Source organism: Martes martes (genome assembly GCF_963455335.1).
Source record: "Martes martes genome assembly, chromosome: 1".
Taxonomy (NCBI): Eukaryota; Metazoa; Chordata; class Mammalia; order Carnivora; family Mustelidae; genus Martes; species Martes martes.
The window spans coordinates 57682176-57787678 of record NC_137888.1 but is presented as its reverse complement, the minus strand read 5'-3'; the positions used below and the strand labels follow the sequence as shown (position 1 = coordinate 57787678).

Here is a 105503-nt window from a genome sequence, read left to right as displayed (position 1 = left end):
TAATTCTTAGGTAAGATTTTCAAGTCGGGTTACTATGTCTCAGTGCCTTTGTCTCTATTGACGGACGGCTCCTTTCTGAAGCCTTCTGAAAACATTTCTTACATTCTGTCTCTGAAATGATACCCTTTTCTTTATTCATTTCTCTTCTTTATACATACTTTTATTTTCATATGTATTTATTTGTTTAAATGTCTATCTCTCCCATTAAACTCTACACTCATGGAGGGTATGGAGGGTGTGGTTCTTAGATATTTTTTAGATCAGCTTTTTTTTTTTTAAGATTTTATTTATTTATTTGAGAAAGAGTGAGCAGGGGGCTGGGGAGCAGAGGGAGAAGCAGACTCCCCACTGAGCAGGTAGCCCAATGCGGGGCTCAATCCTAGGAGCCTGGGATCATGATCTGAGCTGAAGGCAGCTGCTTAACCAACTGAGCCACCCAGGCACCTCCATGTTCTCTTCTTTACGTTGTGATCTTGGGTATGTTGCTCATCTCCTTTATTTTCCCCAGTGTGCCACCATATAATCACAATCTCACAGAGCCTTTGAGCAGACATGAGGAATCTGAGTGAGCAGACAAGGCAAAGAATGTAACAGAAGTTAGAAGACTATAGAGATGCCGGTTGGGGAGAAAACTTGTATTCAATCATTTGAATTAATCAACCTGGCCCTGATCTTGCCCAAGGTCATAATCTCCTGCTCTCTCTGGTCGTGGCTTCCTGGCTACAGCATGCTGCCTTGTGAGTAATCACAGAATCCAGGGAGAGAAAGCCCCTTTGCAGAAACTGGGAAATAAAATGCCCTTCTCTCACCATCTCATCTTGTGTTTCTCCCTGCAACATCAGCCCATTTCTCCAGTTAATGTCTTTTTCTCCCGCGGGGGTAACTTTCACTCACCATTTCAGCTGTCTCTGCTGGACACTCAAGCTTTGGGTGGTCGACATAGCCATGACTGCTGTTATCAAAACTCAGGGAGCAAAGTTTCTGTATTTCTGTAGATTCAATCTTCAAGTGCAAGTTAAAGCCAACTCTCCTAAATCAGTGTGCCTAGAGGGCTGCCTTCAAGAACCTCTTGCTGGCTCTGAGTTTCTGAGACAATGCTCTTTCATTATCTCTGGCCTTGGTCAGATTCTCTAAACTTCTTTTGGCATCTGTTCTTGATTACTTTTTACTTTTTCTTAGTCATTGTTTTTTCACACTTTCTTGGTTATTCTACCCTCAGGGGTCAATTATTTCTACTTTTCTTTGTTTTCTGTCAACAATTTGGGCATTAAAAAAAATCAGTATTTACTTAAATGTACATAAAACATCTCTTGTCTATAGTAAAAAGAGACACCAAAGCAATGAAATATTATGATATAATGGAGATTGATCACACCATGGACTGGAAACCAGAGATGGATTTCCATCATTCTGGCTCTATCCCTTCTGAATATGTGACGTTGGGCAACTCAAATTCACATAGTGTCTTAATTCCATTTTTGTAATGCCTATCCTGGCAAAATGTTAATGTTTTTAAAGACCTATAATCCAAAGTTAATTTGGTCAAGCCAACCGTATGTTCTTCAGTTAAAACAAAACTTCTGCTGGATCCAAAAAAAAAAAAAAAAGCGACTATTCTTGACAAAGGCACATATTAAGCTCGTCTTATTTATTTCTCAAGAATTAATGAGGAAAGGAGGGTAATTAAGGCAGGCAAACATTAGTTTGTTTTTCCATTCATTGGGCTGTATTAGTTATCTATTACTGTGTAACATGTTATGCCTAAAGACAGTGGTGTTAAATAATGAGTATTTATTATCCCGCACAGTGTCTGTGGGTCAGGAAACCAGAAGAGATTAGCTGAGTGGTTCTGGCTCTCATGAGGTCCCAGTCAAAAGATCAGCTGAGGTGCAGTTAACCAAAGGCTTGAGTGGGGACTGGAGGACATGCTTCCAAGATGGCTCACCCATAGCCAACGAGGCTGGCTAGTTGATACTTGTTAGCAGTAGGCTTTTGTTTCTTGACAGGGGGCCCTCTCCACAGGGCTGCTTGAGTGTCCTCACATCATGGCAACCAGCTTTTTCCAGAGAGACCGATCAAAGAGAGATCAAGGCAGAAGCTACCATGTATCCTATGACCTAGCCTTGGAAGTCACACTCTGGTGACTTCTGCGTATCTTATCGGTTATACTGGGCCAGCAACCAGTACTCGCAAGATTGTACAAGTACACGACCCTGAATTTGAGTATCTCCTTAAATTTTATACCATACGTGTCTTCCTTGCCTTACCCTAGTCTTGGCCAGCTATACAAGTTAGTTGCATTCGGTATCAGTGGGGACTAATCATGACGGACACATTAGAGGCTGGTCACCACCAAAATAAGTACCTAACCAAGATTCTGATTAATGAGAAGGGACCTTGACCGGTTCAGCAGTTCTCAACTTTGGCTGAACTCTCGAATCACCTGGAAGTGCTGATGCCTCAGCCTCACTCCACAGGGATTCTGATTTTATTGTTTTGGAATGGGACAGCGCTGGTGTTTAAAAAAACTCTCCAAGTTATTCTCACATGCGGTCAGGGATAAGTACACTGCAAATGAACTAAATGTTCCTTTTGAGACTAAACTCCACACAGCATTTGCCCATCATATCTGACAGCAACATCTGTTGCTCCTTCCTAGGGCAGGGTGTTTGGGTGGTTTAGAAGAACAAAGAGCATCAGCAGTTTACTCACTCAGGAACTCTTGTTGAATACAGAACAGGTTTGGCTAACTAGGTTTCTTCTCCATTACCTATATGTTCTATCTGAACTAATTTGTAAAAGAGTGGTAGGAACAGAATTAATTCAACAACGCTAGTATGATTTGAGCCTGTATTTATCTCAAGGCAGATAAAAACATGCAGACTGGATGAACAGGAGAGTTCCCAGAAGAAAAAGAGAATAATAGGATTTGCAGAAATTGGATTGGGGTTAGGGTGCCTGTTTGTTCATGTAATAGTTTGACGTACCTATGCATGTGCACACACATGCACGCACGCACACACACACACACACACACACAGGTAAAGCAGAGGAGGAGGCCGGACCACTCTTAGTTCATATCATTTTAGAGGCCAATGAAGTGTTCCCTATGTCTATGAGGCTACTTAGTTGCTGGCCAGGTTTCCCTTTGATCCCTCCTCAATCCATGGGGCAGGAGGCTGGGCAGAACATGGTGGGAGGAAGGGGGACTGGGACTGGCATCTTGTGCAAGGTATTATGATTTCCTCTAGTGAACATAAGCAAAATATTTTCTGTACAAAGACTACTTGCACTTATTTGGAACTCTTTCTAGAACTTTCACATTTTCTTCTTTTTGTAATTTTCCTAGGGAATGCAACAAATCTCAGGGATGATCATACTTTTGGCAAATAGTTCAGAATGTTGGCAGATGCCCAAATGGAAGAGGATCTGGCATGGACATATGCTTGAAACCACTGTCGTCACCTCAGTCAGTGAACTAAAATGAAAAATAAAAACACTGCAAGTACTTTTTTAATAACAGCAGCCTCATTTGCACTTCTTACATAAGCAAGAACATTCCTACAGATCGCATGGGGTATGAGCATGACTTCGCCTCATTCTTGCTCAGTTTCAGGCATGCAGATGAAAGGGGCTGAGTTGCTGGGAAAACAGGTCACTCACTTCTGACATCCATTGCAGCTGCAGTAAAGGCTTGGCTAGAGGGCAATTATGTTAATAAAGCACAATATCCAGCTTCTTGCAGGATTCTAGCAGAGTTCTACGTGGCAAGTCTCAAGCGGCTCTTAGAGCGTCTCCATCTCGTGACAAGGCAGATCATTTCCCATGGACTCTTGAATGCAAGTGTACTTGATGGGAGGTGGAGGTGGCTTGAAAGGCGGGGGTCTTTCCATGCTAGGAACAAAACATTGCTCTTTCAACGCTAGGAATGTGAGGTGGTGATTCAAGGAAATAGGAAAATAGGACACAGAGAAAGAGACATCTCTACCAGTTCCCTCAGAATTTTTCCTTCTGTTTATTAGCCACGTTATAATATTATTAATATTTATATGGTATTTTATCGTTTGCAAAGCATTTTTATCATAACATTATTTAATTTGCATCTAGGGTTTGGACATTATTGTCATCATTCTACTGAGGCTCAGAGGTCTTCAGCAACTTGGTAAAGAGAACCAGACTAGCAATTCTGGTCTTTTGACCAAAACCCATATTCTCCATGGAAACTGTCTCCTAATAGAAGAAGTGTTTCTCTTATGTGGGTTAAAATACTCCTCCAGAGACGAAAATCTTTAAATTCTGGGACTAACGACTGAAGGTTTTCAAATAATCCCTTTGCCAACCTTACCCCCGCCTTCACCCACACAGTCACTGTACACTTTGAGGACAGGGCTGAGATGGGAAGAAAGGCTCTACAGAATCCTTGTATTGGTTGGTACTGGGTGGTTAATGTCAGAATCCCTTACATTTGAATTAGTGAACATTCTTAAAGTCATCTTTATATCAAAAGTACTGTTCTATGTTAGCACAACTCTTTGTCTGAAACGCATTAGGCATACGTCTGAGTTTGGGATTTAGCTGTACAAATTCTCCAGCTCCCTTGATATCAAGACACAGAAATTCATCTGTGGACAGATTTCTGTCCTTGACTCAAATACATAGGCCCTTGCTGTGGTATAGAGATAGAGACGGACATGGACACAGAGAAGGACAGAGAGAGAGAGATTCTCATCTCTATATAACACAAATATTGGACTACAGAATAATAAAAAGAATCAATTCCAAATTTCAGATCCTGTTTTCTTCTTTTAATAAAAATATCTAATGCCTATTACCTGTTTTTTTTCTGATGCTTTGATGCAGATAATATATTTCAACAGGTAGATAAAATTCTAAGAAATTTGCACTTCTGTTGTTTCAGGAAAATTAGGAAGTCCTCAAGGTCATATGGTAGCCAAAGTGTAGTCCTTGGACAAGAGTCCAGAATTTCTGACTACTGGTTTAGTGTTTTGTTTTTCACCAGGAAACACTTGTTGCACATGGTTATAGAGTCTTCAAGGACTGTTCAAGTAGAAGGTACCATGCAGTGGTCATTGGCATCTTAGACAGTAACAGCAGAAGGAGCAGGAGAGCAGCTCTGTATGTTGTAGGGGTCTCCTCCAATCATGGTCTACTCTGGATCCAAAAGAGCCAAGTCAGAAAAGCGAGGCTTAATCTGACATGTCATTTCAGATGGCAGAGTGGAGGGAAAAGATTTTTGGAAGATATTTCAATAAGACAAAAGAGGGGTAACCCACTGTTTACTTTCTTTTGTCCTTGGGGAAAAAGAAAAAGGATGGTAAAAGCCCATTCTGCTGAAAGCAGCTGGGGTTTCTTAAAATTACCTTTCTCACTCAATTTCACACTTGAGCATCTGGGCCCAGCTGGGCCCAGGCAGTTCAGAGATGCATGAAAATGAAAAAGTAATGAAGATTAAAAGAAAAATCAGTTTTAGTGTTTGAGGTGAGGCAAGGCTCCATTCTCATTTCATGCCCACTGACTTGCTCCATCTGACGAGTGTCACCAACTGAGGAGGGAGAGCGGGACACCAAGGCAGAAGTTGCACAACTCATCCCAGTTGGGTGGTGCTGGGCAAGCTGGGGAGCTTCTCTGAGCTTCTCTGAGCCTCTTTTCCTCAGTTCTATATGAGAATGCCATATAGGAGTGATATTTAAAGTGCGAGTGAGGGACACCTGGGTGACTCAGTTGGTTAAGCCTCCGCCTTCAGCTCAGGTCGTGATCCTAGGGTCCTAGGATTGAGTCCCACATCAGTCAGCAGGGAGCCTCCTTCTCCCTCTCCCTCTGCCTGCCACTCTGCCTACTTGTCTTCTCTCTCTCTCTGTCAAATAAAGAAATAAAATCTTTAAAAAAAAAAACAAAAACAAAGTGCTGAGTGAATATGTTGTACTGGAAAACTATCTCTGTTCCTGCAGATTCAGGATTATACTCACATTTCCTTCTGGTATTGGCACCACCTTCTCACTCCGAGACCAAATAGCGCTATGCAGAAAGAGAGCAAAGCTGCTACAATCACCGGCCAGGACATTCCATCTTTAGGTTTATTGACCACAATACCTGCAAAGGACATAACGAGAGATGAACTTTCATGCCAAAGTTTGGCGATTTCAAAGCAGGATGAATTGAACCCTCTCTCCTACCTGTTTTCTCCAACGGCCCTCACTGACCACAATCATGCTCTGGGATCATATCTATGCCTTGTTCTCACTTCTGTTTTTGTACGTCTGCAGTTACTATTTATGTGAATGTCTTTCTTGTTATAATGTTCCAGAATGACTCTTTTTTTTTTCTTTCATTTTCCCAAGGCCTTGGACAATTCCAGGCACATGATGGGCAATGAATTTGTAAAAATGAAAAATAAAAGGGATAAGCTCTAAATCTGTATTCCAAATTTACTCCAGTAAAGGAAGCTTTATACGTGAAATAATGGCCTAGCTTTGGCTTTGCTTATTCTTTAAGGAGTCATTATATGTGGGGTGCCTGGGTGGCTCAGTGGGTTAAAGCCTCTGCCTTCGGCTCAGGTCATGATCCCAGGGTCCTGGGATCGAGCCCCGCATCAGGCTCTCTGCTCAGCAGGGAGCCTGCTTCCCCCTCTCTCTCTGCCTGCCTCTCTGCCTACCTGTGATCTCTGTCAAATAAATAATAAAATCTTAAAAAAAAAGGAGTCATTATATGCTTTATGGAATATTAATGTATTAGGAGGAGGAAAAAAGCATTACAACGCCATAACATTCTGATGCCCTGAAAATCCCAAACTGAGAAGGCCTGGTTACTACGCATAGAGGCATAGAGTTGTAGTGCTCAAAAGATCATCATCCAAGACTTTTCATTTGGATGTCGCTCGGGGAACGGTGTCCAGAATGGAGATTTTCTAATCCTTTCTACCACCTCCTTTCTTTTCCTTTCTCTCTTCTTCTACACATTCCGGCAATAGAAAGGAGAGAAGTGACAAAAGGGATAAAACTAAAATCAGTTATTTTGCTCTTTCTATGGTCTGCAAAGGGAGGAAGTCAAAAGTAAAGGTCTGGCAGAAATTATATTGGTGGGTGATAAGCAGACTGATTTTTCTTACCCCTTGATTATATCCACACTCAATTCATTCCTTGCATTTCTAGCATTTGTACACCAAGTCAGACTGTGTGAATCAAAGACTTTCCAATATTGTTGATTTAGACCAGAGGCAATGTAAGTATCATATTCTGGACTGCTTTACCTTTTTTCTAACATGAAGGAAGAATTAAGAAAATTAACTCTCTGAGGAAGTAAGATTGATTCTACTGCAGAGAATAAAAGGGGATGTTTATAATCACACAGTTACTTAATATTTTCCTTTTTGAAAAGCATTTTACAATCATGTTAAAAATTCAAATAGTACAGAAATATAAAGCTATAATGAAAAAGGAAGTGTCTTTATGACTTCAGATGCCAGTTATCCATATTAGAAGCAGTAGCTTTTAATAGTTAACTATGTATCCCACTAGAAATTTTATATGCATATATAAACATGTATATGTATAATGAATATATATCTCTTTTTCTTAGAAATGAGGGCAATACATATTGTCCTGTCCCTTGTGTCTTTCTAAAAAAAATGCTCTTGAAAAAATAAAAATTAAAAAATTTTAAAAAATGCTCTTGGAATACTTTCCATGAAAGTGCATAGAAACTTACCTTCTTTGATTAAATGAGTGGCTAGTTCCCCAATATATAGCCGTATCATGGTTTATTTACTCAGTCTCTTGATGTTCAAGGGTTAAATTGTTTCCAGGCTTTTGTTATTTCTAACAACACCCCAGTGAAATTCCTTACACACTATGGATAGATCTTTAGCTCTTCAGAATATGTAGATCACTTGGGCAAAAAGTCGATTTTGTATCAGAATGATTTGGATTCATTTTCTTTTATTGTTTCAACTAGATTGTGAACTGTTTGTGGGTGGAGACTAGGTTTTCAATTTCTCTAATTGCCTCCTATTTATTATAGTGCTTTTTATAAAGCAACGTCTCAAAACACATAGGCCAACAGAGATGGATTCAAAATATTAGTTACCAAATCTTCTCTATGTTTAACATAGTTTGGACAGCAGCAATATGAGGTTGTCACGTTTATGACACACACCCAGAGACTTGGGGTCTTCCCGATGCTCCCCCAACCTCAGCCTAGTCTAAGCAGAAGCTTAGGTTACTCTGGAAGCCCATGTGGTCCTGCAACACATACCCATATGCTATGTCGTATGTGCAGGTGACTAGTTCACACTACTTCACAGTAGCAGTAGAACTGTGAAAGACTAGAGTATCATGATCATAAAAGAAATAATCATACAGATCATTAACAAGACTACACAAAGTTCTGTTTCAGTCAAGTCAAAATTTCCTAGGCTCTACATTGGTAACATGGCGGGATATAACATTTTACCCCTAAAGTTTCAGAGAAATAAAAGAACAAATGGTTTTAAATCAATGCTTAAAATTTTTCCCCCTACCACACACAGAAAATGAGACCACTGACTTCAGGAATGTCTCAGTGGAGAAGCGGAGCTCCATCTCGCCCCATCTCTGAACTAGCCAGTTTTTTGAGGCACCAATATCTGAAAGGTATGGGTAGGACTTCAGTTTGTTCTACTGGGATGTTGTATGCAGGATGCGCCAATGATCTGAGGACTGGATGACCTTTGGTACAGAATAAGCTGAGAATTCAAGTGGAGTGTTCACCAGTCAAGAGAACACCCTCTGAAGTGAGTTGACAACGCCTCTGCACTTACAATCAAAATCTGGGTTGGGAAGATCTTGATCTCTTATGATATAAAACAAGAAATTATATTCAGTATCGATAAAATTTTATTAGTTTAATTACATAAATACTCTTTGTTCCAACAATCTTTTTTTTTTTAAAGATTTTATTTATTTATTTGACAGACAGAGATCACAAGTAGGCAGAGAGGCAGGCAGAGAGAGAGAGAGAGAGAGGAGGAAACAGGCTCCCTGCTAAGCAGAGAGCCCGATGTGGGGCTTGATCCCAGGACCCTGGGATCATGACCTGAGCCAAAAGCAGAGGCTTTAACCCAGTGAGCCACCCAGGCGCCCCCCTCAACAATCTTTCTTGTCTCAGATATATTTTCATAGGATAAAATGTTTCTCACTTTTTGCCTGGCCAATTTTTATTCATTTTTCAGACTTTAATTTAAATATATCCTTAGAGGATATATTTATCCTTTCCTGTTGCCAGTTAAAATTACATATTTCTGTTATGTTCTGACAATACCTTATATTATGTCACAGTATATCTGTCACAAATATATTTAATTATATGATTTTTTACTTAAAGTATATTAACTTCAATAGATTATAATCTTCCGAAGGTCAGCGTTTTCAAGGTCTCTCTGTATACAAGACAAGAAAGATCTACTTCTTTCACAGAGTATACCCAACAACTGGTACAGTGCCTGGCAAATGGTAGGTACCCAACAAATATTTGTTGAGTGAGTAAAACACAAAATTGAGAAAAAAGTAAATGACTCACCAGTGATATGGATGTGAATATTTTTAGTAGATCCATTGGCAGTTGTGGGAACTTCTGAAAATGTCCTGGTTGTGCTGGTGAAGACATCACCTAGGGATATACAGGGGATATCTGAACTGATCCTAACAGCCATCTCAACCCAATCAAGTGGTGTAAGATCATGATTGGATTTCACTAGTGAAGGAAGAGCTCAATTTTAATGGCCTAAATGCTCCTAAGTACCATGTATAAAGTTTACTAAGGACCAATTTACATCAAGACTTGGACTTTAGAATCTAACAACTACCAAAAAAGTGAAACTCTCTATAGGTTTGAAGAGGAAAAGAGAAGCTGTATAGCACACATAACAGAACAATATTTGCTAAAGAATCTCCATGAGAAATTTAAGTGATTATAGGAAAATGTCTTATGTTGGACCCATAGAAAAACGGGACCTTTCTGTATTCTCCCAATGAAATACCATTTCTCCCACTGTAATGTGTTTGATACAGTCAATAAAACTTCCTTTGCAACATTCTAGTAGACAATTCCATGTTGACAAATCATCTCAATTTCTAATGGAAAACTAAAATTTAAAATGCAATTTTAATGGATTTAATTAGCCAAGAAATGCTATTTTGTAGATTTCATTTTGAAATAAAATAGAGAAAAAACCCTAAGACTTGGTCTCTGACTAGCTTCTTTGAGTGACTGTGGCAGGGAGAAGTTTTGGTTCTATTCATTGTCATTTTCATCATCGAGTTGAACCTTTTTTTTTTTTTTTAAAGATTTTATTTATTTATTTGACAGACAGAGATCACAAGTAGGCAGAGAGGCAGGCAGAGAGAGGAGGAAGCAGGCTCCCCGCTGAGCAGAGAGCCTGATGCGGGGCTTGATCCCAGGACCCTGAGATCATGACCTGAGCTGAAGACAGAGGCTTAACCCGCTGAGCCACCCAGGCGCCCAAGTTGCACTTTTTATACCTGTCTGAGATTGGTTTCTTACCAGTTCTTGTTTTCCCACCTCTTCCAACACCTTCCCGACCCTAAATACCCCCCCTCCGGCCCCGTCACTCACCATGATTTGTTGAATTTGCACCTGAGGGGGATGAACTATATGTTTCACTGGGCATCCATGAAGCTGTTAAAGGAAGAAGATATTAGAAGAGTCAACCTGATGTGCTATGAAGTGTGTAAACCTGGAGATTCATAGACCTGTACCCCTGGGACTAGTAATACATTATATGTTAATAAAAACATTAAAAAATTAAAAAAAGAAGAGTCAATCTATATAAAACTAGTTATTTTATAGCCTCTTCTTGACCTTTAATTGAATCTAATAATTTATAATAAAATAATAAAATGAAAAAAGATTATTAATGAATATGCAAAGAAAAATCACTGAACTATTCTGCAGCATACATTAGAATGTCCCAAAATAAAGTGGGAGTTGAGGGAAAACTTGTGATTCTGATGTCTCAAATAGGGAAGGTTTTGATTAGAGCTACTTAGAAGCAGGAAGAAGGAACAGAAGCAAAATACTAGGAGAGGTTTTCCCAGCCACAGAGAGTGTGCTGTAACTATTCTTGTGTTCATCTAATACATGGGAGAGAATGAAAACCCAGGTGTGTTATGGTGGCCTTTAGTCAAGCAAAGGTGCCAAAGGGACTTTGAAGACCTTGGTAGGACATGCACGAGGTAACAAAATAGTGTGTACTTGTGGATAAGTTGATATTCTTGTTTGGCTATGTCAAGTGAACTGTGTCAACAGTGATTTTCAGACCCTTCTGGTCACAGGCCTCACTAGCTGCTGTGCTGAGTCATCTTGATGGATTTAGAAGCAAATCTTCCCCTTGAGTGGATGGTAGCAAACTCAGGCAGTACCTACAGCTTTTGGAGTAGATCTATCAACTCATTTTGTCTAGTTCCCCCTCTCTGGCAAGAAAGTTCCACTTCTTGGCAGGCTCTGCATTTCTGTATTTGACAACAGGCTTATAATGTAGTATAAAGTAAAACAGCTATAGTTACACGCAGTTGCAATCAGTAGAAAAACATTATGCTCATCTGTTTAAAACATTAGCATGTATGATTTTTCAAGTTAAGTGCTTTCTTGTGTGTCAAGACCAGAACAAATAAGCAAAACCAAACCAAACCAAAACAAACATAAAAAAACCAAACCAAACCAAAACAAACAAACCCCCCCCCCCCAAACCCTTAGTCTTTTCCTTCCTTGGTTTCTCCCCTAAATGTCAATGGCAGTTGCAGCTACAGACAAAGGTATGTTATCAGGCCCTTCAGGAGTGTGTAACTCAACGCTTTCCAGGGCGTGCTCACAGTACATTTTGTCATAGCTAATTGACTTAGGGTCACCCTAGAGGTAAGGGGAGTTTACACACAGCTATTTTGATTTGACTAGGTCAGGGAGATGTTCTTATTTTCAGTATAATTATATGACCCTGAACATGTAATACTGACCACTTTTTGTTGGTGCTGTTCTAGACAGAATACCAAGGTCAAGAGATGATGGACTGAATGTTTTTTCAAAAGCCAATTTTTAAAGGCTAAGCCTTAATGGTAGGGATTTGAATAACAAAGAATAACAACTAATTAAAAAGAAATTGGGACTAGGCCTGGATTTAGATAAAATTACAAAGGCGGCAATTTGTTCTGGATAAACTTACAAGATATTTTGCCCAACATGGTGCCTCTACATAACTTGTTATTTTTAGGGCTTGATACCTTTATTTTTATCTTTTCAAAGTCTGTTTGCAAGAAAGGATGTGATAAATTAATTTATGCTAAGATATAAATAGTTGAACAAATGCTATCCCTTTGAGGGAATTGGGTATTCATTTTTTTTCCATTTCATATTTATCTCATCAGCAAATAAATACAGAAAATTGTTTTTAAAATTTTATTTTTAGATCGTCTCTACACCCAACATGGGGCTCGATCTTCCAAACCCAAGACCAGGTGTTACATGTTCTACCAACTGAGCCAGGCAGGCACCCAGATACGAAATGGTCAGTTACATGTGGGTACCAACAGTTTTTTCACCCAATACAGAATGCCAATCTTTTCTGCTCAATATTAATTTTCCCCAGGCAAAATAACCAAGCATAGCACAATTTCAGGAGATGGTGATACCATCAGCACGATCCACCCAAATTACAAAAATGGCAGTACTTAAAATTTTATAAATTAGTTGGCCATTTTTAAAATTTTCCTTTTTAGACTTCTACTCCTCAGAAACTGTGTGACACAATTAAGCTACAGAATCCACTTTGGAAAAGCAGGGAGTTATTTTTCTAGTTTTGGTTTTAAGATTTGTCTTTATTCTGTTAAAAAAAAAATACAGTGGTGAGTGTGTTGAGACAGGTGAAGAAAAGGGAGATTCCAGTTGATGGATTCAACATGTCTGAAAATATTTCGGTAATATAAGGAAAAAAAAAACTTCAAGAGCAAGAATGTATTATACATAAGAGTCTTTCAACAAGACAAAGAGATGGGCCATTCTTGTATCAATTGCTCCCACAGGAAAGAGGTCTTCCTGAAGAATACTTACTTATAGAATCCTCAGTAAGATAGACTTTACTACTTCTAAAGATTCCTCTTTCATTAACATAATATTTTTCTAAAAGCCTATCCACTCTATCCAAAGATAGATAACCAAAGATATCCAATTTTCAGAATGTGCTCCACATTGGCTACTTGATCTGCCATTCTTAAGTCTCCTTGAGAGTCTCTCAGCAGAATTATGTTTTTATGTCTTTTAATTGAAATATTCTGTGTTCTTCATACCACCATTCCCTCTGTTAAACACATGAGTTAATTCTTCTTTAAATCTTTTGAGACTCCATTTTCATCAAAATCCATGAATAAACACTACTTTGACATTTGGATGATAAACACCAGCTTGATGGATAACCTCCTTGAGTACATCACCATTATCAACTGAAAATATTAACATCAGGATGCTGTGCTGCTAGAGTTTCTCAAATAAATTTTTATATCCTTCCTGCAGTATAACATTGGATTTTTCTATAATTTATTTAAATTTAACATTGGATGAAGCGTATTCAACAAGGAAACTATGTGCTTTAGCACATCTTTCTACCACAAAGGGAAATTTTCATCCCATGGTAAAAACAGAATCAATTTTGACAACATAGTGTTTTTCCTTAGTTGGAAAAACTTGACCATCTTTTGTAACCAGTTTACAGTGGTCAGTAACTATTATGACATGTTGGGCATCTTTTCGTTTTGTAGGAAAATCTACTTAGTGTCATACCCAAATCCATGGTTATCTGAAGTTTGATAGCTCCTTTTCTGATAAAACCACAGATAATTTTTGTTATTCTCATAGAGTAAGCTGATGCAAGCTGAACTTCTCTGGAATTTGGGCATCATTTCTACATGTACATTTATGGACACTTGTCTCAGTTACCCAATCTTCCTTAAGACATTCTGAGTTCTTCTGTCTCTGATTTTGTCCTGGAATAATGGCATAGGTGGCAAGCAGGACTTGGATACAGAAATCTCAAAGATCTTGGTTTTCTGCCCTATCCTCCTCTTCAGGGTGAATATGTACTGGGCCAGCACCACCGCTTACACCAGAAGAACATGCTGGCATCAGCTACCCTGTTTGTTCTTGCCATGACCACCTCATCTATAGATGGGACCCTCATGCTCTTCCTGACCATGAAAAAAAGATGACACTCATGGTCTTTGGATATGCAGGTCTTGTGTGCTAGCTGTGGAAAGACCCAGGAAGCCCCCAGAATTTGGTATTTTAACAGAAAATGGAACTTAAAATCAGAGAAAGAAATCTTGAATTTGTGGTTCACCTAATCAGGAACTAGGTAACAGAATTGGAGTACTGTGTTTTAGAGGAGAGGAACATAGAATGAGAAGTGATCTGAGATACATAAGATTTTAGAATTTGAGAGGAAGAGTGGTGAGTTTAGAGATTCAGCATCTTAGCCAACAGGGAGCAGCAGGACTGTCAGAATTATCCTAGAGCCTGAAAGAGGAGCAGGGCCCAACATTGCCGTAGGTTCTGGCATTGCTATGTCTCTGTAATTGACTCTCAAGCCCTGAACTCCAGCCTCTCCATCCCTTCTCCCTATGGAAAGTAGATTGGGTTGCTATGAAATTATTAGGCAGAGCTACCAAGAGCCTGAGAAGATCCAACCAGGACTAAGGACAGGGTAAAAAATATAATTGCAAAATTTATGAAGAAGGGCACATAAACTTTTGAAGAATAGGAATGTATGGTCAAAGAATAAAATAGAGACCCTATTGGAGGTTTTTAAGAGGTACTATGAGGCCCCAGGTGTCTGTGTGTGTGTGTGTGTGTGCACATGTGCACATGCACATGCACGCACACAGTGCACATGTGCATGGGCACACGTGGTGAGGTAATGATAAGCTTGTTGATTTTGGTAATGGGGCAAATTGGAGGCATAGGGGCCTATGGAGACTCATTTCATTTTTCTGCTCCTCTAACTTAGCCAGACTGACTGATTTCAATGTGGCTTTAGGCTCCACTGGACCAGATGGATGGCAGGGAAAAACAAAGAGAAAAGTAATTAAGCTTCCCTTTTCTGCTCCATGGCCTGATCACCTGAATGTCGGGATGAGAACATCCAGGATGTTATTAGCCTTATACACTTGAGGTATTTAGATGGTCAGAGTTGATATCCCCATTTCATAGGTGGTTAAAGTAAAATATACATTTCTGTTCCAGGCAGTTGGAAACTTGGAAGCTGAACTAGGATTAGATGCTAATATTCTAAAGTTGATAAAATGACAAGAAAAGAATATATTAAAATGCATACTTATAAATTTAATAAAAATGCAATGCACCCAGAATCTTCTAGTGACATCCAAATGTATGTGAGCTACACAAAATGCATGTAAAAGCAAATATCCCATTAGAATGTTAGAATGTGCTCACAAATAGGAAGGGCTTTAGAAACACTGCTAGTGGGTTTATTTCAACAGAAATCCATCCATTATCATTCTTTTTCTGTCTGTGAACATTTCATAAATCTCTTGAAATAAACCTACTGGACGGAAAAAAAATCCCATTACCAATGCCTGTCATCAATCTTGCCAAATGCATCATCTAATATTGGATGTCACATTATAGTCCAATCCAACGAGTAGCAACATGTTTCAAAAATAGTCTGGGAGTGAGCAATCAATATTAACTTGTTGGATCCAAATGTGTTTTTGTGAATGATTATAAATAGAGCAACTCACTGCAGGGAATTTTTTTCTTTAAGCTTATGGATAAAAAATGGCAACTAGTAAACAAGATATTCTTATTTGTATAAGTAAGAATGTGAGTTTGCATGGTGAGGAAAATTTTGTTTGTTGGGTTTTAGAGTCCCTTCCTAGATTTCACAATTTCTAAAGCTATTTCGTGGTAGGAATGATAGAGAGATGTCCGAGGATAAATGAAGTTTTCAAGTGGGGAAGGACAGAAGATGTGAGGAATTGCATAGTTCATTTCATTATGAAATCTACTAAAAAGACCAAGAATATATTTGTGTAAATTATAAAGCACTTTCATGCAAGACCTTTCAGTTTTCCAGTTTCTAGGGCAGAAAATATTTTGGGTAGCCTCTATGCTTCATAATGACATGATGCGTGGGATAAACAGGATTCCTTTTTTTATTCTGGGCACACATATTATTGTAATAACAATTTAAATAAAGCAAAAAAAGGTTCAAAAATTTTGTTTAAGCAGATCATTTCTTTTCACTGTGTATGTTTGTGTGTGTTTTCTTCCTTGTCCTTGTCCATCTGTACACATATTCGTTCAATTATTCAAGAAATATTTGCTGAGCACCTACTGTATGCCTGCCACTGCTACAGGCATTATGATATTATAGTGAATGAGACAGGAAAAGGTTTAGGTTCCTATTCTTGTGTATCTTAGATTTCAGTATAATGTCAACAAAAAAAAATCAAATAAGTAAAATAAAGGAAATCATTAGACACCAAGTATTATGCTGAGAATGAAAATATGGGATTATATATAATCATAGCATAAATTTAAATTTCAGTTCTACTTTATCCTATAATATTGTTCAATAATCTTTTATTTTTTATTTTTTAAAGATTTTATTTATGCATTGATTTGAGAGAGAGAGAGAGAGAGAGAGAGAGGTGGGAGAAGCAGAGGGAAAGGGACAAGCAGACTCCACACTGATCACAGAGCCTAACACAGGGCTGGATCTCACAACCCTGAGATAATGACCTGAGCCAAAATCAAGAGTTGGATGCTTAACTGACTGAGCCACCCAGGTGCCCCTCCAATAATCTTTTATCACCATTGCTACATAATTTCCCTCCATAACCAACAAGTATTGGTTCATTTACCTATTCAGCAATATTTGTGGAGCACCAACTATATGCCAGACCTTACCATAAGCACTGGGGATACAGGTAAGCAACAACAAAAAAGATAAGGAACTTAACTTGTGTTATACCATTGAGAATAAAGAATGGTAAATCAGTGTAGGTAAAGGAGAGTTTCAGCAGAGTTCATTACAAACTTAATTTCATGTTAACACCATAAAGGATAAATGTTAGTGTATTAAGTATGGACTTTCATCTCCAGTCTATATAATATTTTTATTTTCAATTTATATCTGATGGGTGAAAATTTTCTAGCCAGTAACCTTGTTTATACAATAAGATGTACCGGCTAGCTTAGTACATTATGGCTATTGTTTGGATTGACTTCATAATATTGCATTGAATTACTATCTTATCCTATTTTACATTCTCTTATTATTGGATATATTTTACTTTAACACCCTCTCACCCCCACTCTTACACACAGACTACTGGATTACTGTAAGTGACATTATGTCTTCTGACGTTTTAACTTCTAACACATGGCTCATCCCTTGTATGCCCATTCCACAGCAAATGCTCTTCTGAATGTGTGTATTATTCACTCATTTATATGGTTTTCTAGTTTCTATCACATATTATGCCTAAGCCATATGGTGTTTGGTTGTACTTGCTTTAATATTTGTTTAAAAATATCATTCCAGGGTCCCTGTGTGGCTCAGTCAGTTAAGCATCTGGCTCTCAAAGGAGCCCTGTGTTGGGGTCCTCTTTCAGTGGAGTCTGCGTGAGATTCTCTCTCCTTCTCCCTCTGCTCCTCCCCCCCAACCTTGTGCTCTCTCTAAATAAATAAGTAAAATCTTTAAAAAATATATATATCATTCCATATATTGTCACCTGGCATTTACTTTTATGACTCAAGATAATCTTATTAAGATCCATTCATACTGTTGTATATGGCTGTCATTCACTCATTTCTCATTGCTCTATAATATTATATGACTATGCAATAATTTATTTACCTATTCTCTTGGCTACGATGATTAAGATTATTTAGAGTTTTTACTATTATGAATAGTGTTTTCCCCTGACATTTGTGTGCATATCTCCTGGTCACATATATTAGCTTGTGTAGAGCAGTGGAGTATAAATCTAAGAATGGAACTGTTGGGTTGTAGAGTATGAAATTGTTTGGCATTAAAACACCATGTCAAGGGGCGCCTGGCTCAGTGGGTTAAAGCCTCTGCCTTCAGCTCAGGTTATGATCTCAGGGTCCTGGGATCGAGCCCTGCATCAGGCTCTCTCCTCAGCAGGAAGCCTGCTTCCCCCTCTCTCTCTGCCTGCCTCTCTGTCTACTTGTGATTTCTCTCTGTCAAATAAATAAAATTAAAAAACACACACACACACAACAACACCACCATGTCAAAATGGTGAAAAGTGGTGGTACTAACTTGTACTTTCACCAGCAACATATAAAACATTATATTGATCTACAACCTATCTAACACTTGACAATTCCAGACTTGTTAATTTTTGCCAATTGATTATATGTGAAACGGTTATCTGATTCTCATCTGCATTTGCATTGCCTGATTGCTAGAAAGACTAAGCATCTCCTTGGATGTTTTCTAGGCACTTATTACGTCTTTTGCGATGTTCTTCTCTGCTCATTTTCTAAAGTTTTTATATTTTTAAAAATTGATTTTAGCCATTCTTTATATACCCTTGATATAAAGTTTTGATTCTCTGTCAATTACATATTCTTGATCATTTTTCAATTACATATGTTGCAAATATCTTCTATACTATAGCTTGCCTTTTCTTTTTAACTTCTGCTAAGGTGTCTTTTGATAGAATTTTCTTAACTTTATGGTATTCTAATGTTTCCACCATTTTTATGGTTAGTGCTTTATTTCTCTTCTTTAAACCCTTCCTCACCTCATAGCCAGAAAGAAATTCACCTTTATTTTATTACATGCTTTAATGTTTTGTTTTTGACATAAAGATCTCATACTCTATGGAGCCTATTTTTATGTGATGTGCATGGCAGGCATACATTTTAATACTTTTTTTCTTGTAAATAAATAGGTTTGCAGATCTATTTGCTGACTGCCTCTTCTTTTCACAGGAATCTACCATGCCACCTCTGCCATCTCTAGGTTATGCTTATTTGTGGCTCTCTGGGTGTGCTCTCTCTTCTGATACTCCCCTTTTCATCTCTCATATTTGGGCACTGAATTCACAGATGTCTTTCATATTATTAGCATATTTGTTAAAAGAAATATGTTAAATTAAATTTCAGAGGGTCATACACAAATGGTCAAAGTGTGTCATGAATTAAGGATTAAGTGTGTCATGAATTAAGGATTATGATTAATCCAGATCTGTGAACTTGAGGTCCATAAAAGAGATAAAATAAATAACTAATGCTACAAAGAGCAATATGATACATGTTCCTCTTTGCTATTTGATTTACTTCCTAAGGACACATTCCTGGAAGTAAGATGACTGAGCCAGCAGGTATAAAAGACTTTTAGAGGTTTTAAATGTACAACTGAAATGCTTTCCTAAAAGAGACACATGGATTTACTCTTTGTGGCCAAGGGCCTAGCAGCTAAGCCCAGAGTTCTGCACTAGCAGCATCTGGGATCTTTGCTGCAGCCACATCCCTTGCCACTTCCCTACCACGCAGATCTCTGTCTTGTACCACTAAGAGGTAGTAGACTTTCCCTTCAGATGCTGTGGATACCTGCTAATGCAGCATCAGCACATGCTGCTGCAGGGTGGCCAGATTAAATGGCCACACCAGCTCTGTGCCTCACACGGGGCTCCCTCTTCTCACTGCTTTTAGTGATGTGTGTATTCTGGCTAGCTCACTCTTTCCTCAGTTAGCCCTTCCATCCCTGTGAGTTACATCTTTACTCAGATGTCACCTTCCTCAGGAAGGCCTTGCAAAACCCCCTATTGAAAATGGCAACCCACTCTCCCACCAGATCTTCAATGCCTCCCTTCACTGCTTGCTTTATTCCCTATCACTCATCACCATTTGCCTGTCTCTCTTCCCCCAGAATTTGGAACTGTTTTTGGATCTATTTTTGTTCACAAACGTATCCCCAGCAACTACAACAATGCTTCAAACACAGTAGACGTTTTGTAAGTATTTGTTAATATGATTATGAGCAGAGCACGTCGTAGTTGTTCATTATACATGTTGGATGAATTAATGAGGCCCAGAAGGCCCCGAGGGACTCACAGTTACACTTACAGTTTTTGGTATCTTGCCCGCTAGAGGTCCAGGAGTAGTTGAAGCCTTGGGTAGTCACACTGGAATTGCTGGCTGAAAGACAAAATTCTCAGAATCCAACCTTTTTATACACCTGTAATTTAACTTTACTTTGATGTGCTGAATTTTTAATCTATGTGACTTTGGGGAAATCTGAAATTGAAAATATGCTTTCCTACACAGGAACACAGCTGGCATATTAAGCAAAAGCTTTGTAGTTTATGTTTAATGCCAACTTGTCACTGCTTTTCTTTCTTTTTCTGTTCTTGTCGCCAATTCAGATCACTGGGAGTACTGTCAAGACTACTTTCACGTTATCTTAAAATTCCACGAGAAATGAAAAGTATAGTATAATAATTCACCAACCCATATTTTAGAGATTATACTGATTGTCATATCAATGTATAGCCACCATTTAGATTATAATTTGCCACAGAGCAACTCAAAACCAAAATACCAACATCAAATGAAAAATATAGCCTTTTGCCAAAACCTCAGTGTTGTGAGAGCTGTACTAAAGCTTGTGTTTTGTTTCTTTTCAGTCACTATACTCACTTTGAGGGGTGGTATTTGGAGTCGAGGTATCCACTTCTCCAACGGCTATGGAAGATATAGCTGGATATCCTATTTTGAAAAGAAAATTCCCAAATTAAACACCAAACATGGTGTTTACATTCCCATGTTTAATATGCTGCTGTAACTAACAAGGGGGCCATGTGGAGCATAGAACATTAGAGAAGGAAAGAACCTTGGTGAATACATAGTCTAATGGCTTCATTTTATGAAACTGATTCCAAAAGGCATATGCTTGGTGCACCATAGCCAATATTCAATATCATTTATAAGATATTAACTCAGCTCTCCTAATTCCAAGTATATCACATTCACACTTTCAAAATATGTTGTGTTAGTGTCTACTCTGTGCCGGACTCCAGTCTACACACAACAATGAAGACAAGGTCCTCAACCTCATGGAACTTACCTTGCAGTGAGTTTTCACAATTGTACATAACATTTTCATATGTGCAATATGGTTACTTATCTACTGCAGTTCTTAGCTTTCAAAATCATCCCCATCTTTCTAGTCCATCATTTCCCATTCTTCTCCTCTCTCCCTCTTCCTCTCAAAGTGAAGGACTAATTCATATTCCTTTGAAAATATCCCTAGGGTTGAAGCAAGGCAGATTGAAAAAGAAAAATACCCAATACACTCCATTGAAAACATGGTCATATCTCTTAGAAAACAAATATATTTAAGGTCACTTCCATAAATACGCAATTCAAGAAGATAACAGGAGTAGATAGAAAGGGAAACTAAAGGCAAGGAAAATATAGTTAGAAAAAGTATGTTGATCCCTGTCAAAATCTGGGGGTGGGGATAGCACACAAAATCCATTTCTTGATGTCCTGTACTCCTTTTTTTTTTTTTTTTAAAGATTTTATTTATTTATTTATTTATTTGACAGAGAAAGAGAGAGCACAAGTAGGCAGAGAGGCACGCAGAGAGAGAGGGGGAAGCAGGCTCCCTGCTGAGCAGACAGCCCAATGTGAGGCTCAATCCCAGGACCCCGAGATCATGACCTGAGCCGAAGGCAGAGGCTTAACCCACTGAGCCACCCAGGTGCCCCATGTCTTGTACTCTTAACAGATATAGGCTCCACATTTAGTCAGAACTTTCTGGTAACGATGTTAAAAAATGTTAGGCCATTAATGGCTATCGTAGGATAAAACCAGTCAATTTTCAAGAGACACACAGCTTTCTTTTTATTGTGATTAACAACAAATTTCTTCTCAGTCTTTTTTAAAAAATCTTTTTAAAATATTTTATTTATTTATTTATTTGAGAGAGAGAGAGAGAGAGAAAGAGAGCGAGAACAAGCAGTGGAGAGGGGCAGAGAGAGAGGGAAAAGCAAGCTTCCCACTGAGCAGGAAGCCCAAGGCAGGGCTCAATCCCAGGACCCTGGGATCATAACCTGAGCTGAAGGTAGGCACTTAACTGACTGAGCCACCTACACACCCCTTCTCTAGTCTTTTAAAGAAGAATACTGTATACTGTATCTGATATTCTTAATAATATCCCTATAGTATGATAGTACGCTCATTCCCTGTAAGCTTGAGTTAGTAATGAATGGGATCCCACCTTCCCAGGTATCTCAGTTCTGGGAAATGACATGCTTACATTTAAAAAAAAAAAAAAAAGGATAATCAAATCTCTGAAAAATATATATGTAGGATATATAAATAAATTGGCATGATGGTTTATGCCAATCATCTATAAGTGATTTACAGAAATGATCAACAATAATCATTTTGCAATGCAGGCTGCTAATGGGCATCAAAGACACACTTTACCCAAGCTCCCAGAATACAGTCAGACATGGGGAGATGCATTAGAGGCTGCCTCAGATGGTGCTGTATGAGGAACTAAAATGGGCAACCAGCGTCAGGATGGCAGATAAAATGTTTTAAATACTGAATATGCACAGTTTCATTTATCCAACAAATACTTAGTGAGGCTCAGTGTATTTGAGAATTGGGGATGAAGGAAAGAGAGAAATATTGCTCTTACCCCCACAGTTTAGTGAGAATATAGGTCAGCATGTCAGACTATCAGCTAGTCACCAAACCCAGTCTTCTCTCTGGTACAGATGAACTACATCTCTTAGCCTGGTTGGTGGTTGGGTAGGTGTGGTTGGTTAGGTGCGGCCGTGTATGAAGTCTAAGCCAATGGAACATAAGTGGGAGTGATAGTTGTCATTTCAAGACCTGATGTATAAAACCTTCCACGTAAGATCCTCCATGACCTTCCCTCATGTGCTATCTGATACGATGATGCAGGGGTACTTAGAAATCACAACTTAAAGGTGATAGACCTGCTAGAAGCCTGGGTTCTTGAATGACTGTGTGGAACAGAACACCCAGTCACTGGATCACAGAGTGCATCTGAATTTTATTTCTCTTATTGAGATGGCTTTATCTTTGTCCTTATCTGCAGCAATTCCTTCACTAACCTATTTTATTTTATTTATTTTTCAAGTTTTATTTAAATTCTAGTTCATTAACATACAGTATAATATTGGTTTCAGGAGTAGAATTTATAGTGATTCATCACTTACATATAACATCCAGTGCTCAACACCAGTGCCCTTCTTAATGCCCGTCACCCATCTGGCCCATCCCCCCATCCACATCCCTCCAGCAACCCTCAGTTTGTTCTCTATAGTTAAGAGTCTCTTATGGTTTATTTTCCCCCCTCTCTTTTTTCCCCTTTCCATATGTTCGTCTGTTTTGTTTCTTAAATTCCACACATGAGTACAAACGTATGGTATTTGTCTTTCTCTGACTGACTTATTTTGATTAGCATAATACACTCTAGTTCCATCCACATTACTGCAAAATCTACTCTAACCATTGCTATTTAACATAGTATTGGAAGACTTACCCTTAGCAATCAGACAACAAAAAGAAATAAAAGGCATCCAAATTGGCAAGAAAGAAGTCAAACTTTCACTATGTGCAGAAATGATACTCTATGTAAAAAACCCAAAAGACTCCACCAAAAAAATTGCTAGAACTAATACATGAATTTGGCAAAGCTGCAGGATATAAAATCAACCATACAGAAATATGTTTCATTTCTCTATGCCAGTAATGAAGAAGCAGTAACCTATTTTAAAATTTTTGTATTGTTATGTGTTTTAAAGTTACCTCATATCCTTTTATTTTAGTTTATTTTTTGTTGTCATTGTTTTATTTTTATTTTTTAAATTTCATTTTATTTTTTCAGGGTTCCAAGATTCATTGTTTATGCATAGACAAATGGGTAAAGAAGATACGGTCCATATAAACAATGGAGTATTATGCCTCCATCAGAAAGGATGAATACCCAACTTTTGTACCAACATGGACAGGACTGGACGAGATTATACTGAGTGAAATAAGTCAAGCAGAGAGACTCAATTATCATATGGTTTCACTTACTTGCGGAGCATAAGGAATAACACGGAGGACACTGGGAGAAGGAGAGGAGAAGTGAGTTGGGGGAAATCAGAGGGGGAGACAAACCTCATATCCTTTTAAAAATAAGGCAAGACAAAAAATGTACAGAGGGATAGAATGACTAGTCATAAGTCATCTTTGGATAATAAGAGATACTGAGAGATATGTGTTTCTCCTAATTAAAACAGTAAGAAGAGGTGAGAGAGCTAGGGAGAAGAGAGAGGAAAGGGAAGAAAGACTCTGTCCAAGTTTTAAGAGATTCTCAGAAGGATGAAAAGAAGGATCCCTTTACCCTGGGACTCAGTTCCTCATGTAGAAGGGAGTGAAGCTTTCACTGTTGGTCAAGAGTCTCTTAGCTTACCTCCCATGAAGGAGCTTCTTTCCTTCCTCCCTTCCTTCCTCTCTCCCTCCCTCCCTCCCTCCCTCTCACCCTGAGAACTGACCTCCATAGAATTCACTGAGTGATTTAGTAAGTGAAAGCAGAAAGGAATGGTTTTAAAGTAGTGATGTGATAACAATGGTGAGAATAATGATAAAGGACTAAGAGGTAATTATCAAGAGAACTTTGTATTTATTTGTAGGCAATGTTACTGTTACCTAGAAATCTCAGTCTAATAAGCAACTGCTTATTAGGTGCAACAGTCACCTATTAAAATACCTCTTACTTGACAAGCAATGGACATCATCCCCAGCCAATCCAATTACCTATACTGACCGATAGCTCCATGTGATTTAATTCTGTCAGGAATCAGACTTTTTTTTTTTTTTAAGATTTTATTTATTTATTTGACAGAGATCACAAGTAGGCAGAGAGGCAGGCAGAGAGAGAGAGAGAGGAGGGGAAGCAGGATCCCCACTGAGCAGAGAGCTCCATGTGGGGCTTGATCCCAGGACCCTGAGATCATGACCTGAGCTGAAGGTAGAGGCTTAACCCGCTGAGCCACCCAGGTGCCCCTGAAGTATGATAACTTGACAGAGAATTTCATTTGTATTAATAAGACTGATTAAATTTCTTTTCTGGAGAATCAGAAACTAAGGTGACATAAATCCTTGCTTACTGAAACTTTACTGCAGGGAAAGGAAAATTCATTCATTCATGAACATGCTGTTCTTGGACCACATGGGAGGAGGAACAGTGAATGCCCCAGCCTCACACATTGCCTTGATCTTTGTGTTACTGTGCCTCTTGCGTATATTGAGGGCTGACTGTGTGCCAATAAGTTTCTGGAAACAAAAGGATCAATGACACCCCATGAATATCCCCAGGGAACCTAAGCTCATTTCAGTTTTCTCGATCTCCTGCTGAATTTTGTTTGGGTCTTGGCCTTGTGCCACAGGTTATTGAAAAGAATGATCCCTTTACAATGAAACCTTGTTCCTTACATGCAAGTAGCACTAAAGTCATTTAGAAAACTATCTACTTCTTCAGGTGAATTAAATCCCACCCACTCCTCTTGGCTCTACACTATGCTTCAAGGTTAAAGTTCCTTGGCATTACATGACCTGACCTCTAACAATCTCCACATTGCTATCTCTTGCTTCTACCTTCCTATATTCTTTCATTTATTGATCCAGCATTTGGGAGCCTCTATCTTCCAGGCATTGAGTTTGGCACTGGGGGCACAATGATCAACTCCCTTGGAATTGGAATTCATAGAGGAGATGGACATCAACCAGAGAATTACAGAAAGCAATCCATGTATGAGAACACGTGAAAGAAGGAATGCCTTATTCAGAGTTCCAGGAAGGCTCCCCTGCAGAATGGGATGGGAGAGTGGGGGCAGGGGAGGGGAGGTGGGAGCCTCTGGGCAGAGGACACAGGGCAAAGACCCACTGGGTGGTCTCATACACTGTTAGTAACAGCAATGTGTGGTATGTATGTGTCTATTCAGGACTGGGCCTTTGTAAGCCCTCAACGAGGGTTTGTTCTGTGTGTTGAACTGAGTATGAGACTGCAAGGCATTACTTGTCACAGTGCACACATGTTGCCCCAGCAGCAGACAGTGATCAAACTGTGACAAACCAGTAGCAGGAACACTGCTTCTTTCTCAGGGGTGTTTTGTGTGCATGTGTGTGTGTTTTTAAAGATTTTATTTATTTGTCAGAGAGACAGAGAAGGAGATGCAGGCTCCCTGGTAAGCAAGAAGCCTGATGTGGAACTTGATTCCAGGACCCTGGGATCATGACCTGAGCCAAAGGCAGATGCTTAACAGACTGAGCCACCCAAGTGTCCCTGTTGTTTTGTTTTTACAAGTGTCTTCCTAATGCAAGCTGGTGCAACCACTCTGGAAAACAGTATGGAGGTTCCTCAAAAAGTTGAAAATAGAGCTACCTTACGACCCAGCAAGTGCATTACTGGGTATCACAAATGTCATGATCTGAAGGGGCACATGCACCCGAATGTTTATAGCAGCAACGTCCACAATAGCCAAACTATGGAAAGAACCTAGATGTCCATCAACAGATGAGTGGATAAAGAAGATGTGGTGTATATATATATACAATGGAATACTATGCAGCCATCAAAAGAAATGAAATCTTGCCATTTGTGATGACGTGGATGGAACTAGAGGGTATTATGCTTAGCGAAATAAGTCAATCAGAGAAAGACAATTATCATATGATCTCCCCGATCTGAGGAAGTTGAGAGGCAACGTGGGGGGTTTGGGGGTAGGAAAAGAATAAATGAAACAAGATGGGATCGGGAGGGAGACAAACCATAAGAGACTCTTAATCTCACAACACAAACTGAGGGTTGCCGGGGCGGGGGCAGGCGGTGGGGAGAGGGAGGTGGGATTATGGACATTGGGGAGGGTATGTGCTATGGTGAGTGCTGTGAAGTGTGTAAACCTGGCGATTCACAGACCTGTACCCCTGGGACTAATAATACATCATATGTTAATAAAAACATTTTTTTTAAAAAGTGTCTTCCTAGAGCCTGACCTGGAGATCTGTAACTATATGTCTCTTTTGACATGACATGTCTCATGTCTCTTTTGACATGAAATAGAGCATTTTAAAAGAATTATATTTATACTCCTCTTAGCCAAGTCTTTGAGATTCATACTGATCATCTATTTCAGCATATGAATAAGACAGCTTGTTTTTTGTGTTTTCTGTTTCAAGGTTATATTTACATTTACAATACAGCCAAGCCTGCTCAGCACTCAATAGTTAGTTCTGTATCATGACATGCTGTGTAGGCGACTAATATGCCAAACCCAGCGACAAAGAATTGTTTGCTTTGTCTGCTGGTTGTTTATTTGTTCTTCAGTTTGAATGCTTATTGTTAATAAACCTTGAAAGCATCCAGAGATACATAATAATGACCCATATTTCCAGGAAAGAGAAGGGGGTTAGAAGAAAACACTACTTGTACAAAATGTCTTGCTTATATTAATTTGAAAACTGCCATGAGGTTAGATGAGAAGTTTCAAAACTTTCCTAGCCCATTTCTATTTCAACTTAACAATTTTTTTCCACTAAAATTAAAAATTATCCCTTTATATTTTCACTAGAAATTCAATTAAATCAGAAGACAGCTCTGTTCAGTTCTGAGTTAAATGGAAGAGACAGAAACATGTTCTCTAAGAGCTAATTCTGGTTGGCTTCTCATGACATTATGAAATAGAATGGGATCTCTTCACCTGGACTCCTGCCATGTTCCTGGGCACTGTCCTGCTCATCGCCAGAGAAGGGAGACAGAGGGCAATGCTGGAGGTCTCATGGTGGGGCTGGGAAGGTTAGTCTGGGAGAAATATTGATATAGTTTTCAAACCAACTTAAATTTTAAAGATCATTTCATATGGACATACTCTGTACCAAATAAAAGAGACAGGTGAGTAGTTGGGAGGTGAGGTAAGTAAAAGATAAAGGAGAAAATGGTCATTAAAAAAAGAGAAACACTAATTTGCTCATTGGTTCCACCTTTAAGGAATTAAAAAATACAAGTAAAAGTCTTGACTTATTTGGAGATTAGTTTTGTTTGCTGGACTTTTCTTTTGATCATGGCATGCTTTCTCAGACTGTCTTGTGTGGGTCTAAGCTTTATACTTGTTCTTTATGCATTTTCATATTTGATACTCATAATAACCATATGAACTAGATAATACTCAGCCTTGGTTTTTGAGATAAGGAAACAATATTAGAGAGGCAAAATGACTTGTCCAGGTTACACAGCTAGTAGGTGGCAGAGACAGGAATTGAACTCAAGCCTGTCTGACACCAGAGACTATATTCATTCCACTCTGGTAGCCTTAGAAAGTGTAGTTAGCCTTGCTATAGAACCAGAGAGTAGCTTTGAAATTCAGTCATGGTCCCCACACAGCCACCCAGAATCACTGAGACCTCTGCCCCTGCCTCTCTGCCCCTCTCAGCCTCCCCTCATAAGGCTGCCCAGTCTTCAAAACCTGGCCAAATGCCAGTTTCTTCAGAGAGCCTTCTTCTGATCTCCCTGAAGCCCTTCCTTTGTTAATCAATTCCTCCTTAACCCCCAGAATATTTACTGAGCTATCAATACTTACCAACAAAATATTTACAGAAAAAAAATTATTTTAAAAGATTTCATTTATTATTTGACAGAGAAAGACAACAGTGAGAGAGGTAACACAAGCAGGGGGAGTGGGAGAGGGAGAAGCAAGCTTCTCGCTGAGCAGGCAGCTTGATGCGGGGCTCGATCCCAGGACCATGGGATCATGACCTGAGCAGAAGGCAGACGCTTAACAACTGAGCCACCCAGAGACCCCTACAGAAAAATATTCTTAACCCCCAGAATATTTACTGATTTATCAATCTTAGGGACAACCATGTGTTATCACTATTCCAGGTGATAGATATACATCCACAGACAAATCAGACAAAAACAAAATGTCCTTATGGGATTCCCTTTCTTGTGGGGAGAAGCCAAACTAGTGCATTATACAGGATGTTAACAAATGCTGTGGGGAAAAATAAAACAGGAAGAAGAGGAAAAATTAAACTTCCTACTGGAAGTGAAACAGAGGACATTACAGCTATAAAACAGTCCTATGGAGAAGATGGTATCTGAACAAAGATTCGGAGATGAGAGTGTGAACCGTGTGGATTTGGGCGGAAAGAATTTTCCAGGCAGAGGGAAGAAGGAAAAAGGCCCTGAGGTGGAGGAACCAATGGCATGCTGTGGGAACAGAGAGGAGGCCAATTTGCATAAAGCAAAGTGAGTGAAAAAAGAGAGTAGTGGAAATATAAGAAACTGGATATAACACATGAACTTTCACGTGTTATATTTGCCCTTCCTCACTTCTGTTCTTCCTCCACTCACATGACCATGAACCTGGTGGGTTTTATTTACATCAGTAGTCATTGAAAGTAGAAGAAGACACATAATTCTAGGGCTAGATTATATGTTTTTATTAAAACACACACATGTGTGCGCGCACACACACACACGCACAAATTATACAGACTGGTTAATTAATCAACCACTCTGTTTTCTACCATAGGTTCCAACCATCTTCCAAAGGGATTTAAGGGGACAAATAGTACAGTGTAACATTTTGACACTTAGGTGTTTTCCATGCCTAATCCCTTCTGTTGCTCATAATAATTCACTAAGGAAGGAACTACCCATATTAATGTCCCTCCTCTTCTTTCTCTTGTTTTCCCCCATTTTCTTCAAGCACCCTCACCTCTGGCCAATTATTTGCCAGTCCATCTCACTATTGCCAAGAATTACAGCTTTCTGTGGATGATCTCAATGGGTAAGCCATCATCTCATCATGTCTATTCATTTTCACAAAATTATTTTATTTAGTAAGTTATTTTAATTTTTTATCATTTTATTTTTTTTCATTGTGATAAGTGATGATAAACCTCCTCGTCTATTTCACCCATCTCCACCCCCTCACCTCCCCTCTGGTAATCATCAGTTTACTCTCTATAGTTAAGAGTCCATTTCTTGGTCTGCCTCTCTCTCTCTGTTGTTTCCTTTGCTTATGTGTTTTGTTTCTTAAATTCCACACATGAGTGAGATCATATGGTATTTGTCTTTCTCTGACAGACTTGTTTCACTCAGCATTACACACTCTAGCTCTACCCATGTTGTTGCAGATGGCAATATTTCATCCTTTCTTACGGCTGAAAGATATTCACCACATCTTCTTTATCCATTCCTCTCTTGATGGACACTTGGGCTGTTTTCATATTTTGGCTATTGTAAATAATGTTGCAATAAACATAGGGATGCATGTATCTCTCTGCTTTAGTGTTTTTGTATTTTTTGGCAAATACCTCATAGTGCCATTCCTGGATTGTAGGGTAGTTTGTTTGTTTGTTTTTTAATTTTAGGGAGAATTTCCATAGAGTTTTCCACAATGGCTGTACAAATTTGCATTCTCACCAACAATGTTTCTTGTGTTTTTTATTTTAGCTATTCCAACAGGTGTGAGGTGATATCTCATTGTAGTTTTGATTTAAATTTCCCTCATGATGAGTGGCAATGTTGAGCATCTTTTTATGTGTCTGTTGGCCATCTATGTCTTCTTGGAGAAACCTCTGTTCATGTCTTCTGCCCATTTTAATTGGATTCTTTGTTGTTGGGTTTTTTTTTTTTTTTGGTATTGAGTTGTATCAGTTCTTTATAGATTTTGGATATTAGCCCTTTATCAGATATATCATTTGCAAAACTCCTCTCCCATTCAGTAGGTTGCCTTTTAGTTTTGTTGACTCTTTTCTTGGCTGTGCAGAAGATTGTTATTTCGATGTAGCATCAGTAGTTTATCTTTGTTTTTATGTCCCTTTGCCTCAGGATTTTAGTTTTTAAATAAAAAGTGTCTATATTTTAGGTGTGCAATATGATTCAATATAAACATATATAGTCAAATGATTAGTACAGTCAGCTAATTAACATATCCTTCCTCACATAATTAACATTGTTTTTTCGTACAATGAGAGCACCTAAAATCTACTCTTAGCAAATATCCAATATTCAACATGGAATTTTATATATTTTAATATATATTATATATATTCAATATAGTATAATATAGTATTATAGTCATCAAGCTGTACATTAGATCTTCAGACTTATCAATCTTACATAACTCCAACTTTGTACCCTTTGAACAATATCTCTCTGATTTCCCACTTCTCCACCCCAGTAACTAGTGTTTTACTCTTTGCTTCCATGTATTTCACTCTTTTAAATTCTACTTATAAATGAGATGCAGGTTTCTTTTTCTGTGTCTGGCTTATTTCACTTACTTAGTATAATGATGTGAAGGTTCATCCATGTTGTTGCAAATGGCAAAATCTGTTTCTTTTTTAAGACTGAATTACACACACACACACACACACACACACACTTTCTTTACCCATTCTTCTGTCAATGGAAGATTAGGTTGTTTCCTTACCTCTTAGATGTAACTGATTTTTCTTTGTGTATATAACCAGAATAGAGATTATTGGATCATACAGTATTCTTTTTTTACCTTTTTGATGAACCTCAAAAATCATTTTACATAATAGTTTTCATATTGTTTTCCATAATGGCTGCATAAATTCATATTCCTACCAAGAGTGACGAGTTCTCTTTTCTCCATATCCTCACTAACACTTTTTATCTTTTATTTTTTTGGTAAAAGCCATCCTACAAAGTGGGAGGTGATATCTCATTGAGGTTATGATATGCACTTCCCTAATGATTAGTGCTATTGAGGTTCTTTTCATGTATTTGACGGCTATTTTTTTTTTTTTGTCTCTTTTGGAAAAATGTCTATTTGGGTCCTTTGCCCATTTTTAATGAGTTGTTTCTTTTTTTTTTTTTTACTTTTTTAAAATTTATTTTAATAAACATATAATGTATTTTTATCCCCAGGGGTACAGGTCTGTGAATCGCCAGGTTTACACATTTCACAGCACTCATCATAGCACATACCCTCCCCAATGTCCATATCCCCACCACCCTCTCCCGTCCCCCCTCCCCCCAGCAACCCTCAGTCTGTTTTTTGAGATTGAGTCTTTTATGGTTTGTCTCCCTCCCAATCCCATCTTTTCATTTTTTCTTTTCCTACCTCCCCCCAACCCCCCCACATTGCATCTCCACTTCCTAATGAGTTGTTTCTTGTTTTGCTATTGAGTTGAATGAGCACCTTATATATTTTGGATATTAGCCCCTTATCAGATATATGACTTAAAAATATTTTCTCCCAATGTATAGGTTGCCTTTACATTTTGTTGTTTCTTTCCTTTGCTATACAGAAGTTTTTTAGTTTGATATAGTACACTTGTTTGTTTTTGCTTTTGTTGTCCAAGCTTTGGTGTCATATCTAAAAACAGTGCAAAGGCCAATGTCAAGGAGCTTCTCCCCTATGTGTTCTTCTAGGAGTTTTATACTTTCAGGTCTTGTGTTTAAGTTTTTACCCTATTTTGAGGAGATTTTTGTGTATGCTGTAAGGTAATTTCATTCTTCTACAAATTGATATCTAGTTTTCCAACACCATTTATTGAAGAGTCTATCCTTTTCCATGTGTATTCTTGGGACCCTTGTAAAAACTTGTTGGCCATATATGCTTGAGTTTGTTTCTGGGCTCTCTATTCTGTTCTGTTGATCTGTGTGTCTGAAAGTATGCCAGTACCATACTGTTTTGATTACTACAGCTTTGTAGTATAGTGAGAAATCAGGAAGCGTGATGCCTCCAACTCTGTTCTCTCTCAAGATTGCTTTGGCTATATGGTATCTTTTGTGACTATAAATTCTAGGATTGTTTTTCTATTTTTGTGAAAAATGCCATTGGAATTTTGATAAGGACTATACTAAATCTGCATATCATTTTGAGCAGCATGGAAAATTTAACAATATTAATTTTTCCAATCCATGAGCATCAGATGTCTATTTGTTTGTGTCTCCTTCAAATTCTTTCATCAATGTTTTCGGTTTTCAGTGTATGGGTCTTTTACCTCCTCACTTAAATTTATTCTTAAGCATTTTAGTCCTTTTGATGCTATTATAAATGGAACTGTTTTCTTGATTTCCTTTTTGGATAAATCATTGTTAGTCTCACTGAATTTCTTTTAAAAGCTGAATTTTAATGGATAATACAGAACAGAATTTTCAAGTGGAGCTCTTTGTACTTTTATTTTAGATGAGGTTCCAAAGGCTAAGAATGATATTATAGGGCAAGTCATCCTCACTTCTAAAGCAGAATTCTAGACCACCTATGAAGGGCATGTGGAGTGGGTTCCATTAACTCTGGCCCATCATCAGTCAACCTCAAGACTATGTAAGGGACAAGAACCCCAAGTGAGGATTTTTTAAAAGAGAGTTATCAGGGTGCTTTGAGTCATGTCCCCTCTCATGGAGAGGCTTGCCTTAGCCCAAGTGAAGTGTAGTTTCAAGAGAACCACTCAGAGTTATTAGCTTATGTGTCCTGGCATTTGGGATGAAGAGAACTAGTGCCTGACTTAAGCTACATTGGGAACCTATGCTTGACTAGAAGAATTGAATGGCCATATTGGAGAAGAAAAGCACTTTCTCCAAATAGGAGGCCAAGGTACATGTTTTCCCATGCAAAACAGGGTGCCATGATAAGAAATCTCACCCAGGAAGAATATCTACAGGAACAAAAATCTCCTAAGAGGACAGAATTCTGGAAGCTTATAAGCTGTAGGGGGATAATAAACAGAAGATTGGAGGAGAGGCATGGACTGCATCAAGCAGACAATAGCTAAAGGCCAGTCATAGACTTCTGAGAAATCTGCCAGAGTGCCCCATGAGGTCAAGATGACACATTTTTTATTCACCCCATCTAGAGGGCACTTAGGTCAGATTACAGTCAGCCTGATAAGGAAGGTCTTTTCATACCTACTTCTCTCCTCTTTTCTACATGATATAACCCCAAAAGAGAGGTCCAAACCAATAAGTAGGAGTGCAGGAGAGGACTGATTGAGCCAGGAAATCACAGACATTTCTTCTACCCCAACCCCCACAGACATGAAGCACACAACCTTCCATCCCCAGCTTCTGCAGCTGAGGTACACCCATGTGTGGTGGGTAGAGAAGTGGGAAAGTTCTGGGTCAAATTAATTTTTTGCAAGTTTTGACATTACATTTGACAAGCCTTTTTAAATTATTGACACAAGTCCATTCTTGAATCTGAAAGGGACCAGACAACATTTATTATATGAAAATCATCAGAAAAAGCCTATAGAGGCTAAGGAGAAATTATTCAAGAGAGCTCATCTGGAGTTAATAATGGGGAAAAGAAATTTTTTTTTTTTTGCTAATGTACTCAGTTCAGCTCATTTATTCAACTAAACATAAAGGTAAAAGTTATTTGTAAGTTCAGGTTGCTGCTGTCAGAGTGATCTGGTTTGTCAAGCTCAATTGTTCAAGACTTTGCCTTATTTCTATGTAAAACTGAATCTGGAAATTTAATTTATTTCTTCAAATAGTAATATTTTTACTTGACCTTCCACCTATTGACATACTGTCTACCCACATAGCCACCCAGCTTCCTTGGCAAATGTGTAAATTGTACTCCATCAATTCACCTGCAGCTCAAAGAACCTTTAAACCCACAATGACATTAGCTGGAGCACTGCACTTAAAAGAATATAGGCCATCAACTACATCTAAACACATCTGCGCCGGTTCACCAATCCCTGATGTCAGGATTAGAGGGATATTGACCTTCAGACCAGCATAAAGGAAATACATGGTGTGAAATCTTGATCTCTGCCCAAGACTGTTTGCCCAGGGGAGGCAGATTATTTGAGGAACATGTGCTCACTGAATGGCTAAGGCAATGCGTATTGCCGGATTACTGGTCTGGAAAGGATTTTCAGGACCACCCCCACACCCCCGGGGGGAAATGACAGGAAGCATGACAGAGCTCATTACATGTTGTGTGGTGTGTTTACAGACACTCAGTAATTTATGAAATGAATGCAAGAATAGGCCAGCCAATAGCTTTTTTTCCACAGCTACCTTGTTCCGAAGAGGGAAGACAAGATAAGCAATACTCAATACCTCTGCTCCCCACTGTGATTTATATTTGACAATCTTGTCCAATGGGATATCTTCCAGTGTAATCCCCCAGCCATTCTGACATGCTTTCTCATAAATCAGTTTTGTTGCTTCCCCTAGGCAGCTGCTTCCTTCAGTCCGTACCCCTCAGTGTCTGATCCCCACCTACTGAGCATTAAGCATCCTTACTTGTAGAGCTAGCCAATCGTTAGGGTCAGACTGGACCTGATTATTTTATCTGAAATGTTCAGGAGTAGAAAGATCTAGACTGTGGAGATTAGCTAAAGTTTTAGAGAAGGCTAAATATCAAAACCAACACCATCAGGTCCAAGGGTTCATATGCAGACAAAAATCTGAGGCAGAGCCAAAAGGCCTGTGGCCTGGTAGACAGTGAAATGGGAAAGCAGGCAAGTTGGTCGTGCTAGAAATGCGAGCTCTGTGTAACTGGGGTCCTGCTTGTCTTGTTCATCGTTGTATGCCAGCACCTCTTAAGTTCCTGGCAACTTTTAGGTACTCAGTGTGTATTTGTTAAATGAATAAATGTCTTGTATGATTGCCACCATTGGGGCTGGCATTTTTGAGGGCCGTTCTTTTAGTCACACACCCTGAAGCCAGTTCAAAGCCAGAGTTCGAAGGCATAGGGCCCTACTCAGAGCACCGGGAGGGCCTGAGTTAAGTACTGCCTCACCTGAGAATGGTCAGGTGTCTCTGATTGTTCCACCCCATCAGGTTGCCTTGTCTCCCCATTTAGCTTGTCAGCCTCATGTCTTTTCCTAGGACAGTGCTGCAGATGCAGCTAGGACTCAGAAAACACCCATCAGTTCAGGCTGAATTGTGCTGGGCTCCCTAGGTAACTCCTGCAGTTTGTTACGAGGCTCTCCTTCTCTAGTCAAAGAACATTGTTTGCATTATCTTACATTCATTAAAAAAAAAATCCTTAAGCTGAGGAAGAAAAAAAAAATACAAACTGAATGTTTGCAGCAAGACATGTAGCTTAATAATTATGACTGAATTATACAGTGCATTCCATAGTAGAATTTGGAATGAAACCACAGCCTTTTGAAGCTGGTCTCCATGACATGTTCCATCTTGTTTCCTTTCTTAAAAGAACACAAAGGGTGAATCCTTTTAGCTTCTGAGACATAAGGCAGCCAGTCATCATGTGATTTCACAATGACCCTCCAGATTACCAAGACAAAATTTGGATTTTTCAGTTGTAATTCAGTGTTTCTTCTAAGAAAATAAGTTTTGTTTAGCCTAAAAGAGCCACTGATTTAACATTTTTTGACATTTTAGACTGAAAATTGTTCCAAACATAATTTGTTACTCTTTTGACAGAGGTCCGGATTTTGTGAAGTGAGAAACAGCTATTCTCATACCTGAGCCTTGATCTAAAATGGTTTCTCAATCTCAGCACCACTGACATTTTGGACCAGATAATTTGTTGTGGAGGTCGTCCTGTCCTGTGCTATATAACATGTGGCATCCTTGGCTTTGGCAGGTGGCACCCTCCCCGCCAATTGTGGCAAACAAAAATGTCCCCAGACACTGCCAAATGTCCCTGGGAAGGGGGCGGCCAAGTTTCCCTGCTGAGAACCACTGATCTACAACAGTCCTGTGGTTCAGTGTGGTAAATCTTATTTTAAGGAGCTCTTGTGACTTTCCAGAAATTTCCCAACCATATCACTTTAGCATGAGAGTAGATCAGACTTTCTTCCTGCTTTTTAACGAGTATGTTCATTTGACTGTATTCTCTTTCCCTGTCTAATACTAGAGCTATTTTATGTTGCAGCCTCCTTAAGGTAACAAATGTTCTTTTTCTTTCCTTGAATTTCTTCACAGAAATAAGAATGGTATTTGGTCTGATGGATGCATTTAATGTATATCAACTAACCCTGTGGAAAACTCGGTATGAGAAACTCATTTCTGCTTTCAGCTGGTAGAATGTTAGTATCATAAGGGCATAACTGTTTTCTTTTTTGGTCACTGTCGGATTCTCAGTACCTGGAAGAACACCTGGTATGTAGTCATGGCTTAATATTTGGTAAATTAATTATGTCACTTCTTTTCTAAAAAATATTTACTGGGCTCCCAGTCCCATTTCCTAAGGGATAACACTGAGAATTCTTGGGCTGGGGCTTAACATTTTCTTTATTCTGCATTTTCTAATCTTCTTCCCTGCTTCTCTGCTACATAATCCCATCCTCTGACCCAAACTTATCTCCTAATATTTTCTCAAATTCCCACAAACATTCTTGCCAATGCACAAATTACTCACTTTGTTCTCTTTGCTTAGAATTTTTTTCAAGCTCTCAACTGAGTCAAATAAATGCAACACATACTTAAAAGGTCAGTCATCTTATTTCCACTCTTTGGTAACATTTCCTGGCTCCAAAACCCACAGGGACATCTTCTTACTCAAAGTCAAAAATTTGCTGGTCTGTACCTCTCCCTGAGTATTTTAGTTCTATAAGATGCAGCACCTTTCACTATACTATTTTTGAATTATCATTTTTGTGGGCAGACATAATCTCTTTCCAAGTACACTGGAACCATTTTGAAGGCAGAAATAAATTATCATCTCTTGTTAAAGACATCATGGAGTATACTAAATGATGCTTATATAGTGAAGGGGCAGTATTTTCCTTAATTCTTTTATTCAACTAGTACTTTTTTTTCCCTCATTTTTAAAATTTAATTTCTTTTCAGTGTAACAGAATTCATTGTTTATGCACCACACCCAGTGCTCCATTCAACTAGTACTTTTGTGCATCTACTCCATGCTGGGTATATGTCCCCTGTCCTCACAAAGTATTCAGGCCAATTGGAGAAACCCTGGTATCGAATGTGGCAAGAACTAGATTTGAGTCCAAAGACTTTGGTGTGAATACTAACTTTGCCACTTACTAGTTGTGTGGTCGTCTCAGTGACTTCATCTCAATGACTTCATCTGGAAAATGGGGATGATAATGCTTGCTCTGTCTACCTCCCATAATAAAGATCAAACTGTATTGTATTTTATGTGCAAATATTTTCTAAATGACAGGATATGGTGGTTTTAATTTGTCCACAGGTTCTTTAATACTCTTCCCTTCAAGAAGTGGAGCCTAATTCTCCTCTTGAGTCTGAGCTGGACTTAGTGACTCGTTTCTAATAAAGCAAAATGATGCGTGCAATAAAACGGCAGTGCAACTTCTGTCTTGGTTACTCTGTTTCTTGAATTCCTTGGTCTGAGCAAGGGCAGCTGTTCTGACGTGAGAAGCTTTCTGGAGAGGCGCCTATGATGAGGGACAAGGGCCTCCTGACAACATGCTCAGACTTGGAAGCAGAACCCTTAGCCCCAGTCAAGCCTTCAGATAACTGAAGCCACAACCAACCCCATTTGATTCTAACCTCATGAAAAGACCTGAAACATACCATCCAGCTCAGCTCCTCCTGGCTTTCTGACCCCAAAATCATGTAAGACAATATATGTTTTAAAAGTTGCTGATGTTGGGGATAATTGATTAGGGAGAGCTGGGTAACTGGATAATATGTAGAGTAACAAAGAAATTTAAGGTATTGTTTTTGACTATGCAAATATTTGTTGAATGAAGGATAACATAATCTACTGAGGTTTATTGCTGAATGATGAGTTAGGAGTGGAAGAAAAAGCAGCTTCCAATAAAAACTGCAAAACATTAAGAACTAGGAGAAATCGGATGACTGTAAAATTTCTGCTGGGTGATCTGCAGACATTTCCCACCCTGCCACATACTTCATTTTCTGAGAGGTATCAACCTGTGACAGTGACTGCAGGCTATGTGCCAAAGTGCACAGGCTGAAAGAATTGTTCATTTCTCCTGACTGCTTTTGTTTTATTTCATTTTCCGTTCTCATTTTGAGCTAAAATTGATAGCTTTAATTAAATAAGAAATGAGAACTGTACTTCTCCTTTGTACAGGATGTGTGTGTATATATATATATATATATATATATATATATATACACTAAAGAAAGTCACCAAGGTTCTTTGTTAAACACAAAGGCTATAGGCGTGGGAATTTATGATTTGTTTGCATCAGTGTGACCTTCTGAAAGTCACTGCTCTCCCTTTGCCAGAGTAACACTGACCCAGCCTGGCCTCCATTATTAATAATGCCATTGGGAGGCTGAATTCACAGTCCTCACCAGTCAACTTTGTCAAAATTAATATGAACTAGAACAAATTTAAATTTAAAACTATCTAACTACATCTGGTCCACAGGATGCCCATTTATAACCAATTTCTTAAACACCCCACTGAGAACACAGTTGTGGAGAAGACTGTCAATTTATTAACCTATTTAATAATAAATACAGAATTTAAATTTCTCACTGCATATTTATTGACCCTAATTTTGCCAGGGTTTCAAGTGAAGGGCTTTGGAAGCTATGTTAACTCTTTAAAGCTGTAAGAATAGTACTTAATATATTTGCCTAAAATGTTATAGGTAATAAAAGAATGTGAACCATACAAATTTTTTGAAAATGTTTCCTTTATCAATCTGCTTGGTTAAAAGATTGATAGCTCATGGAAAATAAAACAGTGTAGTCACTAGTTGAAGATGACATGCTACTATATATAAAAAAATCCTAAAGACACCACCAAAAAACCACTAGAAGTAATAAATGAATTCAATAAAGTTGCAGGATACTGAATTAATACCCAGAAATCAGTAGCTTTTCTATATACTAATACTAATACTATATACTAATATATAACACTAATACTAATACTATATACTAATATACTAATAATTCCCAGACAGAGGAATTAAGAAACAATTCTGTTTATAATTGCACCAGAAATAAAAAAACAAAACCAGAAAAACCTTAAGAATAATCTTAACCTAAGAAGTGAAAGACCTGTATTCTGAAAACTATAAAATACTGATGAAACAAACTGAAGATGTCACAAATAAATGGAAAGCATCCTATGCTCATTGATCAGAAGAATTAATATTGTTAAAATATCCATACTACTCACGTCAGTTTACAGATTCAGTACAATACCTATCAAAATACCAACATCATTTTTCACAGAACTAAAACAAATAATACTAAAATTTGCATGCAACCACAAAAGACCCCAAAATAGCCAAAAACAATCTTAAGAACAAAGCTGGAAGTATCACAATTCCAGATTTTAAGATATACTACAAAGCTATAGTAATCAAAACAGTATAATACTGACACAAAAACAGACACACAGGGGTGCCTGGGTGGCTCAGTGTGTTAAGCCTCTGCCTTCAGCTCAGGTCCTGATCCCAGGGTCCTGGGATCTAGCCCCACATCTCAGCAGGGAGCCTGCTTCCCTCTCTTTCTCTGCCTGACTCTCTGCCTACTTGTGATCTCTCTCTGTCAAACAAATAAATAAAATCTTTAAAAAAAAAAAACAGACACACAGATTGTGGAACAAAATAGAAAGCTCAGAAATAAGTCCATGCTTATATGGTCAATTAATCTATGACAAAGAAGGCAAGAATATACAATGGGAAAAAAATCTCTTCAACAAATAGTGCTGGGAAAACTGGAGAGCTACATGTGAAAGAGTGAAACTGAACTATTTTCAAACACCATACACAAAAATAAACTCAAAATGAACTGAAGACCTAAATGTGAGACCTAAAACCATAAAAATCCTGGAAGATTACATGAAAATAAAAAGCTTTTGCACAACAAAGGAAACTATCAATAAAACAAAAAGTCAACCTACCAAATGGGAGAAGATATCTGCAGAAGATATATATATATATATATATATCTCCAATAAGAGGCTAATAGCCAAAATATTTAAAGAACTTATAAAACTCAACACCCGGGACACCTGGGTGGCTCAGTGGGTTAAGCCGCTGCCTTCGGCTCAGGTCATGATCCCAGGGTCCTGGGATCGAGTCCCACATCAGGCTCCTTGCTCAGCAGGGAGCCTGCTTCTCTCGCTGCTTCTGCCTGCCTCTCTGCCTGCTTGTGTGTACTCTCTCTCTCTCTGGCAAATAAATAAAAATCTTTAAAAAAAAAAAAAAACTCAACACCCCAAAAATAAATTCAGCAGAAGACATGAACAGACATTTCTCCAAAGAAGGCATCCAGGTGACTAAGAGATGCATGGAAAGATGCTCAACACCTTACACTCAACAGAATGGCTAAAATCAAAAACACAAGAAGCAGTAAATGTTGGCAAGGATGTGGAGAAAAAGGAACCCTTGTGTACTGTTGGTGGGAACGCAACTGGTGCAGCCGCCCTGGAAAGCAGTATGGAGGTTCCTCAAAAATTTAAAAAGAGAACCACCCTATGATCCAATAATTGTGCTACTGGGTATTTACCAAAAAAAAAAAACCCCACAAAAAACACTAATTCAAAGGGATACATGTTGGCAGTGTTATTTATAATAGTCAAACTATGGAAGCAGTCAAATTTCCATTTATCCAGATGGACGGATAAAGAAGATGTGATATCTATTACTATATCTATATCTATGTTTATATCTATACCATGGAATGTTATTCAGTCAAAACAAAGAATGAAATTTTGCCATTTGCAACAACATGGACGCAGCTAAAGAGTACAATGCTGAGCAAAATAAGTCAGAGAAAGACAAATACTATATGATTTCACTCATGTGGAATTTAAGAGACAAAACAAATGAGCAGAGAGAAAAAGAAAGAGAGAGAGCGAAATTAAGAAACAGACTCTTAATTATAGAGAAAAACTGATGTTACCAGAGGGGGGGGGTAGGGGTATGGGTGAAATAGGTGATGAGGATTAAGGAGTACACTTGTCATGTTGAGATGATGAGCACCAGATTATGTATGGAATTGTTGAATGACTATATTGTACACCTAAAATTAGTATAACACTATATGTTAACTAACTAGAACTAAAATAAAACATAAAAAATAAAATAAAGAACTTATACAATTCAATACCAAAAAACCAAACAATCCAATTTAAAACAATGGGCAGAGAACCTGCAAATATGAACATTTCATATTTTTTTCTACAGAAGACATACAGGAAAATGCAAATCAAAAGCACACTGAGGGGTGCCTGGGTAGCTCAGTGGGTTAAGCCTCTGCCTTCGGCTCAGGTCACGATCTCAGGGTCCTGGGATCGAGCCCCACATCGGGCTCTCTCAGCCAGCCTGCTTCCCCCTTTCTCTCTGCCTGCCTCTCTGCCTCCTTGTGATCTCTCTCTGTCAAATAAATAAATAAAATCTTTTAAAAAAAAAACAACACACTGAGATATCCCTGTCAGAATGGCAAAATCAAAAAGACAAGAAATAACAAATGCCAGAGAAGATATGGAGAAAAAAGAACCTTTGTGAGAATACAGCTACTACGGAAAAATAGTATGAAGAAAAAAATAAAAAGTGAAGTACCATATAATTCAATAACTTCACCACTGGGTATTTACCCAAAGAAAATGAAAACATGAATTTGAAAAGATATACGATAGGCACCCCTATGTTTATTACAGCATTATTTACAATAGCCAAGATATGGAAGCCACCCAAGGGTCTACTCAACAGAGGAGTGGATAAGGAAGATGGATTATTATGCATCCTTAAAAAAGGATGAGTTTGTGCTATTTGCGACAACATGGATAGAGCTTGCGGTTATTACACTACATAAAATGAGTCAGACAGGGAAAGATAAATACCATATAATTTCATTTATATGTGGACTCTAAAAATAAACACAAATAAATAAACAACCAGGACAAATCAGACCTATAAATACAGAGAACAAACTTATGCTTGCCAGAGGGGAAGGGGATGGGAATGGGAAGAACTGGTGAAGGTGAGTAGGAGATACAGGGTTCTAGTTATAGAAGAAGTAGGTCATGGGATGAAAGGCACAGCATAGGGAATATAGTCAGTGTTGTATTTTAACAGTGTTGTATGGTGACAGACAGTGGCTACCATTGTGCTGAGCACATCATAACAGGAGCTGAATCACTATGTTGTACACCTGAAACTAATATAACATTGTGTGTCAACTACACTCAAATAATAAAAAAAAAGAATTAAAAAAAAAAAAGAAAGTAAGACTGAAAACATTCTTACTTGTAGGAGACATGCTGTTGACTGGAGAAGGTTGGGTGCCAACGGTTGATGTGACAACATCAAGCGGAGGACCTACGGAAGGGTTCACTGAGCCTGAAAGGATGAAATGGATAATGATGAGGAACAAAATATTGTAATAGAAAGATGATGTGTTGACCTAATTTCCCCTACAACTTTATCCATTTATCTCAGAAATTGTTATTGAAGGTCTGTTACATTAAGGCTGTGGGATATGGTGGTGGAGAACATCAGGCTGCCTTTAAGGTCCAGACCCTAGGTAATAGGCAGGGAGCCAGGCATTGTGTTGAGTGTAGGGCACCACGGGGTTGCAAAGAAAGGGCACCAGCTGAGATTGGGAAGTCAGGAGAAGCTTCCTGGAGAAAATAACATTTAACCAAGCACTGGTAAAACAACTATAGCAGCTAATATTTCAAAGTATTTGCAAAGTAATCATACAATCTACAAATCTGAAAGCCTGTAAAATTTTATTGGCAAGAGTAGAAACAATGATGTAACTATCCAACTGGAAGTAACATCAATGAGCCTAAGATGAATGGTATTATTACTGCCATTTCTAAAATGCCCATTTTTGTCAGAAAATTTTTATCTGGTTATAACTTTTCTCTCTGCGTGTGTGGGGGCAGGTAGGGATGAAAGAGAAGCTGGAATATATTGTTTTATCATATAATACATTTATATCAGTTCCTTAAAGCTCCCACTATTCAACTGTAAAATAGTCCTACTTGCAGTATAAAATAATCTACAAATGCCTAAAGGATCTATTGACTTTAGGAAGGTCAGGGTTAAATATGGTTAAATGATTTTGAGGCAAGGGAATTTTGCAACTTTCTAGATATAATGACATTGGGTAGAGTGTCACACATCTGATGAGCTGTGTCAATTACTTGGACATTTAATTATAAATTATACTATTGGTTCTGTTCTATAATTTATTTTAAGAGAAAAGAATATATTCTATAAGTTGTGTCACCTGATGGCACATAGCACATTGGAAGGGATCTGTGTTTTGTTATCAAGATGTATCTGTGTTTTATTTTCAGTGTTGGTAGTGTTGTTGCTGTTGGCTGTAGGTGATGCTTACAGCTGGCTCTGACTTGTTATGATATAAATGATCCCTTGCTATTAAGCTCTGAGGAGGTAGGTGTGGGATGGGTAGAAAGTTACCTGAGAGCATACAAATAGGCTAGTGGAATGACCATCTTCTTCCACCCACCCCATCTGAAACATAGTTGAACACTTCAGCATGACATTCAAATCTGATCATTATTTTCCTCCCCCCACTCCATTCCCCACTTCATTTCCCGATGCTGCCTATCATCTTTTACAACTCAAATCATCCGCTCAATCCAAGGGGTGATATTTCAACCTGATCTCCATGGATTCTTGCTTTGTGTGCATGCTGTTTCCTTATACTTTCCTATTGCAAACAGCCTAGTATGCACCATCTGAAACTTGAAGAATCCCAGGGATCTTTGTGATGTGCTCAGAGTCCTAATGTTTAACTTAGCAGGGGCCTTAGTACTCTGCATCATCAGTATACCCCTCAAGAGAAGTGACTGTGTTGCTCCTCATGGTATTTCTGGTTCCTGGCAAATGCAAGTGGATGAATGAATGCATATGGATTCCTTCTAAACATTGAAAGAGAGAAGACCAACTTTAAGTGCCTATCTGATGGCTGGTGCATAGTAAGCATCATCTGCCAAAGCAGTAACCTTAATAAGCATGGGCCTGGAAAGAATGCCTTGGTGTTTTGCTCTGTAGACTGACTGGAACAGAGGGTGGCAAACTACGGCCCACAAATCAAATTCCACCCATCGCCTGTGTTTGTAAATAAAGTTTCATGGGAACATAGCCATGTCCATTTGTTTATGTAATGTCTACGGCTGTTTTTGTACTACAATGGCAGAGCTGAGTAACTGCGATAGAGACCATATGGTCCACAAAGCATAAAATATTTACTATCGGGAAGATAAAAACAGAACATGTTTGCTGACTTCTGGAAAAGAAGATGTTGATAGGTTATGCTTAATCCTAGATTTCTGCAAAGGGAAAAATTTATTTTTCATTTACTATTTCTATTTTAAGATATTATTCTGCCATATTTAACACCACATGGCTTTGTAATCTGAGGGGTTCTCTGCACACATATCCTTACAGTGTATTAGGAAGTTGCCACCGGAAGATTTGTATTTAAGGATGAACTCTTTGCCCTGTAACAAAAATGATGCATGGCTTTCAACATGAAACCTGCAGCAAAAAAAAAAAAAAAAAAAAAAAAAAGTCCTTCTTGTTTCAGAGTGTCCTGTAAAGTAGAAACTCTGCCTTGGTCAAAACAAAACTCAGAGGGTGTAGAAAGAAGTGGCTAAAACCTAACAGGAAATAAAAAAACAAAACAAAAAAAAACAAAACTATTTCCCAAAAGTCAAAAGCAGAATTTAGCAGAAGCATGTCAGTCGGTTTTCAGACCATCACAGTTGGCATCCGGTTCTAAGGGATTACGCTGCTGGCCTAAAGCAACTTCATCTGCTCCTGAGTGTGTCTCCTCTGCAGGCCTGGCAGGATGCTCAGGACCACCCTCATGGGTAGCAGTGGCCAGGTGTCTGTCTGTCCCACAGGGCAGCTGGTCAGTTCTAGGGCTTCCTCAGAGCTTGGATCAGCTCTTAGCTGGTCCATCTAGAAATGAACCAAACTTCAGATCTTGCTAGACCCTTGCTTGTCAAAATGCAGTCCATGGCTTCTCTTAGGAGCGTGTTTAGAAACGTAGAATCTCAGGCCCTCCCCCTCCAGCTCAACTTAGTGAATCAGAATCTTCTTTTTAACAAGATCCTTGGGTGATTTCTGTGTATATTAAAGTCCTTAACTGATACTCTTAGGATCCCTAGGATCAGACAGGGTATGAGAAAAATCATGAAATAGGAAGGATTTGGCATATTCTGCCTCAATATTCAGTTGTTCTCTTGCCCCACTATTGAGATATCCCTTTCTGATCCTTTCTCCATATTCCAAAATACACATCCACCCTCAAACACACATGACTCATGAACCCCTAAATCCCTCTCTATCCCAAATGGAAAGCCATTTAATGATGAATACAGCTGATGACAGCGAGGACATTACCCACCCCAGGGGGTATTTGCACTCAACTTTTGTTTTAAAACTAAAAAAAAAAAAAAAAAATCACCTCCACCTCAAAACAAAACAAAATAAGACAAGGCAACTCTATATATGCCAAAAAAGTTGACCCAACTGTGCTACAACTTTGGACATTCTGGTAAGCCAGGCTAGCAGTGAAGCAAGCTACCTTGGCCCCTCCTGTTAACCTAGTAGTCTTTGAACTTTAGCAAATGCCCTTAGGCCATGTGATTGATTAACTTTCCTTTGAATAGCTATAGATCTTGCATTCATTCTTTCCTAGAAAGAACCGAGCACTCCTACGCCTCCTGAAACAGGAAGCAGACCCCCTTGCACAGCCCTCCAGCACTGAGATAAGGTCTCTAGCTGGGACCACCAAGTCTGCATATCATCAAGAAGTTACAGAGCACTACATTCCCTTACCACCTAACTTCCCTGAACCCCTTTAAAAACTCCCGGGCCAGGGAGAAAGTCTTTGGACAAGAGTCCACCTTCTCCCCAGGTGGCCAATCTCTTGAATAAAGCTCATATTCCTTTCTAGTCAAAATTCTTTTTTTTTTTTTTTTTAAGATTTTATGTATTTGTTAGAGCCCTCGGGCAGGGGGAGCGGCATGCAGAGAAGGCAGAGGGAGAAGCAGGCTCCCTGCTGAGCAAGGAGCCTGATGCGGGACTTCATCCAGCACCCCGGGATTGATTATGACTTGAGCCAAAGGCAACCGCTTAATGGACTGAGCCACCCAGCCAACCCCAAACTCTCTTTTGAGTATTGGCCTATTGAGCAAGGGGCAGCCAAACTTGGGGTTTGGTAACAGCAGGGTAGGATATTTTGGAAAGAATCTTAAAAAAAAAAATGTATTTATTGTTGAGTCACAGGAATCTGCAGGCCCTGGTACTCCATGGCTGCTTGAGGAGCCACTGATCACCTGGCCCTGACCCCTCTCCTTTTCCGAGTTTACTAGAATAAGAATCACTGAGCATTTGAACTTCCTGGGAGACTGTGAGTTAGGTGGAGAAGGGACTGTCTCAGGGGACTGTTAGCTTGCAGGCTTCCAACTCTTCTTTGGGAACAAAGGGCAGCAAAAGCTCCTCTTCCCTTACTAAATCTCCTTTCTGCTCTGTAATATTCTCAGAATTTCTCCACTTTAGATTTTTGTCCTGTATTTTCATCTCAATATCTGTCAACAGTAATGGCTTGGTAAAGCAATAACTCTTGCACAAGGCATCAGAAGTTTTCCCAGTGTTCATAAAGCACCCAGCAGTACTACCATGAGCAGAAAGTATGTTTGGAAGTAAGTGTTTCAGAACTTACAACAAGTAAGGGAGTGTGATCCAGTGATGACACTGCTTTACAGAGTCTCCACTACATCTTCTAAATCATTCCCAAAGATCCATGCTAGAATGTGACTAGAATGTAAGCTATAATTTTGGGAAACTGCACTTTTCAAGATTCATTGGCTTTAAAATTTGATCATAAGGGCTAAAAATCCATTTGACAATTTAAAAATAACCATTTGCTCAGAACCTAAAATTATACTAGATCAAGGGCTGTCCTGTAAAACTGGAATTGTGGTATGCTTTGGGTATCAGGATCAGTGCCTTTCCTTATTATCCTAAAATTAGTCATTATTTTCTGATCTTAGGACTTAGCATAGTTCAAGAAAATGCGAAGACAAGCCACAGATTGGGAGGAAAATATTTGCAAAAGATTCAACTGGTAAAGGACTATTATTTGAAAAATACAAAGAACTCTTAAGACTCAACAGTAAGATAACAACTTACCTGATTTTAAAATGGGCCAAAGACTTTAATAGACACCTCAGTAAAGAAGATAAATGGATGGTAAATAAGCATATGAAAAGATGATTCACATAATATGTCATCAGAGAAATGCAAATTCAAACAACAATGAGGTATCATTGCACAGCTATTAGAATGGCCCAAATCCATTAACACTGACGGTATGAAATGCTGATGCGGATGTGGAGCAACAGGAACCCTCATTCGCTGCTGGCAGGAATGCAAGATAGTACTGTCACCTTGGAAGAGAGTGAAGTGTCTTCTTACAAACCTAAACATACTCTTACCTGCAGTCCAGCAATTTTACTCCTTTGTATTCGCTCAAAGGAGCTGAAAACTCACACCCACACAAAAACCTCCACGTGGATCTTCACAGCGGCTTTATTCATAATTGCCCAAACTTGGAAGCAACCAGAATGTTTTTCAGTAGGTGAACAGATATATAAACTGCTCCATGTATAAAATTGAATAGTATTCAGTACTATTAAAAAAATAGGCTGCCAAGCCATAAGACAACACTGAAGAACCCTAAATGCACATTATGAAATGAAAGAAGCCAATCTGAGAACGCTACATACGGTATGATTCCAACTATATGACATTTGGAAAAGGCAAAATTGTAAAGACTAAAAAAAAAAAAAAAAATCAGTGGTTGCCAGGGATTGGAGTTGGGCGTAAAGGATAGATAGGAGGAGCAAAAAGGATTTTTAGGGCAGAGAAAATTTAAGGCTGTTTGAAACCACCGACAGGTACATGTCATAATACATTTGTCCAAACCCATAGAATATACAATACCAAGTGTGAATCCCAAGGTAAATTATGGACTTTGGGTGATTATGATGTGTCAGTGTAGGTTCATCAGTTGTAACAAATGAACCATTGTGCTGAGTCAAGCTGATAGCGAGGGAGAATGTACATGTGTTGGGGGGGGGATGTAGGAAATCTCTGCACCTTCCTCTTTTGCTGTCAACCTAAAACTTCTCTAAAATAAAATAAAATAAAACCTTTAAACCAAGAAAAACTCAGTTTTAATGTCAGGAAGGATTGGAATTTTAAACATGGTTCTGTGATGGGATTTAGGAATTTAAGATTGTTTGGTTGTTAGCTCATGTTCTTTGAGTCTGCCAAAGTTACTGGCAAATCCACATGAGAACCAGTTACCTTTACCCTATTCCAACACTGTAGCCCTTAACTGTGTCCAGCCTTCTAGAAAGGGCGTGCATTTATCTCTGAAGGAACTAGACAAAACTGAGTATGGATGTTCCAGTGTAAATCCACGACCACTTCTGAATGATTAACTCAGAGCTCATAGGGAGACGCGTGTGCAGCATTATAAACACGATGCCACTGTCCCAGATTCAGAATGGCACCTGTTCCTCAATGGTGGATTTGCATTGAGCCATGTACCCTTCCCATTCAAGGCTCCCAGGAACCAACTGCCTGCATTTGTGAAAGGGCTGGGTAGGACCCAAGACCAGACAGTGGCCTTGAAGCAAAGGGAAACTTTTCCTTATAAGTTATCCTGGATTTTACGAGTATGTTACAGACTACAGTATCTGAAAATAAGAAGGTGGTAAAAGATGTTAATGGTCTTGCAGGGTTGTAATAATGGCTAACAAATCTGCTTAAGTATTACTTTACTGTTATCTGTGCATGTTTGATAGTTGTCGTTACAAACTTCTATTTTTATAGGTAATCTGTTGTCGCTGTATTTGTTGAGACATTTGTTCATATCTTTTAGGTAGAAAAATCTCCATTATCTGGTGAGGTACAGAGTAGCGAATATTCTGGTTAAGCAAATGTTGTGATAAGTAGAATGATCCTGCATATCAATTTTCAAGTCATAAAAATCTTCAGTGTGTCAGATTCTGTGCTTCAACCTAGGGGCATGAAAATCATTAGGATAGAATCCTTATCCTCAAGCTATTTATATCTCATACATGGCTTAAGTATTAAAATTATAAATTCTATATATAATTTAATACTTAAGTATTAAAATTATAAGTTCTATAATATAATTGAAGGTTTTTAGTGACTCAGAAGGGATTTCAGGATTTTAAGAATCTCTCTTGATCATCAATATATTAGTGTTAATTTTCATTATATGGTATGTTAGCAAAAAGCTACTATTAAAGGAAGTTGAAAAAAATTTGCCATATTCACCAGAAATTCTCAGAAACAGGAATCAGCTACTTTTTATTTGAAGAAATTCTTTTAAGCAGAGTCCCATTGTTTTGTCAAAAAAGTTTTGATAGTATGAAATTTAATAATTTTGAGTTGTGTAAGGAGTTTTCCAAGATTAAACTACCATGGAAATAATGAGCATTCTATTTCTTCTAATTAGAAGGGTTCTGAGTTTATGGCAGTCTTGATCACCCCTGGTTGACCTTATTAAATAGACAACTCACCCAAGGAAAAAGTGATCTTTTCAGATGAGATATTCCACACTTCATTTCCGGGGACTGGAGACAGAGCCATACACCAGATGGTCAGGTTGTTTGATTCGGCTGGTTTATTACCATACACCCTTGTCAAAACAGACTTCAGCTCCAAAAATCCACCTTTGTCTTTTCTCTCTTCATTAGTAATGTATATTCCTACAAGATAGATCCGGGATAAGATCAGTCACCAGTGTTTTCTGTATGAGCCATAAAATGATGTCAAGGCATGGCTGGGGATGGTCCAGTTTACAGTAACAGAGTCTAAAATGGTCAAACCACAGCTTCTGCACACTGAGGGTTTATTCCAGCAGGCCTAAACTGTTAACCTAAACTGTTTTGCTCAAGCTCCTGCATGGTATCGATCCATGGTCAAGGCACAAAATGTATTGATTAATAGTGTTGCTTTATTTGTGACCATGGGTCGGAGGGGGTTGGGGGCCGGCTGTCCTAGCTCACCAGTATTGTTTATTGCTAACAGTAAGATTTATCATTTGCACGTGACCTGGGCTAGAACCTGGGAAGGCTTTACTGCCGAGTCTGGTTACACAGCAGGAATATGTCTAAGTAAAATATAAAACAACCTCAGCCAAGATTCCATTTTGGGCTCCCCATTTCTGAGGTATTCTTTGCCATATTGGTCATCCCTCCCTTTAAAAAGAACCCTATGCCTGATTTCACTGGCCCCCTTGCTGTAAATCAAGACACGTGATATGTACCCTTACGTTAATGGTGTTGTTATATTGTATCTTTTTCCTGAAATAAGCTATAGATTTATAACCACTGTCATTTTGGGTCTTGTGAGTCTCCTTTAGAAATAGAAACTATTTAACTGCCACTGTTAGTCCAGCCTCCAAATAGCACACATGGCAGCAGGAAATTAATGTAAAACCATCTGTCACTGTAGGCCAGAACTTTCTGGACTCTCCATAGCTTTTTTACACGACGGGCTCTAAATGCTAGTTTTGAAGTTGTTACTTGCCAAAATAATAACTAAACGCAGTTTTACCACACTGTCTGGCCTCATGGTTGGGAGGGTAACCCAGCACATCAAGCCAGGGCTTACTTAACAGGAGAACATATGTCTGATGACCTTTAAGAGATATTTTCAGGATTGCACCCATCATTATTAAGGGTGAATTATTTTCAAGTGAGTAACAAACCCAGTAAGAGTCTAAACATGAATCAAGTGGATTGATACAATCTTCATCAACATAAACTTTTTATTTTATCAGTTAAAAGTAATAATGTAGCAAGAGCTATGGGACTCAGTTACTGTTGAAAACATATTGAGCTTTGAGCAAAAGAATGACTCAAGAGAAAGGGGAAGGGCTGTTGTCCCAGGCAGGGAATGGCTGGGATCGTTCTGCCTGTTTACTACCTCTGAAAAATACAGCTTTGTACGTTCTCACCAGAGCTTGCCTCTATGTGTGTTCCAGCTCCAAGACTTTTTAATCCTCCTGGAGGAGTTCCTTGTCATAAAGCCCAGTCCTTTATGTATACTTCCTCTAGTCTTCCACACCCCACCCCACTCAGAGCCTTACAAGAAAAAGTAGAAAGTATCTGTTTATTGATTTAAAGCAGTGGTGCTAAGTTATCTGATAAATGAAATTATTAATAAATGTATGTTGAATTAAACTTTTTTTGCCCTCCTATAAGAGATCTGCTTTTACTAACAGTTAAATAAAACATGAGCATTTATATGCGAGTTAAAAAAATCAGGTGTGGGGCTCCTGGGTGGCTCAGCTGGTCACTTGATTTTGGCTCAGGTCATGATCTCAGGGTCCTGGCATCAAGTGAGGAATCTGCTTCCCCTCTTCCTTCCCCTCTGCCCTCCCCCTGCTCATGCACACTCTTTCTAAGAAATCTTAGAAGAAGAAGAAGAAGAAGAAGAGGAAGAAGAAGAAGAAGAAGAAGAAGGAGAAGGAGAAGGAGAAGGAGAAGGAGAAGGAGAAGAAGAAGTCAAGTGTATTTTTTAATTTTGGGAAATGTGACCCACACCTGTCCTCTTAGAGGCACTAGATGCGGTATCAGAAAATAGCACCTGGTAGGCAAGATGATGTTTGTTTTGGAATGAGAGTTGTTTTTAAACGCCAAGATCAACTTGGTCAATGGTAATTTCTATTCTTTGTTTTCTTTCTTTTTTTGCCAAACCCATTTCGACTGACTGATTTCCTTACCTTCTTTTTCACCTTGAGGAAAGCCTCCTTCTATAAACCATGTGAGATTTGCTGTGGGAAATACATTCCTCAGGGAGCAGGTAAATGTTCTCTGGGGGTAAAGGCAGAACATAGAAAGGCTTATTTGCAAATTCAGAAGAAACTGGTACCCCTTACAACCCTACCAACTGTCACATGCGGCAAATTGGCAGGAAAGGATTTTCTCCACTTTCGACAAAGCTGTGTTTACCTTTCAGAGGTTATGTGAAAATGTGAGCTACAAATTGGCTGTCTCCTATAGAGATGTCATGAATTCAGGGCTGGAATCATAGGTTAACTTATGAAGAATCTAGGACTAGACTAATGTTGCAAGTCTGGATTCTGGAGAAGGCAGATCACAACTGCATACAGGAAGAATAAAATAATACTAGACGTAAGCCAAAGACTAGAAAAATGGAGAAGCTCTAACAGGCAGAAGCCAGAAAAGAATATTCTGTTAGACCAAAAGCTAAAAGATATCCATATTTTGGTTGTTTCCACTCCCAAAATAATGTAAGGTACTACTTATAGCCATAACCACAGACACCGTTATTATAAACATCTTACTTTTGACTTGTAGAGAATTTATGTAATTGGTTTTTCATTTTATCATCTTAACAATCCTATAGGGCAGGTAGGACATGCCTTATCACTGCCATTTGACAGATGGGGAAAGCAAGGCCCCGAATCACAGAATAGTGAAAGGGAGTGGAATGTAGTCGATGGCACAATTGGGAACTCTGCCACTCCAGACCCAGTCCAAGATATCTCCTGGTAAGACACATTGTACTGAAACATGAAAGAGACAGAACAGGTAGCTTATGTTACAAAACCAGAAAGCTTAGAGGTAGGGTCAGTTATGTTTTACTTCCAACACCGTATTTACTCTTTGTGAGATGATAGTTTATTTCAACAGCCTGGTGAAAATATCCAATAAGACTCTATAGGATCCTCATTATTTTATTGGAGACATTGCAAAATTATAAACCCAGTTATAGTTTTTTGTTTTCTCATCAAGAGATATATGTATTTCACACACAGCCAGCCCTTGTTCTTGTTCTCAAATATTTTCCATAATGGATGGATTCACTAGTTAACTAGTAAAGAACAATGAACTATACGTAATACTTGGGGTGCCAATTTCCCCACAGACTAATAATACCCAGAGAGTCTGGTCCTGAGCAGAGTTGAGAACCAAATTTAAGGATACTAGAGTAGCATTTTTCTGGTGAGGTCCTACGGAGGTACAGTTTAGCACCTTCCCCATACACCCCTACAAAAAGCCCAAGGAAATCACGAGACTTTCAGAGGGGACTGTCTGTGGAATGCAGAATGGCAGGTAGAGAACACGGCAGTGTTTCCACTCATTCTGCACTTGACAATGGGGACATGTGTGTGGATCAGCCATGCAGACCCATGACATAATGTCACTTTTTGTCCTGGAAAATCAAATGTAAAACCAGGTCCCCTAAAATATAATTTATTTAATAAAGAAAAGAGGGTTCCATTTCTTTAATTCAGTAAAATGCCAAAGATCGATGTTTATCTTCAGGTGGTCCAGGAAAGGATGTAAGAGTTACAGGAAATGAGATGTTTTTTTAAAAAAAACGTGGTAAAGGTTTTTATTAACGGCAATACTTTAAACCACTCTCATGACTCATTTTCTCCATGCTCGGTTAACCCACCATAAGATGATGATACGGTAATATCAGGAACAAGTAAGGGTTCCATTATTTTATAAAGGCAACAGGCTTACTGAAGAAATCTCTTGTCAACATAATAAAAATATTAAAAAACTTTAACTCTTGTGGATTCTCTGAATTCAGATTTTATGGAGTGAGTCACATTGCAAATACTCTCTTACCACCTCCAAACTGTGTTCCAAGATTTTTGTTTCAGAAGTTCTTGTCCTGAACTCCTCCCTCCCAGTCTCTCTAAATTCAAAAAGCCACAGACTTAACCAGTTCAAACCAAAGTCAAACCTCTTATGAAACATCAAGTTTAGAGGGTTTTGCTGAGCAAGCAGAATTACCGCTGTTTGGGAACTTCCAAATGAGTCAGAAGAAAAACATGTTAAATTAAAAAAATATATATGAAGTAAATATGGACAAGAGTCTGTGTGTATACACCCATGAGTGTACACACACAATTTCCTCTGTTGAGAAGTCAAAATCACTCACTCACGTAATGCGCGCCTGTTGCATTCAGGAGATAAGCCAAAGAATTGGTTTCTCTAACACATTATTCTAAGTATACACAGAATACCTGTGCAATTGCACAAAGAATGATGTAGTAAGTGGCAGAAAATATTTGGGCAGTTCTGTAGGAGAGCAGAGAAGGGTGAACTCTGGGAATAGGAGAACAGAGTTGTATTTTGCAGACAGGGAAGAGAGGAGCCTGGACTCCACAGGTGGGCTGTTGCGGAAACTAGTGGGGAATTCACAAAGATGGAGAGATGGAAAGGGTTCCTGTGAGTTGGGGGCATTGTCCCAGCAGCAGAGGGAAGCCGGCGGGAGATTGGAGCATGAGACTGAAGAGTCAGGAAAAGTGAATTCACATCTGGCTGTAAGAATGATCATTTCCTTTTTTTCTGTAGATGAAATACTGAAATGCTGACCATTTGTAAATTAGCTCAGATTCAGTTTGCCTAAATTTGGGCAGAAACTTTTCAGAAGGGCTTTCCGCAGAATCATTAAAAAAATAATTTTTTAGTTTAGAAAGAGGAATCTCTTTTTTTAAAGTTCTCCTATTTGTTTACCAACTCTTCATTTCTCTTTGAGTCTTTCCTCCACTCAACCTTCTTTCTTCACTTGAAATTCATCTTTCAGTCTCTGTTTTCTAGTCTGCCATTTCCATCTTTTCTACAACTCAAGCATTTTCCTTCTATAGAAACCTTCTTCAAAATGTTCATGTCTCCTCTTGGTAGGTTCTCCCTCCTAAATATACATATACCTAAATATAGCATTTATGTGACTATTATGTGACTATTCTTTTATTTCCCTCCAACTGAGAATACCAGCCAATAGCAATTCAACCTTGCCAATTCCAGTTACATAATATAATAAAAAGCAACCTCAAATCTGTCTCTCAACTTCTCAGATTTCTTTAAAATTGGGAGGTTTCCTTTCACTTAATCTTCCCTTTCCTGCAAGTTCTTTTCCACTGACTCTATTTACAACTTCCATGGTTTCCAAACCCAACGTTTGGTCTGACAACTGGACAAAATATTCGGAAGCACAGATGTCGTGGAGGCCTGTGGTTTCTCTGCTGAAATCTCACCCTTTTCCCCCCTTCAGTATTTTCCTTTGCTTAAGAGGCCAGATGATTGAGTTGTCTGGAAACAGAGCTAAGACTTGTAGGTGCTTGACTCACTGTTTTATTACCAGCCCTGTTCCAGGAACTTCTTTTTGGGGGTGGGGGCGCAGAGACAAAGTTTGCCTCAGTGTGTGGGCAGGCTTGGACACACCCACCTGGGAAGGCAGCTTCCCTGGATGTGGGAGGAAACAGGAGATGCAGGTGCCCTCCCCCTGGGGGTAGGAGTCAGCTAATAGCTACCCACAGCGTGCAGGAGTGCTCACCCCATACCAGAGCCCTCAGAGACACGTTCAGAGCCTTGCTTGACTGTAAGTACCCACTTGTAGGGTTGGGGAGGTGGGAGTGTTTCCTAACTCTTGGGGTTGCAAAGCTTGACAAAGAAGGCTCTCCATTACTTAAGAAATGACTCCCAAAAGGAGAGAGATGTCAGGCTATTTTTTACAATGTAATTTAATTATCCATCTATTTATTTCGGTGGGGGTGAATCAGGCAAACATCTGGAGCAAGCTGCCATCGGGAAGGTCTTCTCAGCTATTGGCTTTGCAGGTGATGGTGCCAGGGAAGGTGCAGTGTAAGCTACTTGCTGAGGACCGTCGGGCGACAGGTTTGTGGAGATGTGCTCCACCCCCTTCTCCTCTGTCCATGCCAGCTCATCCTGCTGAAAACAGCTAAGCCTGCTGTTCGGAATACTTAGAATCTCATTCCCAGAGGGACCTACCTCTCTAGGGGTAAACTGACCTCACACTGGGAACTTTATTACCCAGAGTTTGGACTGCCTGTTGCACCAGTTCTCAGGAAGTGCAAGTGTCTCCCACATCAGCATCTCTCTGGGTGTGCTTCTCCCTACTCTGAGGAAGGCCAGTGATGCCCCAGCCCTGGACATCGTGAGCAGCCTGAGGGCTCGGAGCCTCCAAAACCCATTTGTAGGCATCCACGAGCACAGAAACAGTGGAAGCAGTCAGGAGGGAATCGAGAGAAAACCTGACATTTCCAATGTTCAGAAACGTGCGGTATGGTGCTTGATCTGTAGAGGACCCTGAATTCACTGAAGAACTTTGTGATTTCTGGGCTTATTTGCTTTGCCTTTCTGGTCTAGACAAGGAGGAATCAATACACATCTGGGGACTGGAGATAATGTATACGGGAGCCTCAGAGGGCATTTCATGTGGCTCTGACTCACCCTGACTCTCCTGTGAAGCAGAAAGGAGGAAACACCACACCACTCAGGTGTGGCCAGCCTTTGACCATTGTTGTGAATGCCCAAGAGTTGCCACAGTCCCTTCCCAATTACCCATTTTGCTTTAGCTGTGGTTGAGCTAAGACTTCTGGCTCAAGGAAAGCTGCAGAAGAGGAGTTAGGATGAGGCGGGAAGAGGAGGAAGAGGAGGGAACCAGGATGAAAGCAAAAGGAGACCTAGAGATGAAGGAGGAAGAGGCAGTGAGTGAGAAGGGAGAACCGGTTGGCCATTTCACGAGGGCCATGCCCGCCCCTCTGCCGCACAACAAGGGGACCCGGTTTTCAGAGGTATGGGAGTATTTCCACCTGGCCCCTGTTCGTGCCGGCCACCACCCCAACCAATACGCCACCTGCCGCCTGTGCGGCAGGCAGGTGAGCCGCGGCCCCGGGGTTAACGTGGGCACCACAGCCTTGTGGAAGCATCTGAAGAGCATGCATAGAGAGGAGCTGGAGAGGACTGGCCATGGTCAGGTGGGGCAGCGCAAGGACCCGAGGCCCCAGGGGCCCCAGCTCCCCATAGGGATCGAGGGCGACTGGGCCCGGCTCCTGGAGCAGGTGGGGGCCCTGGCTTTGTGGGCCAGCCAAAGGGAAAAGGAGGTGCTTAGGAGGGAGAGGGCCGTGGAATGGCGGGAGAGGGCAGTGGAAAGGCGAGAGCGAGCCCTGGAGGAGGTAGAGAAGGCCATCCTGGAGATGAAGTGGAAGGTGAGAGCCGAGAAGGAAGCCTGTCAGAGGGAGCAGGAGCAGCCTGCCTTGGCTCATCCCTTCCATTTTGTGTAATCAGCCTGGGGGGTATCTGTTCTGAAAACACAGACTTGAGGCTCACAGCAAAGAGCCACGTTAGTGTAAATAGAAAGTATTTTGTTTTTAAGAGACAGAGTGCATAGTAGGTTAATCTCAACAGGGGTCAGCGGACCAAACACTTATGTGCAGGGTTCCTAAAGCTGTCCTGATCCAAACTTCAAAATGCATTAACTGGAGATAAATGCTGTTTTGCCATCATGGGTCTGTGAGTTTGGGTATGGAATGAACCACCCTGCTGTGTTGCTGAGTGAAAATAACGGGATTTATGCTTTGCACTTGGTTTTGGTGGAGCTGAGGGTTCTGACAGGTGAGGCTGGTCAGATGGCTGGAATGTCCCTATGTGACCAGCTCACTCTAAGAGACCCCACCTGGAGCTGAGCTCAGGGTTCCTGGGGCACAGGCCTTTGCACATATCCCGGTGGTCAGTTGAAAACTGGGGACGGAGCTTGTTCTGTGCGGCCCAGCTGTGGATGGACATAGAAGCCTGCGCCTGAGATCTCGGGCCCCATCTGGTGCAGGTCTTTCTCCCACTGGTGCTGTGTTGTACTACCTGCTCATATTAAATCTGTGTCACCAGCACAACCTGTCTGAATCCTGTCTTTCCAACAACCTAACACATATGTCATTCGTGTGTGATCAGCACAGAGAGAACTGAAGACTTTTCAGCTCACTCGGATGAAACAGTAAGAACAGAAGATATAGAAACTCATTCATAAATATTTTAAAATATAATCCAATTTCATATTAAGGTCTGTTGAAGAGGGATTTCATGAGGAATAGATGAGAGAAACTCAGAAAGGAAAAGGGAAAGGTGGAGAGATGGGGTGAGGAAGGAGAAATAAGGAACAGAGGCAGCAAACCAGAAGAGAAAGAAAAAGGGATAGAGAAGAAGTGTGAACACAGAAGAGAGACGGATCCCCTCCCCCACCCCCTGGGGGGGAGGGGAAATTCACCTTGAAAAGATGAGAGACCTGGGAGACTGAAGGACAGAGAACATTTTCCTAGGTTCTGAGGTCAATTTTTAACACTTAGGTTGCATTTGTTTGTCCTCACAGCTCCTCATTAACTTGAGCTATAGGTTTGGGATTTTATCCCTGTCTTTGAGATGCTGGCTGCATGCCAACCGTTCCCTGATTTTTTTTTTTTTTAATGTTCTTTTTTTTTTTTTAAAGATTTTATTTATTTTATTTGACAGGCAGAGATTAGAGGCAGGCAGAGAGAGAGAGGAGGAAGCAGGCTGAGCAGAGAGCCCAATGTGGGGCTCGATCCCAGGACCCTGGGATCATGACCTGAGCCGAAGGCAGAGGCTTTAACCCACTGAGCCACCCAGGCGCCCCCCAAAAAATGTTCATTTTTAAATACTCAGATGCTTTGAAAAAATGGAAGCTAATAGTCTATAGGGAGAGAACAATTCCCTGGGCTGTTGAGAATACGCCCAATATGTTGTTCACTCAGGAATAGAATAAAACCAACTGGCAAGGAGTGTGGCCTTTGTGCTGGAGCTGACTTTTATTTTGAATGATTCCTCTAGAACCTTTTTTTTTTTTTTCTTTAACTGGGTTGGGGGTGGGTGAGGGGTGGTGGGAGCTGGGAGACAACAGCTAATAAACACAGTCTTTCATTGTCTCATAAATAAGCCCAAACCCTTTACGGGCAGGCAACAACCTTCCAGAAAGCGGACTAGATCCTGGTATAATGATGGCTTCTTGCCTCGCTCTGTCCTTACCTGTGTGTGGCTCCCTCTTAGTGCTTGTTCTTAGACTGTCTGCAGCTCTAACAGCCACATCTGTCTTCTCTGCGAGCTGTTTGTAGAACAAGCACAAGTCCAAACACAAGCTTGTGAAAAACCCAGACTGTACTGCAGACTTTTAATCTCTCTTTTTTCTAGAAACCTGCCTGATATTAGAGATTTCACTTCCCATATGGATTCCCAAAGGGGTATGGTGCCATTTTCAGGGCCCTCTCCAGCTGAGGTGCGAGCTCAGGGACTCACCACTGCAAATGATGATGGCTGCTGGGAGTCCTGTGGCTGGACACTGGAAATCAGAGCCTTATTGTGTTGTAAGACAGAAAAAGAAAGAAAGAAAGAGAGAGAAAGAAAGGAACGAAGGAAAGAGAAAGGAAGAGAGGAAGAAAGGGAGGGAGGGAGGGAGAAGGGGAGGGAGGGAGGAGGAGAGGGAGAGAGGGAGGGAAAGGAAGGAAGGAAGGATGGGGGGTTGGAAGGATGGATGGATGGAAGGAGAAGAAAAGCTCTAACGCCTGATCTTAAACCCATACACACGTATACACACGTACACTTGAAATGGAGTTTAAGAAGGACAAAGAATCCACAAAGTTTTAGGCTTTACAAAATCACAATTAAATAAAGGGCAACAGAGAAAATCTTCAAAGAGCCACCAGAGTCATACTGCTGAACGTAATATGTGCTTTTAGAGTCTGGCGTCTACTTCACATGTCTCCTATGATTTTAGCTGTTCCTCATTTTCAGGATTTTTTCTTTTTTTTTTTAACGATTTACTTATTTATTTTTGAGAGACCATGCACAAGTGTGGGGGAGGGGCAAAGGGAGAGGGAGAAAAGCAGAGCTGAGCTTGGAGCCTGACACAGGGTTCAATCCCATAACCCTTAGATCATGACCTGAGTGGAAATCAAGTCTGATGCTTAATCTACTGAGCTACCCAGGTGCCCCGTTTTCAGGCATTTTAACCCCAACTACCTTTGTTTCCTGTTTCATGTTAGGTAGCTCTTTTTATATATTTTTTTTCACCTAACTTTTGTCAAACATAATAAAGGTAGAGAATAACAAGGATGAGATCCACAGAGATGATGGCGTTATAAAGCAGAAAGCACAGGAATGAAATAGAGACACATGTGGCTCGTGGGAAGTCTGAACTATTGCATAAACTCTGGAGTTTTCACACATCTCTCTTATGCCTTCGTTTGCTACATCATCAGAATGGGGTATGCAGGGCCGGGGCTGTGAGCTGATGGCTCTCTAGGCCAGCATCTTTTATTGGAATACAAAGTCTGGTACAGGAAGGAGCCCTGTGGTTTCAGTAAAGACTCCCTTTCCAGGTCAGCTGCAGGGCCGAGGCTGTGCGCCATGCTGGGGCTCTGGTGAAGCCTTGCCATGGAACTCACAAGAATATGACACCCATGGGTGTAACACTCTGCTTGGACAAACCTGGCATGTCAAAGCCTGAGAAGCATTGTTGTTAGGATAATCTGGGGGCTTTTCTATTTTTCAGGAAAAACCAATTAACCATAAACATAACTCGTAACTGACCAAATCCCTATTACTTTAACACTAAGGGCTGCTGGTGTAGTGAATACAAAGCACATAGTAGGCATCTCATAGGAACATGTTGTATTAATTTCTCAGGAATGAAGAGGGGGTTGGAAATTACCATGAACCAACCCTATGGTTGCCAGATGATAGATACTTTGCATATGTTCTCTCACTTAATCTTTATATCACTGTTGAGGGGTTGGGATCATTGTCCCTGCTCACTGATGAGGAAGCTAAGGAATCAAGGTCCCAGGGGCCAGAGTTAATAAATGACAGAGAATTCAGACTCAGGCCTGTCGGATGCCACAGTCTATGTTCTGTTTTTTTCATTATCCCACACTGCCTCCTAAAATCAATCACACGGGAGATTTATGAACATATATTCAGATGAAGGAATGGGTGAAAGAGAATAGGTGAATGATAAATAGTGGGAGGAGGGAAATGCTCCCGAGACATCTATCATGGGCGAGGTTCTCCATTACTGTGCATACATTTAATTCACCCAAGAACCCTGTGAAATATTAATCTTGATCCCAGTTTTAGATGACTTAGCTGAGACTCGTGGAGGTTAACTACTGGATGAAGATATGTAGCCAGGAAGTGGTCAGATTAGAATTCAACATTAGTTCTCTGTGCCCCTGAACCACAGGCTCCTCTCCTTACACTGCCCTGCCTGGAATCAGGGATGCCAAATGCTCGTCCTGGCTCTGCCCTTTATCAGTAACTTAGTCAGTTGTGTAGACTCTCCGGGCCCCAATTTCTCATCAGTAAGATGACTCATGTCTTACCTTTTTCAGAGGCTCACTGAAAGCATGACTCGATAAAAGCATGTGAAAGCACTTTGAAGAGTTAAGAAGCTATTAAAAATACAATGGGGACTCTAAGAATATTAGGGTAAAGAATTACTAATGTTTGGCAGAACCCTAAAAGATCCACAGACATGCCATGTCCTGTCGCTGGTTCTAAAGAGTCGGTGAGAGATTATTCACTAATTCCCCAGGAAGGAAGGTTCTCTGAGTTGTCTAGTCAGAACCCAGGTAAGCATGGGTACAGAAGAGGAAATCTGATAACATGTAAGAGAAAGTCTTTTTTCTCTTTAACCAGAATTCTTGGGTCCAATCTTATGGTTCCGTATCTGGATTGAGTCCTTAGTACCTGTAAACATTGGCATAAAGGACCTTCAAGAAATCCTTATAAGAAACAATAATACCTATCAAACATTGTGCCATGAGTTTGTTTTAGTCAAACTATTGAAATGAAATCCACTAATAAAGTTGGGATTAATTGTGGAAGAAAAAAAATTTTAATCTTTTTTACATACTCAGGATTATAACACCAATTATCTAAGAGACTAATACATAAAATCAACAGAAGACACAAGTATATTCTCATCTAAAACCATCCCACAGAGTCTGAACTATGATTTGTATGCAGCTGTCAAATTAAATGACTGATATTCAACAGGACCAGAAATCCTAAGTTATTTAGTGTTCGAAGGACTAGAAGAAACTAGAATATGAGTGTAATTTTCTCTCATCCCATGTAGCAAAAAATGTTTGAGAATTTGTGGGAATATTTATTTTACAACTTGGGATTTTGAAAAGCTTGAATTAAGTCGAAGTGTCCCAAGACAGCTGATTAACACTAATAGTAATAACAATATAGCAACAATCATAATGTTCACTGATGCTTAGTATCTGCCAAATTTATACTAAGAGACTGCCACACATTATTTCATTTAATTCTTAAGAACAAAAAGATGCAGATACCCTTCTTATCCTCTTCTAGAGACAGAAAGACTAACTACAAAGATTGAAGTTTTTTGCCCAAGGTCACAGCCAGCAAGAAGAGCTGGAAAGTGAGCCCAGATCCCAGTGACTTGAGGCTGGGAATTACCTACAAGAAACTAAAGTCAGATGGCCCTACCCAACTTCCCTTTTCCACCTGCCCTTTTTCCTACTGCCTGAGGAATAGCTAGGATTCTGAAGGAGTTACAGAAGGGCATCTTTCCTCTTGTTATTTCCAAATAAAAACTACAGGAAAGATACTTTCGGAAACAGATTAGAACAAATTAAATGCAGCTGAGCAAAAGCCTCATTCTTATACCAGGATTCATACTGCTTTCTGTCCTACTTTTCTTTCACTATCTTCTCCAGTTTTTATTAAGGAGAAATTTAAACTATTGAGACAATTTTTCCAGAAAATTTAAGGATTAATAAGGATTACAGATCACATGTTCTAAGAACCCGAAGTCAGAAAGTAAGATTCCCATTTGATTTCTAGGATCAACTCAGTTTCCCTTCTTCCTCACCAGAAATTAATTGGCTGAGGGCCAAGGAATAAGGTGCTTTGAGAAAACATTCTGGACAATGATGCAACAAAACACACCTTGGCATATTATACTACAGATTTTCAAAAGCTTTAATGTGACTCACCTCTCTCAAGACATCCGTAGAGTTATTTTCCACAATCATGGGAATTTCTGGCTTAGCTTAAAGGCAAACAAAACACAGTTAGTGGTACTGATTGTCATCTGACCTGGCCATTAGTGTTGTGTGTGTGTGTGTGTGTGTGTGTGCATGCGCACACGCAAGCATGTGTGCACATGTGCACGTGCATGGGTGTGTAAGATTCATCATCAAATATTTATTAAACACCCACCATGTGCCTAATATGCTAGACACCTAGGAAACAAAGGTGGACAGATCAACTTCACTGTCCTTAAGAAATTTACATTTTCAGGGAAAATACAGATCTTAGAAGCACCAGAGAATATCTCAGTGATTCTGATGTGCTGCTAGATCGTAAGTGCCTAGAAGCCAGGCTGGTTCATTCATGTGTCCATCTCTAGCACTTAACAGTGCCCAGCACACAATAGGCACTGGGTACATTATGTTGAACTGAAGTGACTTTAAGAAGTTCTTGACGGCAGACAGTAAGTCTGTCACAGGTGCTGTCAGTGCCTGGTACAGCCATGTGGCACTTCCTTCTACGTGTTGAAGGCCTCTCATCGGTCATACCTAATGAGTCCCTCCTAAGGATTTATGGGAGCACACTTAGTCCACAAGTAGGGCAAACTGTAAGTCTAGACAGCTAATGGTGATAACAGATGGGGAGCTGGCGGATAATACTCCAACTTCCTTGCCTTTATTTGGGAGAGAACTCTGATGTGTGTTCTTCCAGAGTTCCCCTGTGGGAGTGAGTTCTAAGCCCACACTGGTAACTGGCGTGGTCATGTACATTTCATTATCTTCCTTCCCTTCCTTGGCTTTTCCACTCATCTCCTGATGTTTCCCTCCATAAATTCCCTCAATATGTAAATCTCAAATAAATTAATTTAACTCAAATCCTGTCTCTATGGTTTCTTTCAGCGGAACCCAAACCAAAATACACCCTACAACACTAACGGGATGAGGGGGATTCTGACTTCATATTAGCAACAAATACCATTGAAATGAAGGACCTGAAAGAAAGAATAGGTACTGAAAGCTGCAAAGGTGCTAGAGAGACATTTCTTTTGAGGCTCAGGACAATCGGGTTTAGGGGTCAGGGGTTAGGAGGGGGCAAACCTGTGATGGCAGGCTCCCTGCTAAAGAAAGTAAAGTCAGAGGAGATTAGTGAGAGAGGGGCAGAAAGTAGCAGGGATGTTGGGGAAGCTTCTGGTCCCTGGACTGTTAGAGAATGGAGGCATTATTAAGGAAGAAGAAATAAGCTGGATTTAGGGCATCCAAGCTGGAGTGGGTCTGTGCTACACGTGGGTGTTTATGTCAAGGTTTTCAAGTTTTAATTTTTGGCTTGTTCTATTTGAGGAACCACCGAGGGATGCTGAGTGGGTTCTGAATAAGACATGTATTTCCCTTCCATGCCAGGGCCACTGTAACATGCACTTGGTGGTGCACACACACTGTCTAAGGACTGGATGAGACCAGCCAAGCATAGGCTGGATGGCCCATTCGCTAAAGGGGGAAAGCCAGGAAGCAGGGAAGAGCTCATAAACGAGCAGACAGAACCTCTTATTTTTAAGCATCTACTGAAAGGAGATCAAAGACGCAACAGAGAGAGAGAGCTGTAGACACCAACAGGGCGAGAAGAGCGAGACGTGAAAGAGTGAAACGCGTTCGGGACGAAAATGGAAGTATCTGTCGCCGAGAGATACGGGGTGCAGTTTAAGTGTTGACAAGGCAGTTAGATCAAGTTGAGGAGCAAAAACCCTTGGTCCAATGGGACATTGTTCGTCTAACTTAGAATCGACATTTCTTTTCACATCCTGGATATCTGCCTTCATTGATTTGCCGAAAGTCAGGCCGGATGAGTCCGTTTCATGTTGGGTCGAAGACAGTCACGCCCCAGTAAGTGAGTGGAGGGTGAAATTGATGAGAGATGAACAGTCTTTCCCACCACTTCACAGAGCACTGTTCAGGCTCCATGAGCAACCCAATCATCAGGGGTGATTGATTATCTCTCAGCCCATCCCCCGAGGAGAGACAGAAGGAGAGGGAGGGAAGGAGGGTGAGCCAGAGAGCAATATAGGAAGGGCTATAAGCATAAGACTTCAAACTACAGAAATCTTGGCTGCAGCTGCTTCCGTCTTTAAACACCACAGGGTTTGCGTTTCCCTCAACATCCTGAACTCTCTGATCTTTAAAAATAATGCAGTAAGATTCTAAGTAAAAACAAAGATGATTCACTCGTCCAGTCATTCAGAGAACTGAAGGAAAATCAAGTAGCTCATGCCCTTAGATTCTGTGAAGTTATCTTCTCTGTTTACCTCATTTGCAAAAATAATTAATTGCTCCCCCACATCACTGCTTTTCTCTTTGCCTTCATTTAAAAAGGATTTTTTTAAAAAACACAGTTCTCGGTGACAACAACAACAACAAAAATCCAAAGCCAGGACTTTGTATTTATTAATATTGCCATGCATCACCGAGCAAAGTAGGATTTTCACATTTCCCCCAAATTTCCTCCCTGCAGAGTCTGTGCAATTTGAGTGAGGCCACGGTGGATATCTCAGCTCCGCTCCACACTTCTGTGAATGCAGGGACAGAGGGCCATCCCCGCAGGCTCCTTTGCTGAGGCCCTGGCCCTGCTGGGGGTGGGGGAACTCCTGCAGTTTCTTGGAGCTGTGTTTATCATTTTCCTTTTCTCGTACTGGCCCTATTTCGCCTTCCTCCCACCAGCAACCAAGACAATTAGACAACTAAGTAATTAGATTTTGGCAGTTATAATTAAAGAGAGTTCCAGAATTCGCAGGAAACATTAAAGTTGTAAATAAGGAGTGGTCACTGGGAAATTGGTCAATCTATGGCCAATCACTCTCTGTGTGATTTTATTCTATCAACTCAATCGTTGTTCTTTAACTTCCCTCCTTATCCCACCCTTAACATGAATGACAGTCTCAAGGGCAACAGCTCTAGTAGCTACCCTGGGGAGCTGCTCTCCAGTTAACAGGGCACTTTCTTTCCAGAGTGGAGCAAGGCAGGAGAAATGGACAGGAAGATGGCAGGGAGCCCAGAGAACAAAATCTCTTACCAAAAACCTTGACTGTGGTGGAACGCCTCAAGATTTTGCCAGATCTGACCACAACACGGCAGGAGAACTTCCGGTCATCATCATGGATTTGGACTGGAGAGAGGTAGAGTTTATAGTCTGTGCCTAGCTTGACTCTGTCTTTAAACAATGTGGAATTGCTGATGGAGTGACCTTGGGCGATGAGTGTTTCCCAAGTTCCATTCTGCTCCTGCTGAAAGAAATAGTCACTTAGTTACCGAGCACTCAATCATGTCAGCTCTGGGCTAGATGTTCCATATGCATTAATTCATTTATATCTGTAAAAATAGAGATGATGAATGAAGAATTGAAATTAAGAGATATTTAGTATATTACTAGAGAAAAGATCTTTACACTTGTCAGTTCACAACTACAGTCACCCTCTCCTAAAGTGAGTAGAAACTTGATGATCTTCTGACTAGAATTTTCTTTTCACAACTTTCCATAAGCTGCATATCAGGGTGGGATTTGAAGGGCACAGCACTGGGAGCTAATGAAAGACCGTAGTTCTTATTTTAAGTTCAAGAATCTTAATGCTAAGATATCCTTAGTTTTGTTTTAAATCTTCACTTAAACTGGATTACAGTTGTCTTCCCTTCTATCTTCCCTTTAGAAAAGGGCTCCTTTAGCTCCCCTTGGGGCCAGGACTAGGATGAGGTGAAGAGACCCCTAGGGCATAACATTTAAGGAGGCATTGTAAGTGCAGGGTGGGTGTCTGAGAGTAAGTGCTCCTTAAATTTTGTGCCCTAGGTGCCTCCTAGTCTTGGTCCTTGCCCTTCTGTCTTTATTTCTGTTCCTTCAAGGAGGACACATAAAGGATAGACTGTAAATGTTAATCTGAGTTCCAGAAATCAGAGTTTATTTGAAGTATTTGGTTCTTCTATTCCATATCCTTTCTTGGGTCCGTGAAGAAATGCTCCTATTATTCTTGCCATACCCAGAATTTCCATGGACAAGATCCCTGGGGTATCACCGTGCTGGTCAGTGTCAGTATATGTGCTAAGGGCCAGTGAGGAGGGGACTATTGAGGGGCACAAGTGTAGAGGAAGGGTTATGCCCTCATTCTTCTTTAGTATAACTTAATATTCTCAATTGAGTTGCTTTGAAAACATTCTGATGCCCAAAGTCTGTCCTCTGGAGATTCTACCTCAGTTGTTCTGGGATGAGACTCAGGCTGGGGCACTTTTTTTAAAAGGTCCTCAAAGGATCTGGGTTTGAGAACCACTGGTCTAACTCTAAACAACAGATGATTCATTACATGTAGAGATCAGTGGGAAATGAAGGGAACTAAGATGAAGAAGGTTGAACAGCAGTACATTTGATGGGGAAGGGGTCTCTTTCTCTCTCTCTCTCTCTCTCTCTCACACACACACACACACACACACACACACACAAATGAAAACAAAGATCTGTCACTTGGAATCTCTGGCTTAAATCTGTTAAAAAGCCAGATGATTCAGAGAGGTAGAAATGGAAGCTAAGTGAGTGAGAGAATTCAAGTATGAGTGAGGAGCAGAAATGGTGGAAACATGAAGGCAGACTTCTTAAATAGTTCATACAGGTATTTCCAGAGTATATTTCATAGGAAGTCTGTAAGACACCATTCTTTAGGTTCATATGGCTAGGACTGGTATCAGCTTTACATACCCATATGTAGTTAGTGCCCCTTGCAAAGAATGATACCCTGCTCAAGATATTCCTGAAACAATGTACATACCTTTGTCCCCCCCAAAAGAGGGACCCAGGTGTCAGTGCTGCTATCTTCCTCATGAAGATGCGCACAGAAAATTAAAGGGAGAGAGCTTGTATCCTGGAGACAGGGCCTCTGAAAGGAGTCCTTAGTATTGGGTGGTGACAGAAGACAGTCCATGGCTGCTGATCTGGAGGCCAATCATTTAGGAAGCAGGCTCCCCCTGCAGGTCTCCACAACCCGCTCACTGACACAGCTCTCACTTCATGCACAGGTTCTGTTTTTGTGAGGATCTTAAGAGTTCAAAAGGCTTCTTGGTCACTTAGTAAATGACTCCCCACCTGGAACATTTCCACCTGCTACTTTGTAGTGGGAAGAAAGGCAGTCAGAAGCTGAGCTTGCAGGCTAGGAAGACAAAAGCTGCCTTTCCTTTATTGTGTAGCTCCGTGTGGCCGGCCAGCATAGTTTAATTGATGCAGGAGTTAAAAAGGGGGCTGAGGCAAAAACCTGCGTGTGAATGGCCGCCTTCACAGAGCAAATGAGAGAAGAGGTGGGGAGAAAATGAGCTCAGGCAAACAATGAAACGTCTGGAGCTGGAGAGGGGAAAATAATACTAATATTATGTTACCACCACTACTAAAATTTTTTATTCTTACTCATCACAGTTTAAATTTATTTAGCACCTACTATGTTTTAGACACTCTGAAAAGTCCTTTTAAGTCTCATTTATTCCTTATGACAATCTGGAATAAACTCAGGCTAAGTAATTTGTGCAAAGGTCAAACAACGCAAGGTATTTGAGTCACAGCATTGAAAAGCAGAGATGCCCAGGTCCAGGGACAATTAAGCCTCAGAGACAACATGTACTAATAAAAACCAAACCATCACAAAATAATAAAAAGAATTTTTTTTTGAATATCCAGAATGAAAAATTTAAAAGAAATTCCAGGAACCCGAAGGCCTTTATACAAATTGCTCATTGCGGAGGTGTGGGCAATTTGTTGATTGAAGGAGTTCATTTAAGATATACTGATCCACTTTGGTGATAGGGGTCAGCCTCAACTCCACCTGATAATAATGATCTTAGGTAACCTGGTCTGCTGGAAACAGACCAGTAATTGGTCTTGTACCGAGTCTTTACTCTTCCCTGTTTGTGTTTTTTTCTTGTTCTTCAAAGAAAAAAAATGACAACTTTTTAAAATGTTAATAAATATTCCTAAAACTTAATGGGATTCTCAAATTGGAGGACCCATATGATTTAATGAGGAATGCAGCCTGAACTGGCTAATATATATGGTACACATGTACTGGTCCCAACACTCAGTAGATACCCAAGTAAGACAAACTCGCTGTCCTCCAGCCTCACTGATGATCATCTGTATTTCATGAGAATTCACCATCTGCAAGGCTAAACTGAAGAATCACAGAGTCATAAAATGGATCCTTTAAATATGAACTTTAAATATGTACTGAGTACAGGTACTATGCTAAGTTATTTAGATTGTATTACCTTCTTTATACATCACAATACCACCGTCAGGTCCGTACTATAATCATCCCCTTTTACACAGGAGGGATCTAAAACTTCGTTAGGCAGCATGTCCTAAGTCATACTGAATCCTGAGACAAAAGGAAAAATGTACACTCTATATACTCTTCGTAAAATATTCTCCCATGTTTTGACCAGGTGGAAAAAATTAATAAAAAGTCTACAATTAGGAAATTTTTATGACTGTGTAAAGTTGTGCCCATGGGGGACACGATACCATGAAGTCCCAGAAACCACAGGCTAATTGGAAAATACTTCGTGAATAGCATAACTGGGTCTCAAAGCAGACAAAAACAACAGCTTACTTTTGTCTAAAATTTTGATATTTTGTTCATCATGCATTTTCCCTAAATTTTGGTTTTAAAAAAGTTCATTAAAATATGTATCTTAATTACTATTTTGGGGGCAGTCCCTTAAATTTTGTACCTAAGGAGAGGATCTTGCTCTCCTCACCCTAATCCTAGCTCCGAGGTCACACAGTAAACAGAGGAGCCAGAATTTGAAAACAACAATTTCCTTCCCAAAACTCATGCTGTTAATGATTTTGCTATACTCAGCCTCATAAAAGTAGTAGAACAAACAGTCCTTGCCTTTTCTGCTTCTAGTCTATTTGAGGAGAAGAATAAATTCACAAAAAATTCGTCAAAATCAGGACCCATAGGAGAGAAATATGTATAATTTAATTTTGGGCAGGATTTAGATAAAATAATTGGCATGATGAGGGTTGGGCAGGGTCATAACAAATCATGAAAAGTTCTTCTTATATGTCCCTCAATGACCTTAATGACAAACCTTAAAATAATTTGTGAAGGCTTTCCTGTTTTTGCACTAGAACCAGAATTTCCAATACAGAAAAGAGACCTTTGTACTATTTGATTTAGTGATGTTATCTCATCTCCAGGCTGGCCTGAGCACCATGTCAGACCTGGCTGTGTTGACCACAGCCCATGTCAGGTGTTGAGTGTATAGAGCACATTCAATAAATTCTGTTAATTGTATCAGCTATTACTTCTTTATCTCCAAACTGCTTCCTATCTTCACATTTCTTCCATTTATTTTCCATTCAATCAGTGCTGTCAAGGAGGGCTGCCTACAAAACTCCCCATGTCTCCTTTGTAGAGCACCAGAACAATATTTTTCCAATTATCACAATGGGTTGTTAGTCCTTTGTGGGTTGGCTACCACTCTATTTCTGATTACAGTGAGGACAATTAGGGTCAGCTGCCATCAGGCAGAAGGTGAGTCTTGCTTTCTGAATAGCTAGGCTTCCCACAGGCATGGGAAACCAACATTGATTATAATTCCCGTTCGCTTCTTGTTTAAATATAAAAGATTACAAATATTGAAGAAGAGTATATAGAAAAGATTTATTTATAGACAGAAATGTAAAGAAATAAAACATATAGGTTTTAGTTATGTGCCCTTATCACAAATATTGAACTGTCTGAATCTGATATAGACTTTTCATGATTTTTTTTTTCTTTTCATGATTTTTAAGGAGAAAAATCATGGGTTTCTCTTTATCCACCAACTTTGGAATCAAACATTTCTTTGATATCTCTCTCTTCATCTCCATTTCCAACTTGTACTCACGGTCCCGGGGTCTTGGTGTAGTACATGTCTGATGTTTGCTGGCCAGCTGTTCTTTAATTATCCAGCCCAAACATAATCTAAGAAGCTTTTCCAGGTCCATTTATGCAGAATCAAACTATTTTCCCTCTCAGCTGCCATTTTTTTATGTTTTTATTAAAGCTGTATTTCATGGCAGGAAGTATATGCGATGTAGTTTTGTATCCCCACAGGACCTAACACTCAAAACAGAGTCATGTATGTTTGTTGGACTGAACTGAAATTTATACTGTAGGAAATCAGGGTGATACCCTGGAATGAAAACAGATATCAGATGGTATTTAGAAGCTCCCAGGATAAGTCTGCAGAGTTTCCCAGATGACTCTATACTTGTGCGTCAGAACATAAACTGGGAGAAGTATTGTTTGTCCTTTACCCACCAACTGCATACCATCTAAACACAAACATCCTATGACTTTTTATTCATTATCCCATCATGTACATAAACCCTCAGTGTCCACTGAAGGATTAACCTTTCATGTTTATTTAATTACCTCTCACACTAGATCAATGTAGGATACACTATTTGCATCTGATGACTTTTACTTCAATGTAGTTGCCATCCTGGAATGTAACTTCCCCAAATGCAAAGAAACCACCCCATGAACACATTTAACACAGCCTTTGCATGGGGTCAGGTACAAATACTTTTTTATAACTGAGGGATCTCAAAGACCACCTCTCCCATGAGTGTCATAACAGAATTAATTAGATCTTATAAAATCCCACACACAAGAAGACATGCCTTTTGTTTTTCAGTGACCTAGATTAAAATAATTTTAGTTTATAAAATTGTTTCCAGGGATGCCCGGGTGGCTCAGTTGGTTAGGCGTCTGCCTTCGGCTCAGGTCAGGATCCCAGTGTCCTGGGATTGAGTCCTGCATCCGGCTCCCTGCTCAGTGGGAAGCCTGCTTCTCCCTCTCTCACTGCCCCTGCTTGTGTTCCTGCTCTCGCTATTTCTCTCTATGTCAAATAAATACACAAAATCTTAAAAAAAAATGCTTCCAGGGCTTAGTGCGGCATTTGAAGGGGGGGCACTTTGCAGCTTTTGAGCTCGGTCCAGCAGGCTCCTGCTCTCCTCAGCTCATCTTCACCACCTCTGCTCTTTAACCTTTTTCTAAAAGCCACATTGTGTCATGTTTTTAAAAACAACTGGCTTGTTATGATTACTACTACCAGCTTAACAAGAGATAAAAGAACGAAAATATGGACGGAGGGGCTATTTGTGTCCAGCTGTGGTGGATTCCCTAATATGAGCACATCAGCAGATTTCTTCTCAGACCTGCAGAATCCCACAGCTGCCAACTGTGCGGAGCACAGATGTAAATCGGAGGAACAAATAGATTTTGACATTTAAAAGGGAATGTGCAGTAGGAATTTCCTCAGCACATTTGCCAATACGATGTTCCCTTTGAAGAGAAGTTTCTTTCAAAAATATTCCTCAAGTTATCTGTATCATGGTGCATCCTTCAAAGTGACAGCGTGCTGGAGGTTCTTGAAGTTTAGGACTGCCTCACTGTGTGACCTTAGGTGCACGCTTTCCATCCCTTATTTATCTTACATGCCCTGGCAGGATCCACAGGTAATGTCTGCATAGCCTTCTTGGTTTCTTTGAAGACAACCACTGCATAGAAGATGCCTTATCAGTTATCTAGTCGTTGACGCCTAATGAGATGCTCATTAACCAGTTAAACAGGCAGCGTGAATTTAGTGACCACCATTTAATATGAGGCCAATGAATAGGACTGTGGGGGGGAGGGACAAAGAGAAACAGATCCATTCAATTATTTATTGAGTCTTTGTTGAGCGCCTATGTTCTAGGTACTAAACGAGAGGCTAGGGATTTTTGAAATGAGTGGCATAGTTTTTTGCCCTGGAGAAGCTCATAGTCACACAAAAGACACAGGCTGGCTGAAGTATTGACCTGTGCTTGGAAAAACAGATAACCCAGCCTTTAGATAAGATAAGAACACTATAGATCAATTTACTAGCCACTATCAATCCCTACAGTCAAGCTTTATTAAACTGTATTATTGTTACTATTAAACTTGATGATTCCCCTTGATAGTGAAATTGTGGTATTAGAGTGGAAATGTTTGCCCTTGGGTGGAAGCTATGAATAACACAAGCAAGGTGTAGTGACCTTCCATTTCTGTCATGTCTAGGACAGCCAGTTCCTGCCCTCTTGAGATCATCTCTTTTCAACTTTTTTCTGACAGCCACTTTGCATCATGTTTGTTAAGAACAACTGACTTATACTAATGATAGAGGTAATGATAGGAAGATCTACGTTCTGGAAACCAAACCGTACAAAGGGGAAAGAAGGTGTTTTTTGACAGATGACAAAAAGACACTGTAGATTTTAGGACAGTCTGAGAAAGTTATTTTAGAACATTTTTTTTTCTTTTCATCCTACTGACTATCCAAAAAAAAATATATCTAGACACTGAAAACTCATCAGTAGGTTGTGTTCTGAGGCCTCCTTCCAAGTCCATTATTTTGGATTTGGCACATCATTAGAGAGATCTTTGTATATGAAGGGTCTAGTTTCTAAGCCGGTCCACAAAAATTTAGGTAACTCATAATATGAGTGATCATTTATGTGGATACAGCATTTTGCAAGTATATCAGCCACTGTATTCATGGAGATCTAGGAATTCGGCAAGAATTTTTAAATCTTGTGCTTTCATTTTGATGACAATCTAAAAATAACCAAAATCATGTTCTGGATCATCTAAATCAACACCCCATTATGTGATTCTCAAAACAGTGCTTATGGTTATCTTTGTGTTAGTCTTGTGTCATCAACCAATTTAACAATATTAGAGGTTTACTATAGATTTAGATTAAAGCTAGCTGCCATTTGGTTGGATTGCCTTGGGAAGTTTTTCATAGAAATCTAAGTTTCTGGCTTTTTCTTTTTCTTTTTTTTCCCTTCCTTTTCTTCCTTCTCTTCCTCTCCCCTCCTTCCCTTCCTCCCTTCCCTCTTCTCCCTCCCTTCCTCCCTTCTTTCCTTTCTTCCTTCCTGTCAGAAAACATGGCAGCTATGGGCCTGCCCCAACCTGTGGTGATAATACAACTGAGCTGGCTGCTTCTCATATAGTCCTGCTTCTCTTGTGTATGTTTCCTGCTATATCTTGTAAGCATTAGAGTTTGTGTGTCCCCATCTAAAGGAATGTTGTGTATTCCCCAGGATGTAGCAGCAAGCATTCTAGGAAAAGGGGTCTCTCTCCCTCTGCATTATGTTGTTTATAAGACAATTATTTGTGCGTAGGGGTTTCTGCTGCATGTGGCTCCTCTCCAGAACACCATCACACTTTTTTCTCTCTGTAATCAGGGTTTGGTATATGGCTTGAAATAGAAACTAACCTTTAAGAAATAATTTTTAAATTACTGTATTCATAGACCCAGAGGCTTGCTGAGTTGGAAGGAATCTTAGTACTCACCCTTCCTTCCCCTGCCAGTCCCCAACCTTCTACCTGTGTACTTCCTTCCCTATTATTACTTGTTATTCATTTCTATTTCATTAATATTTAAAGATCATTGTAGTTATTCACTGAAAAGGGCAACACTTACCACCAACCATGCAAAGGTGAACTCAGATGAAATTTCTGAGGAGGTGTTTTGAAAGCATGGTATTTCCAGAGTCTGATTTATCTGTACTTCTATTATGTGGCTGCTTCTCCATTCATCCTGTGTGACTATAACAAAGTATAGGTGAAAGAGACATGAATATGTGATTGGTTTATAAAATGCTTTTTGTGAAAGAAACAAGAACAGTTTTAGTGGAGAGCTTCATCTGCCCTCAGGAGACACCTATGACAAGGCAAAACCCCACTATAGTCCTCATTGTATAAATGGCAAAAAGGAACCACTGAGAATAGGAGAGCTGCTTATCACTAAAAAATTACAAGGAAACTCCCCTAAAAGAGTCCAACTCACAATCTGGTATGTTCCTCTGCTTTGACCCCAAAACGGTGCTTTAGGCTTCAGATCGTATCTTTTTGATCAGTTAGAATATAAAACTTTATAGCCTGGCCTCTAATTGTCTTATGAAAAATCCTACTAGGTTTAAAGTTTTTTTTAGAGACATCTTAGGTTCACAGCAAAATTGAATGGAGAGTATGAGAGTTCCCATACATCCCTTGTCTCCCATGCTTGCAAGAGCCACCCCTCCCCCGCTTAACATCCCTAATCACAGTGATGATTGTATTGTTAAAATTGATAAAGCTACACTGACACATCATTATCATCCCAAGTCCACAGCTTGTTTACATCAGAGTTCCTTCTTGGCCCTGAACATTCCATGGGTATTGAGGGCTGTATAACGCCCTGGATTCACCACTGCAGTATCACACAGAACAGCCTCGCGGCCCTAAAAATCCTCTGTGCTGTTCATCCCTCCCTCCTGCCAGACTCTGCCTCTCCCTGATCTTTTTACTGCCTTATTGCCCTTCTGAGCTGTCTCTTTAGAACTTATAAATATTGCTCCAAAGAGGGAATGATGTAGAAAAATACATAAGGAAACTCTGAAAAAGGCACTGCTAATGGATTATTTATTTATTTACTTATTTATTTATTTATTCTTCATTTAAAAAGTCATGAGACAAATATCAGTTTCCCAGGCTCTCCTTGGGAAGTCACACACGCACACGTACGCATTTGTGACTAAACTACAATAACATCAAAGGATAGTTTATAAATGAACTCTATCATCTTAATATCCCGAAAATCTGATTTTCTTTTTTCCATATCTATACAACTCTTGTTTGTATGCATATGTTTTCTCATGCTTTGCAGTCCTTTTAACCAACAAATGTTACCTGTATTTTTGCTCGATTTTTTTTTTGCTATCATATATACACATCATCATTTGGTTTGTCATTTCCAATTACTGAATCATGTGTTCTTTCAGTTTGGGTTTTTAGTTTATTTAAACTACTATAACCTATATAGCAAGGATTATCCTTATACTAACAGCTTTCTTCTGACCATTCAGCTACTTAAGATAAATTCTGTGAATTTTGGGGCACCTGGGTGGTTGAGCAGGTTAAGTCCCTGTCTTCGGCTCAGGTCATGATCTCAGGGTCCTGGGATCGAGCCCCACATCAGTCTCTCTGCTCAGCAGGGAGCCTGCTTCCCCTCCCCCCCATCTCTGCCTGCCTCTCTACCTACCTCTCTGCCTACTTGTGACCTCTCTGTCAAATAAATAAATAAAATCTTTAAAAAAAAGTCTGTGAATTTAATGGGTATGAGTATCCTCATTATTATTAACAGCATTTATTTTTAAGTGAAATATTTCTCAGTTTGGTATATGTAGCCTGTAGGACTTCGTTATATTCCAGTGTCTTAGCAATAGAAGCTTTACTGAAAATTTGTTCCTCCTGCCTTCCTTAATTGAAACCAGGCCTCTCCATTAGGCACATCTTTCCTACATTATTCTCAAATAGTGGCTGTTTATTTTCTTATGCCCTTATTTCCTCAAAATGAGGAGGTGGGACCAGTGCCTTTCTTGCTCCTCATTACCGCTTCCAAATGTTATTCCAATCCCATTATTAAAAGAAAAAAAAAAATCCTGTCTTTTATGGTCAAGACAATTTAGCTATAACAGTACTTCCAAATAGAGTTATTTGTATACTACCACCGAAACTGCTTGTCAGGACTGCTTACCATCATTACTATCATTACTACTATTTAATTTTATTCCTGATATTACTGTAATTGTTTTTACAACTGTTTTACTTACATAAGTTTATTTTAAACAGAGGATGGTCTAGGCACTAATATTTGAGAAGTGCATGAAATCCACCTGATATGTTAATAATATTTTAATATATATTACCCAAATATATAAGTATTAAATTTTTGTAAAGTTGATCCAGATTCTGGGAAGTTGGGAATGCAAACAACCTCACTTTTTAAATATTCCTGAAACTCCCTATAAAAACAGACAAGGTAACTAGAGCAGCAAACCTAAAAACACATAGGAAATGTGTGTAGGAACACTCATTAACAGTACATCCCCATTAATAGATGGGGACAAATCACTGGACCACTGCAGTATCAGCAACTGAGCAGAAATCAACAAGGAAAATTGACTGGGCTTCTTATTTCCCTCAGAACTACCCCCTCCTCCACCCCCCACCAAAAGCATCAGGTAATCACTGGAAAGACATGCAGACTAATCTGAGAACAGCAGCAGAAATGTAGAAAGGAGTTTGCAGGCACCAGATTACCAGTGCCTTCAAGGGAAACAAGAAGAGGCTTGTCAGTGCTGGAACAGAGGGTGCTTTTTAGACAGATCCCATACTGGGAAGAAAACCCTGGGAGTAGAATCCAAATTAAACAGGACAGGTCCAAAAGGAGAAAGCAAACAAGCAATTTAGATAAAAGTGAGGGATAGAAGGAAAAGAGGTATATCTCAGAAAGTACAACAGCATATTATTTACCTTGAAAATAACAGAAGAGAGGGCTCTAGAGACGCTGAAGACTTTAAAAAAGCTAGCCTGGTCCACCCTTCCATAGCAAAAATCAACACGCATTTACCTTAAGCGTGAGCAATAGAAAAGGAATGGGGTAAAATCACACATAAAGAGACCATGAGAAGAAAGAGAAGAGAGAATAAAAGAATATCCCCTCAACAATGGCAGCATATTAGAAAAAGATAATTTCACAATAAAAAAAACCTGTAGACTAATAACTCAAAACGAGGTGAAAGAAATAAGGGAAATGATATGAGCTGCAAAAAATTTTAACAAGACTGCTAAATGAGTCAACTGGAAAGAAGGAAGCTCAGCAGAGACAGGTGAGAGAATTCAGGAATGGGCTGGAAATAACAACTCATTGTAGAAATTAAGAGCAAACTAGAAGAAAAACAGAAACATATTGGCCCAAAAGTTAATGCACTAAAAGAAATTTTAAAATCAAATAAAAGGGAATTTTAAAATAAATTAATAAATAATAAATTTTAAAAGAAAAAGTATCACTTTCAAATAAAATGATAAGCAAAGAAGATTGAAAGTGTGTTTAATAGAAGGCACTGAAGTAAATAAGCGGTAGACAGAAAAAAATACTAAAAATTGTAATTCAAGTACAATTTCTTAAAGTAAAAAATGATTAGCAAATACATATTGAAAGAGTGTACTGAAAAAATAGGAAAATAGGCTCAGAATAGACATTAAGCAAATTACTATAATGGCATTTTTTGAAAGTCAGTTATGGAAAAAGAGGATTACTATTAACTTTTTGACAGCAACTCTTTATGCCAAAAAATAATGTAGCAACATATTTAATGTACTCAAGGAAAGAAAATGTGAGCTAATGATTTTATATTCAGCAAAATTAGCTTTTTGATATGAAGACTACATAAAACCTGTTAGAGCCATGTGTAAGAAGTCAGGGAATATTGCTCCCATGAACACTTTCTGAGAATTCTCCAATAGAATACACTTTAGACTGGGGAGAGATTTATGTAAAGGCTGGGGTGAGTGTTGAATCTATGTTCACCTTTAGCACTAAAAATAAATCATTGTTATAAGGAGAGAATAGTAATGAATACATATTTTAAAATAATGCGAAAAGGGCACCTAGTGGCTCAGTCATTAAGCTTCTGCCTTCGGTTTAGGTCATAATCCTAGGGTCCTGGGATTAATTCCCACATCGGGCTCCATATCAGCGGGAAGCCTGCTTCTCCTTCTCCCATTTCCCTTGCTTGCGTTCCCTCTCTCACTGTCTGTCTTTCTCTCTCTCTCAAATAAATAAATAAATAAACTTTAAAAAAATAAATAAAATAAAGAGAAAATATAAGGATCACAAATGGGGCAGGGGGAGGGTTGAGGTGGTTGTGGCTATGGGGCCACAAAAAGGTCAGTGAAAAAAGCCATGTATAAAACTGAGCAAATTATAAAAACCATCATTTCAAGATCAAAGGCAAACATTTAATTGAGAAACATCTCTTCTTAGAAAAACGCTAGAACTTCAGTAGAATAGCAGGAGTCTTTACTCTGCTCGCCTAGGAATCCTTCCATTTCCCTTCCCCAGTGTTGTCAGCGAGGAAGGTAGCTTTACCATCTTGGAGATGGCTGCCAGAAACAGCAGCTTTTCTTCCAAAAGAAGCAGACTTAAATTAGATCTGAGTGTGTAGATCCTTCACTTTGTTAGCTAAAAGGCACAAACTTGGTAGGAAAACAGAGAAAAACTGAAGCTTGGTTAGCATGGGTTTGCAAATCCCATTTGGGGTGAGTAGCAGACCAGACAGACATTTAACATGGAGAGTCTAGAAATTAGAGAGTCATGGAATAGCTAAGATAAGTTGTCTACCCATCCCAGGCTGACCAGGAAAATACACAGGTGAGTGGGGAGACCTCGGGGAGCTTACTGAAAAGCAAAAGCCAAGGGAGATAGTGTTACGGTCTGCAACTTTGAACGCACCCTCTAACCACCCTCCTCAACCCAGCAAACACACATCTATATGTAGGGGGTGGAAGCCTAACACACTTGAGGAATTTGAGCACAACTTTGTTCAAATTCATTGGTGGACCAATAAAGGGACTTTGCCAATGCAGGGGCAATTCGTTGGAAACTAAACTAAAGACATAGTAAGTATAATAAAAAGTTGAGCAGAAAAATCTTCACACACTGAAGAGGAAACAGATTTTATAATTTAGGTATGGTTAGTTACCAAAATTTAAAAAAAAAAGGAAACTTAAAAAAACCCACTGGATTTAGAGCTGTCACATTATTATTATTATTTTTATGCCTAGTTTTCAACAACAACAACAACAAAAAGACGATACATGAAGAAAAGAGGAAAGCATGTCCATGCTCAGGAAAAAAACAGTTAGTTGAAACTGATTCCTACATTGGCTTTAACAAACATTAAAGCGGCTCTTATAAGAATATTCATGGGATTAAAACAAAAGATGAAGAAAATGACTCAATAAATAGGGAATCTTAGTGGAGAAGTAGAAAACTATCAAACGAACCAAATAATTATTCTAGAGTTGAAAAGTCAGTAACAAAAAATAATTAAAAATTTACTAGGGATGGTCAACAGCCAATCTGAGATGGCAGAAGCTAAAGAATCAGTGTATTTTAAATATTGATTAATATAAATGACCTAGGGGTACCTGGATGGTGCAGTTGGTTCAGCATCTGACACTTGGTTTTGGCTCAGGTCATGATCTCAGGGTCATGAGACTGAGCCCCACATCAGGCTCTGCACTCAGCGTGGAGTCTGCTTAGGACTCTCTCTCTCCCTCTGCCCCTCCCACCTGTGTTGTCTCGCTCTTTTCCTCCCAAATAAATTTTTTATATATATATATATATATATATATAATTATATATATATATTATATATATATAATCTGAAGAAATTATTTTATATATATATATTATATATATATATATAATCTGAAGAAAAGGGAGAAAGAAGATTGAAGGAATACAGAGCTTCAGAGCCATATAGGACCATATCAAGTGTCCTTACATGTAGGCAATGGGATTCATAGCAGGAGAGATGAAAGAGAGTGAGTGGGACAGAACAAACGCTTGAAGATAAAATGGCCCAAAACTTCATATTTGATTTTTAAAAACTTTCTGTGAAGTTAATCTACCTCCAGGTTAATCTAACCTCCAGGAATCTTAAAACTCAAAAATGTTAAACACAAGGAGAAACCCACCCAGGCATATTATACCTGCTGGAAGCCAAAAGCAAAGAGGGAATTATGGAAGGAGTGAGTGAAATCAGCAAGAAAAACAAAACAAAACAGAACAATCACATGCAGAGACCAATAATACAATTAATGGCTCACTTATCACCAGAAAAAATGGAGATCAGAAGATATATTCAAAACGCTGAAAAGAAAAAGCAGCCCACTTAAGAATGCTGCATTCAGTGAAACTATCCTTCAAAAGTAAAAATGAAAAAGCAGGATTCATTGCAAGTAGATTTGTCTTATATGAAATTCTAAAGTCCTTTATGCTGAAAGGAAATGATACCAACTAGTAACTTCATGAGGTGGAATGAAGTGCACAGGAAATGGTAAATACAGGGTAAATATAAAAGATTACATATATAGTTCTCTCTTTTTTTTCTTAATTTAAGAACAGAAAATTTTTAAACCATTAATTTTAACACTGTTCTGTTGGGTTTATTTTATTAATATATTATATATATAATATGTACATTATATACATGCTGACAGTAATAACGAAAGGAAAATATATGCGGGAAGAAGTTGCAAAAAGAGAAAAAGAGAGAGAGAGAGAAAATAAACATAGAAACAGACATAAGAATGATCCTGACATTGAAGTTATCCAACAAGAATATTAAAATAGCTTTTTTTAAAATTAACATATAATGTATTATTAGCCCCAGGGGTACAGGTCTGTGAAATTGCCAGGTTTAAAATAACTCTTTTTAATATACTCAAGAATAGAGATAAAGATAAGTAAATGAAAGAATGGACAATTTCATCAAAGAATTAAAAATCTACCAAAAACAGTAACTTAAAAATATTAGATCAGAAATTAAGAACTAATTTTATTGGGTTGAAAACTTAATTTGACATCACAATAAATAAGATTTGTGAATTGGAACTATAAGTCAATAGAAAATTTCTAAACTAAACTATAGAAAGGAAAAACAGAAAATATAGAAAGTATTAGAGATACACAAAAGTAGAAACTTAGGCACATTTTTAAATACTTGAAATGTGGCATCATGAATGTAAATGCTAAGTGTTAGAAATAACATGAGTGAATTTCTATATAATCTGAGATTGGGGAAAACTTTTTCCATAAAAGTAAGAATTACACTGCGTTGGAAACAGTATCACAAGCAAGTAAGGACAGATGACAAACGGGGAAAATATCTGCAACTTATATCACAGAGGACTAATAGACTTTACCACAGGAAATTTTCAGCATAACAAGGATAATAACCATAATGAACTGAAATTCAACAATATGTTCAAATTCATATGAATTCACAATACTTTTTAAAAAATATTTCATTTATTTATTTGACAGACAGAGATCATAAGTAGGCAGAGAGACAGACAGAGACAGAGAGGGGGAAGCAGGCTCCCTGCTGAGCAGAGAGTCCGATGCAGGGCTTGATCCCAGGACCCTGAGATCATGACCTGAGCTGAAGGCAGAGGCTTCACACAGAGCCACCCAGGTGCCCCTGAATTCATAATACTTAATACAAAATACTTTTTGTTCACCTTATAAGAGTGCTAGTGAGCCAACTCATTTTAAAACTGATAAATAAAGTGAAAGAATCAGCCATCTGTTTGTTTTTCTTTTATAAACTATACATCTATTAAATAATTGTCTCCTGAGAGGAAATTTCTCTATAAGAAGACTTCAGGTAATAAATTCAAGAATGATAGAATTTGAGCAACACTCTTTGTCAACCCACAATGAATGAATGGATCTAGGCAATACTTATCAATGGTGCTTAACATCACATACCCAGACATTATGTGTGCCTGATGTAACTATGCAATATCATCTATGAAGTACTTGTGCCAAAAAACACAAAAAATAAAAACAAAAAGTTAATGTGATCAAATCTCTATATTCAACAAAATAGTAAACACGGAACATGGAGATACCAAGGGATACAGGAGCAAAATCCAGGCTGTAGCTAATTTTACAGGATAAAGAGCCAAATTTACTTAGCAAATATTTTGGAGAAGAAAAATAAGAAATATAAAATAATCTTCAGATTAAAAGGGAGTTTTGGGGTGTCCTGCTCTCCACTTAGCAGGGAGTCTGCTTCTCTCTCTCCCTCTGCCTCTTACCCGCTACGCGCATGCTCTCTATCTTTCTCAAACAAATAAATAAAATCTTAAAAAAAAAAAAATACAAGAGGGGCGCCTGGGTGGCTAAGTTGGCTTGGAGACTGCCTTGGGCTCAGGTCATGATCCCAGGACCCTAGGGTTGAGCCCCAAATCAGGCTTCCTGCTCAGCAGGGAGCCTGCTTCTCCTTCTCCCACTCCCCCTGCTTGTGTTTCCTCTCTCGCTGTGTCTCTCTCTGTCAAATAAATAAATAAAATCTTTAAAAAACAAATTAAAAAAATTAAATTAAAATAAAAAAATAAAAGCTAGTTTTCAAATTATCACAGTACTTTGAATTGATGTGAACCCAATTTAAATAACCAAAATATAAAAATAACAACTATGAGGTCAACTGGATATTTGACAGTATTAAGAATTTACTAGTTATTTTTAGTTCTGGTAGTGGTATCGTGGTTTTATATATATACATCATCTTTAGCTTTCAAAGAATCATTCTAAAATAAATAAGATATTCTGGAACAGTTTAATCTGGGAGGTGGTAGTTGCTAAGGGTAAATGAAACAAGACAGTGAGTTAATAATGATTGAAATTGCATGTTTACTCTGTGGGAGCTCATTATACTATAAAATATAATTTTGCATGTTTGAAACTTTCCACAATTAGAGGTTTTAAAATCTTTTCATGAATCATCTGAAATCATCTTGAGTATTGCCAGCTATATGTAACATACTTTGAGAAAAACTAATCCTTCTCTCTCCAGATTCACTGCTATTATCCTCTTATTCGGTGACTGTAACAAACTATGGCCTGTGGGTCAAATCTGGAGGCTGCTTTGGTAAATCAAGTTCTTCAGCAACACAGCCAGGCCCCTTTGCTTACATACTGACTGTAAGTACTTTCATGCTACAGCAGAGTTGAACAGTTTTGACAGAGGTTGTACAGGCTATATGGACAAAGCCTGAACTATTTGCTATGTGGTCCTTTGCGTTTGCCAGCTCCCACTCTGATGTCCCAGTCCTCATCCATTATTCTTTGAAGATCTCCGTTATCCAGATTGCAACCCTGATACAATCCCGAGTGATTTCAGTTACCGTGCCATTGCCTATCCACCACCTGGCCCCTCAGTCTGCCACTGTTATCCCCACTGTCTCCACTCCATTCCTGCTGTCCACTGTCACGATCCCGTTTGTGCCACACCTAATTGCTCCACCTACAAAATCACTACATACCTACAAACACTCCTGCTGGTTGTTTTGTGCAACTAATTTTGTCTCAACTGTTCTTTGTCCTCATTCAGTCTTTAAATGAGTTGATTTCTACTTTCTCCCAATCCACGAGCTTTCTTTGCTTTACTTCCCTCATTATCTAGAAAAGATCCACAGTCCATCATTACAGTAATATTCTTGCTAATATCCCAAATCCCTTGGCTCTTTCCCCTCACCCCTCACTAATATATAGGGAATCCAATGGTTAACTCCAGCTATTTACTTTTTAATGCCCAGACCCAAGCAGCCAAGCACTACCGGTGAAAGGAAATTGTCTTCACTACAATTTCTTACCATACTCACATGTATAGTCAACACTAACTGAAAATCCAAATACATTTACCTAGTTACCTTACTTTCCCTCTATGCATAGAGGTTATTTCAAACTTTGGCCAATCTCTTTTCTGAAGACTCCTCCCCTCTCTCTACCCGAAGATAACTTTGTATCCTATTTCATTTCACTTAATTAATTTATTTTTGAAGATTTATTTATGAGAGAGAAAGAGCGCGAGCGAGCAAGAGAGAGAGTGCAGAGAAGGAGAACAAGCAGGAGGGGCAGTGGGAGAGGGAGAGAGTATCCCCAGCGGACTCCGCACCAACCGGAACCAGATGCAGGGCCTCCATTTCATACCCCGAGATCACAATGTGAGCTGAAAGCAAGAGTTGGATGTTTAACCAACTGTGCCACCCAGGTGCCCCATGTTTCCTATTTTAGAGAAAATAAAAGAGGGCACCGCCCTCATCATATGCACTTATTCCAATTTCCTTCTTCCTGTTACATAATTTAAAAAAAAAACTGTCCTTTTGTCCAATTTCAAGATACCTGTAGTACTGATGTTATAGATCTCATTGTCCCTATATTCTCAGACATCTTAGTTTATTTATTGTAGTTTTTCTATGGGTTATTTAACCACTCTCTTTCAACTCCGACTTGGTTTTGAAGCTTAGCCAGGCATCTTGCATTAATTAAAACCAACCCCCTACCTCACAACGCTGAGGCAAACCCTCATTTGAGCACTCATACCGTTCCCCTTACTCCTGACAGACTTCTTAGAAGTTGTGTCGATATTTGTTGTCTCCATTTCCTTGCCTCCTACTCACTCCTGTGCTCCCCCGAGTCTGACTTCTATCTCTCTTCCGTGCCACAGAAACAGCCTCTGTTAAGGTGATCAATAACATCCTTGTTCCTAAATACAATCCAATAACCACGCTGTCCTTTCAGAAACATCAGAATTGATAGTTACTCCTTTCAGGAAATATTATCATTCTAGTTTTTTTGTGAGCCAAATTCTCTCCCGGTTTTACTGCTGCCTCTTTAGTCTCTCTTCTAATCCTTTGAAGATTTATCTTTCTCCATCTATCTCAGCTGAAGGGCTACATTGCTTTTCTCACTTGATTTTCTCTGCCTACATGAGCTCTTTCACTCCCCAAACCTCAGTTAGCATATACTCATATAGTTCACCAATTGGTATCTTTGGCTTAAACCTCTCTTCTAGAACAGGAGTTGTATATCTCTTTCCTTATCTCCTCAATGTGTCAACTTCCCATGTAATTCAACATGTACAAAATCAAATTCAGTCAAACTCCAAACAACCCCTGCACGATCAGATTGCCCCCCAGTTTTTCCTAACATAAGGAGTCATCCCCCCATTTTTTCCCGTTCCACACATTCAAAACCAAAGTGTCATTCTTAATACTGCTTTTTGTTCCTCATTCCATGCATGCAATCCAACACCACATCCTGTAGGGTGAATCTCTTAAATATACTGCTAATTTGAACACTCCTCCCCAGGTACCTCACTGCCACTCTACTCAATGTTATCTCGCTTAGATTTCTGTCCTAACTGATCTACATTATCCTCTCTATCTTTTCTCAATCAATTCTCTATAATCTTGCAATAAAGATCTTTTTGAAATGCAAAATTTAAAAAAAAATCAACAACTGCCTTCCAATTAGTTTCCATAGCTCCTAGGATAAAGGTAAAACTTAAGTTTCTAACTAGCCTCTTCTTCAAAGGCTTCCCTTTTAATCCTTCTGCTCAAGCCATACTTTTGAAAACCCCCCATACTTGCAATATCTCCTAACCACCACAGAGCCTTTACACATCCTGTTTTACGTAAAGCTGTCTTCACCATATTTATCTAGTTAATTCCTGCTCAAGCATCACTTCCCCAGGAAACCGTTCCTGATTTTCCTATTACATCTTCTCAAAACACTACTTTCTTACTGCAAGAGCACTTTTCACTGTTGCAATTTGGTCTTTGTTTGTTTGTTTATTTGGTTATTTTGTCTCTTCCCATTGGACTTCATGATTCCTGATGACAGAGTCATGTCTGGATTGTGTCCCTGTATTTTAAGCACTCAAAAATATTTGTTGGATAAAGATTGAATACAAGAATTTAAGAAGAGCCAGCATTCAAGCTCAAGAACTAACCATGCTATAAAAATAGACACATACATCATACACATACACATACACAGAGTGTCCAGAAATAAACACACATGTAGGATCAATTAATTTATAACAATATTATTATGAAATGAGCCAAGAAGACACAATGGGGAAGCGTAGTCTCTTTGATCAATGATGTTGGGGAAATGGGATAGCTGCATGCAAAAGAATGAAACTGGACTCCTGTCTTCCATCCTACATAAAGCTCAAATCAAAATGGATTAAAAACTTGAACGTAAACTCCAAACCGTAACATTTGTAGAAGAAAACATAGGAGCAATATTTTTTTTGGCCTTGGCAATGATTTTTTGGATTTGACACCAAAACCAAAGGCAAAAAAAGCAAAAATAAGCAACGGGACTGTATCAAACTAAAAAGCTTTTTCCCAGCAAAGGAAAACACCAACAAAGTGAAAAGGCAACCTATGGAATAGGAGAAAATATTTATAAATCACATATCTGATAAGGGGTTAATATCCAAAACATATAAACAAGTCATACAACTCAACAGTAACAAAACAAACAATTCAAATTAAAAACGGCCAGAGAAATTGATCAGACACGTTTCCAAAAAAGATATCCAACCAAGTATCCAGGGGTGCCTGGGTGGCTCAGTGGGTTAAAGCCTCTGCCTTTGGCTCAGGTTATGATCCCAGGGTCCTGGGATCGAGCCCCGCATCGGGTTCTCTGCTTGGCGGGGAGCCTGCCTCCTTCTCCCTCTGTGCCTGCCTCTCTGCCTACTTGTGATTTCTGTCTGTCATATAAATAAATAAAATCTTTAAAAAATTTAAAAAAAAAGATATCCAAGTATCCAAGAGGCAAGGAAAAGGCCCCCCCATCACTAAACAGAGAAATGCAAATCAAAACAACAATATCACCTGTTAAAATGAATATTATCAAAAAGATAAGTTAACAAATACTGGAAAAGGTATGGAGAAGAGGCAGCACTTGTGCATTGTTGGTGGAAATGCAAACTGGTGCAGCCACTCTGGAAGACAGTATGGAGGCTCCTCAGAAAATTAAAAACAGAATTATCAGGGCACCTGGGTGGCTCAGTCAATTAAGCTTCTGGCTCTTGGTTTTGGCTCAGGTCATGATCTCAAGGGTGGTGGGATCAAGCCCAGCCTTGGGCTCCTCACTCAATGGGGAGTCTGCTTGAAGATTCTCTCTTTCCCTCAAACAAATAAATAAAATCTTAAAAAAAATAAATAAAAGCAGGACTACCATATGATCCAGCATTTCTACTTCTAGGTATATATCTAAAGAAAATAAAATCACCACCTTGAAAAGATATATGCACCCCCATGTGCATTGCAGCACTATTTACAATAGCTAAGACAGAAACAACCCAAGTGTCCACCAGTGGATGAATGGATAAAGAAAATATTCTAATATACAAGGAAATCCTATTCATTCATTTAAAAAAATGGAAATCCTGTCATTTGTGACAACATGAATGGATCTTGAAGGCATTATACTACATGAACAAAAGAAAGACAAATACTCTTGATTTCATTTCTATGTGGAACTTTAAAAACAAAACAAAATGAATTAATTGGTATAGAGAACAGGTTGGCAGTTGCCAGAGGTGGGTGTGGGGGTGAAATGGGTGAAGAGGGTCAAAAGGTACAAACTTCCAATTATAAGATACATAAATTTTGGAAATAAAACATACAGCTTGGTGACTAAAGTTAACAATACTATCTCATATATTTGAAAGTTGCTAAGAGAGTATATCTTAAAAGTTCTCATCACAAGAAAAAAAAATTAACTCTGTGAGGTGATGGATATTAACTAAACTTATTGTGGTGATCATTTCATGAGATGTATATAAGTATCAAATCATCTGTTGTACACCTAAAACAAATACAATGTCATATGTCAATTATATTCTCAATAAAACTGGAAGAGAGTCAAAGAGCGCATTATGCCTCTAGACAGGGTAGTCAAATTACCAAGATTATATTATCAAGATAGTATATTCCATTACTAGTAATATAATAGTTCTTTTATCATATTCTATACTACTTCTATTATCTACCTCCTCCTCCTTGTATTACCATTACTTCTTCCCCTCCTACTGCTTCCAGTCACAACGTTAATGGCCCTCTAAGGCTTTTTCATGATCTGGGAAATTAGAGTCACGTTGCACTTTAATAAGAGAAACTAGTAACTTCAAATTTTAAAATACATCAAAAATCCTACAATCTCAGGCACTTATATAAGAAAACAAAATCCAGGAAACCTGGATTAATTATAGCAACTAAGGGTTTAGCTCAGAAAACTGCATTTTTTGGGGTAACTTGAAAGCTAACCCAGGAGGAAACCCTGTCAGGTGAAAATGAAAAAAGAAGCAAAGCCCAAGTGTTCATTATAATTTCTCATCTGCAGCCTCAGAGCACCAGCTCATACAAAGGAACAAAATACTGTGAAAAGAGAACAGAATCCCTTCTCAGGCCTTCCGGAACATGGGGACAGACACTGTTTTATGAATAGACGGGGAGGAGAATGGCTCAGAGGACAACAGAAAGGAGACAAGAGGTCCCAACCGCCTGCGTTTCTCCAGATTTTCATATTTAGATTCTTCTACACCATCTCAATTTGCCTCTGTTCATATGCTTTGTAAGTGTTTACACTTCATGTGTGCTTTGCTTACCCACCTAGCTTGTGAACCTGAAGATCTCCGAGGGGTATACAAGGGAAATGGCACGAGTGAGAGAAGGAGTGAGTGAAGATCAAAGGAATAATGGGGGAAAAGATGTGTCATTGGGGCGGGGACTTGACAGGGCTTTTGAATGGCAACTGCCTCATCTGAGTTAAGTGTCTACCCTTTCACACTCCACCAGTCTTACACTTTTGGTCACTCTGTAATGAAGGATGTTTTGTCCCTTTCTGTTTTGCTCTTTCGTATGTTGCTCTCTTTGTACTCAGTACCCAATATCAGAACTATTTCTTTAATCTTGAGGCCATTTCTTTTTTTTAATCTGGTGCAGTGGACAAGCAGCAAAGTTACAATCAGAAGACTGGGAAATTTCTTTTTTTTTTTTTTTTTAAGACTTTATTTATTTATTTGACAGACAGAGATCACAGGTAGGCAGAGAGGCAAGCAGAGAGAGAGAGGAGGAAGCAGGCCTCCCGCTAAGCAGAGAGCCCGATGCGGGACTCAATCCCAGGACCCTGGGATCATGACCTGAGCCGAAAGCAGAGGCTTTAACCCACTGAGCCACCCAGGTTCCCAGAAGACTGGGAAATTTCTAACCACAAAGCATGCAGACATGGCTTCTGCCTCTCCAGAGATTTGCAGTTTTTAAAAGCTAAACTTGGCTTCTTTGAGTTGCCCTTTATTTTAAGAAATATGCCTTCCTTAAAGGCAATACCACTCTCCTTTCCGGGTAACGTACCACCTCTTCTCCAGTGCTATCCACATGTTGAGCTGTCTATCCCTTATTTACTAGAGGGAACATCAGTCCATCTTGCTAGTTCTCAGGGGAGGCTTTAGATCCTCAGAGGTGCGATAGTACATTTTACAGATTTAGGAAAAAGGTACAAAAACTTTATCTAAAGCCAAGGTCACTGTGTACCTGTGCTAATGTATGTTCAATGTTCCACTGGGTTCCATAGTGGGCAAATATAAAAAAAAGAGGGAGGAGGACCCATTTTAAATAAGAACTGATAGAGTTCACACATTATCATTATTACTCTTCTTAATGAAAACTACCCTTTTCCAAACTCTGACTCTCCGGCAGGAACTATGCTAAGTACTTTACACAAATTATCCCATTTAATCATCAAAATAATGGTACCTATAAAGGAGATACTATAATTATCCATATTTATTATATAAGAAAACAAAAGCATAGAGACTTTAAATAACTTGACAAAGATGATATGCATGTATAGTAGACGACAGAGCCAACACTCAAATCTAGGTCACTGACTCCAAAGTATGTGTAGTGAAGCACTGTTCTACTCAGGTCTCCTTATTTCTCTTTGTTCAACCCCACCCCACTCCACCTCCAATTTGAACTCAAGTGTTTCTTTTTTCCTGGAAAACAGCAATGGGAATAGGGCATTGTAAAGTAGTGGGGGAGGACCTCCCGGTCTTGGTCTTATCTCTTGATAAGAAATGGAGAGGAGGTAATAAATTCATCCCTGTTGCCTGACCTGGGCAGTCCTGTGCCTCTTTTAGCACAGCCTTCATGAGTTAATTTTTGTTGTTTTTCTCTTACATTACCAGGCCACTTTTCCCCTGACTTAAAAACATTTCATTTCCAGTGCATTTTCCATTTGTTGGCCTTCATTTTCATTCTTTTCCATTAGTATAAGTGGAAATCATTTACTGTAGGACCAACTAATTTAGGGTAGGCATTATTATCATCATTTTCCAGATGGGCTCGGAGAATGTATGTGACAGTCCCAGGGTGAAATTTATTTCTGTCCAGAAAGGAGCTAGAACTTAAGCCTAGGACTCCTGCTCCAAATGCAGCCCTCTAAGGCACATATGTGTGAATGCTACCTGTCCAGCAGCCTCCTTGGTACCTTTGCCTGCCCAATACTAAATAGGCCATATACCCAAAGCCACTTGCATACATCCCCCCACAAACCTGCTCTGCTCCCTATGCCTTCAATGAATGGCACCTCCTCCCATGTCACCTTAAATTTTTCTCTCCCTTTCCTTCATACTACCATTGTCCTATATCCACTCTATTAGCAAGTCACACCTATTTTATGCCCAAAGCATTCAATTTGTTGTTTCTTTCCATGTTTACCCAAACTATCACTCTGTCTGCTCTGGGCTAGGGACTGTCTCCTAGCTCGATCCCATCATTTCCTTCTTGCCCATTTTTATTCTATTCTCCTACTGAAGCCAGCACGATCTTTTTCTGACACAAGTACAACCAGGCTATAAATGTCATGCCATCCTTTTGTTGTGAACACTTCAATGTCTTCCTACGGCTCTTAGATAAAAATCAAAACTTCAAATATGGCTGACAAGATCTGACATGATCTGGTCCTTGCCATGTCTCCCACCTCATCCCTTAACCTCTGCGCCGCAGCCCCGCTGGCATTTACCCATGTCCTCAAACACTACAAAGCCCCTCTCACAAGCTGTTCCCTCCCCCTGGATCACTCACAAACTTCCCACCTCCTAAATGGTGTTCATGTCTACCCTTTCTTCAGACTTCTGCTCCTGTGTTGCTTTCTCAGGGTCAATTTCCCTGGCCCTTATTACATGCTCTTTCATAAGACCTTTATCACTTATCCTTAACACTTGTCACTTGCAATTTTACATTTATTTGTGGAATTATGTGATGAATTTCTGTCTTCCTTTCTGGGCAATATCTCTTTCCGCCCAACCTCTGTGTACTTAGCACCGTGTCTCGCACACACTTGGTGCATAAGACACATCTGTCGAATGAGTGAGAGCCGAGTGAAAGTGTGTGCTCCTTTCCCTCTACAGTTATGCTTACCATTTGTCTGAAGGAGTAGGTTGTAGATTTTAGTCCGAAAACCCTCTGGATACAGAGTAAAGCTACACTCATACTTCCCAGTGAGCGAGGATGACACGTTCTTTAAGTGCAGAGTCCACCTGGACACATTTCTGGGAGTTTCTGTGAAAGTCACCAGTGACTCACAGGGACCACCATTACTACAGTGAAAGCCATACTGAGGATGATAAAGGGCAATCAGATCCAACTTATCAGTGACCTTGGACCACTGCATCTGCACCAAGAAGCCTTTCTTCCATGTTTGACAGGTCAGATTGACATCAGAGCCAGGGGAAGCATAGATGTCTTCTGTATTGGTTGCTTTTTCCCATACTCCTGAAAAGGAAGGACATGAGGCATTGGCTTATGTGATTCATGTGGGATGACTCTTATTTAAACCTTGGTCACTTTGGTGAGGTGAGAGAGCAACTGAGAAACTTTCTCTCCGGCTGCCTTACACATAGGAGGGAGCCAGTGCATGATCCCCATAAAGAAGCAGAGACTCAGTACAAATGAGGAGGCATTTGCTTAAGGACTCTAGAGAGATAGTCCTCTCTTTTGTCTGCTGGGCTGTCCAAAGGATAATTTAAGTTCTCTTACCACCTGTGAATAAAATTAAGCCTATCTAGAAATTGAAGTCCACCAGCAAACTTACTATGACAACTACGTTTACAATGAGTATTATTGATTTTTTTAAGAGCTGCATATAACACACCAATAATATTTTTTGAAACTGAAAAAATAACTGATATGTGTAGGGCTGTTTTTAAAAAAATCTATGTTCACGAGATGCTTTTCCATAGGCTATTTCATTTAATCCTCACGTACCACAGAATGATGTTAAAACTCTATCAAAGAGGAAACTGAGGCACAGGGTGATTAAGTGACTAGCTTCAAGTCACACCTCAGTAAAAGAACATGCATTTGGTTACCTAAAGTCTGTGCTCTTTCTCTAACCTTCATAACAACCCAACTGCCTCCCAAATTGGTTGAGAAGAGTAAGAAATTTGACATTCACTATGAAGATCAAAAAGACCTCCATGTCCATGCAGTTAGGGCTCCTGCAGGGAGGAAGGGAGAAAATGCCTCAGGAAGAGTTTCCACTGAAGATAAACTACGGTCAGCATCATCTATCATCAACACTTTGAAATACTAGACATAAAAGAAGAAGATCCTCTCCATCAGCTCTCTGACCACATAGTACAAGGCACTTAAAATATGTTAAGCATTGAGCCTTTGACATGCCTTCACTAGTGGAGGCCTCCATTTTAGCGTTAATGGAACATTGTTCCAGGAATGATATATTATTATGACAAGTACCACTGAAGCTCACAAAGGAAAAAGATAAAAAGATGACAAGCAACGGAGAAGAAACAAGGCTCTCTAAGGTACTTGACAAATGGGAATTATTACACTTTCATGGATTCAAAAGTTTGGGTAGGCAGAGGTTAGTACAGTTTAATGTCGCTCCCTGTAAGCTCTCCTCTGCCTGATAATATGCCTCTGATTCTATCCACAGCATTGTATTCCAAAGTCTCCTTTGATTTAGAAATTCTCCTTAAAATCTTTGTAGCTCTATCTGTAAAGCATAGTTAATTCTTAAGACACTTGGGCTCCCTATAATTCCCCCATGCTATGGAATGCAGAACTAATCTTTCCTCCCGCTATTTTTAAATAGGCCCTAAAGGCACCAGTTCCCAGTGTTGTAAGGACCCTATTTTGTCTTCCAGGTCCATACCTACACATTCCTCATTAAAATTCAACATATGTTTAACTCCCAAAGACATTCGCATTTGGAGGAGTAATGCTTGTTATATACAAAAGAAAAAGGATCCTCGAGAGAGAGAGAAAGTTGAGCAGGGATCCCACAGCACTGGTGGCTTTGTGATTTTTTTTAGAATTCGGGAGTTGCTCTGACGACCATGTGGAGAGCATTTCATTTCCAAGAAGCATCATTTCTAGTTACTCTAGAGATCCTCTTAGGAAGGAAATGGGTGAAAATGTCTCAGAGCAGTGGCACAAACCACTCATTCCCTCCTCGTTTTTAGTGTTCATTAGTAATCATTTCTAGACTCTAACATCTCTCCGATAGCTGCCACTTAAATTTGTAACTGAAAACCTTAGCAATGATCTGCCTTTGGTGATCAGTGTCAGCAGTAGTCACAAGCATTTTAAATGAACAGAGGCCCCACTCACCCCAAAGCAGCCGATCTGACAAGACAGGACAACGGGAAGCCTTACCCTTGACGAAATGTATCTGGATGATGGAACAGACAGCACAGTAGGTCCATTTTTTCTCCATCGTCTCCTGAAGGCCTTACGCCAGCATTTCCATGATCATGGACGTCAACTGATGCCTTGAAGCAAACTCCAGCTCCCCTATTTGTGCAGAAAAAACCCAAACCTACTGCATGCCTGGGTCTGTTTATCACTTGGCAAGACCCCAGGAAATGATACGTCGACAGGAAAGTAATGTGGTTCAGAGCTAAGTATAACCTTCACCAGAACAATGTTGAAACTGTTCTCTGAAATTTTGTGTATCACCTTCATTAAAAGACTTCTCAGGATCCAAAGATTCTCTCCTTCAGGATCTCTGTGTCAGACATGCTGCTTCTAAAATCCAAACAAAGGAAATCATGCAGAGCGATTCATAATGTGCTTTTCATACGTTTCTTTTCAAGAACATGAAGTCATTTAACAAATGTGAGCTTCGTGTCTTTCACAACAGTTTTTCTGTTCACTTTTAAAATATGTTTTCTTTCCAGAATGGCTCCTGGGTGAAAGAACAAAGAATTAACACACTTAATTTTAATAAAATCTGAAAAGTAACAGAGGGTAACATCAGCCATCAAACCGAATTTTATTGTCACCCCTAATGCAGGAAAGCCCACATTTCCTGGGTGGGGGGGAGGGGTGTTGAGAAGGGAGGGCTCCTTTTCGAACCCCCATCTGGGCTAGGCTGGAGGTGAGACAGGGGAATCTCGTACCCCGTCAGCTGGAGGATTTTTTTTTTTTTTTCTTCTGACAGCAGAAGAAGTTGTCTGTGTCCCAGCCAAAAATCAGAGAGAGTAAGGTCGAAACAATCTGAATCCAAAGGCAGAGAACCTCCTACCTCAGCCAGCTACCAGGCCTGGGATATCTGCCGCGTCGCTTCCATTTACAGAGGACTGAGACTGGGGTTTAGGGAGGCAACTCCTAGTATATGATGGCTTCCTCGCCAGGTAAAATACTACATACTGGTTTTTCTAGGTTGAAACAAAATAACCTTCCAACCTTAAGAGAACAAGCATTGGGCTGAGGACTACAGCATAGGGTTGATGGACAAAGAAGACCAAAGAAATACATGTGTTCACATGTAACCATATGAACCATTGGTGAAATAGTCTGTGACCTTGATTTCACTACCACAATAGGGCGGCAGCCAGCAAGCCTGAAGACAAACGAGATGGCTGAGCTGTGTTCCTAAGGTCGTTGTTTTATTGGGGTCTCGGGGAAAGAGAATTCTGGCCATATTGTTGTCATGTATATTGTCCTCGTGTATCACGACAGCATGATATACTGATCTATCTTTTATATACTGATCTGTCCCTGTAGGAGGACTTGGGAGGAATATGGACGATGCTAAGACATAAGGCATTACCTCTGCCATTTAGAAGACCAGAATTTAGCTGGGAGAACAGAGATTTGCATGTGGTGAAACAGGGGTTCTGTCCTGGATGTCCAGACTACCCTCCACCCTCTACACCAGGCTACCCTCTATACCACCACTGGGAACACATGCCATGACAACTATCATTGCAATTTCTCACCACAAAGCTAATGATGTTTCTTGCAAAGGCCAGAAGATGGAGTTACTTATTTCCTAGCTCAGGGCTCCTCAGACCTTTATTCTCACCCCCATGCCCACCTCCACACTTAGTTTCAGATCCCTAGAGGTGTTGGGCCAGGTAGTGTTGACAGGGATGCTTTCAGGGAGGCTGGGGAGTGCAAAGACTTTGACTGAAAGTAAGGAGATGTCCCTGTTCTGACTGCCTTCGTCTCTTTCCCTTATCCCCAGAAATTCTAGGAAATCACAGTGATGACGTATAGTGGCAAACATAGGCTAGGAGATCTTGATATGCAGGTTCGTGTTCCCATTCCGTTGGAACACACGACAAGCCCAGGGAAGGACTTCGGTCACCACACTCCACCAGTCCTATTAAGAGGATTTACCAACATGAAATCCATAAAAATCTAAACTTACTGAATTCTCTAAGAATACCTCCTCTTGAAGCAGTTATGCTCCCAGTGCTTTAAACTAAAACACCTCTTTAAAAAAAAAATCCCTCAAATTCAGAAAAAGGGAAAACATCACTTATTTTCCAGAGCTACAGACACTTGGAATCCTTGCCTTCCACTGGGGTTGGGCAGCCGGGCAAATCTGTCCTCTCAGGGTGTGCCTTAGACCTTGGTCTGTGGGTTTTGGAGCTAGAAACCTCTGTGGCCCGGAGTCATCAGATTTGACTAGCTCTCCATTGGAGTTCACCCAGGCTCTAAGAGAAGGAAAAATTGCAGATGCCCACAGAATATTAATGGAACACACCTGGTGTCCTCCAGCTGCAAGCCCCATGCGACAGCCCCTCCATGCCTGTGTGCATGCAGCAGAGGGCAGCAACGCCCTGTGGACCGGCACTGTTCGCCCAGGTGATGGGAACTGCCCCCGCGGCTTTTCAATTCCAGTAACGTTTTCTAAAGGCCCTTTCAGCATGGGGATAGACATTCTCTGTACTTAAAAATAACTCCTCTATGGAAGTCTTGAAAATCTCTATTATCCTCCCTGCTCACCAAATCCCAATTGCACAGCATTTCTTCTGCCTCAGATTAGAGTCGGCTGCGTATAAAGAGAAAACAGAAGCCGTCCGTTTCACACACACAAAGAAATCTTGAACTTCTTGAACTTCAGAGGCAAATTCAATTATTTACAAAGAGAACCAGGGGCACGCATTATTTCTGCTGGAGGCAAGCCATAATTGTGTGTTTTGAGCAAACTTTTTAAATGCTTCATCTAAACACTGACACTCAATGAGAAAAGGACATTTTCAGAAGTAGGAAGTTGGGCAAAAGGTAAACTTACATTTGTGGTTCGCACAGAGGTTAACTCATTATCACTGATTTGTATTACTGATTTGTCTTGGATTTTTACTCTTTCATTATTATATATAAAAATTCGAAAGTGGAGTGTTACACCTTTGTACATGCCGCATGCTTAGAAAACACGCTGCTTAATGTCTCAATTAATCAAGAGATATTTATTGAGTGCCAACTCTTAAGGGATTACCGAAGAGGCATAATTAGAGGTGATTTTATGTAATTATTTATTTATTTATTTATTTATTTATTTATTTTTGAGCAGGAGAGTCGGCAGGTGTACAAGCAGAGAACGTGCCAGAAGAACAGACAGAGAATCTCAAGCAGACCACAGCTCAGAGCAGAGTCCTGTGCAGGGCTCAGGACCCTGAGATCATGACCGGCGCTGAAATCGAGAGTCAGATGTTTAACACTGAGCCACTCAAGTGCACCAGTTTTATGTGATTTGAAAATGTAAATGATGAAACACAACTCTCGCTCTTACTGCATTTATTATTTTGCTGAAGAGAAACATCCCTGCACACCATAAAGGAGTCAAGAAACATAAGGCACAGAACTGAATGAGTAGGTAGCCCAGAACTTTAGGAGAGGAGAGGTATAAGGATCAAGTCAGCAGGGAACCTAAACCTGGCTTCATACTGTAAAGACAAGTCTGGTGGAAACCACAAGGTAAGTCATTTTAACCACAGGAAACACTAAGAGCCATCAGTTGGAACTACTTAAGTTCAAGGCCAACTCTGTGAGTCAGTTGTTATCATGGAACAGAGGCTTTATTGAGGGGCTTGGGCCCAAACAAAGCTGTCCAAGGGGCGAGATTAGATGATGGAGGGCTTTGAATGCTGAGCTATATTTTTTCTTCATGTTATAGGTCTTTCAACAAAAGAGTAACACATATAAAATAACATTTTAGAAATACGAATTGAGTGGAGTTGTGGATAAAATAAGGGGGGAAGAGGGAGGAGGAAGACCTGTTGGGGGTCTTGTATTTCTTTAAGCATCGGAGGACAAGAGTCTCCTGATGGGTTGCGGCAGAGTGTGACGGGGGTGCGGACATGACAAGGGAAGAGGACGTAAGCCTTGGTGTGCAACTGGACAGGGAATCAAAATCTGCTGGGAAGTTTCATGCGTCAGACTGAGGAGAAACGAAAACCTGTAGAAGATGTAAGGGCTGTAAAGCCATGGAGAAGGGTCATGGATTAAATGCCCCGGGGTCCCTGCTGGAAGAGCCGCCTCCCCAAGGAGCAAGGGATCACTGGACTTTGATGGAAAGTGAGGGACAGCCCGTGAGGTAGAGGCCCCGCCTTCATGAGAAGCAAGTTCCGCCTTTTGGTTTTCACTCAGATTTTATGAGATTGAAGAATTACCCTCTAATGGGAGAGAAAGAATTTCAGGACACTTTCAGCAGATGGCCATCTATTTAATCACCATCATTTCCACCATGTTCAATGCCATCCAGGAAAGACTGATTTTAATGTAATACACTTTTCCAGTGACAACACCAGTATCTTTTCATTACCACAATGCATTTTAAAAGGGTTAACAAAGAAAATAAAAATCAGCTGGAATCCTAAACACCCACAGACAACCAGTATTTCTATTTCTGTCTTACATCTCCCTGGATTTTACATAAATATGTATGTATGTATGAAGAAAATTGATTTTTACTATGTTTACCACATGCACTCCAGCCTGTCCCTTTTGTTTTACTTCGTAATATATTGCAGATATATACATGTTATAAAACAAAGATAAACCTCCTTCTTTTGAAATAGTTGCATGGGATTCTATTGTATAGATGTTCAAAACAGAATTTTTAAGTAAGATAAATATAAAATTTCTACCTAATGTTTTACTTTAGGAAATAGAATTTAAAAATTCAATTGAATAATTATAGTTAGTAACCTTTGGATAATTTTCAGTGGCAAGCTAAAATAAGGAGAGAGAGAAAGGGCCACCGACAGAAAGGAGAGAGAGCTTGGTTTTGCCAAAGACCTGGGCAGCTAATGCTAGCTCACTCATAATTCATTAATGTTGACTTTTGCAGGAATATATTTTAAAAACTATTAATATTACTAGGATTAACACACAATAAAAGAAATCTTATAGATTCTATGTTCTACCCAGTTTCAAAACATTGAAATTTTCTTAAAACGTTTCTCCCAAATGCAATGAGAAAAAAAAAAGTACCACCTGAAAAACTGAGAAGTGTTCCAATTGATTTCAGAGCTTAAAAAAAGATAGTTAAGGAGCCAAGTCACATACTGTGATGCAAATATATTCATAACCACATTGTGTTTTTACAACTATGGATTCATACACAGATACTGCGTTTCTATACTTGGTGAAAACAGCAGACTAAGTCAAGTCAACCATGGACTGCATCTGATCTTTTGGAAGTAATCTGTCCCACCAATGATTTCCTTTTTTAAATTTATTTATTTACTTATTTATTTAGTCACTTAAAACAACATAAATTTATTATTTTACTGTTCTGTAGGTAAATCTGACAGGGTCTCACTACTCTAAAACTAAGGTGTTGGCAGAGTTCTGTTTCTTTCTGGAAACTTTAGGGAGGGATGACTTTTCTGGCCTTTTGCAGCTTCCAGAAGCTGCCCGCATTCCTGGGCTCAGGAGTTCTGAGTTTGAAAGCGAGAGCCAGAGCCAGAGCCAGCGAGTGAGAGGAAGACAGAGGACAGAGGCCACTTTGGTATTTGCTGTTTTTTGTAATGCTCTGGCTCAATACAACCTCAGTTAGGTAATGTTATCAGGAAATAGGAGATTGTGATTAATAGCATTTCCTGGGCAACTGAGAGCTAAATCAAATACTTTTCATAGGGGAAGAATTGTGATGGGAAGGTTAAGTAAGTGAGGAAAAAGTCCTCACTGCTGAACATCTCTTAAAAATGTATTATTTCACCTTTCTGGTTCAATGAAAACCTTGCAATAAACATTACTCCACTTTATTTGGTGACTAAGGATCTTACAGAGACCACAGACATTCTTTTGAATCTCAGACCCCAGAGTGGCCTAAGAACATAGAGGATATTTGTGAGTAAAAACATGCTTCCCTTCTCCAAAAAAAGAAGTCTAACTTTTGAAAAATTTGAGTCAAAATTATGAAGTCAAAAAATATGAAGAGTCAAAACCAGAGGCATGAGCATGCCTCGACACAAAGGTTGTCTGTTTTCTGCCACAATCTTTAGAATGTTGGAGCTACAAGGAGCTGTACCAATGATCTAGCAGAGCCAGAGCTCTTCATTTCACAGATGAAGAAACTGAAGCTCCAGAGGTGTCTTGGTCAAGGTCAAACAGTTTGTTGTAGAAAACCGTGTACTACCTCATACACTGAGACGCGGAGTCTTCTCTTACACTATTCAACTATTCAGTGCAGTATGCTCAACAGCTGAAAGCAACCATTCCTCACAGTAAAATGCCTCTGATATCTTAAGAAGTAAGAAACAATCTAGAAATCATTTGGTTTTGTTTGTTCCCATTACATTTCTCTCTACTGAACTGCTGTAGTATGTCACAGAGGAAACAATAGTGAGCAATTTCTGTCTGAATGTATAGATGTACAAACACATATTCGTTTGAGAAGTTTCTGTTTGTGTATTTGTTTGTTCACTTGCTTGCTTTTCAATTTAATTTCCGGGAGGAATTCTGACCAGCTTTCTGGGTGATACCACAGGGGCCATTTTTAAATCGAAGGTATTGAGTTAACTTCGCCTGGTATTATGTAACTCAGCATCAATTTTATTTTATTGCCACTGTTCTTTCACTATTTATTATGTATTTTTCTCTTTCATTTTGCTCAGAGAAGGCACTATAGATCTCTTATTTATTTCTCCAAATACTTTGCTTTCTCTTTGCGGCCTCTCCTCTCTCCTCAGTGCAGACAGCTGGCTTATGGGGAAGCTGCTCTAATTACCCAGCACCCAGCTGGGAAGGCCACATTTCTAGAACTGGATGACGAGGCAAACAAATGAACAACAGAAAACACTGTGAATGGAGAGTCCTCTGAAGCAAGCAGAAGATCCTCAAAGCTTTATTTTCTAAAACAAAATCATGCCTTGTCCCTTTTGAGAAAGTTGGAAAAAGCTTTTCTTTTCTTTCTTTCTTCTTCTTTTTCCCTAAAACCAAATCATGCCTTGTTGCATTTGAGAATGTTAGAATCTACTTGGAATTACCAGCATTTGTATCAGTTTCACGCTCTAAGCATAGTTATAGGCCCTGGAACTTTAGAATCATCAACCCCTTATTTTATAAACAAGGCACCTGGTGCCCAGTGAAGGGAAATGATGAACCTGAAGTCACAGAGCTATGTATACCATAAATAATGAACTCAAAGGCATGGCTTTAACGTGGCCCACTTTTTCATACAGAAACAAAGGCTAATCATACCACAAATATTGCTATTTACATGACCCTGAGAAAAGAACCACAAAACCAGACTGGGCTGTCAACTGGGCTCAAGTCCCAGCAAAACCATTCACCCCCACATACCAGCCTCACAGGTCGTGTGACTCAAATGTGTGCCTTTGGGACATAAAATTGCATAGAACAATGTATCAGAGATCTGGCACTTACTTGTAAGAGGTACAAACCTTAAATGCCAGCTTTGTAAATGTCTAAGCTCCTTTTTCCACACATCTCTAAGGCATACAGGTGCTTGAGAAGAACTCAACACCTCACTGTGGTTGGCCAGACTCTGCACAACCAACCAGTAAGCCCCTGACTCCACTGTCTCCTCCCTTCCAGCCCCAGAGGCCCTCATTCACCACAATCCGCCCCCTCTTTCCTTTCTGTCCCTCAGGCTCTCTGTGTTCTTTAAACCCCAGGGTCTCTGCGTGAGCCATGTGCTCTGTTTAGTACGTTTCCACAGCCTTGTTACATGACTGGATTCTGTCATTCTGGGGTCGCCCCTTCCTCTTCAAGGACTTTTCTGACCCTCATGAGGGTACACAGGAGCACGCCCCCTCTCCCCACCCATGGGTCTTGTTCACATCAACAGCAGTTATTTCCTCCACAGTGCTTATCGATCGACTAAGAGAAGTTAGGTTGCTGTCTTTCATGTTGGTGTATTGTCACTTCACTTTCTTTTAGAATGTAAGCTCTGCAGGGACAGGAATTTTGTTTATTAATCATCTCTTACACCTCACCAAACATCCTCTCGACTCACCTTTTCATTCCAGCTGCTGTGGAAGCAACCAGCTGCTTACATATACAGCCTGAAAGTGTCTCTCCTCCGCTGCCCCCAATGACCCTCACTTTCTGACCTGGGTGTCTCTGGAGCAGAGACACAGTGCCTCATCCATTCTGACCCATGAACAACCCTGAAAGGTAGTTAAAACCCCATGGGGCAACACGTGGCCCATGAGGAGCAAGAGTTCGTGCATAAATCCTTCCTCTTCTGAAGATCAGGTGAGTGATTCTAGGGTGTGTTCTACAGGACTCTTTAGAAGGTGCCCAGAGGTACCCAGCCACATCTGTCCATAGTGCAAGCTGCTTAATAACATGCCCTTAGATTGGTTGTTATTCCTTCCCTGCTTTACTTTTCTCCGTCCCCCGTTTCTGTTCCAGAGAATGACATTTTAAGGTAGCTGTAAACAGGCTCTTATCTCATGCTGTGCCTTTGGGGGGAATGCATGTCAAAGCTGTCTTCTTATTTACTGCTCTATCTCCAGCCCCAGAATGGTCTTGGCCACATAACGGATACTGTATTAATTTTTTTTTTTTTTGGTAAAATTCTCTTTACTAAGTAACATCATTTCCCATCAATGGGAACAAATTAGCACACTCCTCTCACAATGTCCACAAAATTGCAATAAGCTAGTCAGATAGTCTTAAAAATAATATATATCCTTTTTTCTGATGAGTTTCTCAAAAAATATTGGGCATCAACTACATGCCAGGCACTAGGACTGATCTACAGAGACAAAGATAAAGAACCTCCCCACTGACATTGTTTTAACATTATCAAGGAGAGGGGTGACCACTGTAAGTATGAGCAGTCCAAGGACCCCCGTAGGTTCCCCACCAATTATGACCTTTAGGTCCACTTTAAAGTACATAAGGATATCAGTAGCTCATAAAAGAGCAGACAATATACACCTTGACAATGTCGATATAAATTTAAAGACATTTCATGGCTGACCTGCCAAATGCTCAAATGAACTATAGAAAATAAAGAAATCCTTGTCACATGAGCCATGGAATTCAACAGCAGTACTTAAGATAGAAGTGACAAACCTACCTCTACCAATGACAAGATTCTTTTCTCTGATAGCCAGAAAGCTAAGGAGTATGATGCTATAACTCTGGGGAAATGAATATGATAAAATCTAGGTCTCCTACATACAGGCAGGTGTTACTTTAAATATCAGCGAAGACACAGTACAATTTCTGCTGGTACTAGTGGTTTAGCTCTCACTGAATTTCTTGCTTCCTGGGAGTTGCATTATCCCAGAGTTGGTAAGCCAGTCTCAACCTATCAGAAAACAAAGGCATATCCAAAAGTGATAATTGAGTTGAGTTTAATGTAGGGTTTATATATAAGGCATGGTACGGTTGTAAAGGCCTATTTAGCCAGAGCTAAATAGGTTGAACAGCCATTTTGCTGTTTATGCAGTAAAACTTAAACTGACCCAGCCCCCCCCCGCCCCCCGCCACTGGGGGACTTACTTAAAAGTAAGTCTGGGAAACCAGTAAAATATGGTTGACCAGTCCCAGGTAACAAAACCCAAATACAAGGGCTGGTCAGGCCAGGTAGAGATATCCAATCAGTGGAGGCGCATACTGTCTCCCTAGCTACCAAGGAGTGTGGGCCCCACCTTTTGGGCGCCAATTCTGACCAAGGTGATAGGCTAGTTCAAATATCTACTATAGGGTAAACTGTAATTCAATTGGCCACCCGTGTGTGACCTAGCATGACTGTGCAGCTTTCTCTGTGTGTTGCGATCTCATTGGCCACCTGTGTGTGGCCAGGCTCAACCACATGGTCTTTGCTCTATAAAAGTTAGTCTGTAAGGCAGGGAGGGGTCGCCCTCTCTGTAAGAGGCGGCCCCGACCTATCGGTTTGATTCTCGATGCTTGGCACGAAATAAAGCTTTGCTTGACCTTTGCTTTGTATCAGTCTCGGTCCTTTGATTTACGGACCCACCAGGGTATAGGGGAAATAAGAAGGGATGGCGTAGTTCTCAGGGCTAGAAACAGTGGGGAGCCATTTCCTTTCCCAGGATTGAGGGGAACTGGGAGAGGGTCACCGGAGAGAATAACTATAGGGAGAGGGCCTCCTGACAGGAACTGTGGCCTTTTCAGTATAGAAATGCAGGCAAGCCACAGCAACTCTTCACACAGGGAGGTGGGGACATGAATATCTCAACCTCACTTTCCATAGAGGGAGGAAGGAGAGTAAGATTGAGACATTT

At 39.7% G+C, this 105503-nt stretch overlaps 2 protein-coding genes and 1 pseudogene across 4 annotated transcripts; 1 reads left to right on the top strand and 2 right to left on the bottom strand.

The window, feature by feature from the left end:
• Positions 1-1642: 1642 nt before the first annotated feature.
• CD96 (CD96 molecule) lies at positions 1643-95378 on the bottom strand. 2 transcript variants are annotated; one of them, XM_080813616.1, is made up of 14 exons: positions 95191-95378; positions 92932-93285; positions 75512-75636; positions 67050-67260; positions 63953-64008; positions 52859-52949; positions 50649-50837; positions 43291-43383; positions 20758-20826; positions 20185-20256; positions 10630-10692; positions 9574-9663; positions 5988-6111; positions 1643-3894 (listed from the first exon to the last, which is right to left on the bottom strand). In XM_080813616.1, exons 1-14 carry the CDS (start codon positions 95249-95251, stop codon positions 3786-3788), a joined length of 1707 nt encoding a protein of 568 aa, XP_080669742.1. In that variant the 5' UTR covers positions 95252-95378; the 3' UTR covers positions 1643-3785. The 2 variants fall into 2 exon arrangements, with proteins under 2 accessions (XP_080669742.1, XP_080669743.1); XM_080813617.1 differs by having other exon boundaries at positions 67050-67257; positions 95191-95349.
• On the bottom strand, positions 13073-15678 carry LOC308350526 (cytosolic 5'-nucleotidase 3A-like; annotated as a pseudogene). Its single transcript has 3 exons — positions 15648-15678; positions 14085-14158; positions 13073-13858 (listed from the first exon to the last, which is right to left on the bottom strand). The product of its transcript is annotated as a cytosolic 5'-nucleotidase 3A-like (transcript).
• Positions 57255-58800, top strand: ZBED2 (zinc finger BED-type containing 2). Its single transcript, XM_080813627.1, has one exon. The coding sequence runs from the start codon at positions 57551-57553 to the stop codon at positions 58202-58204; it is 654 nt and encodes a 217-aa protein (XP_080669753.1). The 5' UTR covers positions 57255-57550; the 3' UTR covers positions 58205-58800.
• Positions 95379-105503: the final 10125 nt, after the last annotated feature.

What these genes read in the sequence shown, in the direction of transcription:
- CD96 (XM_080813616.1), bottom strand. Translation starts at nt 95,251, where the DNA reads ATGGAGAAAAAATGGACCTACTGTGCTGTCTGTTCCATCATCCAGATA. An exon ending in TCACCTTTGCATGGTTGGTG is followed by an intron (nt 67,261 to 75,511) that starts GTAAGTGTTGCC and finishes TATTTCTTTCAG; the next exon opens with CAGGAGCAGAATGGAACTTG. An exon ending in TCCAAATACCACCCCTCAAA is followed by an intron (nt 20,257 to 20,757) that starts GTGAGTATAGTG and finishes TTTGTCTTTCAG; the next exon opens with CCAGCAATTCCAGTGTGACT.
- ZBED2 (XM_080813627.1), top strand. Translation starts at nt 57,551, where the DNA reads ATGAGGCGGGAAGAGGAGGAAGAGGAGGGAACCAGGATGAAAGCAAAA.